Source organism: Pan paniscus, chromosome 20 (assembly GCF_029289425.2).
Source record: "Pan paniscus chromosome 20, NHGRI_mPanPan1-v2.0_pri, whole genome shotgun sequence".
NCBI lineage: Eukaryota > Metazoa > Chordata > Mammalia > Primates > Hominidae > Pan > Pan paniscus.
Genome location: NC_073269.2, coordinates 54,981,275 through 55,117,558, shown reverse-complemented (window position 1 = coordinate 55,117,558; position 136,284 = coordinate 54,981,275). Strand labels below are relative to the sequence as shown.

Here is a 136,284-nt window from a genome sequence, read left to right as displayed (position 1 = left end):
GGGAGATGAGGTTCCCAGGCTTCAGCAGAGCACGCTACCCTCTGTGTCACGGGAATCTGTCCCTGGCATCCTTAGGCCAAACACAATGCTAAGAGTTCTGTTAATGGAGTTGCTGGGTCGAAGTGACTGAACAATCGTAGTTTATGTTATGTCTAACAGATGTCACTGTGCTTCCCTCAAGACTAGAAAACATCCCACAGCACTCCTGTGAGTTTCCTGCAGCACCCTGGGGTGCCTCGGCACGCAGTTTGAAAACTGCAGCCTTGGGGGCTAAAGGAGCAGCAAGACAGAAAGGCAGCAAGAACACAGTCTCTGGGCTTCCTCGGGCAGCAGAGCTGCCTCCCACCCACCTTTTGTAAGCAAAGAGCACACACTGCAGTCACGCGTCCCTCCCTGACCCGGTGTCAACACAGGCTCCCGTTGACCCTCTGACCACACCCACTGCCCAGAGCATCCTGTTTTCCCCAGAGGCCCCTGTAGCCGGCTCACCGCGTGATGCCACGGTTGGTGGCCATGATCAGGACAGGCGCCATGTCACTCTCCAGGGCCCGGTTGAGGAAGGAGAAGCTCTCGATGTCCAGCATGTGGACCTCGTCGATGAACAGCACCTTGGATTGGGGTGTGTGTGAGAGTCACCACCCGCGTCCCCACTTCCCCGGCCCACCTCCACCCCACCACCTGCCCCGGCCATGTCCTGGGTCCTCACTCCAGGGATGATCTCCGCCTTGCCCTCCTCGCGCCACTCAGCCACCTTGGCATTGATCTGCTCACGGACTTCTGACTTGATCTCCCCTGTGTCACCTATGGGAGGCACAGGTTGCATCAGGGAAGCCAGAGAGGAGGCGGGTTCCAGGGCCAGAGTGTGGCTAAGACAGAGAAGGATGATGCCAGGGATGGAGGAAGGGGAGCAAAGCAAGGAGGGATGAGGAGCCTGAAACATCCCCAAAGAGGAGGAACAGAGGCAGAGAACACAGGAGGGGAGAGGGCAGGGCCACACCCCCATCACAGCACCAGCAGGGGTGGGGATGAAGCAGACTTGCAGGTGGAGAACAGAGGCAGCCACGGGCCGGAGTTACAGGAAACAGCATGGAGCAAGTGGGCCACACTCGGAGCTCAGGAACAGAGGGAGCCCGAGGGAGGCTGCTAGGCCTGGGGCAGGGCAGGGCAGGGCAGGAGGGGCCTCACCTGAGAAGAGCGCCAGGAAGCCCTGGGTGCGAGAGTTGATGACGTCGATCTCGTGCAGGGACACGGTGTGCACCACCTCCTTGCGTTTCTGGAGCTCCCCATCTGGGCACTGCACGAACTTGGTCTATGGGGTGGGGGTGGGGGAAGAACGGAGGAGACAGGGCAGGGAAGGGCATGAAGGGGGCCCCTAAAGCCCTCTGTCTGGGGGAGACTGGAGCTCCAGGAAATGGAGCTGGGAGGCTAAATGGGGTCATCTGGAAACCCCAGGCCCAGGAGGTAGTCAGGACTAGGGACATTCCAGAGCGCTGAGGGTCACGGGGGCTCCCGGAGGACCTTAGAAGCCACAGGCCACATGTGGCCATGCGAAGCTATAGTGCCAGGCTGAGGGGCCCTGCTGTCCTAGGGTTACAGGGAAGACCCAGGAGTACCAGGACAAACAGTCAGGGTAACAGGAAGATCCAGACCCCATGGGTCAAGGGGGTGATGGAGGAGATGAAAACACCCCAGTACTAGGGGCGAGGGGATCCCGGGAGTCCCGGCCGCACCTGGGAGCCCATAGCGTCGTAGTCGCGGGCGCGTGTGAAGGAGCGGCCCAGCTTGGAGATCTTGCCCGTCGCCTTGTCGATGGTGATCACGTCCCTACAGGGGGATGGGGGGTAGGGTAAGGAAAGGAATGGGCCCAAGCTCGCCCATCCCCCTGGCTGCCTGGCATGGCCCCTGACTGCTCACCCGGCCTGGACCTTGTCCTTGGTCAGGGACTCAATCATCTTGGTGCCCAGGTCGTAGATGGTCTCCATCTCTGTGGTCTTGAGGGTCAGTTTGCCCACCTTGGAGCCCTGAGAGTGGGGACAAGCCAGGGATGGGGCTCAGAGAGGGCCCTGATGTTGCCCCAGTGCCCCCAGTGTTGATAAGCTTCTGGCTCTGCTCTGGCCTCTGCTTCCACAGCTTCAAAATGGGCACAACACAAGGAAGCTCTCCGGGGAAGAGATACGGTGCGCTCACCAGCCTGACGCGGTGATGGCTCCGCGGCTGAACATGTATGTCCCAACGGACCATACTGGACACTTGCAATGTGTACAGCTTTCTGTATGTCAATTAAAACTCAATAAAGTTCTTTTTTTTTTTGAGACGGAGTCTTGCTCTGTCGCCCACGCTGGAGTGTAGTAGCGTGATCTCGGCTCACTGCAAGCTCTGCCTCCCGAGTTCACGCCATTCTCCTGCCTCAGCCTCCCGAGTAGCTGGGACTACAGGCACCCGCCACCACGCATGGCTAATTTTTGTATTTTTAGTAGAGATGGGGTTTCACTGTGATAGCCAGGATGGTCTCGATCTCCTGACCTTGTGATCTGCCTACCTCGGCCTCCCAAAGTGCTGGGATTACAGGAGTGAGCTACTGCGCCTGGTGAATAAAGCTCTTTTTTTTTTTTTTTTTTTTTTTTGAGATAGAGTCTTGCTCTGTCGCCCAGGCTGGAGTGCAGTGGTGTGATCCCGGCTCACTCCAACCTCCATCTCCCGGGTTCAAGTAGTTCTCCTGCCTCAGCCTCCCAAGTAGCTGGGATTACAGATGTGTGCCACCATACCCAGCTAATTGTTTTGTGTTTTTATTATTTATTTATTTTTGAGATGGAGTTTCGCTCTTGTTGCCCAGGCTGGAGTGCAATGGTGTGATCTTGGCTTACTGCAACTTCTGCCTCCCAGATTCAAGCGATTCTCCTGCCTTAGCCTCCCAAGTAGCTGGGATTACAGGCACCCACCACCACTCCCAGCTAATTTTTTGTATTTTTAGTAGAGACAGGGTTTCACCATGTTGGTCAGGCTGGTCTTGAACTCCTGACCTCAGGTGATCCACCCGCCTCGGCCTCCCAAAGTGCTGGGATTATAGGCATGAACCACCGCGCCCAGCCTTTTTGTATTTTTAGTATAGACAGGGTTTCACCATGTTAGTCAGGCTCGTTTCGAACTCCTGATCTCAAGTGATCGCCCACCTCAGCCTCCCAAAGTGCTGGGATTACAGGTGTGAGCCACTGCGCCTGGCCAAAACTCAATAAAACTCTCAATAAAAATAGTAAACAGGCAGGGTGCAGCGGCTCACACCTGTAATCCCAGCACTTTGGGAGGCCAAGGCGGGCAGATCACAAGGTCAGGAGATCGAGACCACAGTGAAACCCCGTCTCTACTAAAAATACAAAAAATTAGCCGGGCGTGGTGGCAGGTGCCTGTAGTCCCAGCTACTCAGGAGGCTGAGGCAGGAGAATGGCGTGAACCTGTGAGGCAGAGCTTGCCGTGAGCTGAGATTGTGCCACTGCACTCCAGCCTGGGCAACAGAGCAAGACTCCATCTCAAAAAAAAAAAAAGTATAATAAAATAAAAATAAAAAATAAAAATAGTAAACAAACAACATGCCTAAAAAATAAAGTCTATCAAAAACAACATAGGCCCGAGGTCTCGCAAAATTGCCAAAGGTCACACTTTGACATTCCTATTTTATACCCAAATAAAAAGTATTTTTGTTGATCACAAAATCAGAAAACACAGCTATGCAAAAAGGAGAAAACAGAAATTGTAAAAAAAAAAAAAAAAAAGAGGCCAGGTATGGTGGCTCACGGCTGTAATCCCAGCACTTTGGGAGGCCAAGGTGGGCAGATCACGAGGTCAGGAGTTCAAGACCAGCCTGGCCAACATGGTGAAACCCCGTCTCTACTGAAAATACAAAAATTAGCCGGGCGTGGTGGCACGCACGCACCTGTAATCTCAGCTACTCGGAAGGCTGAGGCAGAAGAATCACTTGAACCCGGGAGGCAGAGGTTGCAGTGAGCCGAGATTGCACCACTGCATTCCAGTCTGGGGGACAGAGGGAGACTCTGTCTCGAAAACAAAAAAAAAAAGAGAGAGCAAATCACCTGTATCATGTAAGCTGGACAGGACATGCCTTTCGGCCACGGAACGAGTTTTGAAGTCTGTTGGGTTTTGAGGTCTGTTGGGAACTCACTAACAGATCTCTCTCATTATTTTACCGCCTCAGTTTCTATTGCCCATAATGTCCCTCATAAGGGGATAAGCCATTGTCAAGTTAACTGACCTCCTACTGTAGGCATGTACATGGCTCTAGTCTGCAGCTAGAACATTCCATGGGATTCTGACCTCAGTGCAGACCTGATATCTACTCTCTCCAACCCTGGCGCTGGAGGTGGCCTCAGCAGGGTACAGACTCACACAGACTCACCGTCCCTGTTGCTGGTCGATCAATCTGGATCTCCACCACCTCCCCTTCGATGATCTCCGTCTCCTCCCTAGCCAGAGAGCAGATCTGAGGAGACAGCCTGACACCTGGGCCCTTGGGAATCACAACCTTCCATGAGCTCTGGGACAAAGGACGAGCCGCCCAGGGTGCGGGGTTGCTCCCAGGCTCTGGGGTCTGGCACCCGCCTCGGGTCCCCCGCTTACTTGATGCGAACGCCGATGGACCGCCGGAAGGCCTGCGTCAGCGCCTCGGTCTTGCTCATCTCCAGGGAGAAGATTTCACTGCCGGCGATGGCTGTGAATGGCGTGTCAGGGCCCAGGGCCTGCGCCATGCCTGGGAAGGAGGCAGTCTGAGTAGGTGAAGCCGCTCTGGCACCAGGTCCCCGACACCTGCTCTGTGGCAAACTAGCTTTTCTCCCACCCCAGGAAAGAGGGTTCAGTGCCATCCTACATGTAAGGACTTGGCTCCGAGCTGAGCAGAGCGCTGGGGAGGGGGAACTGGAGAGCGGGGTTCAGCCATGAGGCAGACAGTGAGTGAGAAGCCAGGCAGGGCAGGTTGCTCCGGCAGGCCTGGCTTAGAATCCCACATTGCCCAGAGGGTACACCCTAGAACCTCGCCACGCCTCAGTCTCCCAGCCTCTATGAGCTGTTTAGCCTCAGAGCTGGGCGAAGGGGACCAGGGACGAAGGCCAAGGAGCCCACACGATAGCTACAAGTGATGAAGGCAGACTGCCTCGGCTCCCATCCCAGATCCACCACTTAAGTGCAGGTGGCGCCATGGGATCTTGAGCGATCTGAACTGCTCCCTGAGCCTCAGTCTCCCCCTCTGTCTAATGGGGATGATAACAGAACACGTGCCAGCATGGGATGACACCCTGCTTAGGAGCGACTATGGGCAGGCAGGCAGGCAGGCACTGGTGCTCAGCAGTAACACGGTTGCACAGCCTGAAACTGGCACAGGGCAGGACGCTCTACCGCCGGTGGCCTGGGGTGGCTGGCAGGAAGCAGGTCTGTCTCCAGCAATGGCTCTGAATGCCAGACCTTTCCTTCCAGTTCCCTGGCCACAAGGTTTGGTCCAATGTGGGGCACGCCCTTTCAGACAGGCTGACACCACACCCTCCTGCCCAGTGTCAAGTGGGACCTGTTCTTAGTCCTCTTTGTGGATACACAATGGCCCTCATCACAGAACTCAGCAAGTATCTGCTGAGGGCTGAGTGGACGAGCACGGCCCATGCCATCTGGGGACACCAGGGGTCCTCTCTGCCTCTTTCACTAGACTAAGAAGCGTCCCCGCCAGGGTGAGGCTAGCCTTACCCCAGTGCTGCCCAGCACAGGGTTTGGCCTGCAGGAGGCCTGCGGGAGACACAAGAAGAGGAAAGGCGAGGCCGGGCACAGTCACAACATGCCTAAAAAATAAAGTCTACAGGCTCCCGCCTGTAATCCCAGCACTTTGGGAGGCTGAGGCAGGCGGGTGGATCACCTGAGGTCAGGAGTTCGGGACCAGCCTGGTCAACATGGTGAAATCCCATTTCTACTAAAAATACAAAAATCAGTTGGGTGTGGTGGCACACATCTGTAATCCCAGCTACTTGGGAGGCTGAGGCAGGAGGATCACTTGAACCCAGGAGGCAGAGGTTGCAGTGAGCGAAGATCACACCACTGCACTCCAGCCTGAGCGACAGAGTGAAACTGTCTCAAAAAAAAAAAAAAAAAAAAATGAAGAAGAGTAGGAAAGCAGACAGGATGGAGGGAAGGAAGTTACTGTGTGTGCCACATTCTGGGCCTGGACATGCTGTCCCCAGTGTCCGCCCAGGAGCCTCCTGGCCATCCTACTAGGCTTAGCTCAGGTATCCGCTTCTCTGGAAGCCTCTAGCAACAAATGCCACCACATGTCCCGTTTTCCTACCAAGGTCAGGAGCCTCCTCTGTCACATGCTACCTGCATTGTAACACATGTCGCCTTGGAAGGGATCGTGTCCACGACCACCTCCTCCAGACCAGAAGCTCTTTGAAGTCAGGCCTTGGTCTAACTCATCTATGGGTCCACAGTGTCCAGTCCGAGCACCCCAACAGGCACTGCTTTATCTTCACTGAAGACCTGGCTGTTACTCTGATTCTCCCTGCCTGGCCCCAGCCTCAGCACAGAGGTGGGAGTGAGTGGGAAGAGCAGTGGGTTAGGAAAAGCTTCAATGGGGCAGAGATGCTGAAGTAGGGTTTTGAAGGATAAATAGGAGTTCAACAAGGAAGAAGAGGAACAGCTGGGAGTGAAAAGATCATAAACCACTAGCGGACTGCAACAAAGACTGCTGGGTGACTCCTCAATACCCACCTTCCCCTTCTTCCTTAGTTCCAGAACCCTCATTTTCTTTCCTGTTTTTTTTTTTTTAATTTTTTATTTTTACAACAACCTTTTGCCCAACAGAAGAATCCTCATTTTCTTAAGGCAAAAATGGTCCAAATTATGAAATTTTAAAAAACATTTAATGTGCCAGCCTCCCCTGAAGCAGAGTGTGATCATATGATTACATTCTAGTCAATGAGATAATGAGATATAAGCAGAAGCATGGAGGATTTCCAATGACTGTTTAAAGGAAGCCAACTCGAGGGGGTTCATCCTCATGGCAACTCCTTTCTTCCTGCTGCCTGGGTTATGAGTGGGAAGGCTGGAGCTCTGGCAGCCCTCTTGGAACATGGCGTCCTCTTGACTGGAACCAAGTGCAGAGGATGGTGAGGCAGGAAGATGGAAGACTTCCTGGAACTGCTTAATAAGCCCCAAATGGCCTACCTCTAGATTCTTCCATGGGCGAGAATGAATCCTGAGTGTTTAAGCCACTGCCATTTTGGGTCATCTGTTAAAGGCGGCTCATCCTGACCCTGACTTACACAGGAGGAGTTATTTAGCAGGAAACAGGAGAGTTCCTGCCCTGGGAGGTTTCTTACCCATGGCGATGGCCGTCTTCCCCGTGCCCGGCTGGCCAGCAATAAGGACTGCCCGCCCGGCAATCTTCCCTTCCCGGATCATCTCCAGCACCACGCCGGCCGCCCGCCGTGCTGCCAGCTGACCCACCATGCCCTGCGAAGCCTGTGGGTGGGAGGCGCACATGAGGTGATTTCCTGTGGGGCTACCATGGCATTTCTACCACATCCTGGCTAGTGAGATGGAAGCAGACATTACTACCTGGGACTTCTAGGAAAAGCCAAAAAAGCTTTCCCTGCCTTTTTTTTTTGAGACAAGATCTCGCTCTGTCACCCAGGCTGAAGTACAGTGGTACGATCATGGCTCACTGTAGCCTTGACCTCTAGGGATCAAGAGATCCTTCCACCTCAGCCTCTTGAGTAGCTGGGACCACAAATGTGCACCACCATGTCCAGCTAATTTTTAAAATTTTTTGTAGAAAGGAGGTGTCACTATGTTACCCAGGCTGGCCTCAAGCTCTTAGGCTCAAGCAATCTTCCCATCTCAGCCTCCCAAAGTATTGGGATTACAAGTGTGAGCCATTGCACCCAGTCTAACTTTTTTTAAGGTGGCAAAGCAATTGCTACCCACTCCCAATTCTTTTTTTTTTTTTTCCGAGATGTCACCCAGGCTGGAGGGCAGTGGCACAATCTTGGCTCACTGCAACCTCCACCTCTCAGGTTCAAGCAATTCTCCTGCCTTAGGCTCTCGAGTAGCTGGGATTACAGGCATGCACCATCATGCCCGGCTAATTTTTTTATTTTTAGTAGAGACAGGGTTTCACCATGTTGGTCAGGCTGGTCTTGACTCTGACTTCAGGTGATCCACCCACCTTGGCCTCCCAAAGTGCTGAGATTACAGGCATGAGCCACCACACCTAGCCTAATCAATTCTTTAGTACCAAGAAAACCCACATGTGGCTGAAGTTTATGGGTATGTAGCCAAAGGTCCAGAAGACCATAACATAGTCCCCACACTCCCCAGGGCCCTGGGTACCCACTACCCAAGACCTTCATGGAGAGGCCCTCACACCCCAGCCTCCTCTGCTCTACCTGCCGAGGCTCCAAGGCATCGTCCAGCCCCAGTCCCCGGATGTGGGAGTGGGCACCTACATGAAGGGAAAGAACAAAGACTCAGTTACTAGCCAGCTTGCTGCACATGTGGCCTGACCCCTCTGAGCCCTGGTTTCCTTCTATGTCAAAGGGGTGGGTGGGAGTAGGGAGCAGGGGTTGGGGGAATGAAGGGGCACATGGGAAGGATATCCCAAATTGGCACCTCCCTAGGAAGATGGCTGAATGTGGTAAATGCTCAATGAACTGGAGCTGCTCTGAGGATGCATCCTAGTTAAACAAAAGTCACTGAGGCCTCATTAAGCACATAATTGTACTAAGAACTAACCACAAGGGCTAATGATCACAATTACTTCATGTTTATGGTTTACACAGCACCCACATGTTCTCAGTTTATTCCATATGATCCTGCAAAAAAAGAGCCCTGGCTGGGGCCGGGCGCAGTGGCTCCTGCCTATAATCCCAGCACTTTGGGAGGCCGAGGCGGGCGGATCACTGGAGGTCAGGAGTTCGAGACCAGCCTGGCCAACATGGTGAAACCCTGTCTCCACTAAAAATACAAAAATTAGCTGGGCATGGTGGCAGACGACTGTAATCCCAGCTTCTCAGGAGGCTGAGGCAGGAGAATTGCTTGAACCTGGGAGGCGGAGGTTGCAGTGAGCCAAGATTGTGCCACTGCATTCCAGCCTGGATGACAGAGCAAGACCTGTCTCAGTAAAACAAAATAAAATGAAACAAGAGCCCTGGCTGCTATCACCCTGAAAGCACTTCTGAGTATCAAAATGGCAACAGTCCCAGAACCTATTGATATGAATGGGGAGGGAGCTCAGAGAGGTTAGGTCCCATGCCCCAGCCACACAGCCAGCGAGAGGGGAAGATGGGATTCCCATGCTTTACATTAGATGAGGGTTGAGCAAACCTCAGCCTGGAGGCCAGCCACCTGTTTTTGCAAATAAAATTTTATTGGAGCTGGGTGCGGTGGCTCACGCTTATAATCCCAGCACTTCGGGAGGCAGAGGCAAGCAGATCACCTGAGGTCAGGAGTTCGAGACTAGCCTGGCCAACATGGTGAAACCCCGTCTCTACTAAAAAATACAAAAATTAGCCTAGCGTGGTGGCATGCACCTGTAGTCTCAGGTACTCGGGAGGCTGAGGCATGAGAGTCACTTAAACCAGGGAGGTGGAGGTTGCAGTGAACTGAGATCGCCCCACTGCACTCCAGCCTGGGCAACACAGTGAGACTCCATCTCAAAAAAAAACAAAAACAAAAAACCAACCAAAAAATCTTTGTATTGGAACACTGCCATTTATATACTGTCTGTGGCTGCCTTCGCACTGCAAGAGGAGAGTTGAGTAGTTTCAACAGAGGAAGGATTTACCATCTGACCCTTTAAGAAAGATTTGCTAGGGTGCGGGCGTGGTGGCTCACGCCTGTAATCCCAGCATTTTGGGAGGCCGAGGCAGGCGGATCACGAGGTCAGGAGATAGAGACCATTCTGGCTAACACAGTGAAACCACGTCTCTACTAAAAATATAAAAAATTAGACGGGCGTGGTGTCAGGCGCCTGTAGTCCCAGCTACTCGGAAGGCTGACAGGAGAATGGCGTGAACCCGGGAGGTGGAGCTTGCAGTGAGCCAAGATTGCGCCACTGCACTCCAGCCTGGGGGACAGAATAAGACTCCGTCTCAAAAAATAAAATAAAATAAAATAAAGATTTGCTGACCCCAGTGCTTGACTGTGAGCACCCCAAGGGAGGCTCCTGGGTGCAGCTAGTCTCTACTGGGTCCTCAGCTCACAAGTGGTGCTTGGCTCTCCATCCTTTTTTTTTTTTTTTTTAATTTTTTATTGTTTTTTGGCCAGGCGCGGTGGCTCATGCCTGTAATTCCAGCACTTTAGGAGGCCGAGGCGGGCGGATCATGAGGTCAGGAGATCGAGACCATCCTGGCTAACACGGGGAAACCCCGTTTCTACTAAAAACGCAAAAAATTAGCCGGGCATGGTGGCGGGCGCCTGTAGTCCCAGCTACTCGGGAGGCTGAGGCAGGAGAGTGGCGTGAACCCGGGAGGCAGAGCTTGCAGTGAGCTGAGATTGCGCCACTGCACTCCAGCCTGGGCGACAGAGCGAGACTCCGTCTCCAAAAAAAAAAAAAAAAATTTTTATTTTTATTTTTTGAGAGAGCGTCTCACTCTGTCGCCCAGGCTGGAGTGCATGGTGCAGTCACATCTCACCACATCCTGAACCTCCTTGGTTCAAGCAGTTCTCCCAAGTAGCTGGGACTCAGGCATGGACCACCACTGCTGGCTAATTTTTTGATTTTTTTTTTTAGAAACAGGATCACACTATGTGACTCAGGCTGGTCTTGAACTCCTGACTCAAGCAGTCCTCTTGACTCCGCCTCTCAAAGTGCTAGGATTACAGGCGTGACCCATCATGCCCGGCCATACTTGGCACTTTTTGTTTGTTTTTGAGATGGAGTCACTCTGTCACCCAAGCTGGAGTGCAGTGGCACGATATTGGCTCACTGCAACCTCTGCCTCCCAGGTTCAAGCCATCCTCCCTAGTAGCTGGGACTATAGGCATGCACCACCATGCCTGGCTAATTTTTGTATTTTTAGTAGAGACAGGGTTTCACCATGTTGGTCAGGCTGGTCTCAAACTCCTGACTTCAGGTGATCCACCCGCCTCGGCCTCCCAAAGTGCTGGGATTACAGGCGTGAGCTACAGCACCCAGTCTCGGCACTTTTATTTATTTATTTATTGAGAGACAGAGTTTCACTCTTGTCACCCAGGCTGGAGTGCAATGGCATGATCTTGGCTCACTGCAACCTCCACCTCCTCGTTCAAGCAATTTTCCTGCCTCAGCCTCCCGAGTAGCTGGGATTACAGGCACGCGCCACCACGCCCAGCAAATTTTTGTATTTTTAGTAGAGACGAGGTTTCACCATGTTGGCCAGGCTGGTCTCAAAGTCCTGACCTCAGGTGATCCGCCCACCTTGGCCTTCCAAAGTGCTGGGATTACAGGCATGAGCCACTGCACCCAGTGCCCCGGCACTTTTAATAGATGAAACAGTGTTGGCACACAGACCCAAAATGCTTTATATGAACTACCTTACTGAATCTTACATTAACTGATGAGGTAAACTATCTTAGCTTCATCTTGCAGATAAGGAAACTGAGGCACAGAGAGGAACTAGTCCCTGGCCACATGGTGGGAAAGTGGCAGAGCTAAGCTCCAGGAATCCAGCACTGGGCTTCTAAAACCCATCTTCACAGCCAGAAGCCCTTACTGCCTTTCTCGGATGCCCTGAATCAGCGGGCCTGCTGCATGAATGAATGCGGTCACTTCCCTGCCGGTAAAGCTCTTTGTGAGAGCGCACCCTGCTGGCCTCACTGCGTCTCAACTTCCTGCTCTGTGTGAGCCGGGGCCAGTGATTTAGCTGTCCTGAAAATCAGTTCCCTCAGCTAACAGTTACAATATGCACCTCATGCGGCTACTGCGAGGGTTCCACAGGACGCAAACTCGTGCATTCGATGGTTATCTCTTGATCATCTGCTCTGTTAGGTACTGTGCTAGGGACACAGCTAGGAATGACACAGACCTTGTCCCTGCCCTCAGGAAACTCACCCCACAGTGTGTACTGGGTATACGAGGCCAAACCCAGTAAAGCACCCAGTAAATATCTATGACTTCCAGGCAAACATACCCGGGAACCCCACCAGGATAGCCAGGATAGCAGCCTGGTCTCCAGTGCATCATCTGACCCAACTCTGGAACTGAGGATCCTCCTCCCCCATTAGACAGGGCGAGTGGGGGAATGGTAGTGGGGGCACAGTTGATGTGCAGGCCACCTCCCTCTCCATCTTAGGGGTCCTCAATAGGTTTGCTCTGTCAGGGCACATGGCAGGCAGGGCTTAGGTCCTATTCCTGACCCAACTCACTCACCGATTCGCTCAATCCTTGTTACATCACGGATCTCCGGGACTTTGGTTGTGGCTGTCTGGGGGTGCAAGAAGATGTGTCAGAGGACTAGTGTGGTCCCAGCTTTCACCAACCCCTCCTCTGTCCCTCCCATGAGATGGTCCTTTCCACTCCTTCCCCTCACAGGCAGGCGATGGGACAGGCACCAGTCACCCCCACCCCTCTTGCCTGTCACTGCCTAATGGCTGGTTGGTTGAGTCCCAGGAAGACAAGGACTGTCTGTCTCATCGACAGCTTGGTCCTCAGGGTCCAGCACATATTTGGTTATTTGGTGAATGAATGAAATCCTCCCTGTTTCTTTTTTTTTTGAGATGAAGTCTCGCTCTGTCACCCAGGCTGGAGTGCAGTAGCCCAATCTCGGCTCACTGCAACCTCCGCCTCCTGGGTTCAAGAAATTCTCTGCCTCAGCCTCCTGACTAGCTGGGATTACAGGCGCGCATCAACACACCCGGCTAATTTTTGTATTTTTAGTAGAGATGGGGTTTTGCCATGTTGGCCAGGCTGGTCTCAAACTCCTGGCCTCAAGTGATACACCAGCCTTGGCCTCCCAGAGTGCTGGGATTATGGGCATGAGCCACTGTGCCCGGCTAAGTCCTCCCTATTTCTTTTTTTTATTTTTATTTTTTGAGACGGAGTCTGCTCTGTCGCCCAGGTTGGAGTGCAGTGGCCCGATCTCAGCTCATTGCAACCTCCGCCTCCTGGGTTTAAGCGATTCTCCTGCCTCAGCCTCCTGAGTAGCTGGGACTACAGGCGCACACCACCACACTTGGCTAATTTTTTTTGTATTTTTAATAGAGATGGGGTTTCGCCCATCTCTACTGGGGTTGGCCAGGCTGGTCTCGAACTCCTGACCTCAAGTGATCTGCCCACCAAGGCCTCCCAAAGTGCTGGGATTACAGGTGTGAACCACCGTGCCCAGACAAGTCCTCCCCATTTCTAATAACTGTGAGCTCCATAAGGACAGACACCAATGAGGAGCAGGCATGGAGCTGGACATGCTCTGGCCCCTGCTAATTTCCCAGCATCCCTTGTACCAGGCGGCCCCAGTTCTCAACCACCAGGCCTTGCACATGCTGGCCCCTGAGTCCAGACTGCTCTCCCTGCCCTCTCACTGAATTAGATCAAGTGCTGCCCCCTAGGGGAGGCCCTTTCTGACCAACACCCCTGCCGGGCTAGTTCTAGGACCTCTAGACATTCAGACAGATGAAAGGCCTCCCTGGGAGCCCGATCTCCCTGTGTGATCTCACATTCCTGAGGGAGATGGATGGATCAATATTCTCTGCTCCAGTGGACATGAGTCCCATGAAGGGCACGGCCTGTGTCTCTCTTGTTCACCTCGGGACTCAATGTCTGTGGTTTGCTAAGTGATACTCTAAAGTGCTGAGCTCATTCAACAAGAATATACCGAGGCTTCCCATGTTGACAGTTCTCCACAGAGAGGAGCCAGCTACCACCCCTTCTCACATGGGGGAGGGAGGTGAGTAAACACCACCCGGGACAATTCAGGACCCCCCCAGAGGTCCACACAAAACATGGACACGAGTGTTCATGGCAGCACTATTCACAACAGCCAAAAGATAGAAACAACCCACATGTCCATCAGCTGATGAATGGCGAAATAAAACATGGTCTATTTGTGCAAAGGAATATTATTCAGTCATAAAAAGGAATGGAGTTCTTTTTTCTTTACTTTTTTTTTTTTTGAGACAGAGTCTCACTCTGTCACCTAGGCTGGAGTGCAATGGCGCAATCTTGGCTCACTACAACCTCTGCTTCCTGGGTTCAAGTGATTCTTCTGCCTCAGCCTCCCAAGTAGCTGGGATTACAGGTGTCCGCCACCACACCTGGCTAATTTTTTTTTGTATTTTTTAGTAGAGATGGGGTTTCACCATGTTGGCCAGGCTGGTCTTGAACTCCTGACCTCAGGTGATCCACCTGCCTTGGCACCCCAAAGCGTTGGGGTTATAGGCGTGAGCCACTGCGCCCGGCCAGGAATGGAGTTCTGATACATGCTACAACGTGGATGAACTTTGAAAACATTATACTGACTGAAAGAAGCCACACACGAAAGACACATATGGTATGATTCCATCTATATGAAGTAGCCACAATAGGCAAATCCATATACAGAGAAAGATTAGTGGCTGCCTAGAACTGAAGATGGGAGGTATGGAAGGCGTAGCGGTGACAGGTAAGAGGCATGGGGTTTCTTTTTGGGGTGATGACAATGTTCTAAAATTGACTGTGGAAATGGCTGCACAACTCTGTGAATATACTAGAAAACACTGAGCTGTATACTTTAAATGGGTGAATTATGTAGTACGTGAATTCTATCTCAATAAAGCTATTAAGAAAAAAAAAAAAACAGGCTGGGCGTAGTGGCTCCCACCTGTAATACCAGCACTTTGGGAGGCTGAAGCAGGCAAATCACTTGAGGTCAGGGGTTCGAGACCAGCCTGGCCAACATGGTGAAACCCTGTCTCTACTAAAAATACAAAAATTAGGTCAGGCACGGTGGCTCACGCCCGTAATCCCAGCATTTTGGGAGGTCAAGGCAGGTGGATCACTTGAGGTCAGGAGTTCGAGACTAGCCTGGCCAACATGGTGAAACCCAGTCTACACTAAAAATACAAAAAATTAGCCAGGCATGGTGGCAGGTGCCTGTAATCCCAGGTACTTGGGAGGCTGAGGCAGGAGAATTGCTTGAACCCAGGAGGCGGAGGTTGTAGCGAGCAGAGATCGCGCCACTGCACTCCAGCCTGGGCATCAGAGCAAGACTCTATCACTCACACACACACACACACACACACACACACAGATACAAAAATTAGCTGGGCGTGGTGACACGCACCTGTAGTCCCAGCTACTCAGGAGGCTGAGGCAGGAGGATCATTTGAACATGGGAGAGAGGCAGAGGCTGCAGGGAGCCAAGATCACACCACTGCACTCCAGCCTGGGAGACAGAGTGAGACTCTGTCTTGAAAAAAAGAAAAAACAAAAAAACAATCCTGGATGGTGGATCTTTGCATGTCTGTTACATTATTTTCTGACACTTTGGAATAGTTCATAATTTCTAATAAGGAAAAGGAAGCCTAAGAAGCTAGCATGCTAACGGAGGCCACCCATCCCCAAGTCTCCTTCCTTCCCACAGGTTTGTGTTTTTTTTTGAGACAAGATCTCATTTTGTCACCCAGGCTGGACTGCTGTGGCCTCCACCTCCCAGGCTCAAGCAATCCTCCCACCTCAGTCTCCCAAGTAGTTGGGACTACAGGTGTGTCCCACCACACTTGGCTAATTTTCTTCTCTTCTCTTTTCTTTTCTTTTCTTTTTTTTTGAGACACAGCCTTACTCTGTCACCCAGGCTGGAGTGCAGTGGCGCGATCTCAGCTCACTGCAACCTTCGCCTCCCGGGTTCAAGCAATTCTCCTGCCTCAGCCTCCAGAGTAGTTGGGACTACAGGCATGTGCCACCACGCCCGGCTAATTTTTTTTGTATTTTTAATAAAGACGGGGTTTCACCATATTAGCCAGGCTGCTCTCAAACTCCTGACCTCATGACCTGCCCGCCTCGACCCCCCAAAGTGCTGGGATTACAGGTGTGAGCCACCGCACCCGGCCTAATTTTCTTATTTTTTTGTAGAGACAGGGTTTCGCTATGTTGCCAGGGCTAGTCTTAAATTCCTGGGCTCAAGCAATCCTTCTACCTCGGACTCCCAAAGTGTGGGATTACAGGCGTGAGCCACTGTGCCCAGCCCACAGGTCTTTCTTCTCTTCTTCCCCCAGAGAGGACATGCAGTTATCCAGCCCAGAGGAAGCCTCCTCCCTCTGGAGCCAATCATTTAGACTTTCTGGCCATCAATGGTCACAAGCTTTCCCTGTCACTGTGTGAACCTTCCCACCTACTGTCTCCTATAGGAAGCTGGAACCCAGGAGCATAGAACATTACCCCCAGACTACAAGCAGAAGACTAGGCATCCCCGCCCCACAAAAAAGACATGAATCCAGGAATCCCAAATGTAGCTCTCTCAACATAAACAGGCCCCTTACCAAGGACTGTCTCCTATAAAGACTTTCTCTTTCATCATAAGTCTCTCCAAAACCTTGCTGCCCGCTGGTCCCATGAAAACCAAGGTCATTTCAAAACTCAGCACCCACCGTCCCCTCATACTTCCAATACTTTCTCCACGGTAGTTCTGGTCATAGCCTTCCTCTTCTACTAGCCTATCCACCCCCTCCTCCTCCTTGCCCTGGTGACAGCAACAGACTCAAACCTCATCCCCAGCTACCAACAACTTTCTCCCCCTCCCTTCCTCCATCTTGACTGGGCTCATCATGGAAACTGAGGCACCTGTAAGCCCAGCCCAGTCCCTAAGTTCAGGTCACATTACCTTTTTTTTTTGGAGACAGAGTCTCGCTTTGTCGCCCAGGCTGGAAAGCAGTGGCGCGATCTTGGCTCACTGCAACTTCTGCCTCCCAGGTTCAAGCGATTCTCCTGCCTCAGCCTTCTGAGTAGCTGGGATTACAGGCCTGCACCACCACACCTGGCTAATTTTTGTATTTTTAATAGAGACGGGGTTTCGCAATGTTGGCCACGAACTCCTGACCTGAAGTGATCCGCCCGCCTCGGCCTCCCAAAGTGCTGGGATTATAGGCATGAGCCACCACGCCAGGCCAAAATCACTTCTTTATTCAGGTAATTGAGCAGGTGCCAGGCCAAGTTTCCTGGCCTCTCCTTCATTCACATGTATTCATTCATTCAAATATTCAAGTGATAATTTATTGAGCATTTACACTGAGACGTAGCCCGTGTGAAATACTGGAAATATGAAAATGGCCAAAACGGTAGCATGAAAAGATCCCGATTTCTGGGTCCCTAATCCTTCAGTCCTCTCCACTAAGACTCTCTTGTTCCTCGACAATTTCTTCCCACTAAAGGCTCACTAGGCGCCCTCGCGCTCTCAGACACACTGAACAGGTACCTGCCTGTGCTTCCAGCTTGGAACTCAAGTGCCATTGGCACCACTAACAATCCAAGGCTCCCAAATGGCTCGAAGCGCAAGGTCCTACAACCCTCCTCATCACACACTGGCGCCAAGGACTGCGGAACCGGCCGTTGCGCCAAGAGGATTTTGAAAGTTGGAGTTCCTATAGCATGATGGGGCCAGACCTGAGATTCTGGGATCCCAGCCCCCTCCCCGCCTCAGATCCAGAAGTCCAGCCCCCATGTCCCCTTCTCCCCCAGATCTGGGAGGCCGAGCTTCCTCCTCCTTCAGACCCAGGAGTCTGAACCCCCAGATCCCTCCTCCCTCAGACCCAGGAGTCAGGGCCTCCAGCATCCTCCTCTCTCAAACTCGAGACTGCTAGCTCGCTCCTCACCCTCCATGCACCCACACTTACAACGGTTGCCATGATGCTCACCAACCGCCAGAGTCCTAGCGGAAACGGAAACGCGCAAGGAGCGAGATGTTCTGGCTCCTCTAGGCTAGCTGGTTCTTCAAAGATCTCGATGGTTCCTCATAAATATGTAAATATTGTGGGGGCGTGGCGGGACCTTAGGCCCCGCCCTCCCACCGAGGCTGCGCTGGAAGACGGGTGTCCGGAACTCCTGGGTCCATTCCCAATGTCTCCTGGCTCCTCCTCCTTTTGCTCAACCCCACCACCGCCCCGCTCAGGCCGATTGCAAAATTCTTAGCTGTTCTTTGAGTAACCACACGTCCTCCACGCTCCTTTCCTCTTTATCCCACCCTCCTCCTCCTCCCCACTTTGAGGCCTCCCGCTCGATTGACAGAGCTGAAGGCCAATCATTTCCGTAAAGCGCAGCGGCAAGCTCCGCCCCCTGGAGGTCTCACGGCCGAGGCGGGGCCGGGACACAGCGACTCCAACCCGTTCCACCAATGAGGACACGCGGAAATCCCCGCCCCCGGGCGTGGACCAATGGCGCTGGCTGGGGGGGCGGCCACCGCCTCCTGGCGGCTGCGAGGTTTCACTGCAGGGGCGCCAGTGGGCTCAGTGACGCTGCGGCCGCCTTCTGCCTAGGTCCCAACGCTTCGGGGCAGGGGTGCGGTCTTGCAATAGGAAGCCGAGCGTCTTGCAAGCTTCCCGTCGGGCACCAGCTACTCGGCCCCGCACCCTACCTGGTGCATTCCCTAGACACCTCCGGCGTCCCTACCTGGACATCCCCGGAGCCCCCTTTCCTGCGCCAGCCATGCCTTTAAACCGCACTTTGTCCATGTCCTCACTGCCAGGACTGGAGGACTGGGAGGATGAATTCGACCTGGAGAACGCGGTGCTCTTCGAAGTGGCCTGGGAGGTGGCTAACAAGGGTGAGCACGCCAGGCGTCGGGGCCCTTGACGAGAAGGACAGTAGTGGATGGGGGCCCGGAACTCTGAGTTGTAGGAGGACGGGGCTACTAGGGGAACCCTTGTGACCTGGGCAAGGAGGCTGTGACTCCTGTGTCCTTGAGGAGGGGCTGGGAAGCCGGAGGTGGGTGGGAGAGGGATGGTTCGTTTGACTTAAGATGAAAGGAGGCTGGAAGCCCGGGTTCTGGGTCCTAGGGAAGAGGGCGCTAAAATGAGACTCCTAGGTCCTGGAGGCAGGCTTCCGAGAGACTAGATACCTGGGTCCTGAACAGGGAAGGGGATGGGGGGATGGGATTTCTGCGTGCAAACCTGGGAAGCTGCCGGGGTTTCAGACCTATGACCCTAACAGCATGGTCTAGGGGATAAAACTCCAGATTTGAGAGAGAGCTGACTGGGAGATAGGAGGCCTGAGCGACGGTGGGAGGACCTGAGGACCTGGCTGCTTAAGAATAAAGATGGGACGGGCTGGAGACTGTAATCCTTAGATCCTAGGGTCAGAGAGGCTTGCGGGCCTGAATGCCTGGGCTTTGAAGGAGCTGAGGGCCTGAGCTATTAGTTCCTAGGAGTAGAGGAGCCCATGGCCTGGGACACATGCGTACTGGAATAGGGGAAGGCTGGGAAGTCCTAAGTTAGTCAGAGGCTGGGCCCTAGGATGGGAGGGGCTAGGAGCCTGCATTTCTGTGTCTTGGGCTTCAGAAAGCTGAGGTTCTGGCCTTGGAGAAGGCTGGGGCTGAAACCCCCAGGAACAAGCCAATCTCACACCTCAAAGAGCAGGGTCTGGGGGGTTGCTTTGCTGGGTCTTGGAGGAGAAAGGGACTGTGTCTCCCAGGAGGAGAGGGGGCCCGTGAACACCCAGCCGGGTATCGCCAGGGCCTGGGCTCCAGGAGGGGAGGAGGCTGGGGGCTGGGGCTCCTGGGTCTGGGATGGGGTCATGGGAGAGGCAGAGCCCTGCATGCTGGTGTCCCTAGTCAGGGAGAGGAAATTGGGAGGCAGGTCAGCAAGGTCCCTGGGGGCAGGGAATGACCATGCAGGCTTCTCTTGGGCAATGGTGAGAAGCTGGATTGGCCATGAGGGGGTCTCCCTCACTGGGTTTTGGAGCCTGGCTGAGATTTAAACCCAGCTCCTGTGAGCTGGGAACTCAGGAACCTGAGTCCAGGTAGTCAGTCCTCAGCTCTGCCATCCTTAGAGCCCCAGTGCCTAATTCCTTCAGACCAAGGGGTCCCGGCACCCAGCACCTTCTCTCTCAGACCCAGAAGTCTAGCCTGAGCCCCCTCCTCCTTCAGGGTCCTGACCCCAGCCCCCTTCTCCCTTAGACCCAGGAGGACTGCCCTCCAGCCCTCCTGTTCCCCTCATCCAAGCTTCCAACCCCTACTCCAAACTATGGGCTCCCAGTCCCCTCTTCCCCCTGAGCTAGAGGTCTGGGGCCTGAGTGCCCCCTACATCCCCGGCCCACCCCACCCCAGGCCCCAGAACTATGGACCTCGGCCGGGGCCTGCCCTCACACGCTTGGGCCCACAGTGGGTGGCATCTACACGGTGCTGCAGACGAAGGCGAAGGTGACAGGGGACGAATGGGGCGACAACTACTTCCTGGTGGGGCCGTACACGGAGCAGGGCGTGAGGACCCAGGTGGAACTGCTGGAGGCCCCCACCCCGGCCCTGAAGAGGACACTGGATTCCATGAACAGCAAGGGCTGCAAGGTGGGACATGGCCCAGCCCAGGGCAGAAGCGGGTGGACAGCCTGCCATCGGGGTGGGAGCCACAGACGGAGAGGGTGCAGGGTGGACAGCCCCAGCCAGAGAGTGAGGCAGGCTTGGACACAGGAAGGAGGCGTGATAGGACACCCAGACAGATGCAGGGCCTGGAAGTGGGTGGGTGGATCCCAGACATGGGCGAATGGACAGACAGATGGCAAGTATGAGACAGACTGAGACGGAGATCCAAGAGGCCAAGGTCCTCAGACCCAGAGAGAAAGAGAGCAAGATCGAAAGACAGCCTGGTCAACATGGCGAAACCCCATCTCTACCAAAAATACAAAAATTAGCTGGGTGTGGTGGCGGGTGCCTGTAATCCCAGCTACTCGGGAGGCTGAGGCAGGAGAATCGCTTGAACCCGGGAGGCGGAGGTTGCAGTGAGCTGCGATTGGGCCACTGCACTCCAGCCTGGGCGACGGAGCGAGACTCTGTCTCAGAAAAGAATGCCAGCCAGCCAGGCAGAGCTGGGGAGAAGTGGGCCTGAGGTCAGGAAGGAGCAGGATTCTGGAGCCTGAAGTTCAAGTTCACCCTCCACTTGCTGCCTGTGTGTCCTTGGCTAATGGACATGCTAATAGCATCTACCTTCTAGCGGTGCTGGGAGGAGGAAACAGTTAATAAGGATAAAGTGGTTAGTAGAGTTCTTGGCATGAAGGTAGCACAGTGTGTGGGCGGTGATTGTCATTGTTATGATCATCGTCATTATTGTTACTAACAGCCAAGCTTGGAGAGTGAGGGGGACAGGCAGACCAAGGGAGAAGGGTGGATGGAGCCACAGGCAAGAGTAATAGACTGGGGACAGAAGAGAGGCCGCCAGATGTTTCAGAAAGTCAGTCCTAGAAGGAGAGAGAAGCATGGAATATCGGGGAAGAGAGGAGAGGTCAGTGGACAGACCCACAGGACAGAGTCTGAGATGGGCAGATCAGGGATTAGAGAGGAGGGGGAGTTCCAGGGCCCCAGGGTGAAGACGGAAAGAGACACGCTGTTGTCCAAGGAGAAAGCCATCAGGCGGCAGGGCTAAGGGACAGACAGGTCCAGGCTGGGGATGGAGAGGCACTGTAGTTCCTTTACTCATTCACAGCCTCTGGTTTGGGGTGGGGTCTGGAATCCATTCAGGTCCGACTGTGTCCCTAAGGGAACCCAGAACAGCCCAGTCCCTTCCTGAGGGCAGCTGCTTCCCACGTGCTGGGGGCCTAAGAATAGCCCCCCCCAGCAAAAGGGCAGACAACAGCTGGGAGGGGGAGGGACCTCAGAGCGAGGCTCCAGGCAGCAAAAAGCCATGTCGGCGAGGAGCGGGGCTGCTTCTCCACTGCTGTGGCAGCAGGCCCAGAACCAAAGCCATGGTCTCAGGGAGGAAAACAGCCAACTGGAGAAATGTGGCAGAGGCAGAAGTGAGACAGCAAGTCTTAGAAACACGGCAGTGGCTAGAAAAATGCAGCCCTGGGGCACGGACAGAGGATGGGCTATGTTAGAAATGTGTGGCGTGGCCGAGGGCGGTGGCTCATGCCTGGAATCCCAGCACTTTGGGAGGCCGAGGTGAGAAGATAGCTTGAGCCCAGGAGTTCCTGACCCGCCTGGGCAACATGGCGAAACTCTGTCTCTACTAAAAATACAAAAAATTAGCCAGGCATGATGGTGCGTGCCCGTGATCCCAGTTACTCAGGAGGCTGAGGTGGGAGGATGGGATGTGGAGGCTGTAGTGAGCCATAATTTTTTTTTTTTTTTTCAGATAGAATCTCACTCTGTCACTCAGTCTGGAGTGCAGTGGTACAATCTCGACTCACTGCAACCTCCGCCTCCCGCGTTCAAGCAATTCTCCTGCCTCGGCCTCCCAAGTAGCTGGGACCTCAGGCACATGCTGCCACGCCCGGCTAATTTTTTGTATTTTAGTAGAGACAGGGTTTCACCATGTTGCCCAGGCTGGTCTCAAACTCCTGAGCTCAGGCAATCTGCCCGCCTCGGCCCCCCAAAGAGCTAGGATTACAGGCGTGAGCCACCGCGCCCAGCCCAGTGAGCCATGATTGCACCACTGCACTCCAGCCTGGGCAACCGGAGTGAGACCCTGTCAAAAACAAAAACGAACAAAAAAAAATGGAAGAAAGAAAGAAAAAGGAGAGAGGGAGGGAAGGAGGGAGAGAGGGAAGGAAGGAAGGAAGGAAGGAGGCTGTGGACTACAAAATGGGCCTATGGATAGAGGAAAGAGGTCGCAGGTGACAGATATGTGATGAAAGGAACAGAAACAAGGCATCATGGGGAAGAAAAGTGGCAGCATGAACAGTAAGAGAATCATTACAGGCTGGGTGCAGTATCTCACGCCTGTAATCCCAGCACTTTGGTAGGCTGAGGCCAGGAGTTTGAGACCAGCCTGGGCAACATGGTGAAACCCTGTCCTTACAAAAAAGTTAAAAATTAGCCGGGATGTGATACCTTGTGCCTGTGGTCCCAGCTACGTGGGAAGCTGCGGTGGGAGGATTGCTTGAGCCTGGGAGATCGAAGCTTCAGTGAACCGTAATTGCACCACTCCCTTCCAGGCTGGAGGACAGAGCAAGACCCTGTCTCTGGAAATAAAAAAGGGCCTGCTTTAGGTGGCTCACACTTCTAATCTCAACACTTTGGGAGGCTAAGCAGGAAAACTGCTTGAACGCAGGAGTTCACGATCAGCCTGGGCAACAGAGTGAGACCCCATCTCCACAAAAAATTAAAAAATCAGCCTGGCATGGTGGCCCACGCCTGTAGGAGGTGAGGTGGGAGGATTGACTGAGCCAGGGAGGTTGAGGCTATAGTGAACCATGTTCACACCACTGCACTCCAGCCTGGGCAACAGAGCGAGACCCTGTCTGAAAACAAAAAAGAAGCATCCCGTGGAAGGAATTAGCATCAGAAAGAAAAGACAGTGGGAGATGCAGATGGTTGGTAAGAGAAATGTGGCAGCAAGTACAGAAACAAGGCAGCAGGTAGGGGAAATGATTTGCAGAGTGGCCAGACAGGGCAGTGGGGGCATAGACACAGGACATGTGACATATGTGGTTATAAGCAGAGAAAGGAGGCAGCGAGTGGGAGAAGGGTAGCAGTTATAGGAATTAAACAGGAGGCTGGGTGCGGTGGCTCACGCCTGTAATCCCAGCACTTTGGGATGCCGAGGCAGGCAGATCACGAGGTCAGGAGATGGAGATCATCCTGGCTAACACAGTGAAACCCTGTCTCTACTGAAAATACAAAAAAAAGTAGCCGGGCGTGGTGGCGGGCCCCTGTAGTCCCAGCTACTCGGGAGGCTGAGGCAGGAGAATGGTGTGAACCCAGGAGGCAGAGGTTGCAGTGAGCCGAGATCATGCCACGGCACTCCAGCCTGGGCAACAGAGCCAGACTCCATCTCAAGAAAAAAAAAAAAAATTAGCCAGGTGCGGGAGCGGGTGCCTGTAATCCCAGCTACTTGGGAGGCTGAGGCAGGAGAATTGCTTGAACCCGGGAGGCAGAGGTTGCAGTGAGCTGAGATCGCACCACTGCACTCCAGCCTGGGCCACAGAGCGAGACTCCATCTCAAAAAAAAGAAAGAAAGAAAGTAAGCAGGGGGCACGGAAAATATTGCAACAGAGATGGAAAAAATGTGTAGCAGGAATAAATCATGCAAATAGAGAAGTAAGGCTAAGGCAGCAGGTGAGAAATTAGCAGCAGATATGGAAACAGAAGATAAGAGAGCTGAGGCTTAAGTCTAGACATCTGCCTGCAAATGGGAGAACCACAGATGAGTGAAGATATGAGGTTGAAGCCCAGAGCCTCCCTATGGTGCCTCCCCAACCCCATCCCAGGTGTATTTCGGGCGCTGGCTGATCGAGGGAGGCCCTCTGGTGGTGCTCCTGGACGTGGGTGCCTCAGCTTGGGCCCTGGAGCGCTGGAAGGGAGAGCTCTGGGATACCTGCAACATCGGGGTGCCGTGGTACGACCGCGAGGCCAACGACGCTGTCCTCTTTGGCTTTCTGACCACCTGGTTCCTGGGTGAGGTAGGCCCCGTCTGACACATTCCACCCATACCTGAAACTACAATGACCATCAGCCCCTGGGCCAGAGGATGGGCTTCTCCCTGGGCATTCTGGGAGTCATAGGGTCCTTTAATCCAAGGATTAGCTCTGGCCTTTGAGGACATGGACATCCAAGGGCCCAGGCTCTACTCTCGATGCCAACTTCATTTACTCTAGTCTTCCAAGCATAGGGATTCTTGGAATCAGCCTCAAAGTGAGGCTGGCGGGCTTGCCCAAGGAATTCTAGGAGTTGTAGTTCTCTAGTGTGATATTGCTGGACTCAGCTCTCAGATGCTGCCCTGGATGCTCATGAATCCCCAGCCTGACCTGGTTTTGACTCCCTTCTAGGTTTTAAGAGGCTCAAGAAGCTTCGTTTCCAGGCTGGGCACGGTGGCTCATGCCTGTAATCCCAGCACTTTGGGAGGCCGATGGGGGAAGATCACCTGAGGCCAGGAGTTCAAGATGGCCAAACCTCGTCTTTACTAAAAATACAAAAAAATTAGCTGGGTGTGGTGGTGGGCACCTGTAATTCCAAATCCCAGCTACTTGGGAGGCTGAGACAGGAGAATTGCTTGAACCTGGGAGGCGGGAATTGCAGTGAGCTGAGATTGCATCACGGCACTCCAGCCTGGGCCACAGAGTGAGACACTGTCTCAAAAAAAAAAAAAAGAAAAAGAAAAAAAAAAAAAGAAGCTTAATTTCTCATGCCCTGGGACAAATAATTCAGGAACTGGCTGCTCCTATGGCATTCTGGGAGTTGTAGTACCTTTGCCAATGTTGGGTGCAGACAGCGTACCCTTGAGACAAGGGGTCTTTGGAAACTATGTCCAGGACCTGGGAACATGAAAACTTCAGTCTGTCCAATCTAACCCTGCCAGGACTTAGATGGTTGGCCAAAAAATCCTCAGTTCCTGTCAACCCCTGAGGAGGCAGTCACTTGAGCCCAGGAGTTCAAGACCAGCCTGGGCTGCCTCAGGGATTTACAGGTCCCTGTCCGGTTGGGATTGCTGCAGTGGGCCGCTGCCCACTCTGTGCAGTAGTGGTGACAGATTGACCTCTCCCCGAGTCCTTGTCCCTACTGGGGATTGCCGATTCTCTTCCCAACACTCGTGGAGACAGTGGCCCTGTCCCTGTTGCCCACAGTTCCTGGCACAGAGTGAGGAGAAGCCACATGTGGTTGCTCACTTCCATGAGTGGTTGGCAGGCATTGGACTCTGCCTGTGTCGTGCCCGGCGACTGCCTGTAGCAACCATCTTCACCACCCATGCCACGCTGCTGGGGCGCTACCTGTGTGCCGGTGCCGTGGACTTCTACAACAACCTGGAGAACGTGAGCTGGGACCGTGGCAGATGGGGGACTGCGAGTATGCCAGGAAAACCCAAAGCTCTGGGGGGCCCAAGGGGATGGCACCCCCTCTTCTCCCAGGATCCAGGAGTCCAAGTCCCCAGACCCCTCCTACCTCAGACCCAGGAATCCAGCCCCCAGCACCAATTTCTCTTGGGACCCCAGTGTCTGGACCTCCAGAGTCTTCTCCCCAATCCTTCTAACCGGACTGCTGTCCCCTCCCACCCAGTTCAACGTGGACAAGGAAGCAGGGGAGAGGCAGATCTACCACCGCTACTGCATGGAAAGGGCGGCAGCCCACTGCGCTCACGTCTTCACTACTGTGTCCCAGATCACCGCCATCGAGGCACAGCACTTGCTCAAGAGGAAACCAGGTAGGGGCTGGGCTGAAGTCCCCAGACGTGAATGAGGTAGGCAGCTGTCTATGCCAAAGCCAGTTGCTCCTCAGCCCAAGAAGCCCACTGTAAGTTGAAATAGCATAAACCAAAAACGTATTTCGGCTGGGCATGGTGGCTCACACCGTAATCTCAGCACTTTGAGAGGCCAAGGCAGGAGAACCACTTGAGCCCGGGAATTTGAGACCAGCCTGGGCAACATGGCGAATCCCTGTCTAAAATATTCGCCAGACATTATGGTGTGTGCCTGTATCCCTAGCTACTCAGGAGGCTGAGGTGGGAGGATTGCTCGAGCCTAGGAGGTCAAGGGTGCAGTGAGCTGTGATCGTGCCATTGCATGATTTGGGTGGCCTGGAGAGACCTTGTCACAGCCTGGGTGACACAGTGAGACCCTGTCTCAAAAAATAAAAAAATGCATTTAATACACCTAACCTACTGAACATCATAGCTTAGGCTAGTATACCTTAAATGTGCCCAGAACACTTTATGTTAGCCTACGACTGGGCAAAATCATCCAATACAAATCTATTTTATTTTATTTTTATTTATTTATTTATTTTTGAGACGGAGTCTCGCTCTGTCGCCCAGGCTGGAGTGCAGTGGCACTATCTTGGCTCACTGCAAGCTCCGCCTCCCAGGTTCATGCCATTCTCCTGCCTCAGCCTCCCAAGTAGCTGGGACTACACGCGCCTGCCACCACGCCTGGCTAATTTTAATACAAACCTATTTTATAATAAAGTGTTGAATAGGCTGGGCGCAGTGGCTCACACCTGTAATCCCAACACTTTGGGAGGCCAAGGCGGGCAGATCACGAGGTCAGGAGATCGAGACCAGCCTGGCCAACATGGCGAAACTCCATCTCTACTAAAAATACAAAAATTAGCCGGGCGTGGTGGTGGGTGCCTGTAATCCCAGCTACTCGGGAGGCTGAGGCAGGAGAATCACTTGAACCCGGGAGGCGGAGGTTGCAGTGGGCCGAGATCACACCACTGCACTCCAGCCTGGACAACAGAGCGAGACTCCATCTCAAAAAATTTAAAAAAAAAAAGTGTTGAATATCTCATCAAAATCCAAAATTGGACTCATGTGGATGTATGTAACTTTCACACCATCATAAGGTTGAAAAATCATAACTTGGCTGGGCGCGGTGGCTTACACCTGTAATCCCAGCACTTTGGAAGGCTGAGGTGGGCAGATCACCTGTGGTCATGTGCTCAAGACCAGCCTGGCCAACATCGTGAGACCCCCTCTCTGCCAAAAATACAAAAATTAGGTGGGCATGGTGGCAGGCGCCTGTAATCCCAGCCACCCAGCTACTCGGGAGGCTGAGGCAGGAGAATCTCTTGAACCCAGGAGGCAGAGGTTGTCGTGAGCCAAGATTGCGCCATTGCACTCCAGCCTGGGCAACAAGAGCGAAACTCTGTCTCGAAAAGAAAAATCATAACTTGGACCATCCTAAGTCCTAAGCTGGGGACCATCGGTTACCATTTTTTTACCTAAAGAATAGAGAACTACAGCTCCCAGAAGGCTGTGGGGGTGGTGACCTGTATTTGAGGCTCTCTGACTATATACTCTGGAGGCTAATGGGAGGTATAATTTCTTTCATATTAATTTCAGATATGATAAAATTCTGTAATTGGCTAATGTAGATTGGTCTTATGAAAGGGAATGGAAGATCAGTGGACTTCCCTTTTGAGAAAGGTTAGGTCAGAACTGGGCATTCTTCCCAGCCCTTAGTATCCGTTCTCAGTGAGTATAAGGTGAGAACTACAACTCCCAGAAAGCCTTTGACTGGTTAGCTCTATATGTTCCAGAACTTTGCCCTAGGCGCTGATGGGGGTTGTAGTTTTTCGTTGATATACTTTAATTTCTATGAGGAGAAGAAATGATTGGGTCCCTGTAAGAAGTTTGGAAGTAGAGGATATATCCTAGGAGAAGCAGGACTTTGGGGATGTTTAATCATTTCCATCTCAGGGTGGGCTAAGAGGAAACAAAAGAACTACAACTTTCCCAGAATCACCAGTGTGGATCAGATCCCTGTTAGCCATTTGCAGTAGCTGAGGAGACTTATACTTGTGCTTGTGAACCTAAGCAAGTAATATTAGGCAAGAAGGCATCTTGGAGTCAGGGTATGTGTGTCACCAAGGGAACTGGCCAGGCATGGTGGCTCACACCTGTAATCCCAGCACTTTAGAAGGCCAGGGCAGGAAGACTGCTTGAAGCCAGGAGTTTGAGATCAGCTTGGGCAACATGACAAGACCCCATCACTACAAAAGTAAAATAAATAAATTAGCCGGGTGTGGTAGTGCACGCCTGTAGTGCCAGCTACTCGGGAGGCTGACGAGGGAGGATTGCTTGAGCCCAGGAGGTCAGGGATGCAATGAGCTGTGATTGTGCCACTGCTCTCCAGCCTGAGCGACAGAGAGAAACCCTGTCTCCAAAAACAAACAAACAAACAAAAAAGGTGGGAGGGGGGACCTCATAGGAACGCTCTTGAAACAAAAAAATTGCAAAAGGCAAAGGGTGTTTTCTTCATTTATTCATTCAACCACAACATTGATCTGAATGAACAAATAAAACATGGGACCCTCACCCCCAATCCCAGATATTGTGACCCCCAATGGGCTGAATGTGAAGAAGTTTTCTGCCATGCATGAGTTCCAGAACCTCCATGCTCAGAGCAAGGCTCGAATCCAGGAGTTTGTGCGGGGCCATTTTTATGGGTACGTGGGGCATATACCTAGGTCTTAAGAGAGGAGGGCGTTGGGAGCCTAACCATCTAGGTCTGGGGGAGGGGGCAGCTGGGGGCCCAGACTCCTGGGTCTGAGGGAGGGGGCACCTGGGTATTCGGCCTCCTTAATTCTTGAGCGCTGGAACAATGGGCTGAGGATTAAAGGAAATCTCCATCTAAAGAGAAGAACTACAACTCCCAGGAGGCCCCGTGATGCCTCTGTATTACCTAAGACATCCTCTGCCCCCCACCCATAGCTTCTGGGATTTGTAGTTTTGAGGCCAGGGCTAGCGGGTGAGGGCTTTGGGCTTTACCGTGCCTTGTGGGTTCTTTAGGCATCTGGACTTCAACTTGGACAAGACCTTATACTTCTTTATCGCCGGCCGCTATGAGTTCTCCAACAAGGGTGCTGACGTCTTCCTGGAGGCATTGGCTCGGCTCAACTATCTGCTCAGAGTGAGGCCTGGGCTATGAGGGGACAGGGAGGGCAAGCAAAGCAGTTTATAACTAGGGAGAACAGCCAGGCACAGTGGCTCACACCTGTAATCCCAACACTTTTGGAGGCCAAGGCGGGAGGATCACTTGAGCCCAGGAGATGGAGACCAGCCTGGGCAACATGGTGAAACCCCATCTCTACAAAAAATACAAAAATTAGCCAGGCATGGTGGCTCACACGTGCAGTCCCAGCTACTCGGGAGGGTGAACGGGGAGGATCACGCGAGCCCGGGAGGCGGAGGTTGCAGTGAGCCAAGATCATACTGCACTCCAGCCTGGGCGACAGAAAAAGACGCTGTCTCAAAAACAAAACAAAACAAAAAATTACAGAACAGAAACCCAAGAAGCCAGGAAGATGGGGGTAGGAAAGCCCCTGAGTGTGGTGGGGGGCCGTGAGGGGAGTATAGAGACCCAGAAAGAAGGTCAGAGTCCAGGTGGGGACTGTCCTATAATTCTCCTTGACAGGAATGGGTATGGCAGGATCCCAGTGGTCTTGGCAGAAAGGCTGGCTGGTTCCAGGCTTCCCCACATGATCCTGGCCTCCCCCTCCTTTCTTTCTGTGCAGGTGAACGGCAGCGAGCAGACAGTGGTTGCCTTCTTCATCATGCCAGCGCGGACCAACAATTTCAACGTGGAAACCCTCAAAGGCCAAGCTGTGCGCAAACAGCTTTGGTTAGCAGCCCTCGCTCCGGCCCCTGGCCCAGCCCACTCCCAGATGCATGCTTTGGGTCCTGTGTTTCTCCTAGAGTCTCAGTTTTTTGTTTTTTGTTTTGTTTTGTTTTGTTTTTTGAGACAGTCTCACTCTGTCACCCAGGCTGGAGTGTAGTGGCGCGATCTTGGCTCACTGCAACCTCCGCCTCCTGGGTTCAAGCAAGTCATCTGCCTCAGCCTCTCGAGTAGCTGGGACTACAGGTGCACACCACCATGCCCAGCTAATTTTTGTATTTTCAGTAGAGATGGGGTTTCACCACATTGGCCAGACTAGTCTCAAACTCCTGATCTCGTGATCTGCCCGCCTCAGCCTCCCAAAGTGCTGGGACTACAGGCATGAGCCACCGCACCCGGCCCTCTTTTTTTTTTTATTTTGAGATGGAGTTTTGCTCTGTCGCCCAGGCTGGAGTGCAATGGCATGATCTCGGCTCACTGCAACTTCCGCCTCCCGGGTTCGAGCGATTTTCCTGCCTCAGCCTCTGAGTAGCTGGAACTACAGGGGTGTGCCACCACACCTGGCTAACTTTTTATTTTTATTAGAGACAGGGTTTCACTATGTTGGCCAGGCTGGTCTTGAACTCCTGACCTCAGGTGTTCCGCCTGCCTCGGCCTCCCAAAGTGCTGGGATTCCAGGCGTGAGCCACCACACCTAGCCTTTTTTTGTATTTTTAGTAGAGATGGGGTTTCACCATGTTGGCCAGGCTGATCTTGAACACCTGACCTCAGGTGATCCAGCCGCCTTGGCATCCCAAAGTGCTGGGATTACAGGGGTGAGCCACTGCGCCTGGCTTAGTTTCTTTTTCTTTTCTCTGATTTTTTTTTTTTTTTTTTTTTGAGACAGAGTCTCACTGTTGCCCAGGCTGGAGTGCAGTGGTGTAATCTCAGCTCACTGTAACCTCCGCCTCCCAGCAAAGCTCAGTTTCTTCATCTGTAAGACCGTTCATTCATTAGCAGAGATACTCACTGAGCATCTACTATGTGCTGGCTAATTTTTATATTTTTAGCACCGATGGGATTTCACCACATTGACTAGGCTGGTCTTGAACTCCTGACCTCAAGTGACCTGCCCTCCTCATGTATTCCAGGTCCTGGGAATACAGCTGTGAACCAGAAAGATAAGATCCCTTTCCTCATGGAGCTTGTATTCTAGAAAATCCTGTAGACGGAATTTACTTTCGGGCAAAAATAAAGCAGAACTGGAATATGAGACGGGGTTGTCAGGACAGGCCACACTGAGAAAGTGTTATCGGGCAGAGATGAGGAAAGGTGACGAGGGAGCAAGCCCTGTGGGTATCTGAGGAACAGCAAATGCGAAGGCCCTGAGGCATGATTGAGACGCGGTGGGGAGTCCCGTGGGGCTGGAGTGACATGTCTCATAGAGAAGGGGTAGAAAGTGAGGCAAGATGGAGGGCACCTGTAGTGCCAGCTACCCAGGAGGCTGAGGCAGGAGGATCATTTTGGCCCTGGAGGTTGAGGCTGTAGTGAGGCATGATTGCGCCACTGCACTCCAGCCTAGGCAACAGAGTGAGACTCTGTCTCAAAAAAATAAAGAAGTCGGGCGTGGTGGCTCACACCTGTAATCCCGGCACTTTGGGAGGCCAAGGCGGGTGGATCACCTGAGGTCGGGAGTTTGAGACCAGCTTGACCAACATGGTGAAACCCCGTTTTTACTAAAAATAAAAAAAAATTAGCGGGGCGTGGTGACACACATCTGTAGTCCTGGCTACTCAAGAGGCTAAGCAGGAGAATCGCTCGAACCCGGGAGGCAGAGATTGCAGTGAGCCAAGATCGCGCCAATGCACTCCAGCATGGGTGACAGTGAGACTCGGTCTCAAAAAAAAAAAAAGAAAGAAAGAAAGAGGCTGGGCGTGGTGGCTCACACCTGTAATCCCAGCACTTTGGGAGGCTGAGGGCAGATCACTTGAGGTCAGGAGTTTGAGATCAGCCTGGTCAACGTGGTGAAATCCCATCGGTACTAAAAATATAAAAATTAGCCAGATGTGGTGGCGCACGCTTGTAATTGCAGCTACTCAGGAGGCTGAGGCAGGAGAATTTCTTGAACCTAGAAAGTGGCCGAGATTGCGCTATCCTGGGCGACAGAGCAAGACTCTGCCTCAAAAAAAAAAAAAAAAAGAAAAGAAAAGAAAAAAGAAAAAAAGACAAAGAAAAATAAATGAGGCCAGAGCTATGGGAGGATTTTAAGTGGAGGAGTGACCGTGGGGCTGTCGTGTGATACTGCTAGCTTTACTTGTGTGCCTAAGTGGTCCTTTCTCAGAATCTTACTTTCTTTTTGTATAAAATGGGGCTTAGCATTGCCATCTGCAGGACAAGTACAAGTCCTAATAATAGCTGACATTTCTGGAAGGCTTGCCATGTGTACTTTTTGGCATGACATCATTGGGTCCTCATCGCAAACCTCTGAGGTTGATTCTATTTTCATCCTCCTCTGAAAAATGAGTCACTGCAGTCAGAGAGGGAAGGCCACCGGTCCCTGACCACACAGCTGATGTCAGGCACGTGGGATCTAAGCCTTCCAGGGCCTGCCCCCTGGGTCCCCATCCTCCAGCCTGGAGGCCCCAGGGCACGGCTTCCCTGCTCACACCTCAGTTTCCTTGCTATCCTAGAAACCTAAGGGTAGCTGGGCGCGGCAGCTCATGCCTGTAATTCCAGCACTTTGGGAGGCCGAGGTGGCCAATTACCAGCCAGAGGTCAGGAGTTCGAGACCAGCCTGGCCAACATGGTGAAACCCCGTCTCTACTAAAAAGACAAAAATTAGCCGGGCATGGTGGCAGGTGCCTGTAATCTCAGCTACTCAGGAGGATGAGGCAGGAGAATTGCTTGAACCTGGGAGGCAGAGGTTGCAGTGAGCCAAGATCATACCACTGCGCTCCAGCCTGGGCGACAGAGTAACTCTGTCAAAAATAATAATAATAATAATAATAAATAAACTGCTGGGCGCAGTGGCTCAAGCCTCTAATCCGAGTACTTTGGGAGGCTGAGGTGGGCAGATCACCTGAGGTTGGGAGTTTGAGACCAGCCTGACCAACATGGAGAAACCCTGTCTCTACTAAAAATACAAAATTAGCCGAGCGCGGTGGCTCATGCCTGTAATCCCAGTTACTCGGGAGGCTGAGGCAGGCGAATTTCTTGAACCCTGGAGGCAGAGGTTGCGGTGAGCTGAGATCACACCATTGCACTCCAGCCTGGGCAACAAGAGCCAAACTCCGTCTCAAAATAAACTAACTAAAGAAGCCTAACAGTAAATGGCAGCTGGTGTGTGTGTGTGACCCTGTTGCTCTGCTTCCTCCAGGGACACAGCCAACACGGTGAAGGAAAAGTTCGGGAGGAAGCTTTATGAATCCTTACTGGTGTGAGTGCCCCACCCTCAGCCCTGTGCCCTCCTAGGCCCTGACTAACCCCTCTCATCACTCCGTTCTCACATGCATGCCCCTGCTTGCCTTGCAGTGGGAGCCTTCCCGACATGAACAAGATGCTGGATAAGGAAGACTTCACTATGATGAAGAGAGCCATCTTTGCAACGCAGGTATGGATTGGACCTCTGTGCAGAGAGATAGCAGTTCCTGGCAGCCCCAGAGGCAGCTTGCCACACCAGCTCAGACCCCAGAGATTGCTGGGAGTCCTGCTTTCTCCCACAGCCCTTTATGAAGGGATCTATTCTGAGGTCCACAGAAGGGCACGTGCTGACTCGTGCAACTTCAATTGCTGGAGGCGAGGCACTTAGGGTGGGCTGTTTTCTGTGGCTTATTCCGCCACGAGGGTTGTTGGGAGGTGTGGTTTCTCTGGGATTCTGGGGTCAATGAGCAAAAGGAAGCTTATTTATTTATTTTTATTATATTTATTTATTTATTTTGAGATGGAGTCTCGCTCTGTCGCCCAGGCTGGAGTGCAGTGGCACGATCTCGGCTCACTGCAACCTCTGCCTCCTGGGTTCAAGCAATACTCCTGCCTCGGCCTCCCAAGTACCTGGGATTACAGGCACATGCCACCACACCCAGCTAATTTATGTATTTTTAGTAGAAATGAGATTTCACCATGTTGGCCAGGCCAGTCTCAAGCTCCTGACCTCAAGTGTTCTGTCTGCCTCAGCCTCCCAAAGTGCTGGGTTTACAAGCGTGAGTCCCTGTTCCCAGCCCAAAGGGAAGTTTAAAAGGAAGTGTAGAAATGTAATAAAGGGCCAGGTGTGGTGGCTCATGCCTGTAATCTCAGCACTTTGAGAGGCCAAAGCAGAAAGATCACTTGAGACCAGGAGGCTGAGGCTGCAGTGAGCCATGACTGTGCCACTGTACACCAGCCTGGGGGACAGAGCCAGATCCCACACTAGCCCCCCTCCCACCCCCAAAAGAAAGTCAAGGCCCAGCTTGGTAGCTCACACCTGTCAGTATTCCCAGCACTTTGGGAGGCTGAGGTGGGAGGATTGCTTGAGCCCAGGAGTTTGAGACCAGCCTGGGCAACATGATGAAACCCTGTCTCTACCAAAAATACAAAAATTAGCTGGGCATAGTGGCGAACACCTGTTATCCCAGCTACTTGGGAGGCTGAGGCCAGAGGATGCCTTGAGCTCAGGAGGTCAAGGCTGCAGTGAGCTATGATTATGCCACTGCACTCCAGACTGGGCAACAGAGCGAGGCGGACACATACACACACACACGAAAGAAGGAAAAGAAAGAAAAGAAAAGGTCAAGACAGCCATAAAAGAATTACAACTCTCAGCTCTCCTTGGGCCTTGCTGCACACGGCTCCACCTCTACCCCTAAAACTGCTGGGAGTGGTAGTTTTATCGGGCCACTTTAGGGATGCAGTCAGGAGGTGAGCAAAAGCACCCAGCATTCTCCAGAAAACATTGCAAACTCTCAGCAGCTGCGGTTTCTTATTTCCAGAGGCTGTGTATTGGTCCCCAGACACCCCTGGGAATTGTAGCTGCTTTAGATTCCTAACTTCAGAGAGAATTGGCATTTATAAAATGAGAACTTACCGTCATTCTATTGAGTCTAGGGGCCCAAAAAACTACAACTCCCAGCAGCCCCTGCTGGCTTTCTGGGGCATTGACTTTTCCCTTGTCCAGACGCTTCTGGGAGTTAGAGTTCTTTCATTCTCTGGGGTCCAGGGACTTCAGTACTTGTGGTCTACATTGGTGAGCCATTTCCTGGGGAATGGAAACCCAGACAGCTAAGTTGTAGAAACAAAACGTGAACTGCTTTTGGCTAACCTATAATTTCCAATAGTCCCTAAAGCAGCCCACCTCATTATGAATGTTTCTGCCATAGGGCTGCTGGGAGTTGTAGTTTCTCGGGCCCCTAGACTCAGTACAGTGGTGGTAAGTAAAATCTTTAATGAGCTATGATGGAACAATTGCTAAGAACTATACACCCCAGCAGTGCTCAGGACTTCCTATCACACTAGCTCTGTCTTGCTCCAGAGACTCTTGGAAATTGTGGTTTCTTTGGGCCTTTGTTAGGGTTGGAGGTGAATTTTCTTTTTTTTTTTTTTTTTTTCAGACGGAGTCTCACTCTGTCGCCCAGGCTGGAGTGCAGTGGCGCGATCTTGGCTCACTTCAACCTCCGCCTCCCGGATTCATGCCGTTCTCCTGCCCCAGCCTCCTGAGTAGCTGGGACTACAGCCACCCACCACCACGCCTGGCTAATTTTTTGTATTTTTAGTAGAGACGGGGTTTCACCGTGTTAGCCAGGATGGTCTCGATCTCCTGACCTCGTCATCCTCCTGCCTCGGCCTCCCAGAGTGCTGGGATTACAGGCGTGAGCCACCACGCCTGGTGGTTGGAGGTGAATTTTCATAAGGAAACTACAACTCCCAGCAGTCTCCAAAGCTTGCTGCCATATTGGCACAGTCTCCACGCCCATTGACTGGGGATAGTTATATTTCCTTTGGGTTTCTTTAATAATAGAGCTCAGAGTACAGAACAAGGTAGCTGCAACTCCTCATAGTCCTTGGAGGTAAGGGAGTTGCTAACACGGCTTTGCCTCAAAGACAGCTGGGAATTGTAGTTCTTTGAAGCTCATGGTGGTTAAGGGAAGGAAAACATTTCCAGGCCAGGTGTGGTGGCTCATGTCTGTAATCCCAGCACTTCGGGAGGCCAAAACGGGTGCATCGCTTGAGCCCATGAGTTCGAGACCAACTTGGCCAACATAGTGAAACCCCATCTCTATTAAAAAAAAAAAAAAATTAGGCTGAACGCAATGGCTCACGCCTGTAATCCCAGCACTTTGGGAGGCCAAGGCGGGTGGATCACGAGGTCAGGAGATCTAGACCATCCTGATTTAACACAGTGAAACACCGTCTCTACTAAAAATACAAAAAATTAACTGGGCGTGGTGGTAGGCGCCTGTAGTTCCAGCTACTCGGGAGGCTGAGGCAGGAGAATGGCATGATCCTGGGAGGTGGAGCTTGCAGTGAGCCGAGATCGTGCCACTGCATTCCAGCCTGGGCGACAGAGGGAGACTCCACCTCAAAAATAAATAATAATAATTTAAAAGAAAAGAAAGAAAGAAAACCTTTACAGGTTGTACTAGTGGGAATCCACAACTCCTGGTGATCACTTGGGTTTGTTGCCCCACGTCCGGTGCATTTGTGGTCTCCTTGGCTCCCCCAGGGTCCGCATGGCTCATGAGGAAGTAGGGAGTTCTCTGTCCCTTCCATGACCCCTTACCCTTCTTGTGGCTCCTGCAGCGGCAGTCTTTCCCCCCTGTGTGCACCCACAATATGCTGGATGACTCCTCAGACCCCATCCTGACCACCATCCGCCGAATCGGCCTCTTCAATAGCAGTGCCGACAGGGTGAAGGTGAGGGCATTTGGTCAGGGCTGGGTTGGGCACGGCAGAGGGAAGGGGTTGGGTCCTGGGCCTCACACACTCCATTCCCCTATAAGTTTTATCAAAGGTATTGCTGTGGTTAGAAAGAACCCTGGCTTCTGAGGCAGACAGACCTGGGTTTGAACATTGGTCCTGCCAAACACATGCTGTGTGATGCTAGACAAGCTTTTTACCCTCTCTGGGCCACCTTGGGATCTCAGGGCTTAGCTAAATAAGGCACTTGGGCTGAGTCCTTCTTTTTCACTACCAGGTGATTTTTCACCCGGAGTTCCTCTCCTCCACAAGCCCCCTGCTCCCTGTGGACTATGAGGAGTTTGTCCGTGGCTGTCACCTTGGAGTCTTCCCCTCCTACTATGAGCCTTGGGGCTACACGCCGGGTGAGTGTAGTGGGCAGGGGACAGCGTGGTCATGGCGTCCTAGTCAGAGCTAGCATGTCTTGGGGCGAGGCACTGGCCTTCTCTGAGCCTGTTGCCTTCTTTGCAAAACAGGAACAATGGTAATCACCTGTTCTGCTACAGCGCGTGCTTTTGTGATACAATAGCTCATGTATTGAGAAACTAGAAGACTGGGTTTTGAGGACTAGTGAACTGGATGTCACAGTTCACACTGCTTTCTCCCAGTGCATGGGCATGTGGCCCCCCAAATAGCGGCAATGAAATGCACAATTCACAAATACAGCCGAGTGTGGCCAAGTCTCCTCGTAAGACATTCCCAGTGCCCATCAACTCCACCTTCCTCTTGTTAGTTCACATTAGCCAGTGTTTTTAAAGCTAAATAAGGCTGGGCGTGGTGGCTCATGCCTGTAATCCCAGCACTTGGGGAGGCCAAGATGGGCAGATCATGAGGTCAGGAGTTTGAGACCAGCCTGGCCAATATGGTGAAACCCTGTCTCTACTAAAAATACAAAAATTAGCCAGGTGTGGTGGTACGCACCTGTAGTCTCAGCTACTTGGGAGGCTGAGGCAGAGAATTGCTTGAACTTGGGAGGCGGAGGTTGCAGTGAGCTGAGATCATGCCACTGCACTCCGGCAGTGCTGTGCTCTGGGTGACAGAGCGAGACTCCGTCTCAAAAAAAAAAAAAAAAAAAAAATTAAAGCTAAATTAGTGCCATTTCCTAATTTATTAGTAATTTAACAAGTCCTGCAAACTGTGCTTGCATGATAATTAGGAGTCGTGGTCAGCCCCAATTCCCTTTTTCCATAGGCCTTGTTTTATAGATAGATTGATAGATAGTACTAGTCTGTTTTCACACCGCTATAAAAAAAAAATCCAAGACTGGGTAATTTATAACGGAAAGAGGTGTAATTGACTCACCGTTCCACATGTCTGGGGAGGCCTCAGAAAACTCAGTCGTGGCAGAAGGGGAAGAAAGAAGCATCTTCTCATGGCGGCAGGAGGGAGAAGTATGTGAGGGTGCAGGAAAAACAAACATTTATAAAACCATGAGATCTCGTGAGAATTCACTCACTATCATGAGAACAGCGGCGGGGGAACCACCCCCATAATCCAATCATTTCCCTCCCTCGACACGTGGGGACTACATTTCGAGATGAAATTTGGGGGGGAACACAGAGTCAAATTATATCATAAATATATATTTAATACATTTTACTATTTGTTTCTTTTTTGAGATGGGGTTATTACTCTGTTGCCAAGGCTCACCTGGAACTCCTAGGTTCAGGTGCTTCTGCCTCAGCCTCTTGAGTATCTGTCATTACAGGTGCATCCCACCATGCCTGACAGATGTATTATATTTAGTGCCTATTTTTGCAGTTTACAGATGTTTTTAGGAAAACTTACATAAGAATTATAGATCAGGCCAGGCATGGTGGCTCACGCCTATAATCCCCACACTTTGGGAGGCCGAGGTGGGAGGGTCACTTGAGGACATGAGTTTGAGACCAGCCTGGCCAACATGGTGAAACCCTATCTCTACTAAAAATACAAAAATTAGCCGGGGGTGGTGGCAGGCACCTGTAATCCCAGCCCTTCGGGAAGTTGAGGTGGGAGAATCGTTTGAACCCCAGAGGCAGAGATTGCAGTGAGCTGAGATCGCGCCACTGCACTCCAGCCTGGGCGACAGAGTCAGACCCTGTCTAAAATAATAATAATAATTATAGGTCAGGGGCAGTGGCTCACACCTATAATCCTAGCATCTTGGAAGGCTGAGGTGGGAGGATAGCTTGAGCTCAGGAGTTCAAGACGAGCCTGGACAACATGGTGAGACCCTGTCTCTATAAAAGATTTTTTTTTTTTTTTTTTGAGACAGAGTCTTGCTCTATTGCCAGGCTGGAGTGCAGTGGCACAGTCTTGGCTCACTGCAACCGCCTCCCGGGTTCAAGTGATTCTCCTGCCTCAGCCTCCAGAGTAGCTGGGACTATAGGCGCCTGCCACCACACCCAGCTAATTTTTGTATTTTTAGTAGACACAGGGTTTCACCATGTTGGCCAGGATTTTTTTTTTTTTTTTTTCTCTTCTTGACCTCGTGATCCACCCGCCTTGGCCTCCCAAAGTGCTGGGATTACAGGCATGAGCCACCGTGCCCGGCCTTTTTTTTTTTTATTTTTAATTAGCCATGCGTAGTGTTGTGTGCTCGTAGTCCCAGCCTCTTGGGTGGCTGAGGTGGGAGGATTGCTTGAGCCTAGGAGGTCAAGGCTGCAGTGAGCTATGATCAAGCCACTGTCCTCCAGGTTGGGTGATAAAGTGAGACCTTGTCTTGAGAAAAAAAAAAAAAAAAAAAGCATTGGGCCAGGCGCAGTGGCTCACACCTATAATTTGACCACTTTGGGAAGCCAAGACGGATGGATCACCTGGTGATCCATCTTCAACATGGTGAAACCCTGTCTCTACTAAAAAATACAGTAATTAACTGGGCATGGTGGTGTGTGCCTGTAGTCCCAGCTACTCGGGTGGCTAAGGCACGAAAATCGCTTGAACCCGGGAGGTGAAGGTTGCAGTGAGCCGAGATTGTGCCACTGCACTACAGCTTGGGTGACAGAGTGAGACCCTGTCTCGAAAGAAAAAAGCATAAAAATCCATCAAAAAATTATAATACATTCCTTGAACTATTTCTCAAGGTTGTTAAAGGTATTAAACAAGACGTACTAGATGCTCTGTACACAGGGATACTAATAATGAGAGACCTTATCTTACCCCCCATCAAAATAGACTAAGTCCGTACAAGATACTGGCACAAGAAAGGATCTTACAGGTTGTGACAATTAAGTAGAATGATGGACCTTGGCCCGATCCTACAGGTTGTGAGAGTTAAGTCAAATGGATATTGGGATGCTCAATAAATTAGCATCCTTATCTCCCAACTATAGACTTTCCCTCATCTTGGAGCAAGAGCAAGTAATTCTCTTTTCTGAGCCTCTTAGCGTCCCCTCTGAGAAATAGGGAAATGAACAGCCTGGTTGTGGGGGCTCAGCGACGCTCCGCACAGCGCCTGGCACTTGGTACAGGCGCCAGTAGAGGGCGGTGTTGAGGCGTCTATTGCGATTAAGACGGTAGGAGATGAGGGAAGCTAAGTGGGTCTCTCTCCTGCCTTCCCGCAGCTGAGTGCACGGTTATGGGAATCCCCAGTATCTCCACCAATCTCTCCGGCTTCGGCTGCTTCATGGAGGAACACATCGCAGACCCCTCAGCTTACGGTCAGCGCCCAGGCCCCTGAGGATTCTGGAAGGGGGCTTGAGAACAGTGACTCCTGGATCCTGGGAAGGAGGAGCTTGCACCCTTGGAGACCAGGGGCACCAGGAAATGGGGGGGCTCTCGGGCCGCTGGGAGAGGAGGGGTCCTGGTGCCACAGAGTCCTGGAGACCATGAAGATCTCCCCAGGATGTTTTCTGAACCTGGGTCCTGGCCTCCACAGGTATCTACATTCTTGACCGGCGGTTCCGCAGCCTGGATGATTCCTGCTCGCAGCTCACCTCCTTCCTCTACAGTTTCTGTCAGCAGAGCCGGCGGCAGCGTATCATCCAGCGGAACCGCACGGAGCGCCTCTCCGACCTTCTGGACTGGAAATACCTAGGCCGGGTAGGACCCCCACTTTCCTATCCTCTCCTGGCAAATCAGCAGCTCCTGGCTAGGGGTCTTTGGTGCAGGGTGCAGGGTCTCATCCTACTTGTAACAGTTGCTGTGCCTTTAAGCAATGAACCAGGCCGATCGCGATGGTGGTTCATGCTTGTAATCCCAGCACTTTGGGAGCCCTAACAGGAAGGATCGCATGAGCTCAGGAGTTAAGAGACCAGCCTGGGCAACATTTTATTTTTACTAAAAATAAAAAAAAAATCAGCCGAGCGTGGTGGTAGTGCCTGTAGTCCCAGCTACTGGGGAGGCTGAGGTGGTAGGGTCGCTTGAGCCCCGGAGGTTGAGGCTGCAGTGAGCCTTGTTCAAACCCACTGCACTCCATTCTAGAGTAACAAAGCAAGACCGTGTTTAAAAAGAAAAAAAGAACATTGGTCAGGCGTTCTCATTTGCATAAGGGTGTGGCCAAAGAGGTGACTGACTTGAGAATTCGGCCCCTGTTTGAGGGGTATGGCTCAGAAACTGTCCATTCACAGGTCTGCTTATCTACATAAGGGGTGGAGTCAGATAGATGGATTATTTGTATGGGGTGCAGCAGTGTGCTCATCTGCATAAAGGGTGTGGCCAAGACCCCCATCATCTGCCTGGGGGTGAGGCTTGGCTCTCACATCCTCTGCCCTCTCCTTTCCCATAGTACTATATGTCTGCGCGCCACATGGCGCTGTCCAAGGCCTTTCCAGAGCACTTCACCTACGAGCCCAACGAGGCGGATGCGGTGAGTGGACCCTGGATTTCTGCTTAGCCAGGAGCTAAAGGGCTGGGCTTCGGTGGGGTGGGGGTCCCTCCTGGAGTGGGAAGGCCTAGAGGTGGCTGGATGCCTGGGTGGGACTGTGAGGTCCTCAGCTCACCCTGGTTTGCACCCACATCGCCGTATGCAGGCCCAGGGGTACCGCTACCCACGGCCAGCCTCGGTGCCACCATCGCCCTCGCTGTCACGACACTCCAGCCCGCACCAGAGTGAGGACGAGGAGGATCCCCGGAACGGGCCGCTGGAGGAAGACGGCGAGCGCTACGATGAGGACGAGGAGGCCGCCAAGGACCGGCGCAACATCCGTGCACCAGAGTGGCCGCGCCGAGCGTCCTGCACCTCCTCCACCAGCGGCAGCAAGCGCAACTCTGTGGACACGGCCACCTCCAGCTCACTCAGCACCCCGAGCGAGCCCCTCAGCCCCACCAGCTCCCTGGGCGAGGAGCGTAACTAAGTCCGCCCCACCACACTCCCCGCCTGTCCTGCCTCTCTGCTCCAGAGAGAGGATGCAGAGGGGTGCTGCTCCTAACCCCCGCTCCAGATCTGCACTGGGTGTGGCCCCGCAGTGCCCCCACCCAGTCCGCCAAACACTCCACCCCCTCCAGCTCCAGTTTCCAAGTTCCTGCACTCCAGAATCCACAAAGCTGTGCCTTTCTCTGGCTCCAGAATATGCATAATCAGCGCCCTGGAGTCCCCTGGGCCTGGACCGCTTCCCAGAGGCCAGGAATCTGCCATTACTCTGCGGTGGTGCCAGAGGTTTTAGGAAACCTGGCATGGTGCTTTCAGGTCTGGGGCTTTTAGAGCCCCCCGTGTGGCTTACAAATTCTACAGCATACAGAGCAGGCCACGCTCAGGCCCGGCATGCGGGCCACCAAGTTCTGGAAACCACGTGGTGTCCCTGCGAATGGGGCAATCAAGTCCAGAGCCCGGGCACTTTCAGAGTTTGAAGGTAACTGAGAGCAGATGGTCCTCCATTTCAACTCCAGAAGTGGGGCTCTGGGAGGGGCTCATGTTCTAGCCCTCCCTGGCATGTCAGAGCCAGGCTCTGCCTGGAGGATCCCTCCATCCGGCTCCTGTCATCCCCTACACTTTGGCCAAGCAAGAGGTGGTAGAACCACTTGGCTGCTCATTCCTTCTGGAGGACACACAGTCTCAGTCCAGATGCCTTCCTGTCTTTCTGGACCAGGTCCTACTCTTCCTTTCTAAATCTGAGATCTCCCTCCAGGGAATCCGCCTGCAGAGGACAGAGCTGGCTGTCTTCCCCCACCCCTAACCTGGCTTATTCCCAACTGCTCTGCCCACTGTGAAACCACTAGGTTCTAGGTCCTGGCTTCTAGATCTGGAACCTTACCACGTTACTGCATACTGATCCCTTTCCCATGATCCAGAACTGAGGTCACTGGGTTCTAGAACCCCCACATTTACCTCGCGGCTCTTCCATCCCCAAACTGTGCCCTGCCTTCAGCTTTGGTGAAAGGGAGGGCCCCTCATGTGTGCTGTGCTGTGTCTGCACCGCTTGGTTTGCAGTTGAGAGGGGAGGGCAGGAGGGGTGTGATTGGAGTGTGTCCGGAGATGAGATGAAAAAAATACATCTATATTTAAGAATCCCAGGTGTGGTCAGACATGACACTTGGTGGGCCTGGCTGTGACGTCCCCCCAGTGCCACCCCTTCCCTGGTCTGAGCTCATCCTCTTATTCTAGAGAGACTTGGATTTTGCTGTTCTAAAATTCCAGTGTCATTCATGGAAGGTATCTCTGATTGCTTACTTGGGACTTGATTTGCAAGTGGCAAAAATTTGACTTAAGACATCTTTGGCATAAAGGGGCTGTGTGACTGGGAGGAAGATCTATAGGACAGCTGTGAACCTCATGTAGCTTTTTTTTTTTTTTTTTTTTGAGACGGCGTCTCGCTCTGTCACCAGGCTGGAGTGCAGTGGCATGATCTTGGCTCACTGCAACCTCCACCTCCTGGGTTCAAGTGAATCTCCTGCCTCAGCCTCCAGAGTAGCTGGGATTACAGGCGCCCGCCACTACGCCCAGCTCATTTTTTTATTTTTAGTAGAGATGGGGTTTCACCATGTTGGCCAGGATGGTTTTTGTTTTGTTTTGTTTTGTTTTTTTGAGACAAGAGTCTCACCTTGCTTCCAGGCTGGAGTGCAGTGGAGAGCAATCTCGTCTCAGCTCACTGTAACCTCTGCCTCCTGGGTTTAAGCAATTCTCCTGCCTTAGCCCCCTGAGTAGCTGGGACTACAGGAGCACGCCACTACACCGGGCTAATTTGTGTATTTTTAGTAGAGGCGGGGTTTCACGTTGTTGGCCAGGCTGGTCTCCAAACTCTTAAACTCAGGTGATCTGCCCGCCTCGGCCTCCCAAAGTGCTGGGATTACAGGTGTGACCCACCGCGCCTGGCCACTTCTTTTTTTGATACAGGGTCTCTCCCTCTGAATCCCAGACTGGAGTGCAATGGAGCAATCATGGCTTACTGCAGCCTCAACCTCCCAGGCTCGAGTGATCCTCTCACCTCAGCCTCACAAGTAACAGGGACTATAGGCACGTGCCACCACACCTGGTTAAATTTATTTATTTTTTTTAGAGAATGGGGGGTCTCCCTATGTTGCTTAGGCTGGTCTCAACCTCCTGGGCTCAAGTGATCCTCCTGCCTTGGCCTCCCAAAGTGCTGGGATTACAGGCTTGAACCACCCTGCCCCAGCCCCAGGGGAAGGAGAAGGGGAAGAGTCAGAGCTGACACAGCAGTTTTGCAGCTTGGACACAGCAAGTGCTTTTTAAGGCCTGTTTTAAGCTTCTTCAGTTCCCATTTGGAGAATCCGGCCCAAAGTTTCACATCCCATTTCTGTGATGAACCCTAAACCCCTTGTCCAGCATTGCTTGGGCATCACGTGTTCCTGGCTGCTCAGCTCCACTGGCCAGTTCCTCTCAGTGTGCGCCTCACATTGGGATCACTCAAGCTCGGGCCGTAATCTCTAAACTCTGGAGCAAAGACCTCAGTGAGCCTCCTGGTTGCCATGCAAGTTGCATAGCAATAGCGTCAATGTGCCCATATAAAGGGCCTAATAATTCCAACTGCCTCCCAGAATTGAGGCTTTTTTCTTTTTTGAGACAGAGTCTTACTCTGTTGCCCAAGCTGGAGCACAGTGGCACCATCTCAGCTCACCGCAACTTCCGTGAGGCAGACATGTTTTTTGTTTGAGATGGGAGTTCCACTCTTTTTGCCCAGGCTGGAGTGCAATGACGCCATCTCAGCTCACTGCAACCTCCGCCTCCCAGGTTCAAGTGATTCTCCTACCTCAACCTCCTGACTAGCTGGGATTACAGGTATGAGCCACCACACCCAGCTAACTTTGTATTTTAGTAGAGACGGGGTTTCTTCATGTTGGTCAGGCTGGTCTCGAACTCCTGACATCAGGTGAGCGACCCACCCGGCCCCATAATCACTCGTTAAATAGGGCTGTTTCTGGCTGAGACCTAACGTCTGTTTCTAGGTACCAACCTAGGTCTTAATTCAACTCCCTGGAGTCTATCTCTACCATCTGGGAGGGACAGTTAACAGCCAGGCAAGCAGAGAACCCTCAGGTTCAACACTACCCAGATAGCCTCTTGTCTTAGGACAGGTAAGAAAATGGGAGATGGGGCCAACTCCTCTTTCACTGGCATCCCAACCCAGCCAGAAGCTTTATGAGAACAGATCCCACCTCATCTTCCACACCACACACAAAACCACCAGCTGCATCAAAAAGCTTTATTTCCATTTGGTCCAAGGCTTGTTAGGATAGTTAAGAAAGCTGCCTATTGGCTGGAGGGAGAGGCTTAGGCAGAAGCCCTATTACTTTGCAAGGGGCCCTTCAGAAGTCGCTGGGCTCAGAAGGCTTAGTCGTGCTTGAGAGTGAGCCTTTCGAAGAGATACTCGCCCAGCCCAGCCTCCGGGCCACCCAGCCTGTGGAGGTTGGTCAGGTGGTCACCCATCTTCTTGATAAGCTTCACTTCCTCATCTAGGAAGTGAGTCTCCAGGAAGTCACAGAGCTGAGAGAGAAGAGGGAGAAATTAGAAACCCAATCCCTGGAAAAGAGGGAGAGAGAGCAGCCAGTTGCAGATTAAAATGTGACAGGTGTGAAATGAGTCTCTGAAGGAAATTTGCCCAAAGGGAGCAGAGGCTTGAGGGGTATGGTTGGGTAGCCATGGATGCAGCGGGTACGTACATGGGGGTCCGTGTGGGCAGAACCCAGGGCATGAAGATCCAAAAGGGCCTGGTTCAGCTTTTTCTCCAGGGCCATGGCAGCTTTCATGGCGTCTGGGGTTTTACCCCACTCATCTTCAGCTGGCTTCTATACAGAAGGGAGAAATGGCTCAGAATACACACACTCGGCACATAGAACTAAACCTACATTTCCCAAGAGTCGTTGGGGGTCAGAGGCCCAGGCCACAAAGACATGTGACAGCTTGTATTTATCACTCTCCGCACCCTGTCCTAGCTCTTACAGCTATACGTCCCTAAGACCATGCAGCGGTGTGGACTGCCGCGTCTTGTGGGCACTGCACGAGGTGCGCCTCTATTTCCAGCGGTTAAGAGGGCTCACAAGACCGAACTCAATCTCCCAGAAGCCCACGCGACACCTAAGCCCTCAAATCAAGGCTCCTCGCGCGCACGGCCTGCTGGGAGATGTAGTCCATTACCCACACACTAGTTACCTTGATGTCCTGGAAGAGAGCGCGGCCGCCACGCTGGTTTTGCATCTTCAGGAGACGCTCGTAGCCCTCGCGCTTCTCCTCGGCCAATTCGCGGAAGAAGTGGCTCACGCCTTCCAGAGCCACATCATCGCGGTCGAAATAGAAGCCCTACGGGAAGAGATGGAGGCAACAATGGTTAGCGGGAGGCGAGGCCAAGGGGACTCCGCCCTCTGTTTACCCGACCGCACAAAGAAGGCTGGCGCGTGCAGTGAGGGCCGGAGGTGCGCAGCTGTAGGAAATTAGGGCCAGGGGCGTCCTGGGGACTCACCAGAGAGAGGTAGGTGTAGGAGGCCTGCAGGTACAAATTGACCAGGCTGTTGACGGCTGCCTCCACGTCGGTGGAATAATTCTGACGAATCTGGGAGCTCATGGTTGGTTGGCAAGAAGGAGCTAACCACAAAAACGGTGCTGGCAGGTCCCAGAAGCAGGAGATGGCCGAGAAGATGGTCCCGGAGGTTGCAAGTGGAGAGGAAATCGGAGGGCAGTCGGAGGCTGGAAGAGAGTCCCCGGATCTGTTCCGTCCAAACACTGTTGAAGCAAGAGACAGACCCGCGGGACCGCCGAACTGCGAGGGGACGTGGCTAGGGCGGCTTCTTTTATAGTGCGCTGGCCCTCGGAGGCAGGGCGCTCGGGGAGGGCTAGCGGCCAATCTGCGGTGGCAGGAGGCGGGGCCGAAGGCCGTGCCTGACCAATCCGGAGCACATAGGAGTCTCAGCCCCCCGCCCCAAAGCAAGGGGAAGTCACGCGCCTGTAGCGCCAGCGTGTTGTGAAATGGGGGCTTGGGGGGGTTGGGGCCCTGGGGCTGATTCTGGAAATGCAGGGGTTCGTGGGCGGGAGGGTGGGGGCTGGGGTCCCTCTGGGAGGCTAGAGTTTTATGGGAGCACTAACAGCCCTGTGAACTGATGACCCTGGGGTCCTGGGGGTGCCTCGGGAAAGTAAGATTCTGGGGTTTCCGAGGGCATGGATTTTTCTGGAACCTTGAGTGGGGGGAGGGGCACCTCAAAGGTGCAGGGAGGACCTGTAGTTGCCTGAGGTTTGCGCTGCGAGATAAGGAGTCTCCGGATCCTTGGGAAGCTTGGAAGGCTGTGAGGTGTTATTTCTGGACCCCTGGAGATCTCTGGAAAATGGAGTGTTGCGGGGACTGGAGTCCTGGGATTTACAGAGGTGGGGGTTCACGATGCAAACTCTCTATATTTTGGAGCCCTCCCCGGGGAAATCTTTAGGTTCTTGAGGTGCTCTGCAAGTTGGAAAGGGCAGTTATTCTGGAGCCGTGGGTTTCACCCAGTGCGGGAAGCCCAGGAGGAGCATTGTATGAGGTAGGGTGACTTCTGGAACCCTGGACAGCCCTCTGGAACCCTCCAAAGATGGGCTGGGACTTTGGGGATACCTTGGAGCTCTTTCAGGGGCCCAGGCTTTTTCTGGGAGTGGAAATGGGGAGGAATGAAAAGTCTGTTTTGAGCTTTGCGGTGTCTCTGGGATTGCATTTCCTGGAGGCTGTTTTGGAGGCAACTCACAGACTTCGAGAATTCTCCGTGGCCCTGAACAGTGTCTCTGAAGTTGCCCTCGTGTCTTGCCTGACGTGTGCTCTTTCAGGCCCACAAAGAGAAGCCCTGCGTTGTGGACAAACAGTCTGGGGACCTATGGACGAGACGTCTGTCTTCGACTAATGCATATTTTTTAAGTGGGCCTGGTCCACGTTGATTTCTGGGAGACGGAGTCGGCGCAAACCTTGACTCTACTTAAGTGCCCTGATGGAGGCAGCCCGTGCGCTGGGCAGGGAGCTGAAGCCACTGGGGTGTGGGGTGAGGTCAGGCCCTGCCCTACAGAGGAGCTGCTCCGAACAGCCCAGGCGGGGCAGCCCCTGACCGAGGGGATCTGCAGATGCCCCGCCAGGCCGGTATCTGGGGTCCTTGTTGCAGGCAGCGACTGCTGAGTCATGCTGAGCTCAGCGCGGGAAGGGGCCCCCGCGGGGACGGATGGGGGTGGGGCCACTCGCTGACCTCATCCCCTTGGCACTCCCCGACTTTTTTGGTGGGACCCTCAGAACTAGACCTGGCTCAGACCCAAATCGGGCCCCCTACCCCAAGGTCCCCCCTTGTTGGAAGCCGGCTGTGTGCTTTGTCTCCGTGTCTTTTTGGTTCCCATAATTTTTTTTTTCTGGGATCCTGCCTGTGGCCATATTGTCCCCTCACTCTGAGTGGTGGCTCAGTGTACACTCATTGATCCTCTGCCCCTCTCTCTCCCCTGACTTGGGGTCTCTGGGAAGAGTCCATGGAGGAGGGGCAGCCATCCAAAGCACCCCGTTGACTGTGGGGCCCGAGTTACTCATTTACCAAATGTCATACCTCAGCCCAGAGACCTTTGGTCGGCCAAGAGGGGCCTTGGGGCCCATAGGTGGAGGGAGAGGAGGGGCTGAGAGAGACAGGATCTGAAGACCATAGAGAATGTGGGGTGGGGAGACAGAGGCCCAGAGAAAAAGAGACTCAGACAGAGACCCTGAGAGAGAGGGGGACAGAGACCTGGGCAGGGGGACAGAGACCCAGAGAGAGGGGAAAACAGACCCGGAGACAGAGGGGTACAGAGACCCTGAGAGAGAGGGGAGGGGGACAGACCTAGAGAGAGGGGGACAGAGACCCAGAGGGAGGGGAAAAGAGACCCAGAGAGAGGGGGGGACAGAGGTGGGGGGGGGACAGAGGCAGGGAGGTACAGAGACACGGGGGTGGGGGGGATAGAGACTCAGAGGGATCCGGCGGGAGGGGACAGAAATCCAGAGTGGGGGACAGATATCCAGAGAGAGGTGGGGACAGAGATCCAGAGAAGGGGGGACAGAGACCCAGAGAGAGGGGGGACAGGGACTCAGAGAGAAGGGGACAGAGACTAGGGAGGACTGAGACCTGGGGTTGGGGGGACAGGGACCTGGGGGCGGGGGACAGGGACCCGGGGGCGGGGGACAGGGACCCGGGGGCGGGGGACAGAGACCAGGGAGAGGGAAAGAGACCCAGAGAGAGGGGAGGTACAGAGACCCAAGAGAGAGTGACAGCCAGAGAGAGGACAGAGACCCAGAGAGAGGGGGACAGAAACTCAGGGTGGGGGGACAGACCCAGAGAGAGATGGGGGGCCAGAGATCCAGAGCGGGGGACAGAGACCCAGAGAGAGGGGGCCAGAGGTCTGGGTGCCAGGGGTGGAAAGAGGCCCAGAGAAAGAGGGCCAAAGGTGGGGTGGGAACAGAGGCCCGGAAAGCAAAGACCCAGAGAGAGAGTGGGGACAGAGACCCAGAGATGGGAGGGGGTAAAGACCCAGAGGGGGGCGCCAGAGACCCTGTGACTGAGAACCCACATCCTCTAGCCCCCTTGTCTTCGCTCCGCCTGTGTCTAAGGTCACTGGGCCTCTGAGCTCAGCACCTTCTTCCGGCAGTTCCTCTCCAGGGGGGCCCCACCCAGCTGTGGGGCCAGACCAGGTTCCTCCTCCTCTGCCCTGCCCTCCAGCCTCTCAGTCCCCAGCCAGGTCCCTTCCTCTCTGTCCTCAGCCCAGCTCAGGAGGCCTCTCCCGTGGGCCCTCGCCCTGGTGTCCTCAGCCTGCCACCCTCCAGCGACCTCACCACCAGGCTCCAGAGCCCTTCCTGCTCCTCTGGTCCTCCCATCCCTCCTCCCCCCACTCCCATTCTCCAGCTCAGTAAAGGTATGGCCTCCTGAGGTCCCACGTGTGACATGCCAGGCTGTGGTCCCCGGGCCCCGGAGGCTTGCTCTGCAGCCGGCCGTGCTGTTCTTCCCCTACCCACACGCCTGCTTGGGCCTCACAGGCCGCTGCCTCTGTCCCGCACAGATCATCCTGGGCTGCGACAGATGTACCACCTATCACCCTCCTTTCCCGTGAGCTCCCTTTTCCTTTCCCGTGAGCTCCCTTCTTTTCCTTTCCCGTGAGCTCCTGCAGGTCAGGCCCAGGACCAACTCATCCCTAACCCACAGACCCCATAGGGCACCCCAGAAAAAGATGTCAAGTGAGTGCAGAGAGCCCCACGTCCCTGAGTGGCCCAAGCAGGTATCTCTAGGCCAGCAGACGGCGGGCCCGGCGTGGGGCAGCGGACAGGGCCGGCTCTCCTGACGTGCCGGGGAGCGGGGCAGAGGCCCAGTGACTCAGATGCCGAAGTGTGTCCCGAAGGAAGTTTATTACCCCCTCAAGACCACTCTTCCCCACCCCCCCAATAATTACAAAAGTAAGAAAAATGCCCATGTCCCCCAATCCCCACCCCTCCCAGAAAAATGCCATAATTTATGGAGGAAAAACACAGTCCAAGGCAGCTGGGGGCCTCAGCCCATCTTCTTCCAGATGGTGAGTGAGGCGGTGAGCACTCCCGCCACAAAGATGGTCACGGTCTGCCACGTGGGCGTCCCAAAGTAGGAGAGGAGGCCGTCCTGGAGACAGGGACATCAGTCGCTTCAGTGACTCGGCCAGGGGCAGCCCCTGGGCAGGCAGAGGCGGGATCAGGGACGGAGGAGGCCAGAAGGCAGGATTGCGGGCAGGGGACTGAGATGAATGGGCATTAAAGAGCTGGACTCAGGCCAGGCATGGTGGCTCACACCTGTAATCCCAGCACTTTGAGAGGCTGAGGCGGGAGGATCGCTTGAGGCCAGGAGTTCGAGACCAACCTGGGCAACATAGCGAGACCCCTTCTCAGTGGGGAAAAAAAAAAAAAAGGAAAGAGCTAGGGTCAGAGGGTCATCAATGAACTTGAGCAATTCCAGAGGCAGTGGAGGCTCCAGGGAGGGCAGAAGGCACTAATCAAGTCAAGGTCACAGTGAGGTCAGGGGTCACTGGGAGGTCAGCAGGGTAGATGAATCGGGGATTGATCAGACATGTAAGGAAAACGCATTATAGACCACATCTGATGATCTGAAGATGGGGAGAGGGCACCACTGTGACCTGCTCCAGAAGGCCCAGGGTCCCAGAGGAGTGGCGGGGGGGCAGGGACGGTGGGGCAGGGGCAGTGGTGAGGGCGCGGTGGTGGGGGTGAGGAGGCTTGAGGAGTCTCACCCAACCACCCTGGTCTTGGATCCAGCCCAACAGCCGCTCCCGGAGGAAGTCCAATGTCCAGCCCATGATGGTTCTGATCAGTTCCGGCACCTTGGTGCACAGGGCCTGTGGGGAGTGGAGTGGGCGTTAGGGACTGAACCTTGTCCCCACTGCCTGGAGATAGTGGCCCCAAACCTCCTTTCTCAATTCTTTGCCTCCCCTCAAAGATTTCTGCCACCCACAATTGAAGTCGGCTTCAAAAATTGTAAACATGGCCAGGTGCGGCGGCTCATGCCTGTAATCCCAGCATTTTGGGAGGCCAGGGCAGGCGGATCACTTGAGGTCGGGAGTTCAAGACCAGCCTGACCAATACAGAGTAATGCCATCTCTACTAAAAATACAAAATTAGCCGGGCGTGGTGGCACATGCCTGTAATCCCAGCTACTTGGGAGTCTGAGGCAGGAGAATTGCTTGAACCCGGGAGGCGGAGGTTGCAGTGAGCCGAGGTTGCGCCATTGCACTCCAGCCTGGGCAACAAGAGCAAAACTCCATCTCAAAATAAATAAATACAAAAATTAGCTGGGTGTGGTGGCAGGCACCTGTAATCCCAGCTCCTTGGGATGCTGAGGCAGGTGAATCGCTTGAACCCAGGAGGCAGAGGTTGCAGTGAGCCCAGATCACGCCATTTCACGCCAGCCTGGACAACAGAGCAAGAATCCGTCTCAAAAAATAAATAAAAAAAAAAAATAAAATTGTAAACAAGATAATGTTACTCTCAACTGCCCCACCCCTGAGCCTTCTGTGGCTCCCCAGTACCCTCAGGATGAAGACCCGAAGGCACAGCGCAGCCCACAAGCCCTGTGTGCAGGCTTTGGCCTGACCTCACTCCACCTTTCCACTTCCTGTTTTGTGCCTCGCTGAGCTGCTTCCATTTTTTTTTTTTTTTTTTTTTTAAGATGGAGTCTTGCTCTGACACCCAGGATGGAGTGCAGTGGCGCAATCTCGGCTCACTGAAAGCTCTGCCTTCCGGGTTCAAGCAATTCTCCTGCCTCAGCCTCCCAAAGGGCTGGGATTACAGGTGCCTGCCAACATGCCTGGCTAATTTTTTTTTTTTTTTTTTTTGAGATGGAGTTTTGATCTTGTTGCCCAGGCTGGAGTACAATAGCGCAGTCTCGGCTCATTGCAACCTCCGCCTCCCAGATTTAAGTGATCCTCCTGCCTGAGCCTCCTAAGCAGCTGGTATTACAGGCATCCGCCACCACACCGGGCTATTTTTTTTTTTTTTGAATTTTTAGTGCAGACAAGGTTTCACCATGTTGGTCAGGCTGGTCTCAAACTCCTGGCCTTAGGTGATCCGCATGCCTCAGCCTCCCAAAGTGCCAGGATTACAGGTGTGAGCCACCATGCCCAGTCCCATTTTTTTTTTTTTTAACTTTTTAAATTCCCATCAAATTCTTCCTGCCTCGGGACTTCTTCATGTACTCCTGTTTCCGCCTAAACAGGCCTCGACCAAGCAAATTCTTACCCTTCAGCTCTCAGGGCAAATGTCACTTCCCCAGAGAGGACTTTTCTTTTTTTTTTTTTTTTTTTGAGACGGAGTCTCACTCTGTCGCTCCAGGCTGGAGTGCAGTGGTGCAATCTCAGCTCACTGCAAACTCCGCCTCCCAGTTCACGCCATTCTTCTGCCTCAGCCTCCCGAGTAGCTGGGACTACAGGTGCCCACCATCACGCCCGGCTAATTTTTTGTATTTTTAGTAGAGACGGGGTTTCACCATGTTAGCCAGGATGGTCTCGATCTCCTGACCTCATGATCCCCCTGCCTCGGCCTCCCAAAGTGCTGGGATTACAGGCGTGAGCCACCACGCCCAGCCAGAGAGGACTTTTCTGGACCAGAGAAGATCAACCCCTGACCATGGACCCCGACCTGCTCTCCCAACTCCCAAGACTTCTCCTGCAGCCTTTATCTGGCCACTTCTATTCTGTCATCCCCGCTCTGTAGGTGGTCCCACCATCACCTGCACTGCTATTCCCCTCATCTCGGACGGTCAAGCCCCATCAGCTCAATCTTGAAAACACATCAAGAAATATCCCTCTCAGCTGAGCACGGTGGCTCACGCCTGTAATCCCAGCACTTTGGGAGACCGAGGTAGGCGGATCACCTGAGGTAAGGAGTTCAAGACCAGCCTGGCCAACATGGTGAAACCCCATCTCTACTAAAAATGCAAAAATTAGCTGGGTGTGGTGGCGGACGCCTGTAATCCCAAGCTACTCGGGAGACTGAGGCAGGAGAATTGCTTAAACCCAGGAGGTGGAGGTTGCAGTGAGCCGAGATCGCGCCACTGCACTCCAGCCTGGGTGCAACCGAGAGAGACTCTGTCTCAGAAAAAAAAAAAGAAAGAAAGAAATATCCCTCCCATTTGCTGGTGTGGTGGGGAGAGCCTGTAATCCCAGCTTCTCAGGAGGCTGAGGTAGAATTGCTTGAACCCAGGAGGTGGAGACTGCAGTGAGCCAAGGTCATGCCACTGCATTCCAGCCTTGGTAACAGAGCGAGACCCTGTATCAAAAAAAAAAAAAAAATCTTCCAAAAAGAAATATCCCTCCCTGTTGGAGACCAGCCTGGACAACATAGCGAGACCCCATCTCTATAGAAAAAGACTAATGCAACAGTTAGTGGGGCGTGGTGGCATGCTCCTGTAGTCTCAGCTACTCTGGAGACTGAGGCGAGAGAAATGCTTGACCCCAGCGGTTTGAGGCTGCAGTGAGCTATGTTCACTACTGCACTCCAGCCTGGCCAACAGAGCAAGACCCTACCTCTTAAAAAAAAAATGCCCCCCCGCACCTCTGCTGCTACCACCAGGGCTTGTCATCTTTCAGCAAGACTATGACAGGTGCCACCTCTCCAGGATCCTTGCTTCTGCCCTTGTGCCCCAGATCTCTTTTGGCCAACAACAGCCAGGAGCATTTCACCACCACCCCCACCATATTTTCTTATGAGACTCTTCATAATGAAAAGTTAAAAGAATTTCACAGTTAAAAGCCATATAGCCACCACCTATAATTAGATTCTACAATTAACATTTTGCTATACAGACAGTCCCCAACTTATGATGGTTTGACTTACAATTTTGACGTTACTATGGGTTTATCAGGGCATTGAATGCATTTTCAACTTATGTTATTTTCAATTTATGATGGGATTACTAGGATGTAACACCATTGCAAGTCAAGGGGCATCTATACTTGCTAGAATAATCTCTTAAATTTATAAATCAGGTCTTGTCACTTCCGTATTTAAAACCAGCCAATCACTCCCATCACACTCAGAGTAAAGTTAAAGTCTGTCTAGGCTGGGTGCAGTGGTTCACGCCTGTAATCCCAGCACTTTGGGAGGCCAAGGTGGGCGGATCACTTGAGGCCAGGAGTTTGAGACCAGCCTGGCCAACATGGCGAAACCCCATCTCTACTAAAAATACAAAAACTAGCCAGGCATGGTGGTGTGTGCCTGTAATTCTAGCTACTTGGGAGGCTAAAGCATGAGAGTCACTTGAACCCGGGAGGCAGAGGTTGCAGTGAGCCGAGATGGCGCCATTGCACTCCAGCCTGGGCAACAAAGTGAGACTCTGTCTCAAAAAAAAAAGAAAGAAAAGAAAAAGTCTTTCCAGCAGCCCGAAAAACTCCACACAATCTGCCCCTGCCCAACTGTGCCCTCCTTTCCCACCCTCTCCCCAGCTCACTCTGTTCCAACAGCACTGGCCTCCTCCCTACCGTCAAAAGATGAGGCTTGGTCCTACCTCAGGGCCTTTGCACTTGCTGTTCCCTCTACCAGATGCCTCTTCCCCCCGATCACTATAGATCACTGCATGCTTCTTATCATTCTAGCTTTGGCTTTAATGTCACCTGCTCTTTGATGTCACCTGCCCTTAGAAGTCTTTCCTGGCTTGTTGCAGTGGCTCATGCCTGTAATCCCAGCACTTTGGGAGGCCAAGGCAGGTGGATCACTTGAGGTCAGGAGTTCAAGACCAGCCTGACCAACATGGTGAAACCCGTCTCTACTAAAAATACAAAAAAAAAAAAAAAAAAAAAAAGCCAGGGATAATGGTGCACACCCGTAATCCCAGCTACTCAGGAAGCTGAGGCAGGAGAATCGCTTGAACCTGGGAGGCAGAGGTTGCAGTGAACCAAGATCATGCCATTGCACTCAAGCCTGGGCAATAAGAGCAAAACTCCATCTCAAAAAAAAAAAAAAAAAAAAAAATAGAAATCTTTCCTGACCACTCTGCTAAATCACACTGCCCACTTTACTTCACCCCTGCACATGAACTCCCTGAGAGCAGGGATGTAGCCTGCTTTGTACGGTGCTGTGTCCCAGGTGCCAGGTATAGGCCTGGCACATAGCACGTCCAGTAAATGCTTGTTGAATGAATAAAAGAAGGAGCAGACACCCAGTGCACAGCCATCTCTCTCCATGCCCTCTGTGGTCACTGGGCCACTGCAGGGGGTTGATACCACGATCCCCAGGTCCTCACAGATCTGAGGGGGAGCATCCCTGGGCTCACTGCCCTGCAGCTGCCCACCTTGAGCACCAGTTTGCTGGCAAAGTAGAAAAGGGCGACAACCCGGCCCCAGTTGAAGTTGCCGTCAGAAAACATGTCAGCTGCCACTCGGAAAAAGACCTCTCGGGGGGAGTCTGTGTCCACGGCGGCAATCATCCTGCAGGAGAGAGGAGAACCAGTGCCGGGGAGCAGGCATCAGGCTGATGGTGGAAATTCCCGCATCCACCGCACACTAAAGATAAGGAGACTGAGCCCCAAGCCAGGCTGAAATGAAAAGCAACAGGCCAACGGGGGACAAGGGAAGGGGACAAGACAGACATTTAGGAAGGTGGGAAAAATGACTCCCTGAAGGAGGGTTTTAAGATCCTGGCAGAGAGGAGGGCTGGGAGTCCGGAATGCTTGCGCTGAGTTGTGGGGCCCAGACTCCTAGTTCTTAGGGGAGGAGGAGAATGCGGGGCTGGAGTCCTGTGTCCTGAAGGAGCCCAGTGGCTGGACTTCTGGGTCCCCAGGGGCCCACACCTCTGCAGCTCCATGTTACTGTCCAGTTCGTCCCCGATGCGCTTGAGACACTCGCTCAGCTTCTTGGTGGACGCATCCTGAGGCACCGGGTCCAGGGCCAGCTCGGGTGCCTCCCCCCCCATTCGCCCTGCTCGATCCTGGATGAAACTAGAGTGGGGATGGAGTGAGGGTGCAGAATCAGAACGGGGTGTCACTCCTCAAATCTGTGCCACAATAATCAGACCTCAAACTCACCCCTGAAGCAAAAGGGCCCCTGTCTTCATGATCTGCTCAGAGCTGGTGGGCCCTAGAGGAGAAAGGAAGGGAAGAGGTACCTGGACTCTTGGGTTCTAGGGGATCAGGAGACTGTGGAGACTCACGGCCCCTGAGGGAGGACAGAGCTGGGGACCCTGGACTTCTGGGACCCTAGCAGATAAAGTGATGGGGGGGCCCAGACAACTGAGTCCCTGATGGAGAAAGGCCAGGAGGCTGGGCCTGTATCCTACATTCTCCCCGGGGAAAGAGGCTAGGGGAACGCTAAATGCATCCAGACCCCTGGCCTGAGGGGGCAGAGGCGAGACCCGCCCCTCCCACCAGTGCCAGAGGCAGGAAGTGGTGCGGGCGACAAGCCCGGGCCTGCCCGGGGGCTTGGCTTCCGAGATCCCCTGATTCTCGAGGGTCCGAGAGCGCCAGAGAGGCAGGGATCGGGACACGGGGATCAGAGAGCCAGGAACCTCCGAGGACGGAGGGGACTGGAGGCTGGCAGCGCCCGATCCGGGAGTTTCTGCCCCTCAGTGCTTGGAGATCGCACAGCCCCAGGCCGGTAGGAAGGATCCCGGACGGGCCGGCGAGGGGGCTCGCCCTCCTCCCGCCCGTCTGCCTCCCGCCTCACCCCCGCCTCTGGGCTGCTCCCCGGACCCGTCCATCACCGCCGCTCCCGCCGCCGCCTCTTGCCGGGTCCGCGCGGGCGGCCGCAGCGCGCCCGGGTCACGTGAGAGCCCCGCTGAACGTGCGTCCTTCACGTGGCCGCCCCGCAAAATGGCCGCTGCCCCTCAGCGCCGCCGGGTCACGTGACCGCACCTGCCTCGCTCCCTCGGGAGGTTTGGTCCCGTCACGTGACTGTCCAATGAGCATCTCCCGATAAGTGCCAGCAGTGGAGCCGTCCAACAGCCGCCCGTCCAATCGCAGCTCTAATGCCTTCATTTATCCAGGCACCATTTTTAGAAGTTTCGGGCAGGGTTTGAGCTCTCCCCAGCGCAGAAGGAATTAGCAAGTGCAAAAGCTCAGAGGCCCAAAATAGCATGCTTCCAGGCAGGACGTTGTAGATGACTAAAAACTGAGTGGTTTTGTTTTTTGCAGAGACCTGGATCTAGCTATATAGCCCACGCCCAGGCTTGTCTCTAACTTGTGAGCCCAAGAGATAACCCCGTCTCAGCCTTCCAAAGCGCTGGGATTACAGGCATGAGCTACCGCGCCAGGCCTGCTTTTCTGTTTGTTTGTTTGTTTGTTTGTTTTTTCCTGGTTTTTTTTTTTTTTTGAGACAGGGTCTCACTGTGTTGCCCAGGCTGGAGTGCAGTGGCCCAATCATGGCTCACTGCAGCCTGGAATTCCCGGGCTGAAGCCTCCCACCTCAGCCTCCTGAGTAGCTGGGACTACACCGCCCCTGGTTAATTTTTAAAACTTTTTATGTGGAGATGAGGTCTCTCTATGTTGCTCAGGCTGGTCTCTGAACTCCCAGACTCAAGCGATCCTCGCACCTTGGCCTCCCAAAGTGCTGAGATTACAGGCTTGAGCCACCCCACCCAGTCATGACTCGAATGTTTGTGTTTGTGTAAAAAGAAAAGGAATATGAAGTTTAAAAAGTGGCAGAAACTAATCTGTGCTTATAGATCAGCAGGGTATGGAGGGGAGGGGCCACAAGAGACACTCCCCGGGTGCCCCAAATATGCCATATTTTTATCTGAATGGTGTTTACATGGGTATACACATTATTATTATTATTATTATTATTATTATTATTTTGAGACGGAGTTTTGCTCTTGTTGCCCAGGATGGAGTGCAATGGCACGATCTCGGCTCACTGCAACCTCTGCCTCCGGGTTCAAGCAATTCTCCTGCCTCAGCCTCCCAAGTAGCTGGAATTGCAGGCATGCGACACCACGCCCAGCTAATTTTGTATTTTTAGTAAAGATGGGGTTTCACCATGTTGGTCAGGCTGGTCTCAAGCTCCTGACCTCAAGTGATCCACCTGCCTCGGCCTCCCAAAGTGCTGGGATTACAGGCGTGAGCCACTGTGCCCGGCCGGGTATACACATATTTACAATTCATTGAGCTGTACACATAAGACTTGTGTGCTTTATGGATATTATGACATGTCACTTTAGACAGAAAATAATAGCAACTAAGGAAAACTCAGAAAAATGAGCTAGGATCAGATGATAAAGGGTTTGGGCCTGTCAGAGAAGGGACTTGATCTATGTCCAGAAGGCCGCTGGGAAGCATGGGAAAATTTTGAGCAGGCAAAGGGCAGAGTCAGACTAGGGTGTCAGGAAGATCTCTTGGACTTCCTTCTTTCTCAAAAAAGCTCCTAGTTGGGCTCAGTGGCTCACTTCTGTAATCCCAGCACTTTGGGAGGACGAGATGGGTAGATCACCTGAGGTCAGGAGTTTGAGACCAGCCTGGCCAACACGGTGAAACCCTATCCCTACTAAAAATTCTAAATTAGCCAGGTGTGGTGGCAGGCACCTGTAGTCCCAGCTACTCGGGAGCTGAGGCAGGGGAATCGTTTGAATCTGGAGGCAGAGGTTGCAGTGAGCCGAGATCGTGACCTTGCAGTCCAGCCTCAGTAACAAGAGGGAAACTCCAACTCAAAAAAAAAAAAAAAAAAAAAAAAAAGCTCGCATAGCACCCAGGATTTGTAATGCTTCTCACAGCTGTAAATGTGTGCAGTGTTTTAATTTAATGTTGGTTTTTTTCATCCACCCAAAATTTCCACAAGGTTAATTTGTCCTCAATTCTCCCAGAAACCAGCATGTTACTTGATTCATAGTTATCTCTCAAAATGTGTTATTCAATAACTGTATGATTGAATGTTGGGGAGCATGCAGAAATCAGACATTGTCTGCCTCTGACATTCAGAGAAGACTTCTCAGAGGAGGTATTTCCTCTTGACCTTGAAGGATCAGTTTGATTTGAAAATTGAAGAAAGGGGCCAGGTGTGATGGCTCATTCCTATAGTCCCAGCACTTTGGGAGGCCAAGGCAGGAGGATCACCTGAAGCCAGGAGTTCAGGACCAGCCTGGGCTGTACCATGGTGAGACCCTGTGTCAACTAAAAAACAAAAGAAAGGAGGGGGGGCCGGGCGTGGTAGCTCACACCTGTAATACCAGCTGTGTGGGAGGCCGAAGTGGGTGTATCATCTGAGGTCAGGAGTTTGTGACCAGCCTAGCCAACATGGCGAAACCCCGTCTCCACTAAAAATACAAAAAAATTAGCTGGGAGTGGTGGCACGTGCCTGCAGTCCCAGCTGCTTGGGAGGCTGAGGCAGGAGAATCGCTTGAACCCAAGAGGCAGAGGTTGCAGTGAACCAAGATCGTGCCACTGCACCCCAGCCTGGGCAACAGAGCAAGCCTCTATCTAAAAAATCAAAAAGAAAAGGAAGCAGAAAAAAAAGAAAATTAGCTGGATGTGGTGGTGCGTGCCTGTAGTCCCAGCTACTTGGGAGGCTGAGATGGGAAGATTGTTTGAGCTTGGGAGGTCCCGGCTGCCGTGAGCTGTGATCAATTGCATCACTGCAGTCAGACTGGGTAACAGAGGAAGAGCCTGCCTCAAAAAGAAAAAAGAAAAGAAAAAGCCAAGATAAAGGGGGAGGGTAGAGCTTAGGTGACAACCAAATGATAGCTTAGAGCAAAGCAAGGTCAACATTGGCTCAGGACTGTGAAGTGAAACCAGTGTCCTGAATCACTGGAAACAAGAAGGTACATGTGAAATGTTGCATCCAGAAACCCTTTATCTGAAGCTGTGCATCTGCTTTGGAAATCAAGGCTGCTACTCTGTATCAAGTGGATTAGATCCTATCAGCAAGACTCGGATGTTTCATTTTTACTGATAGAATTTCCAACAATTTATGAATTTAGAGAACAAAGTCTCTGTAAGAAACCATGTCCTTGGCCAGCGTGGTGGCTCATACCTGAAATCCCACCACTTTGGGAGGCCAAGACAGGCAGATCACCTGAGGTCAGGAGTTTGAGACCAGCCTGGCCAACATGGTGAAACCCTGTCTCTACTAAAAATACAAAAATTAGCTGGGCGTACTGGTGCGCTCCTGTAATCCCAGCTACTTGGGAGGCTGAGGCCAGAGAATCACTTGAACCCAGGAGGCAGAGGCTGCAGTGAGTAGAGATCGTGCCATTGCACTCCACCTCGGGTGACAGAGCGAGACTTCATCTCAAAAAAAACAAACAAACAAAGCGTATCCTTGAGAGAAATAGTGTTTCCTGTTAACTTTGCATCCGGCTTTATCTGTGTGTGTTACTCCAGTCCAATGAGATAGCCCTTCCCTACCCCAGTTACAGAGAAGGAAGGAAAGGGCTTTTAATGCAGGTATACACCTCTGAACAGTACAGTCACTGAGTGAGGGAATACACTTTTTAACTAGTTGTGAAGTCAAAACTGTTTATTTTTATTTTTATTTATTTATTTTGAGACAGGATCTCCCTCTGTCGTCCAGGCTGGAGTGCAATGACACAACTGTGGCTCACTGCCACCTCGACCTCCTGGGCTCAAGGGATCCTCCCACCTCAGCTTCTGGAGTAGCTGGGACTACACGTGTGTGCCACTATGCACTGCTAATTTTGTATTTTTTGTAGAGAGAGGGTTTTGCCATGTTGCCCAGGCTGGTCTCAAACCCCTGGGCTCAAGTGAGCCACCTGCCTCAGTTTCCCACAGTGCTGGGACTACAGGCATGCGTCACTGTGCCTGACTAAAACTCTTTTTTGTGTGTTTTGTTTTGTTCTGTTTTGTTTTGCTTTGTTTTGTTTTTTGAGACGGAGTCTTGCTCTGTCGCCAGGCTGGAGTGCAGTGGTGTGATCTCAGCTCACTGCAACCTCCGCCTCCGGGTTCAAGTGATTCTCCTGCCTCAGCCTCCTGAGTAGCTGGGACTATAGGCGTGTGACAACGCCCTGCTAATTTTGATATTTTTATTAGAGATAGGCTTTTGCCATGTTGGCCAGGATGGTCTCGATCTCTTGCCCTCATGATCCGCCCGCCTTGGCCTCCCAAAGTGCTGGGATTACAGGCGTGAGCCACCGCACCCAGCCAAACTCTTTATAATAATAAAGATTCTGAATCAAAACTATTAAGCCCACATCCAAGATGGCACCTGAGGAGTCACACCTCCAGGTATTCATGCTGCTGTGTGGTCTCTGCCCACACTCAATAGGGCTAAACAGTGTGACCAAGAGGATATTGTGGAAATGACAGAGTGTGATTTCACAGGACAGGGCAGAAAAGCCACTACAGCTTCCACCTTGTTCCCTTTCAGATCACTTCCTTTAAGGAAAGCCAGCTGCCATGTGGTGAGTGTCAGGCCTCTGAGCCCAAGCTAAGCCGTCATATCCCCTGTGACCTGCGCGTACACATCCAGATGGCCGGAAGCAGCTGAAGATCCACAAAAGAAGTGAAAATAGCCTTAACTGATGACATTCCACCATGGTGATTTGTTCCTGCCCCACTCTAACTGATATGATATATTCTCCCCTCCACCCCACTTAAGAAGGTACTTTGCAATATTCTCCCCACTCTTGAGAATGTAATTTGTACACCTATCCCAAACCTATAAGAACTAATGATAATCCCACCACCCTTTGCTGACTCCCTTTTCAGACTCAGCCCACCTGCACCCAGGTGAAATAAACAGCCTTGTTGCTCACACAAAGTCTGTTAGGTGGTCTCTTTGCACGGACACGTGTGACAGCGAGGACACTCAAGCAGTCATACTCTGGTGAAACACGGGTGGCAGGAAACCAAGTCCTCTGGCCAGGTGAGTTAATCACTTTGGAAAGGGATTCTTCAGCCCCAGTCAAGCTTTCAGGTGAAGATAGCCCTGACTGATGTCATGACTGCAATTTTCAGGGAGACCCTGAGCTGGAACCACCCAGCTAAGCCACCCATTAATTTCTTTTTTCTTTCACCCAGGCTGGAGTGGAGTGGTGCAATCTTGGCTCACTGCAACCTCCGCCTCCCAGGTTCAAGAGATCTCTGCTGTCTCAGCCTCCCGAGTAGCTGGGATTACAGGCATGCACCACCATGCCCAGGTGATTTTTGTATTTTTAGTAGAGATGGGGTTTCACCATGTTGGCCAAGCTGGCTAGAACTCCTGATCTCAGGTGGTCTGCCCGCCTTGGCCTCCCAAAGTGCCGGGATTACAGGTGTGAGCCACTGTGCCCGGCCTAATTTTTGTATTTTTAGTAGAGACGGGATTTCACCATGTTGGCCAGGTTGGTCTTGAACTCTTGACCTCAAGTGATCTGCCCACCTCAGCTTCCCAAAATGCTCAAATTACAGGCATGAGCCACTGCACCTGACAGAGGCTGGGTAATTTATAAACAAAAGAGGTTTGCTGGGCACAGTGGCTCACACCTGTAATCCTAGTACTTTGGATTTGCCAAGGCAGGCAGGTTACCTAACGTCAGGAGTTCAAGACAAAAAAAATTAGCCGGGTGCAGTGGTGCACACCTGTAATCCTAGCTACTTGGGAGGCTGAGGCAAGAGAATCACTTGAACCTGGGAAGCAGAGGTTGCGGTGAGGTGAGATCATGCCACTGCACTCCACCCTGGGCCACAGAGTGAGACTTCATCTCAAAAAAAAAAAAAAACGAGGTTTAATTGGCTCATGGTTCTGCAGACTGTGTACAGGAAGTGTAACACAGGCGTCTGCTTCTGGGGAGGCCTCAGGAAGCTTCCAGTCATGGCAGAAGGTGAAGGGGGAAGAAGCATCTCACAAGGCGGGAGAAGGAGCAGGAGAGAGTGGGGAAGGTGCTATACTGCCAAGACCAGCTCGGTCAGGGAGACCCTAACCCAGTGGTGCTAGAGGAATTAAAGACACACACACAGAAATATAGAGGAGTGGAGTGGGAAATAAGGGGTTTCACAGCCTTCAGAGCTGAGAGCCTCGAACAGAGATTTTTTGACAGCAAGCCAGTGATAAGCATTGTTTCTATAGATTATAGATTAACTGAAAGTATTCCTTATGGGAAACAAAGGGATGGGTCGAAATAAAGGGATGGGCTCTGGCTAGTTATCTGCAGCAGGAACATGTCCTTAAGGCACAGATTGCTCATGCTATTTTCTGTGGTTTAAGAACCCCTTGAAGTGGTTTTCCACCCTGGGTGGGCCAGGTATTCCTTGCCCTTATTCCGGTAAACCCACAGCCTTCCAGTGTGGGCGTCATGGCCATCACAAACATGTCACAGTGCTGCAGGTATTTTGTTTATGGCCAGTTTTGGGGCCAGTTTATGGCCAGATTTTGGGGGCCTATTCCCAACACTACACATTTTCAAATGACCAGATCTCGAGAGAACTCACTGTCGTGAGGGTGGTACCAAGGTGATGGTGCTAAACCATTCACGAGAAAGCCACCCCCATGAGCCAATCACCTTGCACCAGGCCCTGCCTCCAAAACTGGAAATTAAATTTCAAGATGGGATTTGGGCAGGGACTCAGATCCAAACTACATATCAGTCACCTTCTCTTTTTTTTGAGACGGAGTCTCACTCTGTCACCCAGGTTGGAGTGCAGTGGCGTGATCTTGGCTCACAGCAAGCTCCGACTCCCAGGTTCATACCATCCTCCTGCCTCAGCCTTCCGAGTAGCTGAGACTATAGGCGCCCGCCACTACACTCAGCTAATATTTTTGTATTTTTAGTAGAGACGGGGTTTCACCGTGTTAGCCAGGATGGTCTCGATCTCCTGACCTCATGATCCACCTGCCTCGGCCTCCCAAAGTGCTGGGATTACAGGCGTGAGCCACTGCGCCCGGCCCCATCAGTCACCATCTCATTTATTCCTCAGCAGAGGAAAGTTAGTAGTACCCCTTTACTGATGAAGAGACAAACAGAGGCTGGGGGAGAGTGTATTTAGGGACACTTCCTACCCACACACTATTAGTTTCCTGAGGTCACAGGCACCATCTGTCTCCAGTGCCCAGGACTACACTTAACTGGTGAAACTGTTACAGGATCTTTGGGGTGTTGCTTTTCTGGCCAGAAACTTCTGTGGCTGGTGGTGCCTTTGCCCTAGTTCTTGTCCCGTGTCCAGGAAGAATGAGGTACGCAGACAACGGAAGGGTGAACAAGACAAACAGGAGCTTTATTGAGTATTACAACAGCTCAGAGGAGACCCGCAGTGGGTAGTTCTTCTCTGTAGGCAGGTTGTCCCACCAAGTGCTCAGCTCTCAGTAGAGAGGAGCCCTGGAGAGGGTAGCTCTGCTCTGTAGCTGGTCATCCTGTTGTCTCTCTGTCCTCTGCCGGCTCTGGCTGAGCCTGGGGCTTTTATGGGCCTCACAGAGGGGAAGTGCATGCTTATTGGTCCATGGCAGGATGGGTGGGCCCAGGAAAAAGCACCATGAGTTCCCCCTTCAGTCCACAGGACTGGCACCCTGGCCCCCAGGCTTCAAACCTGCCCTGGTCTGAAGGTGGGGCTTCACTGGGGGCCTGCCCCCTTACCCAGGAGCCTGTCTGCCTCCCATGGCCATCCATGGTGCCCAGGCTGCTGGCACCAAGGGGCACCTTCACGCCAGCACCCAGCCACCCTTAGCACCCCCTCAGGTTCCCCTCTTGTGCTCCTCGGCACCCAATGTCTGGAGGAGGCCAAGGTGGCAGAGTGCTGGCACATGTTAGCACTACCCTGAGCATGTGCACACCTGGTGGACAATGTCAGCACCTGGGCTCAGCCCCAACCCCACTCTGAGATCAGAGCAAGAGAGGGAGTAGGGAGAGGCCAGGCAGCGGTAGCAGGCACCTCTGAGCCTACAAGGACAAGGGAGGCCTTTCCAGGCCTCTCAGGAGTGCAGGGATGCCTGGGTCTACAGCCCCGGTTTGGGGGCTGCAGCTGTGCCTTGGGGGGCGGGGCTCCTGCCTGCTCTGTAGAGCAGGAGGCCCACATCCACATCCATAGACACAACTGGGTGGGGCTCCTGTCTACTCCCAGCTCCCAATAGCACGGGGGTGTCTGGATTGCAGCCACGGCCTGGGCAGCTGCAGTTGCTCCTGGGGAGCTCTCACCCTCCTGATCTTGGAAGGGGCAGGGCTCCCGTGTGTCCCCAGCTCCTGCCAGCTCCATGAAGCATGGCACCTGACTGTACCCACATGCAGCCAGGGGTGGGAGCTCTGGGTCCTTACTAGGACTGGGCTGGCATCGGGGGCAGAAGCAACATGGCTGTGAGCTCCTCCTGTGACCCTGGCACTCAGAGACGGCCTGGAGCTCCCCCTCACCTGGCACAAAACCCGGCCCAGCTCTGTGGGGGCAGCCCCCCGGGCAGCGGACTGCAGGGGTGAGGGTCTGTCCATCTCTTTTCTGTGCCCTCCCGGCAGCAGCCAGCATGATGGCCCCGGCTGTACCAGATGGCCCACTGCTGCCATTAAAACCTATGCCAAGGAAAGTCAAAGAGATAGAGAAAAAGAGAGTCCTGGGCTGATGCCTGCCCTGCCCTGAAGGCTTTAATTACCAAGCATTCCATTCCTGTGCAGGCTTTTTTTTTTTTTTTTTTTTTTTAGAGATGGGGTCTCACTATGTTGCCCAGCCTGGTCTCAAACTCCTGGCCTCACGTGGTCCTCCTGTCTCAGCCTCCCAAAGTGCTGTGACCCCCATGCCTGGCCTTGTGGAGACATTCTGAGTTGTGTTTCTGACACTGTCCAAAGGAACAGCCTGACTACTATATTGAATTCAAGGAGAGACAATTACAGGCAGGAAGAGCAACAAGAACAAAAACTGGGTGGCTTTCAGGAGTCCATAAAAAGACTGATTTTTGAGGTGAGAAATCAAGTTGTTTTGCAAAAGTCACTCCAAGGCAATGAGGGTCAAACCCCAGAGAGGCCGTGACAGGCAAACGGTGGATCTTCCTGTAGGTGTCTGTGCCAGGAGCTTCTGGGAATGTGGTCCTGACCCTGCACATTCCTCCCTCTCCAAAATCATTCTTTTTTTTTGAGACTGGGTCTGTCTCTGTCACCCAGGCTGAAGTGCAGTGGTGCAATCATGACTCACGGCAGTTTCAACCTCCTGAACTCAAGCTGTCCTCCCACTTCAGCCTCCCAAGTAGGTGGGACTACAGGTGCGGGCCACCATGCCTGGATAATATTTTTATTTTTTGTAGATACAAGGTCCTGTCATGTTACCCAGGCTGGTCTCGAAATCCTGGCCTCAAGCAAGTCTCCCACCTTGGCCTCTCGAAGTGCTGAGATTACAGGTGTGAGCCACCACGCCCGGCCTTCCCACATCATTCTGCCCGAATTATTTTTTTCTTTTTCTTTCTTTTTTTTTTTTTTTGAGATAGAGTTTCGCTCTTGTTGCCCAGGCTGGAGTGCAATGGCACGATCTCGGCTCACTGCAACCTCCGCCTCCCAGGTTCAAGTGATTCTCCCGCCTCAGCCTCCCGAGTAGCTGGGATTACAGGCATGCGTCACTATGCCCGGCTAATTTTGTATTTTTAGTAGAGATGGGGGTTTCACCATGTTGGTCAGGCTGGTCTCAAACTCCTGACCTCAGGTGATCCACCCTCCTCGGCCTCCCAAAGTGCTGGGATTACAGGCATGAGCTGCCATGCCCGGCCCTGCCCAAATTCTTTTCTAGTGACCCTTTGATACTGGGTTCTCCAGCTTCTGCCAAACCACTACCACGAAGATGTAAGATGTCTTTATTTATTCGGGGATACATCAGCATTTGTCTTGGGGGAAGGTGACTCCAATGGCCTTCCTCACCTCTTCAAGGATGTCAGCCAGGAGCTCACTTTCCGACAGGGGAATCACAGGACTTTCCTTCATACCTGTGGGGAGAGTGTAGTTAGGGACCCCTCCTACCCACGCGCCCATGGAACTCCTACCCACGAGACCCAAAGAACTACAATTCCCAGAATTCCATGTGGCACAATATACATGGTTCAGGCAGATGGATGCTGCAGGGGTTCCTGAGAGATATAGTTCTTTTTTTGGAGTGAGAGTCTTGCTCCATTGCCCAGGCTGGAGTGCAGTGGTGCGATCTCGGCTCACTGCAACCTCCTGGGAGATGTAGTTCTAAACAGCAGGGTGACAGAGCAGGTGGGGAGGGGCCCAACATCCCCCTACCAGGCCTGGCGCCTGCCCCGCATCCATATCCTTACCCTTGCGTAGGCACTCCCGGACGTGCTTGGCCTCATAACTCATGCCTGCCCCGTTGTCAAAATTGCAGTCCTTTGGGACTGGGGGCAGCGGGAACTCCTTATGCTCCCCCTTCACCACCAGCTCGGTCGGGCACCAGCAGGGGTTGAGGAGCTGGAGGGAGAGAAGAAGTGGCACTGCTGCCTTCACCAACGGTGCTGCTGAGGCTGCCTCCAGGAACATGCCAGGTGGTGCACAGGGGCCTCCCTCTTGAACCTGGTGGCTAAGAGCTTGCCCTGTCCATCCCCGGGGAGCTTTGGACCCTCCCTCATTTCTAGTTGCTAGAAGTTTGTTCCTTAGCAACGCTGATGTCACACAAAAATCCTGTCTGTCTCCGCAGGAGCAAACCTCTCCCTAACCTTAGGAGGTTAGAAACAAGGTGTTCTTAAGGTCTAGAGAGGAGGGCTTATCTTCGTGTGTCTGTGAACCATGTTTTCTTCTTATTTATTTTCTTTCTTTCTTTCTTTTTTTTTTTTTTTTTTTGAGATGGAGTCTTGCTCTGTCGCCCAGGCTGGAGTGCAGTGGATCAATCTCGGTTCACTGCAACCTCCACCTCCTGGGTTCAAGTGATTTTTCTGCCTCAGCCTCCCGAGTAGCTGGGATTATAGGTGCCCACTACCAGGCCTGGCTAATTTTTTTTTTTTTTTTTTTTTGTGAGACGGAGTTTCGCTCTTGTTGCCCAGCCTGGAGTGCAATGGCGCAATCTCGGGTCACTGCAACCTCCGCCTCTCGGGTTCAGGCAATTCTCCTGCCTCAGCCTCCTGAGTAGCTGGGATTACAGGCATGCACCACCACACTTGGCTAATTTTTGCATTTTTAGTAGAGACAGGGTTTCATCATGTTGGTCAGGCTGGTCACAAATACCTGACTTCAGGTGATCCACCCACTCTGGGCTGCCAAAGTGCTGGGATTACAGGTGTGAGCCACCGCGCCCAGCCTGTATTTTTTTTTTAGTAGAGATGGGGTTTCACCACGTTGGCCAGGCCAGTCTTGAATTCCTGAGCTCAAGTGATCTGCCTGCCTTGGCCTCCCAATCACGCTGGGATTACAGGTGTAAGTCACCATGCCTGGCTATAAAATAGGGTTTTTTTTTTTCTAGCAACAAGGCCCCAGGAAGACCAGTTAAGCTGACCTTTGGTAACACCCAGATCCTCCCCCGGATGCACTTCCGAAATTCACAACTGCCCACTAAGCATGGTTGATAATAACTGGCTTCTCCTCAGGACTAAAGATAGATATTTGAGACAGGATCTCACTCTGTCACTCAGGCTGGAGTCCAGTGGCACAATCACAGCTCACTGCAGCCTCGACCTCCAGGGCTCAAGTGATCCACCAGCTTCAGCCTCCAAAGTGCTGGGATTATAGGTGTGACCACCGTGCCGGCCAGGCCCAAGGATATATATATATATATTTTTTTTTTGAGATGGAGTTTTGCTCTTATCACCCAGGCTGGAATGTAATGGCGTAATCTCAACTCACTGCAACCTCCATCTTCCGGATTCAAGCAATTCTCCTGCCTCAGCCTCCCTAGTAGCTGGGATTACAGGCGCTTGCCACCACACCCAGCTAATTTTTGTATTTTTAGTAGAGATGGCGTTTCACCATGTTGTCCAGGCTGGTCTGGAACTCCTGACCTCAGGTGATCTGCCTGCCTTGGCCTCCCAAAGTGCTGGGATTACAGACGTGAGCCACCGTGCCAGCCAGGCCCAAGAATATTTGACAGAGCAATAGGTTCATCCTAAGTAAGGAGAGCCTAGAGGCCCAGAACCCACCTCTTGGCTTGGTTAAGGAGGAACTCTTTAGCAATGATGTGAAATTGGCTGGTTAAGCTCTCATCTAGCTCCAGAGGCCATTTGTCCCCCTCCTATTTTAGGGGCACGATCCCCAGCGCTTGGGCCCGCCATGCCTCACCTGTGCCATGCCCTTGGTGCCACTCACGGAGGCCGTGTTGGAGAGCTGCGCGGTGATGCTGCAGGTGAAGCTGCCATGGACCTCTCCTGGGTACTGCAGGAGCACCGTGACAGTGTCATCCACACCTGGAGGGAAGTCCTGGGTCAGGGCAGGGGTCTCTCAGGGCAGAGTCTCTGAGACTGCACAGGCCTCAAATCCTGCCTGTGGAACCTTGGGCAAGAGACTTCACTTCTTGCATGGCAAGGCAAAAGAATGAAGTGCTGGCTGGTCGCGGTGGCTCATGCCTGTAATCTCAGCACTTTGGGAGGCTGAGGTGGGCAGATCATGGGGTCAGGAGATCAAGACCATCCTGGCTAGCACGGTGAAACCCTGTCTCTACTAAAGATACAAAAAATTAGCCAGGCGTGGTGTAGTCCTGTAGTCCCAGCTACTCGGGAGGCTGAGGCAGGAGAATGGCGTGAACGTGGGAGGCGGAGCTTGCAGTGAGCCGAGACGGCACCACTGCACTCCAGCCTGGGCGACAGAGCGAGACTCCATCACACACACACACACACACACACACACACACACACACACACCCACGAAGTACAGTCTTGGCTGTGCACAGTGACTCACACCTATAATCTCAGCACTTTGGGAGGTGGAGGCAGGAGGATCCCTTGAGTCCAGGAGTTCAAGACCAGCCTGGGCAACATAGTGAGACCTCGTCTCTACAAAAAATAAAAAATTTAGTTGGGTGTGGTGGCTTGTGCCTGTGATCCTAGCTACTCAGGAGGCTGAGGTGGAGGATCCCTGGAGCCTGGGAGGTCAAGGTTGCAGTGAGCAATGATTGTGCCACTGCACTCAGCCTAAGTGACAGAGACCCCGTCTCAAAAAAAAAAAAAAAAAAAAGGCCGGTGGTTCATGCCTGTAATCCCCAGCACTTTGGGAGGCCAAAATGTGTGTATTGCTTGAGCCCAGGAGGTCGAGACCAGCCTGGGCAACATGGGGAAACTCCATCTCTACAAAAAACAAACAAACATAGCCAGGCGTGGTGGCCCACATCTGTATGCCCAGCTACTTGGGGGTCTTACGGAGGAGAATCGCTTGAATTTAGGAGGTTGACGCTGCAGTGTGCCAAGATCACACCACTATATTCTACCCTGGGTGGCAAAGTGAGATACTATCTAAAAAAAACAAAAATTACAGTCTATTTGCCCATCTCTGAAAACTGAGCTGGCCATATAACTTGCTTTGGCCAACGGGCCAGTAGCAAATATGGTGTAATTAGAGGCCTGAAAAGTGCTTGCACATCAGGAATTCTTACACCACGATATGAATGGTATCTAGCCAGCTGGAGAGGCCAGGTGGAGGAGAATCAAGGCTTCCCAGACAGTCGCCTGCCACCTATAAGACATAAATGAAGCCTACCAGACTGTCCAGTCCCAGCTGAACAGCCAAGTGACTGCAGCTGCAGGAATAAGACCAGCAGAAGAACCATCAACAGAGCCCAGCCCCAATTTGCCAATGCACAGAATCACAAGCTAATAAATGATTGCTATTTGAAGTCACTAAGTTTTTTTTTTTTTGAGACAGGGTCTGGCTTGCCGGGGGCGGTGGCTCACACCTGTAATCCCAGCTCTCGGAGAGGCAGAGGGGGGAGGATAGCTTGAGCCCAGGAGTTCGAGACCTGCCTGGGCAATATAGCGAGACTCTGTTCTCCACAAAAAGGAGACAGGGTCTGGCTCTGTTCCCCAGGCTGGAATGCAGTGGTACCATCTCAGTTCACTGCCACCTCTGCCTCCCAGGCTCAATTGATCCTCCCACCTCACCTTCCAGAGTAGCCGGACTATAGGTGCACACCACCACGCCCAACTAATTTTTTTTGCACTTTTCGTAGAGACAGGGTTTTACCATGTTGGCCAGGGTGGTCTTGAACTCCTGGCCTCAAGTGATCTGCCCACCTCAGCCTCCCAAAGTGCTGGGATTACAGGCGTGAGCCACCGTGCCCAGCCTGAAGTCACTAAGTTTTGGGGTAGTGTTATGTTTTTTTTTTTTGCGGCTGAATGTAACTTTAATGAAGCATGAACTGCCTCTTGCTCCTTGGGGTTAAAGGTCAAAGAAGAAGGGCATCACATCTGGGTGGCTCAGGCACTCTTGGATACTTTCCAGCTAAGTGGAAGCCAAGGCAAGGGCCTCTTCTGCAAAGTGGGGCAGGTTTTTTTTTTTTTTTTTGAGATGGAGTCTCACTCTGTCGCCCAGGCTAGAGTACAGTGGCGCCATCTCAGCTCACTGCAACCTCCGCCCCCTGGGTTCAAGTGATTCTCCTGCCTTAGCCTCCCAGATAGCTGGGATTACAGGTGCCTGCCGCAATGCCTAGCTAATTTTTGTATTTTTAGTAGAGGTGGGGTTTCATCATATTGGCCAGGGTGGTCTCCAACTCCTGACCTCAGGTGATCTGGCCACCTCGGCCTCCCAAAGTGCTGGAATTACAGGCGTGAGCCACCACGCCTGGCCAAGTGGGGTAGTCTTTTATGTAGCAAAGGTTCACTGAGACAACTTCAAAAAATAATAATTTTATATTTATTAACTGCCATTTGCCTCAGCAGTTACTTCATTAACTCCCATGACAACCCTATTAGTGACACTTTACCAGTAAAGTAATTAAGATTCAGAGATGTTAAGTCTGCTGGCTAAGATCACACAGCAAAGTCCCAGGAGAGTGCCCACCTGCAGTCTTGACTCTGATCCTCTCTGGCTTCATGGAAAGTTGTTCCTCTAGGTGTCTGATCTAATTCTCATTGACTTGGAGACTTGTCCTCAGTTCAGTGCTCCCAGAGAGACAGAATCATTCCCATCACCATGAAATATTCCAGGATAGATGGTACCTGTTTCATGACGCCTTCCCACGATGGAAATCTTCTCTGGCTTCCGCCCTCCAAAGACCATGGAGATGAACTGGACACAGTAGATGCCGATGTCCAGCAGGGCCCCCCCAGCCTGGGCCCGGTCTACGGCCCGGGGAACATGGGTGAGATTCTTCCCAAATTCTGCCCGAGCCACCCGGAGGTCTCCTAGAGTTCCCTGGGCCAAAACAGACCTCAGAGCCTCGGAGGCAGGAAAGAAGCGGGTCCAGATGGCCTGCAGACCACAAGGAAAGGAGTTAACCAACCAGTTCTAATCCCTTCTGGGGTCCAAATCATAGGCGGATACCCACTGCAACCCAGTCTCCAAACACAGCCCATCAGTCCCCAGGTTGTATCCCTCTTGCTCCTGACCCTCTTGACTTTTCTTCTTTTTCCTTTTTTTTTTGAATAGAGATAGGGTCTCACTATGTTGCCCAGGCTGGTCTCGAACTCCTGGGCTCAAGCAGTCCTCCCACCTCAGCCTCCCAAAGTGCTGAGATTACAGGCATGAGCCACCGTGCCCTATTGACTTTTGTTCTTTTTCATCTGGACCATTGCCCCAGTCTCCCCATGTTATGGGATGAATTGTGTCTTTCTCCCTCTCGCTTCTGCCCTGCCAAACACAATTCACGTGTTGAAGTCTTAACTCCCTAGTACCTCTGAAAGCAACTGTTGTGGCCACAGGGTTTTCGGAGAGATAATTATGTTAAAATAAGGTCAAGGCTGGGCACGGTGGCTCACGCCTGTAATCCCAGCACTTTGCGAGGCCACAGTGGGCAGATCACGAGGTCAGGAGTTCGAGACCAGCCTAGCCAAGAGACCAGCCTGGCCAACATGGTGAAACCCCGTCTCTATTAAAAATACAAAAAATTTTAGCTGGGCGTGATGGCGCACGCCTGTAGTCCCAGCTACTTGGGAAGCTGAGGCAGGAGAATTGCTTGAACCCGGGAGGTGGAGGTTGCAGTGAGCTGAAGATCCCACCGTTGCACTCCAGCCTGGGCGACAGAGCAAGACTCCAACTCAAAAAAAAAAAAAAAAAAATGAGGTCGTTAGGATGGGCCCTTATCCAATATGACAATATGACTGGTGTCCTTATAAGAAGAGATTAGATGTAGGTATAGAGCATGCAGGCCAGTGGGTTTAAGAGTTACGTGTGCATTTCCTGGTGAAACTCCTTAAAGGAGGCATATAGATACAGAAGGTAGAAATAAAACTCTTTGTTCATAGATGACATCATCTATGTAGAAAAATGCAAAATGACAACAACAACAAAAAACTCCTGGAACTGGGGGCCGGGCGCTGTGGCTCATGCCTGTAACCCCAGCGCTTTGGGAGGCCAAGGCGGGCGGATCACCTGAGGTCAGAAGTTCCAGACCAGCCTGGACAACATGGCAAAACCCCGTCTCTACTACAAATACAAAAATTAGCCGGGCGTGGTGGTGCACGCCTGTAATCTCAGCTACTCGGGAGGCTGAGGCAGGAGAATCACTTAAAGCCGGGCAGCGGAGGTTGCAGTGAGCCGAGATCACGCCATTGCACTCCAGCCTGGCGACAGAGCAAGACTCTGTCTCAAAAACAACAACAATGACAACAAAAACCAGAGTTCTACCTCTTGGAGCACCCAGTCTAAAGAGACAGAGAACAGGCAACCAAGGGATGAACAAAGGAATACCAAGGACACAAATAAAACGGAGGGTCCTTCACGCAGGACAGCCAGGACGGTGACACCCTGAGGAGGTGACATTCCAGGGGAGACGGAAGCTCCGTGGACTAGGCAAAGAGCCCTGAGAAAGAATGTCACGGGAGAGCCGGGAGAATGGGCAAAGGTCCCAAGGCTGCACTCCAGCAATTTCTTTTTTTTTCCTTTTTTTTTTTTTTTAAAGACAGTCTCGCTCTTGTCGTCCAGGCTGGAGTGCAGTGTCGGGATCTTAGCTCACTGCAACCTCCGCCTCCCGGGTTCAAGCAATTCTCCTGCCTCAGCCTTCTGAGTAGCTGGGATTACAGGCGCCCGCCACCAGATCCGGCTACTTTTTGTACTTTTTTAGTAGAGACGGGGTTTCGCCATGTTGGCCAGGCTGGTCTTGAACTCCTGACCTCAGGTGATCTGCCCGCCTCGGCCTCCCAAAGTGCTGGGATTACAGGCGTGAGCCACCGCACCTGGCCCACACCAGCAATTTCTAAAAATGCTGACGCAAGAGTGTCAGGGCTCACGGGGGAAGGGCGGGGCAGGACGGATGTGACCGAGGTCCACCCGGGCTCCGAGCAGTCGAGAGGAGCGTGAACACAGGCCTGAGGGCACCGGGGAGCTGGGGGCAGGCTCTGCACAGGCTCTGAGCCTGGGTGTTGTGGCAGTAGGCTACTGGTGCCCCCAAAGATATCCATGACCTGATCCCCAGAGTCTGTGAATGTGTGACTTTACAAGGCTAAGGGGTCCTGGCGGATAGGATTACATGAAAGACCTTGAGGTAGGGGCCGGGCGCGGTGGCTCACGCCTGTAATCCCAGCACTTTGGGAGGCCGCGGCAGGAGGATCACTTGCAGTCATGAGTTCGACACCAGCCTGGCCAACATGGTGAAACCCCGTCTCTACTAAAAATACAAAAATTAGCTGGGCATGGTGGCGGGCGCCTGTAGTCCCAGCTACTTGGGAGGCTGAGGCAGGAGAATCGCTTTAACCTGGGAGGTGGAGGTTGCAGTGAGCCGAGATCGCGCCACTGCACTGCAGGTTTGTAGGGGGTTCCTTGGTCCTTTCAACCTCTACCTGGGACCCCACCCAAACTAAGCCATTGCCATTCTATGCCACTTTCACTCTTGGCATCTTTTTCTTGTTTTTTTTTTTTTGTTTTTTTTCTTGTTTGAGACGGAGTCTCACTGTGTTGCCCAGGCTGGAGTGCAGTGGCGCAATCTTGGCTGACTGCAAGCTTCGCCTCCCGGGTTCACGCCATTCTCCTGCCTCAGCCTCCCAAGTAGCTGGGACTACAGGAGCCCGCCACCACGCCCGGCTAATTTTTTGTATTTTTAGAAGAGATGGGGTTTCACCATGTTAGCCAGGACGGTCTCGATCTCCTGACCCCGTGCTCCGCCCGCCTCGGCCTCCCAAAGTGCTGGGATTACAGGCATGAGCCACCGCGCCCGGCCGGCATCTTTTTCTTAAAGACTGACAAAAGATCCAAGCAATTTCAGTAAGCCTTGCCGTGTTTGCTAAGGGCCAAAAGCAATGGCTTTCACGGTAATAGATGTTGCCAAGGAGATTCAGATACATCCTGGCAAATGCACTGACCCCGCCCGCGCACTGGCAACCATATTTAATGGCAAGCACTGCTATGCTGGATGTTGGAAGGGCTCCTCTGCCCTCACCTCCATAAGGAAGAGGCCTCGGGATCGGGCCTCCGCGACCATCTCGCGAACTTCCGCCGCGTTCACGCCCATGGGCTTCTCGCACAGAACGGCCTTGCCCGCCGCCAAGCACAGCATCACCGCCGCCTTGTGCTGGGGGTGCTGGGTGCCAATGTAGGCCACCTCTAGGGTGAGAGTAGGTCAGGAGGTCAGCAGCCCCGCCCACCCAGACAGCCGAGCTCCGCCCACAACTTCGAGGCCCCGCCCTAGCACCCAGGGACCAGGTGGTCGGTCACACCCCTGTCTCCCTTAGGGAGCTGTCCTTAGGAAGGGGCTGTTACCTCTCGCCATTCTCGCTCTCTTTTTTAAAATTTTTAATTAATTAATTAATTAATTTTTTTTTGAGACGGAGTCTCACTCTTCGCCCAGTCTGGAGTGCAGTGGCGCGATCTCGGCTCACTGCAAGCTCCACCTCCCAGGTTTACGCCATTCTCCTGCCTCAGACTCCCGAGTAGCTGGGACTACAGGCGCCCGCCACCATGCCCGGCTAATTTTTTGTATTTTTAGTGGAGATGCGGTTTCACCGTATTAGCCAGGATGGTCTCCATCTCCGGACCTCATGATCTGCCCGCCTCGGCCTCCCAAAGTGCTAGGATTACAGGCGTCAGCCACCGCGCCCGGCCTATTTATTTATTTCTAAGACCAAGTCTCACTCTGTCGCCCAGGCTGGAGTGCAGTGGCGCGATCTTGGCTCACTTCAACCTCTGCTTCCCGGGTTCAAGTGATTCTCCTGCCTCAGCCTCCCCAGTAGCTGGGATTACAGGTGCGTGCCACCATACCTGGCTAATTTATTTTTATTGTTATTTTTTGTAGAGATTGGGTCTTGCTATGTTGCCGAGGCTGGTCTCGAACGCTAAGTGTAGTTTAACACCTACTAGACAGCCAGTCCCAGACCAAGCCCGTTTTATAGTTCTCCTCCCAGCCAAAGGTCTTTATGGAACCCAAAGGGATTGGCCCATCCTGAGGAGCCTTGCATCTCCCACGGGGCAGCCAGGGGGCACCGCTCCAGGGGCGGCGGCCAGCACCCCCATCGCCCTCGCCACTCACCCACGTTCGGGTCCTTGGCCAGCTCCTCATAGGAGCCGTAGGCCTTGGGGATGTCGTGTTTCTGTGCAAACTCCTTCGCACGGCTCAGATCGCGGGCCGCCACCGCCACCACCTGGAGGGGCACAAGAATCGGATTTGAGGGGCTGAGGCAGGCGTGGAAACTGGGTGGAAGGGAGGCAAAGGAGGAGGCTCTGGCCAGGGGAAGGGGAGACGTGGTCCTGGGGGAAGAGATGACGGGGGCTGGACATTTGGGCCCTGGGAAAGAGAGATCTGGGGGAAAGCCGTTATTAAATCCCCCAATATTGAAATTATCTTTATAGTAGCTTACATCAAGGCCTTTCCAAACCTCAAGACACTCAGGTTTGTGTGGGGAAAAGAAAGAGAGATCAGATTGTTACTGTGTCTATGTAGAAAAGGAATCTGTATCATGAATAAGTTCAAGGAAAGGTGCTGTGACCGGATGTGCACGTAGGCTAGATTTATGTTTCACTTTACACAAACATCTCAGTGTAGCAAAGAGTAACAGAGCAGTATCACTGCCAGCATATCTCGCCTCCAGCCACAGGTAGGTTTTCTCCTATCTCAGAATAGAAGGAATGGGAATGGTCCGCTTTACACTGAGACAGTCCATTCCCAGGGAGAGCAGGACACAGAAGCCTTCCTCTTATCTCAACTGCAGAGAGGCCTCCCTCTTTCACTCCTCCTCCTCAGCACAGACCCTATACTGGTGTCGGGCTAGGGGATGTAAGGTCTTCCTTTCCCACGAGGCCATATCTCAGGCTTTCTCAGTGGGGGGAAACCCTGGACAATACCCAGGCTTTCTTGGGCAAAGGTCCCTGCGGCTTTCCGCAGTGCAATGTGCCCCTGGTTAATAGAGAATGGAGAATGGCGATGACTTTTACCAAGCATACTGCCTGCAAACATATTGTTAACAAGGCACATCCCATCCTGCAAAGCCCTAAATCCATTAAACTTTGATTCAATACAGGACATGTTTCTGTGAGCACAGGGTTGGGGCTAAAGTTACAGGTTAACAGCATCTCAAAGCAGAAACAATTTTTCTTAGTACAGTTCAAAATGGAGTTTCTTATGTCTTCATTTTCTACATAGACACAGTAACAATCTGATCTTTCTTTTCCCCACAGGTTTGCAGAACAGAGATGGAGAAGGAGGTAGCAAGGAAACAGACGTTTCACTGCAATGACGACGCACTCACTAGTCCTGAACCCTAAACTCCCTCCTCCTTTAGACTCTGGAGTCCCGCCCCCCGCCTCCTCTTCCCCAGAATCCGGAGGGCGGGCAGACCTGGTGCTCAGAGCGAGGCAGCGTCTGCAGCACGGCTGTGAAGTCGCTGGAGATGAGGCCGACAGACACGATGCCCCAGCGCAGCGCCATGGTTGCGATGCGGAGCCCTCGGCACCTTCGGTACCTTCGGGCCCTCTAGGCGCGAATTAAGTACCTGACGCCCCGCCCACCCCGGGGGCGGGTCCCCATCCTCCGCCCGTATTGCGCCTACGCCGATTCTCGTTGGCTCCAGTCGACAGAGCGGTCATTTAGTTCTAGCTTCCCCGTTGGGCGAATGCACCGTTTAGCTCCGCCTTACAGAGGGAACCACACCTTGACGTCGCTTCTGCAGATCTCTAACCTATGACTTTAGGCTCGTCGGATACGCGGGGTAAGGACAGCGTGGGGAGGAGAGGTTTGCTTTCTTGCCAACACCAATCCTTGAGAGTTAGATTTAATGTCTTGCCCTCTGGACTTTGTGGCAAAACTTTGCCCTGACTTTTTTGCTCTCAAAGCCACGCATCATTAGGGGTTGTTCAGAGAGAGAGAGAGGATTGTAACAGCAAACTTAATAATTATTATTAATATGTACAGAGCACCTGTAGACCAGCTCCTCAGCTCTGCGCTTTACCTTCTTCGTTCCTAATTTCTCCCCGCAGACCTGGGAAGTAGCTTCTATTGTCCCCAGTTCACAAAGGGGGAAACAGACTCCAAGATCCCTGGTCATTTTTTGGAGGTCTCACAGTCAGGAGGTAAAGACCTGTGAATTGGCTGCTTCCAGAAGCTATAGTTTTAGAAACCAGGCTGCTTTGCTTGTTAGGAGCCCCAGAGCCTGGCCGACTGGTTTCAAAACCCTCCTTGCCCCTTCTTGGCTGTATTGCTTTTGGACAAGAGGTCGCCCTCTCTGGTCCTCACTTTTCTATTCTGGAAAGCAGAGATCATGATAACATCTACCTACATAGGGTTGTGAGGAGGATTCATTGAGCTCTATGGTCTATTATGTAAAATATACTGTATTATTATAATTATTATTGATATAGGGTCTCGCTCTGTCGCCCAGGAAGGAGTGCAGTGGCACAATCATAGCTCACTGCAGCCTCAAATTCCTTAGCTCAAGGAATTAGCTCCTGCCTTAGCCACCCTAGTACCTGGGACTACAGTAGCTGGGACCCAAAGTAGCTACTGTCTACTACACCTGGCTAATTATTTTGTTTTATTTATTAATTATTTTAGAGATAGGGTCTCACTCTGTTACCTAGCTGGACTGCAGTGGCGTGATAATAGCTCACAGCAGCCTTGTACTCCTGGGCTCAAGCTATCTTCCCGCCTCAGCCTCCTGAGTAGCTGGGAGTATAGGCATGTGCCCCACTTACCGCTATTTGTTTGTTTGTTTGTTTGAGACGGAGTCTCACTCTATCCCCAGGCTGGAGTGCAGTGGTGTGATCTCAGCTCACTGCAACCTCCGCCTCCCTGGTTCAAGTGATTCTCCTGCCTCAGCCTCCTGAGTAGCTGGGACCACAGGCGCCCTCCACCATGCCCAGCTAATTTTTTTTATTTTTAGTGGAGACAGGGTTTCACCATGTTGGCCAGGATGGTCTCGATCTCCTGACCTTGCGATTTGCCTGCCGTGGCCTCCCAAAGTGCTGGGATTACAAGCATGAGCCACTGCACCCAGCCTGCTAATTTTTGTTGTTGTTGTTGTTTGTTTTTTGTTTTTGAGACGAAGTCTCGCTCTGTCATCCAGGCTGGGGTGATCATGCAGTGGCATAATCTTGGCTCACTGCAACCTCCACCTCCCGGTTTCAAGCAATTCTCCTACCTCAGCCTCCCGAGTAGCTGGGATGACAGGCGCCCACTACCACGCCCGACTAATTTTTGTATTTTTACTAGAGATGGGGTTTCACTGTGTTGGCCAGGCTGGTCTCAAATTCCTGACCTCAGGTGATCCGCCTGCCTCGGCCTCCCAAAGTGCTGAGATTATCTGCATGAGCCACCATGCCCAGCAATTTTTTGTACAGAAAAGGTCTCACTTTGTTGTCCAGGCTGGTCTCCAATTCCTGGGCTCATCGAATCCTCCTGCCTCAGCCTCCCAAAGTGCTGGGATTATAGGTATGAGACACTGTGTCCAGTCAATTTTTAAACTTTTTATCAAGGCAGGGTCTTGCCAAGTTTCCCAGGCTGGTTGGGACATGATTATTCCTAACTGGCTGGCCAGCTTCACACAGGGCAGGATATTGTCAGTTTCTCTTACTTGGTAGACAATAATTAAGACCTGAGTGTCACACATGGATTCACAGACTTCAAGTTTACACAAACTGCTGAATAGAAACACAAATGGGACCAGGCACGGTGGTTCACGCCTGTAATCCCAGTACTGTGGGAGGCCCAAATGGGAGGAATGCTTGAAGCCAGGACTTTGAGACCAGCCTGGGCAACAAAGCAAGACCCCATCTCTACCAAAAAAAAAAAAAGTTGGGGGAGGGGGCAGGGCATAGTGGCTCATGCCTGAATCCTAGCACTTTGGGAGGCCGTGGTGGGCGGATCACTTAAGGTCAGGAGTTCGAAACCAGCCTGGCAAACATGGTGAAACCCCCATCTCTACTAAAAATACAAAATAATTAGCCAAGCATGGTGGCGGACGCCTGCAATCCCAGCTTCTTGGGAGGCTGAGGCAGGTAAATTGCTTGAACCTGGGAGGAGGAGGTTGCAGTGAGCCAAGATGGCACCACTGCTCTCCAGCCCGGGTGACAGAGAGAGACTCTGTCTCAAAAAAAAAAAAAAAAAAAGTTTAGGGGGAGGGAAATCCACATAGGACACAATATCATTACTATGAAGAAAAAGAAAAAATCATTTAATAATAAATATCAAAAAATAATTTTGATACTCCCAGGTATTTGTCCTAGAGAGAAAAAATAACATGTTTGCACACAAACCAGTGCACAGGTGTTAGCAGCTGTACATAGCTCAAGCCCAAATGTCCTTTAAGCTGCCAGTGGATTCAACAAAATACTACTCAGCGGCCAGGCACAGTGGCTCACGCCTGTAATCCCAGCACTTTGGGAGGCCGAGATGGGTGGATCACCAGGTCAGGAGATCAAGACCATCCTGGCTAACACGGTGAAACCCCATCTCTACTAAAAATACAAAAAATTAGCCGGGCATGGTGGCGGGCGCCTGTAGTCTGGAGGCTGAGGCAGGAGAGTGGCGTGAGCCTGGGAGGCAGAGGTTGCAGTGAGCCGACATCACACCACTGCACTCCAGCCTGGGCGACAGAGTGAGACTCTGTCTCAACAAAAATAATAATTATTATATTTTCTTATTGCTGCACCCCAGCACCTCACAGAAGGCAAAAAGTTAAACACTGAAAAGAAAATGTGCTGGGCACGGTGGTACATGCCTGTAATCCCAGCACTTTGGGAGACTGTGGTGAGCAGATCACTTGAGCCCAAGAGTTTGAGACCAACCTGCAAAAAATTAGCCAGGTGTGGTGGTGTGCATCTGTATTCCCAGCTACTAGGGAGGCTAAAGCGGGAGGATCGCTTGAGCTGGGAAGGTTGAGGCTGCAGTAAGCTATGATGGCACCTCTGTACTCCAGCCTGGGCAACAGAGTGAGACTCTGTCTCAAAAAAGAAAAAAGAGGGCGGGCGTAGTGGCTCACGCCTGTAATCCCAGCACTTTGGGAGGCCGAGGCGGGCGGATTACCTGAGGTCAAGAGTTTGAGACCAGCCTGGCCAACATGGAAACTCCATCTCTAACTAAAAATACAAAAATTAGCCAGGCGTGGTGGCGGGTGCCTGTAATCCCAGCTACTCGGGAGAGACTGGAGAATTTCTTGAACTCGGGAGGCACAGGTTGCAGTGAGCTGAGATCGCGCCATTGCACTCCAGCCTGGGCAACAGAATGAGACTGTGTATCAAAAAAAAAAAACAAAAAAAACCTTGCAAAATTAAAGATCACAGAGAAAGTGTCAACCAAGTGTGCAGTAGGCAGACCCCATGCCAAGAAGGGAGCATAACATTTATTTATTAACTCATGTGTTCACCAGAGTTTACCGAGTGTAAATTCAGTGCCAAAAAAGAACATCACATGCCAGCTAGGAGCCAGGACTTTGGATCCAGCTTGCCTGGGTTCAAATCCCAGTTCTGCCTTTTACTAGCTGTGGGACCTTGAGCAAGTGCCTCAGCCTCCCCTATTTGCCTCATCTGCAAAATGAGGGTGATGAAGGTAACGTCCTTGCAGGTTCTTGTGATGATGGAATGAATTGCTATTTATAGCAGATCACGTGCTTGTGATGAGGCCTCCCATATACTAAGTGCGGTAGAAGCGCTTGCTAATGTGTATTAGCTTTTATTAGGTTCCTGTTTGCTGCTGAAACAAATGCCTATCATCCATAACAATAGTAGTAAGGGTAATAGTATAAGAATTCTGGGCAGGATGCAGTGGCTCATGCCCATAATCCCTGCACTTTGGGAGGCTGAGGTGGGTGGATCACTTGAGGCCAGGAGTTCGAGGCCAGCCTGGCCAACATAGTGAAACCCCGTCTCTACAAAAAATACAAAAATTAGCTGGGTGTGGTGACAAACACCTGTTGTCCCAGCTACCTGGGAGGCTGAGGAATGAGAATTGCTCGAATCTGGGGGGGCTGAGGTTGCAGTGAGCCAAGATCACACCACTGCACCCCAGCCTGGGCAACAGAGGAAGACCCGGTCTCAAAAAAAAAATATATATATATATATATATTTTTTTTTTTTTTTTTTTGAGATGGAGGTTTGCTCTGTCACCCAGGCTGGAGTGCAGTGGTGCGATCTCAGCTCACTGCAAGCTCTGCCTCCCGGGTTCACGCCATTCTCCTGCCTCAGCCTCCCAAGTAACTGGGACTACAGGCGCCCACCACCACGCCTGGCTAATTTTTTGTATTTTTAGTAGAGACAGGGTTTCACTGTGTTAGCCAGGATGGTCTTGATCTCCTGACCTCGTGATCCGCCCTCCTCGGCCTCCCAAAGTGCTGGGATTACAGGCGTGAGCCACTGCGCCCGGCCTAAAATTATTACTTTCTTATTGCTGCACTCCAGCACCTCAGAGGAGGCAAAAAGGTAAACACTGAAAAGAAAATATGCCGGGCACGGTGGCACATGCCTGTAATCCCAGCACTTTGGGAGACTGTGGCGGGCAGATCTCTTGAGCCCAAGAGTTCGAGACCAACCTGCAAAAAATTAGCCAGGTGTGGTGGTGTGCATCTGTATTCCCAGCTACTAGGGAGGCTGAAGCGGGAGGATCGCTTGAGCTGGGAAGGTTGAGGCTACAGTAAGCTATGATGGCACCTCTGTACTCCAGCCTGGGCAACAGAGTGAGACTCTGTCTCAAAAAAGAAAAAAGAGGGCGGGTGTAGTGGCTCACGCCTGTAATCCCAGCACTTTGGGAGGCTGAGGCGGGCGGATCACCTGAGGTCAAGAGTTTGAGACCAGCCTGGCCAACAGGGTGAAACCCCATCTCTACTAAAAATACAAAAATTAGCTGGGCGTGGTGGTGTGCACCTGTAATCCCAGCTACTTGGGAGGCTGAGGCACTGGAATCACTTGAACCCAGGAGGCAGAGCTTGCAGTGAGCCAAGATCACGCCACTGCACTCTAGCCTGGGCAACAGAGTGAGACTCTGTCTCAGGAAAAAAAAGAAAAAAAAAAAGAAAGAAAAAGAAAAAAGAAGAAAAAGAAAATGCTGTGGGGCGCTGCCATGTGGAAAGACATTTGGGAAAGGCTAAAAGAACCCACCGCACACTTAATGGTATATCACATGTCAGTACCCGGTCAGACTCGCCTCTGGTAACATGGAGGTAGACACTCTAGCAAGAATTAGAACACTGGGTCCCTCACAATCCTCAAGGGCTTGGAGCAACTCAGTATTGTGTATAGACTGCAGATTTCCCTTACCATATAATCTTCAAGTGGCAGGATTGATTAAAAAGAAAAATGGCCGGGCACGGTGGCTCACGCCTGTAATCCCAGCACTTTGGGAGGCCGAGGTGGTCAGATCATGAGGTCAGGAGATCAAGACCATCCTGGCTAACACAGTGAAACCCCATCTCTACTAAAAATACAAAAAATTAGCCGGGCATGGTGGCGGGCGCCTGTAGTCCCAGCTACTCAGGAGGCTGAGGCAGGAGGATGGCGTGAACCCGGGAGGCAGAGCTTGCAGTGAGCCGAGATCGCGCCACTGCACTCCAGCCTGGGTGACACAGCAAGACTCTGCCTCAAAAAAAAAAAAAAGAAAGAAAGAAAAATGGCATTTAAAAAAATTTTTTTGCAGGTTTTATTTATTTATTTATTTATTTGAGACAAAGTCTGGCTCTGTTGCTCCAGCCTGGGTGACAGCGCCACACTCCGTCTCAAAAAAAAAAAAGAAAATAAAAATTTTTTTTTGTAGAGATGGTGTCTCACCATGTTGCCTAGGCTGGCCTCCAACTCTCGGGCTGAAGTGATCCTCCCACCTCGGCCTCCCAAAGCACTAGGCATGAGCCACCAAGCCTGGCCCAACTATCCATTATGCATAGTTGTAAAGCAAGTCTGGCCAGACGCATTTCTACTGGAACTGATAAAAGGCCAATGGTAAACACTATTTAGGATTTCCCAGAATCTTGAGCCAAGGGGAGGGGTTGGACTGGCAAATTCCCCAGACTGGATAGGGTGTTTCTTGTCAGAGGGCAAGAATTTCTCGGGCAGCTGCAGTGGTCTCCCTTGATCCTCTTGGGGTTGGGGCCAAAACAATCCACTTACCCCTACACTAGAACACGGTCCCTTTTTTTTTTTTTTTTCTCGAGACGGAGTCTTGCTCTGTCACCCAGGCTGGAGTGCAGTGACACAATTTCAGCTCACTGCAACTTCCGCCTCCTGGGTTCAAGCGATTCTCCTGCCTCAGGAGTAGCTGGGATTACAGGCGCCCATCACCACGCCCAGCTAATTTTGTATTTTTAGTAGAAATGCGGTTTTACCATGTTGGCCGGGCTGGTCTCGAACTCGTGACCTCAAGTGATCCACCTGCTGCGGCCTCCCAAATTGCTGGGTTATAAGCGTGAGCCATTGTTCACAGGCTGAGTGACTTAGTTTAATGTTATTTATTTATTTATTTTTTAAGATGGAGTTTTGCTTTTGTTGTCCAGGCTGGAGTGCAATGGCGTGATCTCGGCTCACCGCAACCTCCACCTCCTGGGTTCAAGCGATTCTCCTGCCTCAGCCTCCTGAGCAGCTGGGATTACGGGCATGCGCCACCAGGCCCGGGTAATTTTGTATTTTCAGTAGAGACGGGGTTTCTCAACGTAGGTCAGGCTGGTCTCAGACTCCTGACCTCGGGTGATTCGCCTGCCTCAGCATCCCAAAGTGCTGAGATTACAGGCGTGAGCCACCGCACCCAGCCTCGTGACTTTATTTTAAAATGCTACTCTGCCATGTGATTTTTTCTTTTTTTAAGAGACGGGGTTTGTAATCTCAGCTACTTGGGAGGCTGAGGCAGGAGAATTGCTTGAACCCGGGAGGCAGAGGTTGCAGTGAGCCGAGACTGTGCCATTGCACTCCGGCCTGGGGAACACAGCAAGACTCCATATCAAAAAAAAAAGAAACAGGGTTGGCCGGGCACGGTGGCTCATGCCTATAATCCCAGCACTTTGGGAGGCAGAGGGCAGATCACCTGAGGACAGGAGTTTGAGACCGGCCTGGCCAACATGGCGAAACCCTGTCTCTACTAAAAATACAAAAATTAGCCGGGCGTGGTGGGCGCCTGTAATCCCAGTTACTCAGGAGGCTGAAGCAGGAGAATCACTTGAACCCGGGAGGCGGAGGTTGCAGTGAGCCGAGATCGAGCCACCGGCAACAAGAGTGAGACTCTGTCTCAAAAAAAAAAAAAAAGAGACGGGGTTTCACTATGTCGCTCAGGCTGGTTTCAAACTCTTGGGCTCGAACGGTCTTCCTGCCTCAGCCTCCCAAAATGCTGGCATTACAGGCATGAGCCACTGCACCCAGCCTGCCGTGTGACTTCTGACTAACCCGAAACTGGGAATGCCTCCAACATGTCTAACGGATGTGTTACTCTTTATGTAGAAACACGTACTTACCAGCCTTTCCTCCAGAACAAGCCTTGATGTTGTCACATCCATCACAAGATGTATCGCCCATAGCCACCTACGCGTTTCTTCCAGAGCACAGATATGCTTTCCTCGAGATAGAAGCCCTGTGTCTGGGGGTTGCAGGGCGTGATCTATCTGTCTTGCTGCTGCCCAAGACCACACTTCTTCTTTTTTTTTTTTTTCCAGACAGAGTCTTGCTTTGTAGCCCAGGCTGGAGTGCAGTGGCGTGAGCTCGGCTCACTGCAGTCTCCACCTCCCGGGTTCGATTCTCCTGCCTTAACCTCTCCAGTAGCTGGGATTACAGGCACCCACCTCCACACCTGGCTAATTTTTGTATTTTTAGTAGAGACAAGAGTTTCACCATGTCAGTCAGGCTGGTCTCGAACTCCTGACCCCAAGTGAGCCACCTGCCTCGGCCTCCCAAAGTGCTGGGATTCCAGGCATAAGCCACCATGCCTGGCGAAGACCACACTCTAAGTTTCCCCCTAATAAACCACCCTGTATTGACAAACTAGATGGGTCGGCCTCATTCTTTGGTTTCTTGGCTCCTTCGGCATTTGGGGACCGCTTTGCCTATATGAACCTTTCAAAGAACACCATATAGGCCCATTTTCCAGATTGGGTCACTGAAGCTCAACTCCCCTCATTTTCTGAGAGAAGCAAAGAGAGGCTGCAGCTGATGTTTGCTATGCTCATTGTTCAGGTGCAGCTGGGAGGGCATGACACACATGTAGCTTCCCAGGACATTCCAGGATCTGGGAATATGTATTTTTGTTTTGTTTTGTTCTGAGACAGAGTCCCGCTTGGTCACCCAGGCTGATGTGCAGTGTTGCAATCACGGCTTCCCAGGCCCAAGCGATCCTTTCACCTCAGCCTCCCAAGTAGCTGGGACTACAGGCATGTGCCACCACACCCAGCTAAATTTTTTTTTTTTTTTTTTTCTTGAGATGGAGTCTTGCTCTGTCACCCAGGCTGGAGTACAGTAGTGTGATCTCGGCTCACTGCAACCTCTGCCTCCCAGGTTCAAGTGATTCTTGTGCCTCAGCCTCCCTGAGTAGCTGGGATTACAGGTGTACACCACCACGCCCGGCTAATTTTGGTATTTTTTTGTAGAGATGGGGTTTCACCACGTTGCCCAGGCTGGGCTTGAACTCCTGCCCTCAAGTGATCCGCCCACATCAGCCTCCCAAAGTGCTGGGATTATAGTTGTGAGTGACTGCGCCTGGCCCTATTTATTTATTTTTTTACATAGAGATGGGGTCTCCCTATATTGCCCAGGTTGGCCTCAAACTCCTGGGCTCAAAGGATCCTTCCTCCTTGGCCTCCTGAAGCGTTGGGATTATAGGCATCAGCCACTGTGCCCGGCCTATTTATTTTTCTCGAGAAAGGGTCTTGCCCTGTCTCCCAGGCTGGAGTGCAGTGGCGTGGTCATGGCTCACTGTAGCCTTAACCTTCTGTGGCCAAGCGATTCTTCTGTCCTTAAGCCTCCTGAGTAGCTGGGACCACAGGTGCATGCCACAACACCCGGCTAATTTTTTTTTTTTTAGAGATGAGGTCTTGCCATGTTGCTCAGGCTGGTCTTGAGCTCTGAGCTTGAGTCATCCTCTTGTCATCCTCTCCTGAAACCCCCCACCCTGCCCATCCCTGGCCTCCAAAGTGCTGGGCTTATAGGCATGAACCACTGTGCCTGGCCAGAATTTCATTTAAACAAATACTCCTGGCCGGGCGTGGTGGCTCAGGCCTGTAATCCCAACACTGTGGGAGGCCGAGGCGGGGGGATCACCTGAGGTCAGGAGTTCTCAAGACCAGCCTGACCAACATGGTGAAAGCCCCATCTCTACTAAAAATACAGAAAAATTAGCCGGGTGTGTGCTGGGCACCTGTAATCCCAGCTACTCAGGAGACTGAGGCAGGAGAATCGCTTGAACCCAGGAGGCAGAGGTTGCAGTAAACCGAGATCGCGTCATTGTACTCCAGCCTGGGAGACAGCGCAAGACTCTGTCTCCAAAAACAAAACAAAACAAAAACAAATATTCCCCGCTTGCTTTTTACCAGACCCCAACTTGGTCCAAGGAAAGCATCCCCATCCCAGGTGAGGATGAAACCACCACTGGTGGATGCCAGCTTGGTGGATCTGTCTGCAGCTGTCACTGACCTGTGCCTCACAGCCAGTGGGATATAAGGGAACATGAGGAGAGGGCTGAAAGGAGAGGGAACTCCGGGGACAGATTTTCTCCCACTTAACAATGCCCAGAACAGAATGCGGCCTCTTCCTTCACTGGCTGTTGGTGACATCTGGAGCAGCTGCAGCTACCTTGGGACCATGAGGGGGGAGTCCAGCCCCCAAACCTATCCTTGGCACAGCTAGGGGATGCGAGAACCTGGTTCCCTGAAGTCATCCTGCCTTGGGACATCTTGGTTTTTATCATAATTCATTTTTATTTATTCTTTTTTCTATTAGAGACAGGGCCTCATTCTGTCACCCAGCCTGGAGTGCAGTGGAGTGATAGATCATGGCTCACTGCAGCCTCAAACTCCAGGGCTCAAGGGATCCTCCCACACCAGCCTCCTAAGCAGCTGAGACTACAGGCACACACTACCATGCCCAGCTAATTTTTTTTCTTTTTCTGAGAGATGGGGTCTCGCTATGTTGCCCAGGCTAGTCTCAAACTCCTCAGCTCAAGTGATCCTCTTGCCTCAGCCTTCTTTTTTTCAGTCTCGCTCTGTCACCCAGGCTGGAGTGCAGTGGCATGATCTCGGCTTACTGCAACCTCTGCCTCCTGGGTTCAAGCAATTCTCCTGCCTCAGCCTCCTGAGTAGCTGGGACTACAGGTGCCTGCCACCACGCCCAGCTAATTTTTTTAGTATTTTTAGTAGAGAAAGGGTTTCACCGTGTTAGCCAGGATGGTCTCCATCTCCTGAGCTCATGATCTATCCGCCTCTGCCTTCTAAAGTGCTGGGACTACAGGTGGAGCCACCATACCTGGTACATTCTTTTTTTTTTTTTTGAGATGGAATCTTGCTCTGGCACTCCGGTTGGAGTGCAGTGGTGCAATCTTGGCTCGCTGCAACCTCCGCCTCCCAGGATCAAGCAATTCTCTTGCCTCAGCCTCCCGAGTAGCTGGGATTACAAGTGCCCACCACCACACCCAGCTCATCTTTGTATTTTTAGTAGAGATGGGGTTTTGCCATGTTGACCAGGCTGGTCTTGAACTCCTGGCCTCAAGTGATCCACCCTATCTTGGCCTTTCGAAGTGTTGGGATTACAGGCGTGAGCCACAGCACCTGGCCAAATTCATCTTTTAAAAGTTGCTTAATCCCCGCCAGGTGCAGTGGCTCACTCCTGTAATCCCAGCACTTTGGGTGGCTAAGGTGGGCAGATCATGATGTCAGGAGTTCGAGACCAGCCTGGCCAATATGGTGAAACCCCCCATCACTACTAAAACAATGCAAAAATTAGAAGGCCGGGCGTGGTGGCAGGCAGCTGTAATCCCAGCTACTCGGGAGGCTGAGGCAGGAGAATCGCTTGATCCCAAAAGGCAGAGGTTGCAGTGAGCTGAGATTACACCACTGCACTCCAGCCTGGGTGACAGAGTAAGACTCCATCTCAAAAAAAAAAAAAAAAAATTGCTTAATCCCAGGTTTGGGTTTTCTGTCCTTGTGGCTGAAGGGACCCTGAGTGAAGGCTGCAGACTCATCAGGGGCAGACAGAAAGATACCAGGATTGAGCCTCTCAGAAGTGATGCTTGAATCCAGTCTTCAAAGATGAGGACTCCGGCAGGTGACGTGGCAATAGCGTTTTGGAGGGACCAGTCCAGATACACAGGCACGGAGCCATGCATTTGTTCCAGAAAGTATATTTGGATGGAACCGGAACACGGAACAGGACACACAGCAGGATGCGGAGCAGTGTCAGATGAGGCCAGAAAGGTGGGTGGGACTGGTCTTCAGGGGCTCCAGATGAGGCTGAGGGGCTGGGCCTAGGTCCTGGAGTGGGGTCAGCTCTGGGACCCTTCTGGGGCTGTGTGGGGAAGGGGCTGGGGGCCAAGAGGTCCAGGAGGAGGCTGGCAATGAGATGGCTGGAAGCCAGGGGTTCAGGGAGGCCCGGGCTCCTGGTATCAGGGTTCACCGGCTATACTGAGGATCCCCTGCCCCTGGCACCCAGCTGTGGAGGGGACACTGTCTTTGAGGCATCACTGGTTCCACAAAAGGTAGGGGAAGGTCTTGAGGGACCACCCCATGCCCTCATTAATCAACCAGAAGCTTGGCCCGGAGCAGCAGCGGGGATTCCAGTAGCTGTGGGCATACAGGATGCTAGGGCGGCCACAACCCAGGCAGCTGAGGCCGAGCCACCTAGGAACGCAGGCTCAGAGCAGACCCTCTTGGGACAGACGGAGAAGGGGAGGGGGCGGGCTTCCCTAAGTTAAGCCGATCACTGAGCACCTCACTGGACACGAGAGAAGGCAAGCCCCTCGGAGGACAGAAGGGAAGAGCCACAGACTTGGAGGCTGTGAAAGTGGAGACAGGTGGACCTGGGGTGGCAGCAATGCATGAAATGCCAGGCCGTGCCCCCGCCCCAGGAGCCCAACATGACACCGGCCCCCAGGGAAGCTGACTGTGCCACTTCATCCAGCGCCCATCAGTCTCCTTGGAGCATCAGGAATCCTGAGGGCTGGGGTCCCGGAGGATCACAGATGCTGGGGCACCTCAACCTCAGGGAGCCGCTCGAGAAGTTTCTTTTCTGAAGTGTCCACCTCCTTCTGGTCACCGGCTGGAGCTGGGACAGGTACATCGTCTGGAAATGGAGGGAGGGAATGGTGGCACAGGACATCCGAACCCCTCCTCCCCCAGGGGTCCCAGCCCCCAGCCCCTCCTCCCTCACACCCAGGGGTCCCAGCCCCCAGCCCCTCCTCCCTCACACCCAGGGGTCCCAGCCCCCAGCCCCTCCTCCCTCACACCCAGGGGTCCCAGCCCCCAGCCCCTCCTCCCTCACACCCAGGGGTCCCAGCCCCCAGCCCCTCCTCCCTCACACCCAGGGGTCCCAGCCCCCAGCCCCTCCTCACTCACACTCAGGAGTCCAGGCCCAGCCCCTTGTCCCTCAGACCCAGGAGTCCGGACCCCCAGTCCCTCTTCCCTCAGATCTGGGAGTCTGGGCCCCCAGTCCCTCTTCCCTCAGATCTGGGAGTCCAGGCTCCAGCCCCTCCAACCTCAGACCCAGGGGTCCAGCCCTGCAGCCCCTCCTCCCTGGACTAGGGCCAGCACCTGTGTCTGGGTGGAACTTGAGCTGCCCCTCAGGGTGGGCAGCCGGGGCCTTGTGGCCTTGCTGCTGCTGCTGCTGCTGCTTCCGCTGCTCCATGTGCAGCACAGCCTGTGGGAGGTGGGGGGGTCACACAGACAAGAGGGTGTGACGCTGGCATTGCAAGTGCTCAGGCCTCAGTCCCCAAACTGAGACTTCACAGCAACCTGCTAAGTGGTCACTGGCCAATCCCTTCTCCGTGGGCCTCAGTTTTTCTCTTTCATTGACAGTCGGGCTTAATAATAGTCAAGGATCCAGTTCTCCCTCCAGTCACGGCTTGGGTCTTGCTTTGGGACAGGGAAACCCTCACCCATCCCTGGCTGAGTCTGCCTTTCTCCCCCTCCTGGGCCTTTCCCTCCTCACTTACAGCCTTACTGCCCTTATCTCACATGGCAGCCACAGAGCCGTCAGAGACGGGAAAACGTCTGCCCTTACTCAAGATGGCGGTGAATACTTGAGGCTCCCCCAGTGATTAACATGGTGGCCACAGGCCTTCCCAGCTTCTGGACACCCATGGGGACACGGACACGGGCAGCCAGAGATTCAGTGGATGGAAGCAGCTTCCCCCGCTGTCACCTGCTGCAGCTCTCTCTTCTGGGCCTCCAGGCGGCCCTGGGACCGCCCTAGAGCCTCTGTCTCCTGGCTGAGGCGCTGGGCCTTGGCATTCAGCTCTGCCTCCCGGGCAGCCAGCTCCTCTTCAAAGCGCCTCAGCTCTTCCTCGGTGTAGGCAGGGTGCATCTCCACTGTCTGCAGGGCAGGCACAGGGGCCATCAGGGGCACAGGTCCAACCTCGGCCCACCCATGTTGGAGAGGGTTGTGCCAATGGGGGAGGTGTAGAGGAGGCTGGGAGGCCAGGGCCATGTGGGTGGGCAAAGAAGCCCAAGTGGGAGGTGGGAGTGGGATAAAGACCGAGAGACAAGGCCGGGCACCATGGCTCCCACCTGTAATCCCAGGACTTTGGGAGGTGAAAGTGGGAAGGATCACTTGACGCCAGGAGTTCAAGGTCAGCCTGGGCAACGGAGCGAGACCCTGTCTCTACAGAAAATTGGCCGGGCATCTTGAAAAATATATAGAAATAGGCCAGGCACCATGGCTCACACCTGTAATCCCAGCACTTTCGGAGGCTGAGGTGGGTGGCTCACCTGAGATCAGTAGTTTGAGATGAGCCTGACCAACATGGAGAAACCCGTCTCTACTAAAAATACAAAATTAGCTGGGCATGGTGGTACGTGCATATAATCCCAGCTACTCAGGAGGCTGAGGCAGGAGAATTGCTTGAACCTGGGAGGTGGAGGTTGCAGTGAGCTGAGAATGCACCATTGCACTACAGCCTGGGCAACAAGAGCAAAACTCTGTATTGAAAAATAAACAAACAAATAAATAAATAAAACAGAGACCTAGATTAGCTGGGCATGGTGGTATGTGCCTGTAGTCCCAGTTACTCAGGAGGCTAAGGAAGGAGGATCACCTGAGCCCAGGAATTCAAGGCTACAGTGAACTATGATTACACCACTGCACTCCAGCCTGGGTGACAGGAGACCCTGTCTCAAAAAATATTAATAAATAAAAGAATGAGCTAGATTAGCTAGGCATGCTGGCATGTGCCTGTAGTCCCAGCTAATAGGGAGGCTCAGGCAGGAGGATCACTTGAGGACAGGAGTTTGAGGCTGCAGTGGGCCATGATAACACCCCTGCACTCCAGCCTGGGTAATCCCAGCACTTTGGGAGGCTGAGAAGGGTGGATAGCTTGAGTCCAGGAGTTTCAGAGCAGCCTGGCCAACATGGCAAAACCCTGTCTCTACCAAAAAATACAAAAATTAGCTAGGTGTGGTGCGGTGGTGCATGCCTGTAATCCCACCACTTAGGGAGGCCAGGTCAGGTGGATCGCTTGAGTCCAGCAGTTCTAGAGCAGCCTGGCCGATATGGCAAAACCCCATCTCTACAAAAAATACAAAAATTAGCCAGGCATGGTGGCTCACGCCTGTAATCCCAGCTACTCATGAGGCTGAGATGGGAGGATCGCTTGAATCCAAGAGGCGGAGGTTGCAGTGAGCCGAGATCCCACCACTGGGCTCCAGCCTACGCGACAGAGCAAGACCCTGTTTCAAAAAAAAAAAAAAAAAAAAAAAAATCACACCTCTAATCCCAGCACTTTGGGAGGCCAAGGTGGGTGGATAACCTGAGGTCAGGAGTTTGAGACCAGCCTGGCCAACATGGTGAAATCCTGCCTCTACTAAAAATACAAAAATCAGCTGGGTGTGGTGGCACGCACCTATAATCCCAGCTACTCAAGAGGATGAGCCAGGAGAATTGCTTGAACCTGGGAGGTGGAGGCTGCAGTGAGCCGAGATTGTGCCACTGCACTGCAGCCTGGGCGATGGAGTGAGACTCCGTCTCAGAATAAATAAATAAATAAATAAATAAATAAATAAATAAATAAATAAGAGTCCTAGAGACAAGGGAGAACAGATACCCAGAGATAGAGATGCAGTGACCCAGAAGAATGGACGGAGACCCAGAGAGAAAGAGAAGGGGCCTGAGATTCTGAAAGAAAGGTCATGGCTGGAAGAGAGAGAGGTTCAGGACCCCGAGTATTCCCCATGTTCTCACCTCCCAGCCCTCCCCGGTGTCCCCAAACTCCTTCCTCTGAGTGGATGCGAGGAACTCCTCCAGGGTCACGAGGCGGTCCTGGTTGGTGTCCACCTGGGGAGCCAGATAAGGGTGAGTGACAGAGCTGGGGGCCCGTCCTCTCCCCCGCCTGGCCCCCACCTCACATTCTTCATCACATGCTCCCGCATGCGCAGTCGCTCCTCCTCCATCTCCCGCATGTCGTCCTCCTCATTCTTTGGGTCGTACACTTTCTCCAGCTGCAGGAGCAAGCGAGAGGCAGACAGCATTGAGAGGTCCCCAGCGAGCTCAATCCCGACAACTTCAACTCCCAGCAGTCCTTTGCGCACGCCACCACTCCTGGGAGCCGTTTTTGCCCCAGGGGCTGATGGGAGTTGTAGTTTTCACTGAGCTCCCATCCAGGGGGATTTAAGGGGACTGCTAGGAGGAAACAAGTGGCTGATCTGGGCGTCCCTCCAGGTGCCCGAGGCTTCCAAGATGCTCACCTCCTTGGTGAAGAGTGCCTCCAGCTCCTGCTCATCCAGGACACCATCACTGTTGATATCTGAAGGGAAGAGGATAGCAAGGTATCTCAGGGGACCGAGGACGGGATGTGTAAGGTCCCTGGTGAAGAAATTTTGGGCTGATGTGGGGTCTGTTATCAGAGGACAGGTAACTACGGGTCTCCCGCGGTGGAACGGTGGCCCCCAGGCTTTAGCACCCCACTAGACCCGTTGCTAGGGCCACTGCCTAGCGACCAGGGGGTTGAGAATGGAATAGATGAAAGGGAGGGTTCGAGGAAACATGCTTGGGTCACTGTCATGCAGGATTCTCTGGCCCTGGCATTCAGTGCTCTGGACACAGAGTCAGCTCCAGGGTTATCAGGGACCTCTGCCTCCCAGACAACCAGGCCAGTGCCGACTCCAGTTGTGAGGGGAGCCTCTCCTACCAACGTAGACCCCACAGCTGCAGGGCTTCAGGCTCGGTCAGCCACACTTCCTGTCCTCACCACCGGCCCTCCTTCCTCGGCTCCCTCAGACAAGCACAACCTTCCTCCTGCAGAGGAGGCCAGGAACCCTCATCTTGCAAATCCAGTGGTTAATTTCTACCTGCATCTGACTTGACTTTCTGCCCTTGGCTTCCAGAACATGATTCTGTCCTCTCTGGCTGCCCCTCCACCTCCTTTGACGGCTCCATCCTCTTCCTGACCTCCACATGCTAGTGCGGCCCAGGGCTCAGGCCTGGGGGTCTCTTCTCTGCCTAAACTCTGGATCTGCGCTGTCCAGTACAGTAGCCGCTAGCCACATGGGCTGTTTAAATTTAAATTGATTAAGATTAAAGAAAATGTAGGGGCCAAACTTAGGGGCTCATGCCTGTAATCCCAGTACTTTGGAAGGCTAAGGCAAGATCACTTGAGCACATTAAGTTCGAGACCAGCTTAGAAAAGATGGCTAGACCCTGTCTCTACAAAAAAAAAAAAAAAAAAAAAAAAAGTAAAAAATTGGGCCGGGTGCGGTGGCTCACGCCTGTAATCCCAGCACTTTGGGAGGCCGAGGCAGGAGGATCACCTGAAGTCAGGAGTTCAAGACCAGCCTGGCCAGCATAGTAAAACCCCGTCTCTACAAAAATACAAAAATTAGCCAGGCATAATGCCAAGTGCCTGTAACCCCAGCTACTCAGGAGGCTGAGGCAGGAGAATAGCTTGAACCTGGGAGGCGGGGGTTGCAGTGTGCCAAGATCATGCCATTGCACTCCAGCCTGGGCAACAGAGCAAGACTCTGCCTCAAAAAGAAAAAAAAAATTTAAAAATTGGCTGGGCATGGTGGTGTGCACCTATGATCCCAGCTACTCTAAGGGTTGAGGTGGAAGAATCACTTGAGCCCAGGAGGTCTGGGTTGCAGTGAGCCATGATCACGCCACTGCACTCCAGCCTGGGTGACAAAGGGAAGCCCCATCTCTAAAAATAAAAAAAATGAAAAATAAAAAAAGGTATAGGGAGTTGCTCTGAACCTATTCTGGTCTGTAGGGACTGCCTGATTAAAAAGATTAAATAAGGTTTTTATTTTTTTATTTTTTAGAGACAGGGTCTCACTCTGTCACCCAGGCTGGAGTGCAATGGTGTGATCGTAGCTCACTGAAGCCTTGAACTCCTCGGCTCAAGTGATCCTCCCACCTCAGCCTCCCAAGTAGCTGGGACTACAGATGCACGCCACCACACCCACCTAATTTTTGTATTTGTTTTCGTAGAGATGGGGTTTTGCCATGTTGCCCAGGCTGGTCTTGAACTCCTGGTCTCAAGGGATCCAGCCGCCTTGGCTTCCCAAAGTGCTGGGATTATAGGGGTAAGCCACTGCACCGGGCCTATTTATTTGTTTACTTATTTTTGAGACAGAGTCTCGCTCTGTTGCCAGGCTGGAGTGCAGTGGCATGATCTCAGCTCACTGCAACCTCCACCTCCAGGGTTTAAGTGATTCTCCTGCCTCAGCCTCCTGAGTAGCTGGGACTGCAGGTGCGTGCCACCATGCCCAGATAATTTTTGTATTTTTAGTAGAGACGGGGTTTCACTATGTTGGCCAGGATGGTCTCAATCTCTTGAGCTCCTGATCTGCCTGCCTTGGCCTCCGAAAGTGCTGGGACTACAGGCGTGAGCCACTGAGCCCAGCCTATTTTCTATTTTTTAGAGACAGGGTTTCACTCTGTTGCCCAGGCTGGAGGGCACTGGTATGATCATAGCTCACTGCAGCCTTGAATTCCTGGACTCAAGTGATCCTCCCACCTCTGCCTCCCAAGGAGCTGGGACTACAGATGCACGCCACCACACCCAGCTAATTTTTGTATTTTATTTGTAGAGATGGGTTTGTGCCATGTTGCCCAGGCTGGCCTTGAACTCCTGGACTCAAGGGATCCACCCACCTCGGCCTCCCAAAGTGCTGGGATTACAGGCGTGAGCCACCGCATCCAGCCCAAATGTCCTCTCTAGAGCTGTGCTGGGACTCCAGTACAGCAGCCACTAGCCACATGGGGCAATTGAAATAGAAATTAATATCCAGTAGAATGAAAACTTCAGTTCCTCACCATTATGCTAAGTGAAATAAGCCAAACACACACACATACACACACACACACAACAAATACCAAAAGATTCTACTCGCATGAAGTACCTAAAATAGTCAAAATCATAGAGACAGAAAATAGAATGGTGGTTGCTAGAGAGCGGGGGAAAGAAGGGGAGGGCGAGTGGTTTAATGGATACAGTTTCGGTTGTGCGAGATGAAGAGCTCTCAGAATTGGTTGCATGACAGTGTAAATATACTTAATACTATTGAACTGTACAATTAAACATGTTTAAAGCTGGGCGCAGTGGCACACACCTGCAGTCTCAGCTACTCAGGTGATTGAGGCAGGAGGATTGTTTGAGGCCTGGAGTTTGAGTCCAGCCTGGGCAACACAGCAAGATCCTGTCTCAAAAAAAAACCCACAAAACACGGGGGGTGGTGCCCAGTGGGATGGCTCATGCTTGTAACCCCAGCACTTTGGGAGGCCAAGATAGGTGGATTGCTTGAGCATAGGAGTTTGAGACCAGCCTGGGCAACATGGTAAAACCCTGCCTTTACTAAAAATTTAAAAAATTAGCCAGGCATAGTGGTACGTGCCTGTGGTCCCAGATACTTGGGAGGCTGAGGGGGAGGATCACTTGAACCTGGGTGGTCAAGGCTGCGAGGTAGTACACGTCACTACCTGAGACCCCATTACAGAATCTTCTAATTCTTTTTTACTTTTTATTGCTTTTTGAGACAGAGTCTCACTCTGTTGCCCAGGCTGGAGTGCAGTGGTGTGATCTCAGCTCATTGCAACCCCCGCCTTCCGCCTCCCGGGTTCAAGCGATTCTCCTGCCTCAGCCTCCTGAGTAGCTGGGACTATAGGTGAGCACTACCATGCCTGGCTAATTTTTGTTTTGTTTTGTTTTTTAATTTTTGTATTTTTAGTAGAGACTGGGTTTTGCCATGTTGGCCAGGCTGGTCTCCAACTCGTGGCCTCAAGGGACCCACCCGCCTAGGCCTCCCAAAGTGTTGGTATTACAGGCGTGAGCCACCACACCCGGCCTAGAACCTTCGTTGATTCTGAGATGCACTTTTGTGTTCTTCTATTTTATCACCCCTGAAATAGGGATGTATCTTTATTTAACTTTTAATTTTTATTTTTTTCTTTGTTTTTTTGAGATGGAGTCTTGCTCTGTCACCCAGGCTGCAGTGCAATGGCACGATCTTGGCTCACTGCAAACTCCGCCTCCCGAGTTCAAGTGATTCTCCCACCTCAGCCTCCTGAGTAGCTGGGATTACAGGCACTCACGATCATGCCCGGCTAATTTTGGTATTTTTGTGGAGATGCGGGTTTCACCATGTTGGCCAGGCTGGTCTTGAACTCCTGACCTCAGGTGATCCTCCCACCTCAACCTCCCAAAATGCTGGGATTATAGGTGTGAGCCACCACACCTGGTCTATTTTTTTTTTTTTTTTTTTTAAATAGAGATAGGGTCTCACTTTGTTGTCCAGGCTGGTCTTAAATTCCTGGGCTCAAGCCATCTTCCACCTTGGCCTACCAAAGTGCTGGGATTACAGACGTGAGCCACTGCACCCAGCCCAGGACGCATCTTGTTTTCAATGGTGCGTTAATTTAATTGGCAGCTTACGTAAAATGCTAGCACCTCTCATACTGTACAGTCTCGTGGAGTTACTAAAGTATGGTATGATCTGTGTGCCTGATCACTGGCTCTGAGGGGGAGGTACTTTGTTTTGTTTACAGTTGTATCCACGGGGTCTTGACAAAGCTTGGTCCTTAGAGGGAACTTAGGAAAGGTTTGCTGAATGAATGAGTCAGGCCTTGCTAAGCTCTTCTGACCGGCTGCAGATTCTGGGACAGGGTGCTTGGCATACCTGAGGGGGCTTGGCAACCCCAGGCCACATTTCCAGACAGGAAGAGACAGACTGAGGGGAGTGTGCCTTTGATCCACCATAGAGGAAGGGCTTTCGAGGCCGGGCGCAGTGACTCACGCCTGTAATCCTAGCACTTTGGGAGGCTGAGGGGGCAGATCACACGAGGTTGGGAGTTCGAGACCAGCCTGGCCAACATGGTGAAACCCCATCTCTACTAAAAATACAAAAGTTAGCCGGGCATGTGGTGCATGCCTGTAATCCCAGCTACTCAGGAGGCTGAGGCAGGAGAATCACTTGAACCCGGGAGGCGGAGGGCAGGGGGTTGCAGTGAGCCGAGGTCATGCCACTGCACTCCAGCCTGGGCAACAGAGCAAGACTCCATCTCAAAAAAAAAAAAGGAAAAAGAAAAAGAGAAAGGGTTTTCCAGGCTTCTGGAGGCCTGGTTCTTAGGGAACAACCCACTCCTAGCGACAGGGCTCCCAGAGTGGACCAGGGCTTCTCCTGGGCTGCTGTGGGCAGAGGGCCCAGGCCTAGCCAAGCCTGGTTTGCTTACAGAGGACACCAGCTGTCCTTAGAACCCCGAGGTCTGGTGTTTGCTAGAAAAGAGGCCCAACCCTTCCATGCAGATCCTAGCCTTGTAGTCGGGAGAGGCAGGGCTGTCTGGTCAACCAGGGGACATAGGCTTGGCTCTTGGGCCTGACTAAGCCCTCCTGGGACAGACACACCCCTCTTAGCATTCAGGTCCTAGAAGGGTCAGAATCTAGGGTTCATCCTGGCTCTGGAACTCCCTCCCCACCTTACCATGCAGTATGAAGAAGGTCTTGGGGTTAAACCTGTTGGGGTCCAGTCCATCCAGCTCCTCCCACACCTCCTTCAACTGGGCTTGGCTGCCCTGTGGAGGGGAGAGCCAGGAGCTCATGAGCAAGAAGTCTGGATGCCATGGGATAAAACCAAATATCCCTTTACCCTCATCCAACAAACATCATCTCCCTCAGGCAAGAAAACTAAGAAAACTACAACTCCCAGCAGACCCTGGGGCAGCCAGGTACAGTAACAGGGAGTTTTTTGCCTCAAGGGCCCCTGGGAATTGTAGTTCTTTAACTGCTTTCTTGTCTTGCGTTTGAACTGGATGTGGTAGGGAGTGGATGGGCACAAATGGGGTCCTCACAGGCACGTTGACTTTAGGGTGCTCGCGGTGCCGGCGCTGTTGCTCTTCCAGCTTCCTCTCTGCCTCCTTTCTCTGCTCCTCTCCCAGTGACTCCAGATAACGCCGTCTCTCGTGTTCCTTAAGCATCTCGTAGCGCTTGAACTCTTCATGATGGGCTGCGTCGTACTGGGCAAGGTCCCGGGTGGCCTGGGGAAAGGCACAGGGTCATTCCCCTCTGCCGCCTCTGCCCAGTCCCCAATTCCAGCCTGTAAATGGCAGGCCCTTGGCCCTGAACCTGGCTGAGGGCAGCCCCAGCCTCTACCTGTCTTTCTTACGTCTCGTGTCCTAATGTCCCTTTTTTTTTTTTTTTTTTTTGAGAGGGAGTCTTGCTCTGTTGCCCAGGCTGGAGTGCGGTGGCACAATCTCTGCTCACTGCCTCACTTCAACCTCTGTCTTCCGGGTTCAAGTGATTCTCCTGCCTCGGCCTTTCGAGTAGCTGGGATTATAGGCATGTGTCACCAGGCCCAGCTGATTTTTGTATTTTTAGTAGAAACGAGGTTTCACCATGTTGGCCAGGCTGGTCTCAAACTCCTGACCTCAGGTGATCCGCCCACCTCAGCCTCCCAAAGTGCTGGGATTATAGGCGTGAGCCATCGCGCACAGCCTGATGTCACCCTTTTTGGTTTCCATGACTGCTCCTGCCCCATAACACACTTTCTTCTCTTTATTCAAAACAGATTGGGACGGTTATACAATAGCAACTTCAACCCACCTCTTTCAAGTCCTCCACAATCTCCAGATCTTGGAGGAATAAGTAAATAGGAACAACATACGTGGTGAACTTAGTATTTATGTATTTCAGGTACAGCTAGGTGGCCAAGAACATAAGGTCAGACTAGGAGAGGTGGGTCACACCTGGAATCCTAGCACTTTGGGAGGCTGGGGTGGGAGGATCGCTCGAGCCCGGGAGTTCAAGACTAACTCACGTAACATAGCGAGACCTTGTGTCTACTAAAAATTTTTAAAATTAGCCTGGTGCGGTGGCTTGCACCTCTGGTCCCAGCTACTCAGGAGGGTCAGGTGGGAGGATTGCTTGAACCCAGGAGGTCGAGGCTGCAGTGAGCTGTGATCATGCCACTGCACTCCAGCCTGGGCATCAGAGCAAGACGCTGTCTCAGGTAAAAAAAAAAAAAAAAAAAAAAAGTAAAAAGAAACCAAAAAAAGAACAAGAGGTTTCTATTTTGCCCAGCGTTCAAATCTAGGCTTTGCTTTGTGACCAAATCTCATAAGCTCTGTGACACTGGGCAAGTTACTCAGCCTCTTTGTGCCTCAGTTTCCACCTCTGTAAAATGGAGTTAACAATACCAGGTTGAACAGTATACTCCCCCCACACTCCCAAATTCATGTCCACCTGGAATCTCAGAATGTGATCTTATTTGGAAATAGAGTGTTTGCAGATGTAATTAGTTAAGATGATGGCCTGCTGGATTACGGTGGGTATCACTATAAGAAGAGCTGGGTGCGGTGGCTGATGCTTGTAATCCCAGCACTTTGGGAGGCTGAGGCGGGTGGATCACCTGAGGTCAGGAGTTCGAGACCAGCCTGGCCAACATGGTGAAACCCTGTCTCTACTAAAAATACAAAAATTTTCCGGGCGTGACGGCAGGCACCTGTAATCCTAGCTACTTGGGAGGCTGAGGCAGGAGAATCGCTTGAACCCGGGAGGCGGAGGTTGCAGTGAGCCGAGATTGCACCACTGCACTCCAGCCTGGGGGAAAATAGCGAGACTTCGTCTCAAAAAAAAAAAAAAAAAAGAAAAGAAACGACTCAGCCCTCTACCAGCCTCCAACCTCAGAGAACACCGGCAGGAATGGTGAGCTGGCTCACGTCTGGGACTCTGTCCCCTTCTCCCCTTCCGCAAAGCTACCCTCAATCCTCTGCCTCCGGACCCACTCCCATTACCGTCTGGATCAGCAGCTCCAGGTCGCGGGCCTCGAATGTATGCTGGTTCTGAGGGTCCAGGTGTTCAAACTGTTTCAGGAGATTCAGATGATCCACCTGTACATCTGGAAGAGAGGGAAGAGTCCAACACCTCAGGGCATGTTCTTTCAGAACCCCCATCTTGGGCCAGACATGATCTAAAGAAGTCACGGACAGCACTAGGGAAGCCCAGAAGACAGCTTGAACCTGGGGCAACCAGGGAAGGCTTCCTGGAGGAGGTGATCCCATGACTGAGTCTGATGCTTACAATAATAACCATAATAAAAACTAACAGGTACTGCCCACTTACTAGATGCCAGGCCATGCCCTAAGCACTTTAACTGTATTAATTCATTTACTTTCCACAAAATCCTGACAACATGGGTTTTATGATTATCCCCATTTTATGAATGTGAAAACTGAGACCCCTTGAGGGGTTGTGACTGGTCTAGGGTACCAGCTAGCAAGTGGCAGAGCAAGGATGGGAACCAGCCATTGGACATCCAAAAGCCATGACACTCAACCATTTCTTTTCTTCTTTTCCTTCTTTTTTTTGGAGACAGGGTTTCACTCTGCAGTGGCAGGATCTCGGCTCGCTGCAACCTCCGCCTCCCAGGCTCAAGCAATCCTCCTGCCTCAGCCCCGAGTAACTGGGACTACAGGTGCGTGCCACCACACTCGGCTAATTTTTGTATTTTTAGTAGAAACAGAAACAGGGTTTCACCATGTTGGCCAGGCTGGTCTTGAACTCGTGACCTCAGGTGATCCACCCACCTCGGCCTCCCAAAGTGTTGTGATTACAGGTGTGAGCCACCGCGCCCAGCCTCAACCACTCTTTAAAAAAACAAACAAGGCTGGGTGCGGTGGCTCACGCCTGTAATCCCAGCACTTTGGGAGGCCAAGGGGGGTGGATCACAAGGTCAAGAGATTGAGACCATCCTGGCCAACATGGTGAAACCCCATCTCTACTAAAAACATAAAAAATTAGCTGGGCATGGTGGTGCGCACCTGTAGCCCCAGCTACTTGGGAGGCTGAGGCAGGGGAATCACTGGAACCCGGGAGGTGGAGGTTGCAGTGAGCCGAGATCACGCCACTGCACCAGCCTGGTGACAGAGTGAGACTCCGTCTGAAAAATAAATAAATAAATACATACATACATACAAACAAAAGAAAAACATCAAAATTTTTGATAAAGCATCAACCAATCTTAGGGGTTAAATTGTGTGCCCCTAAGTTTCTATGTTGAAGTCCTAAGCCCCAGTACCTCAGAATGTGACCTGATTTGGAGACTAGGTCTTTACAGAGGGAATCAGGTTAAGATGAGGTCATTACTGTGGGCCCTAATCCAACATGATTGGCGACCTTATGAAAGGCAGAAATTTATGACTGGGCACAGTGGCTCATGACTGTAATCCCAGCACTTTGGGAGACTGAGGTGGGAGGATCACTTGGGCTCAGGCATTCGAGACCAGCGTGGGCAACATGGTGAAACCCCATCTCTACAAAAAATATAAAAATTAGCTGTGTGCAGTGGTGTGTGCCTGTAGTCCCAGCTGCTCAGGAGGCTAAGGCAGGAGAATCACTTGAGCGTGGGAGGGGGAGGTTGCAGTGAGCCGAGATCGCACCACTGCACTCTAGCCTGGGGGATAGAAGTGAAACCCTGTCTCAAAATAATAATAGGCCAGGCACGGTGGCTCACACCTGTAATCCTAGCACTTTGGGAGGCCAAGGCGGGTGGATCACCTGAGGTCAGGAATTCGAAACCAGCCTGCCCAACATGGCGAAACTCCATCTGTACTAAAAATACAAAATTATCCAGGCATGGTGGCGCGTGCTTGTAATCCCAGCTACTTGGGAGTCTGAGGCAGGAGAATCGCTTGAACCTGGGAGGCAGAGGTTGCAGTGAGCCGAGATCGCGCCACCGCACTCCAGCCTGGGCAACGAGAGCAAAACTCTGTCTCGGAAAAAAAAAAATAATAATAATAATAATTAATAAAAAATAATAATGAAAGGAGAAATTTGGGCCAGGCACACAGAGAGGAAAGATGGTGTGAAAATGCAGTGAGAAGACGGCCGTCTGCAAGCCAAGGAGAGGGGCCTGGTACAGATCCTCCCTCACAGCCCCAGAAGGAACCAGCCCTGCCAATACTTTCACTTTGGACTCTGACTGCAGGCCATGAGACAGTCAAGTTCTGTTGCTGAAGCACCTGGTCAGTGGTACTTGGTTACAGCAGCCTCAGCAAACAAGTGCAGCCTCCCTCGTATGGGAGCTTCCAAGTGGTCAGGAAGGGGTAGGGTTTCCAGGCAGGACAGGACAGCACACACGCTGCCAACACACACTTACTCACCGCACGCACGTCTCCCGAGGCCTCTAGGGGCCCAGGCCTGCGCTGTGCAATGCTGGACCCAAAATGAATCAGCCTGGCCCTGGCCTCCAGTGGCCCTTGGTTAGGTGGGGAGAAAGACACACACACACGTACACACACACACACACACACACACACACAATGAATCGGCCCAGCCCTGCCCTCTAGCAGCCAGCCCTTGGTCAGGTGGGCAGAAAGACACACACACACACACACAGGCAGAAAGACACACACACACAGGTCAGGTGGGCAGACACACACACACACACACACACACACACACACACACACACACACGGGCAGCTAGAATTTGGGAGACCCAGGCTGCAGTGGAGGCAGCTCCGGCCCTGGCTGAGCCCAGAGGAGTGACAGGTGTGCAGGACACAGGTACAAACTGAATCTCAAATTCATTATTTGTGCCAGGGACATGTGTTGAGCCGCTATTCCAGGCTGACCCAGCGCCGGCCGCTGTGGACACAGCAGGAATCAAATGATGACAGAATTCTGACTCTTGGAGGCCAGGCGGGGTGGCTCATGCCTGTAATCTCAGCAATTTGGGAGGCTGAGGCGGGTGGATCACCTGAGGTCAGGAGTTCGAGACCAGCCTGGCCAACATGGTGAAACCCTGTCTCTATTAAAAATACAAAATTAGCCAGGTATGGTGGCAGGCACCTGTAATCCCAGATACTCAGGAGGCTGAGGCAGGAGAATCGCTTGAACCTGGGAGGCAGAGGTTGCAGTGAGCCAAGATCGCGCCACTGCACTCCAGCCTGGGCGACAGAGTGAGACTCTGTCTCAAAAACAACAACAACAACCAAAAGAGTTCTGCTTCTCGGAGCACCCAGTCTAGAGAGACAGAGAACAGGTGACTAAGGGGTGAACAAAGGAATACCAAGGACACAAATAACACAGAGGCTCCTTCACACAGGACAGCTGGGGCGGTGACACCCTGAGGAGGTGACATTCCAGGGGAGACGGAAGGTCCATGGACCAGGCAAAGAGCCCTGAGAAAGAATGTCACGGGAGAGCGCGGCGAACAGACAAAGGTCCCGAGGCTGCACCCCAGCAATTTCTAAAAATGCTGACGCAAGAAGGTCAGGGTGCACAGGGGAAGGGCAGGGTCGGGCGGGTGTGGCCAAAGTCCACCCAGGCTCCGAGCAGCCAAGAGGAACATGAATGCGAGCCTGAGGGCACTGGGGTGCCGGGGGCAGGCTCTGGGCAGAGGAGGGACGGGACGAGCCTGGGTGTTGTGGCAGCTGGATACTGGTGCCCTAAAAGATATCCACATCCTGATCCCCGGAACCTGTGAATGTGCGACCTTTCCGGGCTAAGGGGTCCTGGCGGATGAGATTACATTAAAGACCTTAAGATGGGGGCCAGGGCCGGTGGCTCAGGCCTGTAATCCCAGCACTTTGGAAGGCCGAGAAGGGAGGATCACTTGAAGTCAGGAGTTCAAGACCAGCCTGGCCAACATGGCAAAATCCAGTCTCTACTAAAAATACAAAATTAGCCGGGCGTGGTGGCACACACCTGTAATCCCAGCTACTTGGGAGGCTGAGGCAGGAGAATTGTTGAACCCAGGAGGCGGAGGTTGCAGTGAGCTGAGATCGCGCCACTGTAGTGCAGCCTGGGAGACAGCGAAATTCCGTCTCACCAAAAAAAAAAAAAAAAAAAGGCCAGGAGCGGTGGCTCACACCTGTAATCCCAGCACTTTGGGAGGCCGAGGCGGGTGGATCACGAAGTCAGAGATCAAGACCATCCTGGCTAATACAGTGAAATCCCGTCTCTACTAAAAATACAAAAAATTAGCCAGGCGTGGTGGCGGGCGCCTGTAGTCCCAGCAACTTGGGAGGCTGAGGCAGAAGAATGGCGTGAATCCGGGAGGTGGAGCTTGCAGTGAGCCGAGATTGCACCACTGCACTCCAGCCTGGGCGACAGAGTGAGACTCTGTCTCAAAAAAAAAAAAGAAAGATATTAGCTAAGCAAGGAAAAACAGTGTGACCTGATAAATTTCCCGATTTTATCGCTGTACTTATGCAAGACTATCACACTGAAATGTGTAAGGGTAACAAGATGGTGAAGTCCCAAACGTGAGTGACAAAGCAAATGGAGCAAATGTTAACTAGAGAAGCCAGGTCAGGGGTGTTCGGGAGTTTTCTGTACTACTCTTACAACTTTTCTAAAAGTCTGAAGTTCTTTCAACTTTTTTTTTTTTGAGATGGGATCTTGTTCTGTCGCCCAGGCTGGAGTACAGTGGCGCAGTCATGGCTCACTGTAGCCTTGACATCCCAGGCTCAACGATCCTCCCACCTCAGCTTCCTAAGGAGGTGGGACCACAGGCATGCATTACCATGCCCAGCTTATTTTTTAATATTTTTTTATAGAGACAGGGGTCTTGCTATGTTGCCCAGGCTGGTTTTGAACTTCCGGGCTCGAGTGATTCTCCTGCCTCAAAAAGTGTTGGAATTGCAGGCGTGAGCCACTGCACCCGGCCTCTACCAGAATTTTAAATGACAATGATTTTTTTTTTTTTTTTTGAGTCAGAGTTTCACTCTGTTGTCCAGGCTGGAGTGCAATGGTGCGATCTCGGCTCACTACAACCTCCGCCTCCCGGGTTCAACCAATTCTCCTGCCTCAGCCTCCTGAGCAGCTAGGATTACAGGCATGCACCACCATGCCCGGCTAATTTAGTATTTTTAGCAGATATGGGGTTTCACCATGTTGGCCAGGTAGTCTCCAATTCCCGACCTCAGGTGACCTGCTTGCCTCAGCCTCCCAAAGTACTGGGATTACAGGCATGGGCCACTGTGCCCAGCCCATGATAAAGATTTTTAAAAACAACAAATGGAAACAGAATATAAACAAACAACATTGTAATGTTAATATTAAATCATGCTGGGAGGAACACTGGGGCAATCTCCCACGCACATTTCAGCACATTTCGCAGCGGGGAGGGAGGCCTCACCTGCCTAGCACACAACCACCTGGAGGCCGGGAGTGAGGCCACCCTTCCCCACCCCTCCCTGCCTGTCCCTCCCGCCCTGCCCCTGCTCACTGGGATCCTGCTCGGCGTCCATCTTGGCCTTGAGCAGCATCCGCAGCCGTGACACCTCCTGTCGCTTGAGCTCATCCAGCTTGGTGCGGACGTGGTGGCTGACAAAGTCCAGCTCTCGGCTCAGCTTCCCGCTCTGACGTGAGAAGAGACCCTGGTCAGCCTGGGGGCCTGCTCTCTGTCTTCTCTGGAAGCTTCTTATAAGCTTTCTCATGCCCCAGTCTTATACTGCCCCTTCCCTGCTTATAGTCCCCCAGCTCCTCAGAGTCTCCAGGAAGGACAGCTCCCAGCCCGTCAGCCTGGCATTCAAGGCCCTGCCCACCTCTGCTGCCCCATCTCCTGTCATTCATCAAGCCACATGTTTAGGGCCAGGTGCGGTGGGTCACGCCTGTAATCCCAGCACTTTGGGAGGCTGAGGTGGGAGGATCTCAAGATCAGCCTGGGCAACATGGCAAGTCCCTGTCTCTAGAAAAAATACAAAATTAGCCGTGCATAGTGGTGAGACCCAGGTCCATGAGAAGGACAGATCCTGATACGAGGGTTCAGTGTCCTACTCAGTGAAATGGGGACAATGATGGTGCTCCTAGAGGCCTGATATGGGAGTTCATGGTGATGTAAGGGACACCAGCACCTCCCTTATTTTGAATTCTTCCTCTGTAGAAGGCACCATGGGAGCATTCTGTTAACGCAGCCCTCCCAGAACACTTGCTAAGGAGTGTCACCATGCTCTTCCAAACCCTTTACACATCTTCCTTTGGAAAATCCAAACCCCAAAATCCTTCCCTTGGAAAATCCAAATCCGAACTGTGCGCGGCAGGTTCTATGATGTCTCCCATTTTACAGATGGGGAAACTGAGGCACGGTGAGGGAGGCCCCATAGCTGGTAAGTGGCGGAGCTGCGACTGAAAGCCTGCCCGTGGGACTCTGCACTAAACACGTATTCTGTGTTCCCCAAAGCTCTTCCCAGCTTGTGACCCCAAGAAGCAACTTCTCCCTGAGTCTTACTTTGGTGATTTTCAAATACAGGCACAGCTGGAGCCATGTGGCCCCTTTGAAGAAACCAGTATGGTCAGGCATGGTGGCTCATGCCTGTAATCCCAACACTTTGGGAAGCCGAGATGGGCGGATCAGGAGTTCGAGACCAGCCTGGCCAACATGGTGAAACCCCGTCTCTACTAAAAATACAAAAATTAGTCAGGCATGGTGGTGTACGCCTGTAATCCCAGCTACTTGGGAGGTTGAGGCAGGAGAACCGCTTGAACCTGCGGGGTGGAGGTGCAGTGAGCTGAGATCACACCATCGCACTCCAGCCTGGGTGACAGAGCAAGACTCCGTCTCAAAAAAAAAAAAAAAGAAACCAGTCCTCCCCTGAACTCTGCCCTCCCAGCACGTACCCCTCCCACAGCCCCCACTCCCCCAGCCGCACCTTGATGTCCTCCGCATTGGCAGCCTGCAGCTTCTCTCGGAAATGCCCATCCGTCTCCAGCACATCGATGACCTCCTGGAGGTACCGGTGGTAGTACAGGCCTGTGTCCTGAGGCAACAAGGACAGACATAGCAGCCCCTGCTCCCACCCCCATCCCCACCCTCACTCCTGTTACTGCTATGGCCTGCTCCCTGGGGCAGCTGACAAGGGACTCAGTTTTTACCTTTTCCCACATATGCAGCAAAGATGAAATGAAAATCACATCAGTGAACACCCAGCCCAATACTGCCCAGAGTGGGTGCTCAGAGTGGACATGACTTGTTGGGAAGCTGTGAATCATACCTTTATCCATCCATCCAACCATCCATCCATCCATGCATCCACCCATTCATCCATGCATCCACCCACCCATCCATACATACATCCCACCCACCCATCCATCCATACATCCTACCCACCCATCTATCCACCCATCATCCATCCATCCATCCATCCACCCACCCATCCATCCATCCATCCATCCATCCACTCATCCATCCACTCATCCACCTGCCCATCCATCCACCCACCTATCCATCCATCCATCCATCTATCCATCCATCCATCCACTCATCCACCCACCCATCCATCCACCCGCCCATCCATCCACTCATTCATCCATCCGCCCACCCATCCATCCATCCACTCATCCACCCACCCATCCATCCACCCGCCCATCCATCCACTCATTCATCCATCCGCCCACCCATCCATCCATCCACTCATCCACCCACCCATCCATCCACCCGCCCATCCATCCACCCGCCCATCCATCCACCTGCCCATCCATCTACCCACCTGCCCATGCATGCATTCATTCATTCAACAAACATTCACCAGGCCCCTATCATATGCCAGGCACTGTGAACAACATAGACAAAAGTCCCAGGCCTCCTAGTCCCACCCCTGTCATGCGTAGCTGGGTGGGACTTTACTCTCCCTGGGCCTTCTATGCTCTTCCTATTTATAAAATAGGCAATATATCTTCTGCCTCCCAGAGTTGTGGTGAAAAGCAAATAAGATAAGTTGGAAAAAATAAATAAATAAAATTACAAAAGAGAGAAGGCCAGGCATGGTAGCTCATGCCCGTAATCCCAGTGCTTTGGGAGGCTGAGGTAGGAGGACCAAGGCTGCAGTGAGGTATGATCCTGCCACTGCGCTTCAGCCTGGGCACCAGCACAAGACCCTGTCTATTAAATATATATATATATATAGACATTCTTTACCACTTTACCAAGTCTCACAAGATCCCACATGATCCACATAATCCCCCTCTCCCCTCCCCCTCACTCTCCCTGCTCCAGCCACAGCAGCCTCCTTGACGTCCTCAACTTGCTCTGCTTTCTCCTACCAAGTGGCCTTTGCTCATGCTGTTCCCTCTGCCTGGAATGCTCTTCCCCTCACTTCCTCTCTTCCTTGCTCTTGACTTAACATATCTCTCCAGTTCAGAACTCAGTGGCTCACACCTATAATCCCAGCACTTTGGGAGGCCGAGGCGGGCAAATCACTTGAACTCAGGAGTTTGAGACTAGCCTGGGCAGTATAATGACACCCTGTCTCTATCAAAAATACAAAAAAAATTAGCTAGGCATGGTGGCACATGCCTGCAGTCCCAGCTACTCCAGAGGCTGAGGCAGGAGGATCGCTTGAGTCTGGGAGATGGAGATTGCAGTGATTGCACCACTGCACTCCAGCTTGGGTGACACAGCAAAAATCCAAAAAAGAAAAAGAAAAAGAAAAAATGAGGTGGCTCATGCCTGTAATCCCAGCACTTTGGGAGGCCGAGGCAGGCAGATCAAGAGGTCAAGAGATCGAGACCATCCTGGCCAACATGGTGAAACTCCGTCTCTACTAAAAATACAAAAATTAGATGGGCGTGGTGGTGTGCGCCTGTAGTCCCAGCTACTCGGGAGGCTGAGGCAGGAGAATCACCTGAACCTGGGAGGCAGAGGTTGCAGTGAGCCAAGATTGCACCACTGCACTCCAGCCTGGTGACAGAGCGAGAAAGAAAGAAAGAACTCAACTCACGACTCCCTTCCTCCCTGACTGTCACCCCTGGTGTTCACTCTCATAGAGCCCTGCCCTTTGTCTTCCATCTCCCAGTGAGCAGGGATAGTCCATGGGCATGGGGCATGCACATGGCTGGGCCCTAACAACTATGCAACACATAGGCAACACTATGCCTGGCTCATAGAAGGTGCTCAGGAAACATGTGGAATGGAAGAAAAGAAATGGGACTCAACAAAGCCTTCCTGGGTCTGCAAGGATTTCACAGAATAGAGGCCTAGCTTGCAGCGTGGGGACCAGGAACATGCAATGATCCGTTCCAGGGGATAATGACTAGCCCATTCTTTGTTTTTTGAGACAGTCTCAGAAAACAGAGTCTCAGCTCTGTTGCCCAGGCTGGAGTGCAATGGCGTGACCTTGGCTCACTGCAACCTCCACCTCTCTTGGTTCCAGCACGAGAATTCGTGCCTCAGCCTCCCAGAGTAGCTGGGATTATAGGCGTGAGCCACCACGCCCAGCTAATTTCTGCATTTTTGGTAGAGATGGGGTTTTGCCATGTTGGCCAGGCTGGTCTTGAACTCCTGACCTCAAGTGATCCGCCTGTCTCGGCCTCCCAAAATGCTAGGATTACAGGCATGAGCCACTGCGCCTGGTCTGACCAGCCTATCCTTATGGGGAGCTATAGGAAGATTCGGACCACAAGACACTCACTGACCTTCAGGATCTCCAAAGTTCCAAATCCCTTAAGACCAAAGCTTTTATTGGGTTTGATAAACACATGTTGGAATTAATAAACAAGCAGTTCACCCGCCCTTTTGTAATTTAAACTACAACTCCCAAGAGCACCGTGAAGTCAGAATACCCCAGCTAGCCAACATCAACTGCTACTGGGAACTAGCAACATGGTGCTACTGGGAAATGTAGTTTTGTTTGTTTGTTTTCAAATTCCTTCTTGGGTGGAGAGAATCTTAAAAAAACAGACGTTTAGTTGGGGCGTGATGCAGATTTTCCACACCTCAGAGTCAGGGACCTCCAGTTTTTCACCAAGTCAAACCCCTGCTGCTGGGAGGAATGGTGGGCAAAAAACAAGCTACAACTGTAGGGCCAGGAAGTCACTGGAGCATCCACCCTACGGGCACCGGGGTCTGCAGGAGCTGTAGTACCACTGCAAACACCTGGCTGGATAGCAGGGCAGGGCCACTCACGGGACTCTCAGTCGCAGGGGTCTCCTCCTTGTTGGGCGCCCCTCGCTCCAGGGGGACAGCCAGCGCGGCGCGAAGCAGGAGCAGCAGCAGCAGCGGCAACAGAAGGAGGGTTCCTCGGGGCCCAGAGGGAGGCATGGCAGTGTGGTCTGTGGGGGATGGAGGGCTGGATAATGCATAATGTCTGTCCCAAGCCTCTTCCTCCCCTGGAACCAGGAGTTCGGGCCCCCAGCGCCGCCCCCACTTCCAAGAATCAAGACACAAGCATTTTGTTACCCAGGCCCCAGGATTCCAGGCCTCCGGCTTTCCCTTCCTCCGACACAGGAGTCTGGGCCCTCAGACCCAGGGGTCCTGGCTCCCAACACGCTCCTCTCTCACACTCAGGAATCCGGGATCTCGGCCGCCTCCTCCCCCAGACCCAAGAGTCCAGGGTCCCAGCCTCCTCTTTTCCCAGGACCTAAAGTACTGGCACCCAGTGCATCCTCCTCCGGGACCCAGTTTTCCAGCCCTCTGGCCCCCATCCTCCCTAGGACCCAAGAGTATGGGAACCCTGGCCTCTCACCTCTCCTTCACCGCACAGGGCGTTTTCCAGGGCGGGCAAGGACCTCCGGTGCGTTCTTGGTGACTTCCCCCCTAGACCACGCCCACTTATCCAGAGGCCCCGCCCCAAAGAGGTCTGATTGGTCCACGCTGGCTCTGTAGCTTTCATCCACGTCCAGCGGCCCCGCCCCTTGCCGAAGTCGCTCGTATTTTCGTGAACGCCGCGCTTCTTTCTCGGAATCCCAGCCTCTTGACGCCACATTTCCCGCCTATGCCAAAAGAGAGAGAAGGCTTTCAAAGATAACTAACTACAACTCCCTGCCGGCCGGAGGAAAAATAACTTCCGCGGGCATCGTGGCCCCTTCGCCTCATGGGAGCTGTAGTTTTCCCATTTATTTTCGCCCCACGAAGTGCCTGGAAGTTATAGCGCGGTAGCAATTGCATAGCCTTTCTTATGAGTTTCTTTCTTCTTATTATTATTATTCCAGACAGGGTTTGCTTTGTCACCCAGGCTGGAGTGCAGTGGCGCAATCACTTCTCACTGCAGCCTCTACCTCCCAGGCCCAAGCAATCCTCCCGCGTCAGCCTCCCAAGTAGATGGGACCACAGGCCACACTACCATGCCTGGCTAATGTATATATTTTTAATTTTTAATACAAATATTTAAATCTTTAATTCTTTTTTAGCCTTTTTTTTTTTTTTTAACGTTCTGTCTTTCACACTTCTCACACTTTGTTGTTGTTGTTTTTTAAAGAGACGGATGTCAAGCCGGGCTTGGGGGTTCACTCCTGTAATCCCAGCACTTTGGGAGGCTGAGGCAGGCAGATCACCTGAGGTCAAGGGTTTGAGACCAGCCTGGCCAACATGGAGAAACCTCGCCTCCACTAAAAATACAAATTAGCCAGGCGTGGTTGCGCATGCCTGTAATCCCAGCTACTCAGGAGGCTGAGGCAGGACAATCTCTTAAACCCGGGAGGCGGAGGTTGCAGTGAGCCGAGATCGCGCCACTGCACTCCAGCCTGGGCGACAGAGTGAGACTACGTCTCAAAAAAAAAAAAAATCTCTGTGTTGCTGGTCTGGATCTGGATCTCCAGGACTCAAGCAATCTTGCCTCCCCGTCTCCGCCTCCCAAAGTGCTGGGATTACAGGCGTGAGCCACTGCGCCCCGCCTCTTTTAAGTTTCTTGTAAGCGAGATGTGTACAGTGAGGCCGCGAGGTCTCCGGTCTCTCTCTCTCTCTTTTTTTTTTTTTTTGAGACGGTGTCTACCTCTGTCACACAGGCTGGAGTGCAGTGGCGCGATCTCAGCTCACTGCAAGCTCCGCCTCCCGGGTTCACGCCATTCTCCTGCCTCAGCCTCCCGAGTAGCTGGGACTACAGGCGCCCGCCCGCCACAACGCCCGGCTAATTTTTTTGTATATATATATTTTTTTTTTAGTAGAGACGGGGTTTCACCATGTTAGCCAGGATGGTCTAGATCTCCTGACCCCGTGATCCGCCCGCCTCGGCCTCCCAAAGTGCTGGGATTACAGGCGTGAGCCACCGCGCCGGGCCGGTCTCTGGTCTCTTTAAGGAACCCCCACACGTCATTCGTGTTCAGAACCCCCGGAGCAGGGTTGCCTGGCTGCATCAGTGACCGAGTTCGTTACTTTGTTGGAAGTGGAGAGTGGAAGGTCAGAAGGGAGTGGACCAGGTCAGGTCCCAGGGGGAATCCTCCCTCCCTCTGAGCCGTCTTTCTTCTCCTCCCTATTTCATAGATATCCCGAGATTAGGTCCCCAGCTTCCAAAGAGAGGATCAGGTATGTTTAGAGATTGGCCAGAGAGGCAAGGTACCGAGGCATCAATGTGAGCAGCCTCTCCAGGCACCTGGTGAGGAGAACAAGTCTCCCGGATCCCAGGCAGGTGGGCAGTGGAGTTCTAGGCCGCTGGGGGCTGGGTGTTTGAAGTGCACAGTCCTGAGTTCTGATGCCTGGGTGCTGGAGAATTAGATATTTGGGGGAGAGAGAAGCGGACTTGCAGACCCCTGTGGGAAGCTGGAAACAGGCTACTAGATCCTGACAGGAGTGGGTGCTGGGATTCGGGCTGCCTGGGTCCGGAAGCAAATTTAAAGGTAAGGATCAGGCCGGGCACTGTGGCTCATGCCTGTAATCCTAGCACTTTGGAAGGCCAAGGCGGGCAGATCACCTGAGGTCAGGAGTCTGACACCAGCCTGGCCAACATAGTGAAAACCGGTATCTACTAAAATACAAAAAAATTAGGCATAATAGCGGACGCCTGTAGTCCCAGCTACTCGGGAGGCTGAGGCAGGAGAATCGCTTGAACCCAGGAGGTGGAGGTTGCAGTGGCCGAGATGGCGCCACTGCACTGCAGCCTGGGCGACAGAGCGAGGCTCAGCTGTCTCTAAATAAATAAATAAATAAATAAGGCTAAAGATTAGGTGCTGGTGGGCAGGATCCATTGGGATGTTGGTTCTGATCCTGACTCCTCATTCTTGCTTCTGCAGAATGTCTCAGGATAATGACACATTGATGAGAGAGTGAGTAGGGAAACAGATGGGTAGGGGTGGAGGTGGAAAGGGCTGGGGACCCCGTGCACTCGGCTCTGGCTTCATAACCATGTTTGCAGGTTCAGCACCATCGGCCTTGCAGGAAGGGGCTTGGGGACCTGGACTCCTGTGTCCTGAAGGGATGGGGCTAGGGTGCAGACTTCTGGGTCTGAAAGAGAAGGGGTTGGGGGCCCCAGACTCCTGAATCCTGAGACAGGAGGGACCTGGGATCTCTGGGTCCCGGCTTCTGTGGGCCAGTGCCAGGAGAAAGGGCCCTATAACTGGTGGAGCAGGCTCAGGTTCTGCACTTTCTGTGACCTCACAGGTGCCCAGAACCCAAGCTGAGATAGGGGCAGGATGGGGGAAGGAGGGACTCTCTTGGGCAACCGAGGTTCCCTGTGCACTGTCACCATGGGCCTGTGTCTCTCTCAGCATCCTGGGGCATGAGCTCGCTGCTATGAGGCTGCAGAAGCTGGAACAGCAGGTATTGTGCCCAGGAATCTCACCACTCCAACTCTTCCGCCTTCTGTGCCTCCCCAGGGGCCTCTCCACCAGGTCTTGCTCTAGGACTCCCGGCCCGTGTTGGCTGTCTCTCATTCTTGAGTTTTCCCACTGAGAAATGAGAAAATAGGAATTTGGGGCCGGGCAGGGCAGCTCACGGCTGTAATCACAGCACTTTGGGATGCTGAGGTGGGCGGATCACTTGAGGTCAGGAGTTCAAGACAAGCCTGGCCAACACGGCGAAACCCCGTCTCTACTAACACACAAAAAATTGGCCAGGTGTGGTGGCAGGCGCCTGTAATCCCAGCTACTGGGGAGGCTGAGGCGGGAGAATCGTTTGAATCCGGGAGGCGGAGGCTGCAGTGAGCGGAGATCGTGGTACTGCACTCCAGCCTGGGCGATAGAGCCAGACTCTGTCTCAAAAAGAAAAAAAAAAAAAAAAGAAAGAAAGGAAAAAGAAAAGAAAATAGGAATTGGGGGTTCTAAAGAAGCAAACAAACCCTTGTGATGAATTTCTAAGGAACAAGGCTTCTAGAAGGCAGGACTCCTGGGTCCTGGGGGATGAGAGGACAGGGTGTCAGGACTCTTGGATCTGAGTCCAACGGTGGAATGAGGGAGGAGCTGCTGAAGAACTGAGGGCCTGGACATTTGGGCCCCAGTGGAGGAAGGGGTTCACGAACTCTCGCGCCGATGCGAGCCCTTGCCCCAGGCCCCACCTCACTTCTGTCTTCCCATCTGGTTCCTGTCCCGGACACCCACCTCTCCCATTTCCCCAGCGGCGGCTGTTTGAAAAGAAGCAGCGACAGAAGCGCCAGGAGCTCCTCATGGTTCAGGCCAATCCTGACGCTTCCCCGTGGCTTTGGCGCTCTTGTCTGCGGGAGGAGCGCCTTTTAGGTGACAGAGGTGACCAAAGGCCCCTGGGGGCGTTCGCCTGGAGGGGAGGGGCCTGTGGGAGTCTGTGGGCGGGGCCTAGTGGATGAAGGGGTGGAGCCTTAGGGTGGGGACTTGGCAGTGGATGGGGGCGGGCCTTGGCCCAGGAGAGCTTTAGAACAGGGCCTGTGGGCGCCCAGGGGAGAGGCTTGTGGGGGCCCCCCGCGGCAGGACCTGTGAGGGAGGGGTTCGGGGCGGGGCTACAGAGCGCAGGGGCGGGGCATGGTACAACTAGCAGGGGAAAGGGGCAAGAGAATGTGATGATTGGGCTTGGCAGAGCTCGGTGGTGGAGCCTGGGAAAGCCGGGACCCCCACCCCAAACCCGGGATTGCGGAGACGGGGTCTAGGGGTCCGGGGCGGGGCGTGGTCTCATTACGAGAGCCTGGCGCGAGATTCTTTACGTGCGGAGCCCGCAACAATCCAGCGGCAGGGCTGTGCTTGTTTGAGGCTTAGGATGCAGTTTGGGACCTGGGTCTCAAGGTTTGGGTGGTCCGCGAAACAGGGTGATTTTTTTTTTCTTTTTTGAGACGGAGTTTAGCTCTTGTTGCCAAAGCTGGAGTACAATGGCGGGATCTCGGCTCACCGCAACCTCCGTCTCCCGGGTTCAAGCGATTCTCCTGCCTCAGCCTCCCGAGTAGCTGTGATTACAGGCATGCGCCACCAAGCCCGGCTAATTTTGTGTTTTTAGTAGAGACGGTGTTTCTCCATGTTGGTCAGGCTGGTCTCGAACTCCCGACCTCAGGTGATCCGCCTGCCTCGGCCCCCCAAAGTGCTGGGATTACAGGCGTGAGCCACGGCGCCCGGCGGGGGTGATATTTGGGAGCCCAGTGACGGGGTGGATTTTGGTTGAGGACCGGAATTTGTAGATCGTTTTCATGGGCTCGCTGCACCTTCTCCCAGGCCTTGGGAACCCTTTCCTCCGGAAGAAAGTGTCAGAGGCACATCTGCTCTCTGGCATCCACAGTGCCCTGGGCACCGTGAGCTGTGATGGAGACGGCAGGGGCGAGCGCGGCCTCCCGACACCGCGGACAGAAGCAGGTATTTGCGAGTCCATCGACCTCCTAGACCCCAGAACTCCGTCCCCACTAAAACCCAGGAGTCTGGTGCCTCAATCCATCTGTCCAAAATACTCAGGAGCTCAGGACCGCACCCACTCCTTCCTCACACCAAGGAGTTCAGGTCCTGAGCCGCCTCCTCCTGCAGCATCCAGAAATCCAACTCTCCCCTCCTTCCTTCCTCAGTGTTCAGGAATCTCGGTCTCCAGTCCCCTTTCTTATCCTGGCTCCCAGACAATTCCGATGCAGAATTGGAGGAAGTCTCCGTGGAGAATGGTTCCGTGTCTCCCCCACCTTTTAAACAGTCTCCGAGAATCCGACGCAAGGGTTGGCAAGCCCACCAACGACCTGGTAATTTAGGGGACATTGGGGTGAAACCTGGGATCTCCTGGTTCATGCAGCAAATCTTCCCCTTTCTTAGGTAGCAGCTTCACTGAAGTATAATTCACAAACCATACAAGTCACCCATTTAAAGTTCACAATTCCATGGTTTCCAGTACAACGGTCGCCCCTCGGTATCTGCAAGTGATGTGTTCCAGGAACCCCACAGATACCAAGATCCGCAGACGCCAAAGTCCCTTATATAAAATGGTGTAAAATTTGCATATAAACTATGAACATCCCCCCATATACTGTAAGTCATCTCTAGATAACTTATAATACCTAATACAGTATAAATGCAATGTAAATATTTGTTGCTGTTGTTGTTGGGAGGGAGTCTCACTCTGTCGCCTAGGCTGGAGTGCAGTGGCGTGATCTTGGCTCACTGCAACCTCCGCCTCCTAGGTTCAAGCTATTCTCCTGCCTCAGCCTCCCAAGTAGCTGGGACTACAGGTGCGCACCACCACGCCCAGCTAATTTTTGTATTTTTAGTAAAGATGGGGTTTCACCATGCTGGCCGGACTGGTCTTAAACTCCTGACCTCATGATCCACCCACCTCAGCCTCCCAAAGTGCTGGGATTACAGGCATAAACCATCATGCCTGGCCCGTAAATAGCTGTTATATTTTATTTAAAAAAATTTTTAAAAATAAAGTGCCTGTAATTCCAGCACTTTGGGAGGCTGAGGCTGGTTGGTCACTTGAGTCCAGGAATTTGAGACCAGCCTGGCCAACGTGACGAAACCATGTCTCTACTAAAAATACAAAAATTAGCCAGGCAAGGGGGTGCAGGCTTGTAATCCCAGATACTCCGGAGGCCAAGGCAAGAGAGTCGCTTGAACCCAGGAGGCCGAGGTTGCAGTGAGCCGAGATCATGCCACTGTACTCCAGCCTGGGTGACAGAGCAATACTCTGTCTCAAAGAAAAAAAAAATTGGTTCTGTTATTTATTGTCGTCTTGTTGTTTTTCAATTTCTTTCCTGAATATTTTGGGTCAGCAGTGGGGATGTGGAGCCTGTAGGATACGAGAAGCTAACTATATTTACATAATTCTGCAACCGTCACCACAATCAATTTTAGAACATTTGTATCACCCCAGATAGAGATCCTGCATCATGGCTGGGCGCGGTGGCTCACGCCTGTAATCCCAGCACTTTGGGAGGCAAAGGTGGGTGGATCACCTGAGGTCAGGAGTTCAAGACCAGTCTGGCCAACATGGTGAAACCCAGTCTCTACTAAAAATACAAAAATTAGCTGGGCGTGGTGGCATGCACCTGTAATCCTAGCTGCTGGGGAGGCTGAGGTGGAAGAATTGCTTGAACCCAGGAGACAGAGGTTGCAGTAAACTGAGATCAGGCCACTGCATTCCAGCCAGGGTGAAAGAGCGAGACTTTGTCTCAAGGAAAAAAAAAACAAAGAAAGAAATAGTGCATCAATTAGCAGTCACCCCTTTTCCATTTACCCTAGCCCTTGGCAACCACCAACCTCCATTGTCTTCTTAGATTTGGCTATTCTGTACATTTCACACAAATGGAATCATATACATATGTGGTCTTTTGTATGTGGCTTCTTTCTTCAATTCCTTTTTTTTTTTTTCTTGAGACAGAGTCTTGCTCTGTCTCCCAGGCTGGAATGCAATGGCGCGATCTCAACTCGCTGCAACCTCTGCCTTCTGGGTTCAAGCGATTCTCCTGCCTCAGCCTCCCGAGTAGCTGGGGTTACAGGCGCGTGCCACCATGCTCGGCTAATTTTTTGTGTTTTTTTAGTAGAGACAGGGTTTCACCATGTTGGCACAGCTGGTCTCAAACTCCTGAACTTGTGATCTGCCTGCCTCGGTCTCCCAAAGTGCTGGGATTACAGGCGTGAGCTAATGCACCTGGCCTCTTTTGCTTTGAGATGGTGTGTCACTATGTTGCCTAGGCTGGTCTTGAACTCCTGGGCTCAAGTGATCCTCTCACCTTGGCTTCCCAAAGTGCTGGGATTACGGGTGTGAGCCACCGTGTGTCTTCATTCACCTCATTCACCTAACGATTTTTTTTTTTTTTTTTTGAGACGGAGTCTCACTCTGTCACCTAGGCTGTGTGGGGAAAAGAAAGAGATCAGATCGTTACTTTGTCTATGTAGAAAAAGGAAGACATAAGAAACTCCATTTTGATCTGTACTAAGAAAAACTGTTCTGCTGGCTGGGCGCGGTGGCTCACACCTGTAATCCCAGCACTTTGGGAGGCCGAGGCGGGCGGATCACGAGGTCAGGAGATCGAGACCACAGTGAAACCCCACGTTTACTGAAAATACAAAAAATTAGCTGGTCGCGGTGGTGGGCGCCTGTAGTCCCAGCTATTCGGGAGGCTGAGGCAGTAAAACGGCGTGAACCCGGGAGGCAGAGCTTGCAGTGAGCTGAGATCGCGCCACTGCACTCCAGCCTGGGTGACAGAGCAAGACTCCGTCCCAAAAAAAAAAAAAAAAGAAAAACTGTTCTGCTTTGAGATGCTGTAAATCTGCAACTCTTGTCCCAACCCTGTGCTCACAGAAACATGTGTTGTATTGACTCAAGGTTTAAGGGATTTAGGGCTGGTCAGGATGTGCTTTGGTAAAAATGGTTTTGCAGGCAGTATGCTTTGTGAGTCATTGCCATTCTCCATTCTCTATTAACCAGAAACATAACACACTGTGGAAGGCTGCAGGGACCCCTGCCCAAGGAAGCCTGGGCATTGTCCAGGATTTCCCCGACTGAGACAGCCTGAGATATGGCCTCGTGGGAAGGGAAAGACCTGACGGTCCCCCAGCCCGACACCCGTAAAGGGTCTGTGCTGAGGAGGATTAGTGAGAGAGAAAGGCCTCTATGCGGTTAAGATAAGAAGGAGGCATCTGTCTCCTGCACGGATCTGGAAATGGAATGACTCAGTGTAAAATCGACCATACATTCTATTCTGAGATAGGAGAAAACCGCCTTATGGCTGGAGGCGAGACATCATGGCGGCAATACTGCTCTTTACTGCACTGGGATGTTTATGTAAAGTTAAACATAAATCCAGCCTATGTGCACATCCAGGCACAGCACCTTTCCTTAAACTTATTTATGACACAGAGTCTTTTGTTCACATATTTTCCTGCTGACCGTCTCCCCACCATCACCCTATAGTCACACCAAATTCCCCTCACCAAGATAGTAAAGATAGTGATCAATAAATACTGAGGGAACTCAGAGACCAGCGCTGGTGCAGGTCCTCACTTGCTGAGCACCGGTCCCCTGGGCCCACTTTTCTTCCTCTATACTTTGTCTCTGTGTCTTCTTTCTTCTCTCAGCCTCTCGTCTCCACCTTGCGAGAAATACCCACGGGTGTGGAGGGGCAGGCCCCCTTCAGGCTGGAGTGCAGTGGCACGATCTCGGCTCACTGCAACCTCTGCCTGCTGGGTTTAAGCGATTCTCCTGCCTCAGCCTCCTGAGTAGCTGGAACTGCAGGTGCGTGCTGCCATGCCCTGCTGATTTTTGTATTTTTAGTAGAGACCGGTTTCACTATGTTGGCCAGGCTGATTTTGAACTACTGACCTCGTGATCCGCCCACCTCCGCCTCCCAAAGTGCTGGGATTACAGGCATGAGCCACCGCCCCTGGCCCACCTAACATTTTTTTTTTTTTTTTTTGAGACGGAGTCTCACCCTGTTGCCCAGGCTGGAGTGCAGTGGCACAATCTCGGCTCACTGCAAGCTCCGCCTCCCGGGTTCACACCATTCTCCTGCCTCAGCCTCCCAAGTAGCTGGGACTACAGGTGCCGGCCACCACACCCGGCTAATTTTTTTTGTTTTGTTTTTGTATTTTTAGTAGAGACGGGGTTTCACCGTGTTTGCCAGGATGGTCTCGATCTCCTGACCTCGTGATCCGCCCGCCTCGGCCTCCCAAAGTGCTGGGATTACAGGCGTGAGCCACCGTGCCCGGCCATAAAATTTTAAGGTTCATCCGTGTGGTAGTATTATCAGTACATCATTCCTTTTTATTCCCTTATAATATTCCATTGTGGTGATGTTTCCTTTTATTTTCATGAGATGGCCAATGATTTCAATGACAGAATTATTATCACCCCAAACTCCATCCCCCCATCTTCAGTCTCTGTGATGCTTTGTCTGAGATAAGGAAAAGGAAAGACCCTAACCCCTCCCTGTCCTTAGATCCAGGGTAATCAGAAACTCTGGCCCTTGTAGACTTCCGCGCACCTGGAGGAGGAGGAGGTTGTTGCAAGTGAGGGCGCTGAGTCATGAGTAGGGACTGAGAACCCAGGAGTTCTGGCCTTCTCTGGCTAGCACTGATGATGGTGTCCCACACTCCTGGGATCATCCAGCTGTCCTGAGCTTAGTCCAGGCTTCTTTCATCCTTTAGGTGAAGGGGTGGGTTACCCCTCCACACCTGTGGGTTCGTTGGGTGGAACGAGAGACTTGGAAAAGAAAAAGACACAGAGACAAAGTATAGAGAAAGAAATAAGGGGACCCAGGGAACCAGCGTTCAGCATATGGAGGATCCCGCCAGCCTCTGAGTTCCCTTAGTATTTATTGATCATTTGTGGGTGTTTCTCCGAGAGGGGGATGTGTCAGGGTCACAAGACAATAGTGGGGAGAGGGTCAGCAGACAAACACGTGAACAAAGGTCTTTGCATCATAGACAAGGTAAAGAATCAAGTGCTGTGCTTTTAGATATGCATACACATAAACATCTCAATGCTTTACAAAGCAGTATTGCTGCTCGCATGTCCCACCTCCAGCCCTAAGGTGGTTTTTCCCTATCTCAGTAGATAGAACGTACAATCGGGTTTTATACCGAGACATTCCATTGCCCAGGGACGGGCAGGAGACAGATGCCTTCCTCTTGTCTCAACTGCAAGAGGCATGCCTTCCTCTTATACTAATCCTCCTCAGCACAGACCCTTTACGGGTGTCGGGCTGGGGGACGGTCAGGTCTTTCCCTTCCCACGAGGCCATATTTCAGACTATCACATGGGGAGAAACCTTGGACAATACCTGGCTTTCCTAGGCAGAGGTCTCTGCGCCCTTCCGCGGTGTTTGTGTCCCTGGGTACTTGAGATTAGGGAGTGGTGATGACTCTTTAGGAGCATGCTGCCTTCAAGCATCTGTTTAACAAAGCACATCTTGCACCGCCCTTAATCCATTTAACCCTGAGTGGACACAGCACATGTTTCAGAGAGCACGGGGTTGGGGGTAAGGTTATAGATTAACAGCATCCCAAGGCAGAAGAATTTGTCTTAGTACAGAACAAAATGGAGTCTCCTATGTCTACTTCTTTCTACACAGACACAGTAACAATCTGATCTCTCTTGCTTTTCCCCACATTAGGGACCCGTGCAGAGGGTGAGAGTGACTCCCAGGATATCGGAGATGCACACAAGTCACCCAATATGGGACCAAACCCTGGAATGGATGGTGACTGTGTATATGAAAACTTGGCCTTCCAAAAGGTAGGAAAATGCACAGTCACTCAGGATATTGGAAGAAGAGGGCTAGCCTCGGACCTCTGGTGAGGGTGGGGCTAAAATTCTGCCGCCCAATCAGAAGCTCTTTTTCCCGGTGGCGATTAAGCTGGCAGAGACTTGTGTGTGTGCATGCGTGCGTGCGTGCGTGCGTGTGTGTGTACCATTCATCAAATCAGAGGATTTGACTTGACATGGACATGGCCATTAAAATACAGCTTATGGTATGGTGGCTCACGCCTGTAATCCCAGCACTTTGGGAGGCTGAGGTGGGCAGATCACTTGAGGTCAGGAGTTCGTGACCAGCCTGGCCAACGTGGTGAAACCCTGTCTCTAGTAAAATACAAAAATTAGCCAGGTGTGGTGGCGCACGCCAGTAATCCCAACTACTCAGGAGGCTGAGGCAGGAGAATCACTTGAACCTGGGAGGCGGAGGTTGCAGTGAGCTGAGATTGCACTCCAGCCCGGGAGACAGAGTGAGACTGTCCAAAAAAAAAAAAAAAAAAAATAGGTGCAGCCATGGAAAGACAGCGAGCTTCAGAAAGGGCAGAACACTGATCGAAAAGGGCCAGTTGCAGGCCAGGAACGGTGACTCACGCCTGTAATCCCAGCTCTTTGGAAGGCCGAGGCAGGCAGATCACCTGAGGCCAGGAGTTCCAGACCAGCTTGGCCAACTTGGTGAAGCCCCGTCTCTACTAAAAATACAAAAATTAACTGGGCGTGGTGGCGAAAGCCTGTAATCCTAGCTATTTGGGAGGCTGAGGCAGGAGAATTGCTTGAACCTGGGAGGCAGAGGTTGCGGTGAACCGAGATCGAGTCACTGCACTCCAGCCTGGGCGACAGAGCGAAACTCTGTCTTAAAAAATAAAAGAAAAGGGCCAACTGGCACTCACTTTGGTGTTGGTGAAAGTGCAGTAGATGGTTTCTCTTGAGGGTAGATCTGGGTTGTATTATGTTACCTAGATCAAACTAACAGCCATTTTAATGGAATGGGCCTTGCTTTCAGAAAGGAATTTTCCAATCAGCAGGTGGAATGCGTGTGGCTGCAGAGGAAAGCGAATAGACTGGCCAGTCAACAGAGGAGGGCGTGACTGGGTGGACTGAATGAGATTTTTGACCAATAAGCAGAAAATGTGGATGGGCAAGGGCGGGACCCTAGGGCTGGGATGGCCAATCAGTAGTAAGCAAGGCTGGGCCGGTGGTTGTCCCTCGACTTTAAATTTGGTGCCTGGGCTAGGAAGAAGACTTGGAAAAGAAGAGAGAGGACTCTAAGTCTACAGGGACGAACTCCTCAGCAGCAACCAACCAAGAGTTGTCCAAGGCCCTGAAAGGCGAGGGTGGCACGGACAGCGACCATATGAGGCACGAAGCCTCCTTGGCAATCCGCTCCCCCTGCCCTGGGCTGGAGGAGGACATGGAAGCCTACGTGCTGCGGCCAGTGCTCCCGGGCACCATGATGCAGTGCTACCTCACCCGTGACAAGCACGGCGTGGACAAGGCCTTGTTCCCTCTCTACTACCTCTACCTGGAGACCTCTGACAGCCTGCAGGTGCAGTAAGCCAGCCCAACAGCCTTGGGAGTAAGCCCCCACCTCCCAGGCAAAATCCCATTCCTTTCTGAGCTAGGTCAAGACCAGCCTGGTGCTGGGCACAGTGGCTCACGCCTGTAATCCCAGCACTTTGGGAGGCTGAAGCGGGTGGATCACCTGAGGTCCGCAGTTCAAGACCAGCCTGACCAATATGGTGAAACCCCGTCTCCACTAAAAATACAAAAATTAGCCGGGAGTGGTGGCAGGCGCCTGTAGTCCCAGCTACTCAGGAGGCTGAGACAAGAGAATCGCTTGAACCTGGGAGGCGGAGGTTGCAGTGAGCCGAGATTGCATCACTGCACTCCAGCCTAGGCGACAGAGCAAGACTCCAACTCAAAAAACAAAACCAACCAACAAACACAAAAAAGACCAGCCTGAACAACATGGCAAAACCCCGTCTTTACAAAAAATACAAAATTGGTCAGGCGTGGTGGTATGTGCCTGTAGTCCAAGCTACTCGGGAGGCTGAGGTGAGAGGATTGCTTGAGCCTGGGAGTTCAAGGCTGCAGTGAGACGTGATCACGCTACTGCCCTCCAGCCTGGGTGACAGAGTTAGACTCTGCATAAAAAAAAGAAAAAAAAAAAAAAGGGCTGGGCGCGGTGGCTCACACTTGTAATCCTAGCACTTTGGGAGGCCGAGGCGTGCAGATCACAAGGTCAGGAGTTCGAGACCAGCCTGGCCAACAAGGCGAAACATCGTCTCTACTAAAAAATACAAAAATTAGCCAGGCGTGGTTGTGGGCGCCTGTAATCCCAGCTACTCAGGAGGCTGAGGCAGGAGAATGCTTGAAACTCGAAGGCGGAGGTTGCAATGAGCTGAGATCTCACACCACTGCACTCCAGCCTGGGCGAAAGAGCGAAACTCCATCTCAAAAAAAAAAAAAAAAAAGACCGGGCACGGTGGTTCACGCTTGTAATCTCAGCATTTTGGAGGCCAAGGCAGGTGGATCATTTGAGCTGACAAGTTCCAGATCAGCTTGGGCAGCAAGGTGGAACCCTGTCTCTACAAAAAAAAAAAAAATTAGCCAGGCCTGGTGGTGCCCACCTGTAGTCCCAGCTACTTGGGAGGCTGAGGCTGAGGGAAAATGGCTTGAGTCCAGGAGGTGGAGATCTTGTGTCAAAAAAAAAAAAAAAAAATAGTCTGGACCGTCCCTCACTGAGCCTTCCTTGCTATAAGCTATCAGGCCTCGCTCAATCCTGAGATAAATCCTGCCTCCAGCAACCAGGCCCCTCCCCTCACAAATTTGTCTTTCCAGATCCAAGCCCCACTTCTCTCAATCTAGTCTTTCTGGCCTTTACCCTGCAAGTATGGTCTCCTCTCCTCGGGGTATCCTCTCTCCCCCTAGAAAGAGGTTTTTTGCCCTACTCAGAGCCAACCAAACCCATTTTTCTTGGTGAAACGCCTACCAAAGTCCTGCTGCAATATTGCAAGTGAGGGTGCTCCCCATTCTCCAAAGCCAGACCCTTCCTGGGCTAAGCTTCAACTCTGGACCCATAGGCAGAAGGAATGAGGAGGAGATATTAAGACAGGAAGCTTCCATTCAGGACCCAGCTGATGGCTTCCCTCAGTGAGAACCACATTTCCCAGTTTTTTTTTTTTTTTTTTGAGACGGAGTCTTGCTCTGTCGCCCAGTGCAGTGGCGCGATCTCGGCTCACTGCAAGCTCCGCCTCCCAGGTTCACGCTATTCTCCTGTCTCAGCCTTCTGAGTAGCTGGGACTACAGGCGCCCGCCACCACGCCTGGCTAATTTTTTGTATTTTTAGTAGAGATGGGGTTTCACCGTGTTAGCCAGGATGGTCTCAATCTCCTTACCTCGTGATCTGCCCGCCTGGGCCTCCCAAAGTGCTGGGATTACAGGCATGAGCCACTGTGCCTGGCCTCCCAGTAAGTCTTGAGAAGCTTGTTGTGCCATCACTGGCTCCTCTATCATGGGACATGACGTTTCCTTGTCTTTGGACCCCTGGCTCTAACCAGCTTCCAGAAGTCCATTTTTTTTTCATTGTTTTTTATTTTTGTTTTGAGATGGAGTCTCAGTCTATTGCCCAGGCTGGAGTGCAGTGGTGCGATCTCAGCTCACTGCAACCTCTGCCCCCTGGGTTCAAGCAATTCTCCTGCCTTAGCCTCCCTACTAGCTGGGACTACAGGCACGCACTACCACGCCTGGCTAATTTTTTTTATTTTTAGTAGAGACGGGGTTTCACCATGTTGGCCAGGCTGGTCTCGAACTCCTGTCCTCAAGTGATCTGCCTGCCGCAGCCTCCCAAAGTGCAGGGATTACAGGCATGAGCCACCACACCCAGCATCCAGAAGTCCATTCTAATGGACTGTTCCTCTCATCCATAGCGCTTCCTCCTGGCTGGGCGAAAGAGAAGAAGGAGCAAAACTTCTAATTACCTCATCTCTCTGGATCCTACACACCTATCTCGGGACGGGGACTCTTTCGTGGGCAAAGTCAGGTGGGTAGAGCTCTGACATGTGGTGAGGAGCAGTTAGCAGGGAGCTTGGGGACAGGGGGACTCCATTTCCCAGCAGGCCACAGAGCATACCTTCCACCTGCTCAGGGAACAGAAGAACTGAAGGGTTTGGAACGTAGGCTGGCATTTAAGGCAGTTGACTCCTTGAGAGGCAAGGGACTGGGATTCCTAACTTTCTCTGGGAAAAGAGGCCTGGAATGTGTGAATTATTGCATCCAAAAAGGAAGAGGGCGTGGCGAGGTGGCTCACGCCTATAATCTCAGCACTTTGGGAGGAAGAGGCGGGAGGATCACTTGAGGTCAGGAGCTTGAGACCAGCCTGGCCAACATGGTGAAACCCCGTCTCTACCAAAAATACAAAAATTAGCCAGGCATAGTGGCGTGCACCTGTAATCCCAGCTACTTGGGAGGCTGATGCAGGAGAATCACTTGAACCCAGGGGGCAGAGGTCTTGGTAAGCTGAGATTGAGCCACTGCACTCCAGCTTGGGCAACAGAAAAAAAAAAAAAAAAAAAAAAGGGTTCCTAAAGGGCCCTTTAAATAAAATAGGGAGGCTACATAAAGTACATGGCTCACCCAAGAAATGAGGGGGCCTGGGACCATGGATGCTGGAAACGTGGTTGTTTCATTTATTTAATTATTATTATTATTATTGAGACAGAGTTTCACTTTTGTTGCCCAGGCTGGAGTGCGATGGCGTAATCTCGGCTCACTACAACCTCCGCCTCCCGGGTTCAAGCAATTCTCCTGCCTCAGCCTCCTGAGTAGCTGGGATTACAGGCATGCACCACCACGCATGGCTAATTTTGTATTTTTAGTAGAGACGGGGTTTCTCCATGTCTGTCAGGTTGGTCTTGAACTCCCAACCACAGATGATCCACCCACCTTGGCCTCCCAAAGTGCTGGGATTACAGGTGTGAGCCACCGTACCTGGCCTCATTTATTTAATTATTTATTTTTATTTATTTATATATTTATTTAGAGACAGGGTTTCATTCTGTCACCCAGGCTGGAGTGCAGTGGCAAGATCACGGCTCATTGGAGGCTTGACCTCTGGGGCTCAGGTGATCTTCCCACCTCAGCCTCTTGAGAGCTGGGACCATAGACACAAACTGCCATGCCCGACTAATTTTTCTATTTTTTGTAGAGAAGGAGTTTTGCCATTTTGCCCAGGCTCAAGCTATCCTCCTGCCTCTGCCTCCTGGAGTGCTGGGATTACAGGTGTGAGCCCCTGTGCCCAGCCAGGAACATGATTCTTAGACATTCGGACATAGTCTTAGACATAGGGGATTGATAGGAAGAGTCGATGCGATGAGTGACACTTACTCAAAGAGTAACACTTAGTATTTTTATTCTATCCATTCCCTTCCTGGAGCAGATCCAATGTCTTCAGCACCAAGTTCACCATCTTTGACAATGGGGTGAATCCTGACCGGGAGCATTTAATCAGGAATACTGCCCGGATCAGACGGGAGCTGGGGGCTGTGTGTTATGTGAGTGTCCTGGGGATGAGAGAATGGGGTAGGATAGTCGGAAGAAGGAACCAGGCCAACTGGAATGTAATACCCCCAGGAGCCCAACGTCTTAGGATACCTGGGGCCTCGGAAAATGACTGTGATTCTCCCAGGAACCAACAGCCAGAACCAGCGAATCAATGTCCAGCCACTAAATGTGAGTCTCTGACATCAGGAATCTCTGGGTCAGTGGAGAAGGGGCTGGGGCCGGTCCTCCTAGATCCCAGAGGAGGAAGAAGAAGAGGAGGAAGAGGAGGCCAGTGGGTTGCAGGTGTCACATGAAGCCTGAAGGACTTTGTTAGACTTCCATGTCTCAGGGAGTAAAAGACTAGAGACTCAAAACATTTGCATCTGAAGAAAAAAGGGTTGGTGGTAGGTTAACAAACTTACCAAAAAGGGGTCTGATCCAGACTCCAAGAGAGGGTTCTTGGATCTCAGGCAAGAAAGAATTTGGGGCCAGTCCATAGAGTCAAGTGAAAGCAAGTTTATTAGAGAAGAAATAAAAGAATGGCTACTCCATAGGCAAAGCAGCCTTGAGGCCAGCTGGTTGGCTATTTTTATGGTTATTTCTTGATTATATGCTAAACGAGGTGGATTATTCATTAATTTTCTGGGAAAGGGGTGGGCAATTCCCAGAACTGAGGGTTCCTGCCTCTTTTAGACTCTCTCTTTCTTTCTTTTTTTTTTTTTTTTTTGAGACAGAGTCTTGCTCTGTCGCCCAGGCTGGAGTGCAGTGGCGCGATCTCAGCTCACTGCAAGCTCGGCCTCCCCGGCTCACGCCATTCTCCTGCCTCAGCCTCCTGAGTAGCTGGGACTACAGGTGCCCGCTACCATGCCCGTCTTATTTTTTATATTTTTAGTAGAGCCGGGGTTTCACTGTGTTAGTCAGGATGGTCTCGATCTCCTGACCTCATGATTCACCCGCCTCGGCCTCCCAAAGTGCTGGGATTACAGGCGTGAGCCACCGTGCCCGGCAGTAACCTCTCTTACAAGCAAAATTTATTCAAAGACCTGTGCTAACATTCTTAAATATCTGTTAGCCGTAATAAAGAAATCAGTGTACTTTATGTTTTTAGCTCCCACAATTTACCCTAAATATTTGCCCTGGCATGCTTGCACCGGTCCAAGCAAGCATTAGGTCATAGCCTGTTCCTCTTCCTTATTTGAAGGTGTTTTTACCTTTCTCAACATTCCACAAGTTACTTCCTCCTTACTTTGTATTCTTCTGCTTTTTCCTCTTTTAAAAAGTTCTAAGTTGCTAGCCAATTGGGACAAATACAGAACGTGAGGTCCCGTTCCAGCCAGTGGAAACCCGACACGGCAGTAGGGTGGATGCGTCAGGTTATAAATGACCCTGTCTCCTTTGTTCAGTGTACTCTCATGGCAAAACTCCTGGTGAGTGTACCCTTTCTGCAGAAAGTAAAAAAATGGCCTTGCTGAGGAAATTAAATTTATGTGCAAGTGCTATTTCTTTACGGCACCGGGGAACAAGCATTTCTAACATTGTGATGCCAGTCCTGTCCAACTCCTGTCTCATCCTGTGACTAAGAATGCCTAACCTCCTGGGAACGCAGCCCAGCAGGTCTCATCCTCATTTTACCCAGCCCCTGTTCAAGATGGAGTCGCCCCTGTTCAAGACGGAGTTTCGAAAGCCTCTGAGAAAACCACAGCCCCTTCTTTACCTTCTAGGAACAGGAGTCGCTACTGAGTCGTTACCAACGTGGGGACAAACAAGGGTTGCTTTTGTTGCACAACAAAACCCCGTCGTGGGACAAGGAGAACGGTGTCTACACGCTCAATTTCCATGGTCGAGTCACTCGGGCTTCGGTGAAGAACTTCCAAATCGTGGACCCCAAACACCGTGAGCTCCTGGAAACCAGTTTAGCCAGGCCAGGTTGGGTGGGGGTTAGGGTGTGAACGGAAGGGAACTACATCTCCCATCATCACTTGAGCGTTTTTCTAGGCAGGGCAGATGCCACCCTATTGCAAAGCCTATTGGGAATTGTAGTTTACACACCCTCAGGGTTTCTGGCTTAGTAAGGGCACCGCTCAGCCTCTTAAAAGTCTCCATTCTCGGCCTGTTGCGGTAGCTCACACCTGTAATCCCAGCACTTTGGGAGGCCGAGGCAGGCGGATACGAGGTCAGGAGATCGAGACCATCCTGACTAACACGGTGAAACCCCGTCTCTACTAAAAATACAAAACAAATTAGCTGGGTGTAGTGGTGGTCACCTGTAGTCCCAGCTAATCAGGAGGCTGAGGCAGGAGAATGGTGTGAACCCGGGAGGCAGAGCTTGCAGTGAGCCGAGATCGCGCCACTGCTCTCCAGCCTGGGCAACAGAGCAAGACTCTCTCTCTCAAAAAAAAAAAAAAAAAAAAAGTCTCAATTCTCGAAGCTGGGAGATGAGAGAGTCAGGCTAAGGCTTTGTTCCTGATTCACTTCTCAGAAGAACATCTGGTGCTCCAGTTCGGCCGAGTGGGCCCAGACACATTCACCATGGACTTCTGCTTTCCGTTTAGCCCGCTCCAGGCCTTCAGCATCTGCTTGTCCAGTTTCAATTAGAAGCTGGCTGTTGAATAACTCAATAAAATACCATACCCTTGCCAGCTTCTGTGCCTCCTCATTTGGAGGAAGGGCCCCGACATGCCTTCTTTTGCACCACCTTAATAACCAACACTGACCGGGCAAGGTGGCTCACGCCTGTAATCCCAACACTTTGGCAGGCTGAAGCTGGTGCATCACCTGAAGTCAGGAGTTCGAGACCAGCCTGGCCAACATGTGAAACCCCGTCTCTACTAAAAGTACAAAAATTAGCTGGGCATGGTGGCAGGCACCTGTAATCCCAGCTATTCAGGAGACTGAGGCAGGAGAAACACTTGAATCTGGGAGGCGGAGGCTGCAGTGAGCTGAGATAGCTCCACTTCACTCCAGCTAGACTCTGTCTCAAAAAAAAAAAAAAAAAAAAAAATGCCGGGCACGGTGGCTCACACCTGGAATCCCAACACTTTAGGAGGTCGAGGTGGAAGGATCACTTGAGGTCAGGAGTTCGAGACCAACCTCGCCGATATGGCAAACCCCGTCTCTACTAAAAATACAAAAATTAGCTGGGCATGGTGGCGCATGCCTGTAATCCCAGCTATTCCGGTGGCCGAGGCACGAGAATTGCTTGAATCTGGGAAGCGGAGGTTGCAGTGAGCCGATCGTGCCACTGCACTCCAGGCTGGGCAACAGAATGCGACTCTATCCCCCTCCCCAAAAAAAAGGAATTTTCACACTACATCTGAAGAATCAGGAGCAACTAGCTGAGCAAGAGTCCTCAGGGTTGGGATCCTCAGGCAGCAGGTAGCACTCATACAAAGGTTTTTAATTAGGTGGAATTAGGCTTGGTTGCCTTGGGGAAATGAAAGGATTATATGGCAGGAGTGGGGGTCTCAAACTCCTGACCTCGAGTTAGAGATCAGCCTGACCAACAAGGTGAAACCCCGTCTCTACTAAAAATACAAAAATTAGCCCTGTGTGGTGGCGGGCCCCTATAATCCCAACTATTCAGGAGACTGAGGCAGGAGAATCACTTGAACTCGGGAGGCGGAGGTTGCAGGGAGCCAAGATCCTGCCATTGCACTCCAGCCTGGGCGACAGAGCAAGACTCTGCCTCAAAATAAACAAACAAAACAAACAAACAAACAAACAAAAACCTGACCTCAAGTGATCCATCTACCTCGGCCACCCAAAGTGCTAGGATTTCTAGTTTAACTAAGCTGCTTTTGTAAAGCTAATGAAAGGCCATTAGGTTAGGAGGATGAGAGGAGCCTGCATTCTGTGAAGGTCTAGAGGTAGATTAATACAAAAATTAGCCCTGCGTGGTAGCGCACGCCTATAATCCCAGGTACTAGGGAGGCCGAGGCAGGAGAATTGCTTGAACCCAGGGGGTTGCAGTGAGCCGAGATCACGCCACTGCACTCCAGCCTGGGTGACACAGAGAGACTCGGTCTCAAAAAAAAAAAAAAAATTAAAAATTAGAGGTAGAGGTGGGCATAGTGGCTCACGCCCATAATCCCAGCATTTTGGGAGACTGAGGCGGGCGGATCATGAGGTCAGGAGTCTCAAACTCCTGACCACCAACATGGTGAAACTCCTTCTCTACTAAAAATACAAAACTTAGCTGGGCGTGATGGCTCACGCCTGTAATCCCAACTGCTCAGGAGGCTGAGGCAGGAGAATCGCTTGAACCCAGGAGGCGGAGGTTGCTGGTGTGCTGAGATCATGCCATTGCACTCCAGCCTGTGTAACAAGAGTGAAACTCCATCGAAAAAAAAAAAAATTAGCTGGAAGTGGTGGTGCACACCTGTAGTCCCAGCTTCTTGGGAGGCTGAGCCAGGAGAATTGTTTTAACCTGGGAGGTGGAGGTTGCAGTGAGCCGAGAGCCCACCACTGCACCCCAGCCTGGGCAGCAGAGTGAGACTCCATATCAGAAAAAAAAAAAAAAAAAAAAGAATAACAGTATATAGAATAATTACCCTATTATAGCATTTATTTCATGAGCATTGTTTTAACTCCTTTGGGGCCTTACAATCCCATAAGATATGTACAATTGTTAGTCAGCTTACAGATAAGGAAACTAGGCCTATGGACACAGGGCTTATAAATGTAAAATCAGGCTGCGACAGTAATCATACAGGGTGGTTGCAGGAGATTAGAAAATTCCAGGCAGCAGTTTCACAAGACCAGACCAGCAACAGGAAACCTGAAATAGCTACAGAAGCTATGGGCTGATAAGATCCTGAAAAACCAGGGCGTGGGCCAAGTAGGCTAAGTCCGACTAGACCCAATATGGCACTCGGTCTGACCTCGGTTTCAAGTAGGACCTCATTATATGTTCATTAACACAGTCACACACCCACCAGCATCATGACGGTCCCAGGAACACCCATATTTGGTGTAAAGATGGGTGGCACCACAGTTCTGAGAAATCTCCATCTTTTTCCAGGAATGCTCATGAGTATTTTACCCCTTGGTTAAAAAAATCCAAAAAGGGCCAGCGTGGTGGCTCACGTCTGTAATCCCAGCACTTTGAGAGGCTGAGGCAGGTGGATCACTTGAGGTCAGGACTTTGAGACCAGCCTGGCCAACATGGAGAAACCCTGTCTCTACTAAAAATACAAAAAATTAGCCAGGTGTGGTGGCGCCTGCAGTCCCAGCTGCTTGGGAAGCTAAGGTAGGAGAATTGTTTGAACCCAGGAGGTGGAGGTTGCAGTGAGCTGAGATCGTGTCACTACACTCCAGCCTGGGCTGGACAGAACAAGACTCCATCTTTAAAAAACAAACAAACAAACAAAAAACCCATAACGGTAGCAGCCTCAACCCCCCTTGCACGTGATTCTCTCGAGTCCCCTTTCATGAGTGTGGACTTTCCCCTTTGCAATAAATCCTGTATTTTCACTCTTTTCCAACTCGTCCTTGAATTCATTCTCATGACTGTGTCAAGAGCCTGGACACTGGCTGAGGGGGAGGTCCCACCCGGGCTTGGGGACCTCGATACCCACTGGTATCAAAGCAACGGAGGAGAATGTAAAGGCCTGTAGAGATTGAGCCTTAATGGTCCAGCAAGGCACAGACAATTCTGCCTCCTTTTAGGGATCCGTGACTCAAGTCTCCAGCTCCCTTGGGGGTGGTGATAATTGTCCCAAGTTTAATACAATTTAGGCAGATGTCAAAGAAAAACTACAGGCTGGGTCTGGGTGCGGTGGCTCACGCCTGTAATCCCAGCACTTTGGGAGGCCAAGGCGGGTGGATCATGAGGTCAGGAGTTCGAGACCAGCCTGATCAACGTAGTGAAACCCCGTCTCTACTAAAAATACAAAAATTAGCTAGGCGTGGTGGTGCGTGCCTGTAATCCCAGCTACTCAGGAGACTAAGACAGGAGAATCGCTTGAACCCAGGAGGCGGAGGTTGCAGTGAGTGGAGATCGTGCCACTGCATTCCAGCCTGGGTGACAGAGCGAGACTCCATCTCAAACAAACAAACAAAAATATATAGGCCGGGTGCGTTGGCTCACGCCTGTAATCTCAGCATTTTGGGAGGCCAAGGCAGGTGGATCACAAGGTCAGGAGTTTGAGACCAGCCTGGCCAACATAGTGAAACCCTGTCTCTACTAAAAATACAAAAATTAGTCAGGCGTGGTGGCGCACACCTCTAGTCCCAGCTACTCGGGAGGCTGAGGCAGGAGAATCACTTGAACCCGGGAGGCAGAGGTTGTGGTGAGCTGAGATTGCACCACTGCACTTCAGCCTGGGCAACAGAGCGAGACTCAGTCTCAAAAACAACAACAAAAAAAAAACTATAAAACCCACCAGCTGTTATGTGGGCGGCAAGACACCCAGGTGCCAAGGCAAGAGACCGAGGACATGAGCTGTTCCAGTATAATAAAATATAAAACAAGAATAATTATACCAGATATAGATCTT

At 52.2% G+C, this 136,284-nt stretch overlaps 7 protein-coding genes across 17 annotated transcripts in view; 2 read left to right on the top strand and 5 right to left on the bottom strand.

Moving 5' to 3' along the window:
• Positions 1-18,298, bottom strand: part of RUVBL2 (RuvB like AAA ATPase 2) — a 22,423-nt gene extending 4,125 nt beyond the window's left edge. The window contains exons 1-11 of one of the 2 annotated variants that reach the window (XM_003814292.5): positions 17,827-18,298; positions 12,395-12,449; positions 8,433-8,488; positions 7,365-7,506; positions 4,630-4,759; positions 4,409-4,475; positions 1,915-2,021; positions 1,731-1,824; positions 1,186-1,309; positions 707-801; positions 490-608 (exon numbers count right to left, since the gene is read on the bottom strand). In XM_003814292.5, coding sequence (XP_003814340.1) covers positions 490-608; positions 707-801; positions 1,186-1,309; positions 1,731-1,824; positions 1,915-2,021; positions 4,409-4,475; positions 4,630-4,759; positions 7,365-7,506; positions 8,433-8,488; positions 12,395-12,449; positions 17,827-17,838 — 1,001 coding nt within the window. In that variant the 5' untranslated portion in view covers positions 17,839-18,298. The remainder of the gene's footprint in view (positions 1-489; positions 609-706; positions 802-1,185; positions 1,310-1,730; positions 1,825-1,914; positions 2,022-4,408; positions 4,476-4,629; positions 4,760-7,364; positions 7,507-8,432; positions 8,489-12,394; positions 12,450-17,826) is intronic. The other variant, XM_034945083.3, reaches the window with a different exon arrangement.
• Positions 18,299-18,371: 73 nt separating this feature from the next.
• GYS1 (glycogen synthase 1) lies at positions 18,372-43,520 on the top strand. Of its 2 annotated transcripts, none has more exons than XM_003814289.5 (16): positions 18,372-18,752; positions 20,308-20,489; positions 24,347-24,538; positions 25,700-25,885; positions 26,130-26,274; positions 28,901-29,018; positions 29,362-29,482; positions 30,087-30,193; positions 33,543-33,602; positions 33,698-33,776; positions 36,938-37,051; positions 37,332-37,458; positions 40,639-40,734; positions 40,953-41,116; positions 41,802-41,882; positions 42,046-43,520. In XM_003814289.5, the coding sequence occupies exons 1-16, from the start codon at positions 18,635-18,637 to the stop codon at positions 42,367-42,369; spliced, it is 2,214 nt and encodes a 737-aa protein (XP_003814337.2). In that variant the 5' UTR covers positions 18,372-18,634; the 3' UTR covers positions 42,370-43,520. The 2 variants fall into 2 exon arrangements, with proteins under 2 accessions (XP_003814337.2, XP_008965157.2); XM_008966909.4 differs by having other exon boundaries at positions 18,425-18,752; positions 20,253-20,489.
• A 2,138-nt stretch (positions 43,521-45,658) lies between these two features.
• Positions 45,659-48,532, bottom strand: FTL (ferritin light chain). The gene is made up of 4 exons (XM_014342780.5): positions 46,927-48,532; positions 46,620-46,766; positions 46,130-46,255; positions 45,659-45,953 (listed from the first exon to the last, which is right to left on the bottom strand). The coding sequence occupies exons 1-4, from the start codon at positions 47,026-47,028 to the stop codon at positions 45,801-45,803; spliced, it is 528 nt and encodes a 175-aa protein (XP_014198266.3). The 5' UTR covers positions 47,029-48,532; the 3' UTR covers positions 45,659-45,800.
• Positions 48,533-50,804: 2,272 nt separating this feature from the next.
• BAX (BCL2 associated X, apoptosis regulator) lies at positions 50,805-57,758 on the bottom strand. Of its 3 annotated transcripts, none has more exons than XM_003814295.8 (6): positions 57,612-57,758; positions 56,975-57,026; positions 56,741-56,887; positions 56,243-56,378; positions 51,690-51,794; positions 50,805-51,070 (listed from the first exon to the last, which is right to left on the bottom strand). In XM_003814295.8, the coding sequence occupies exons 1-6, from the start codon at positions 57,643-57,645 to the stop codon at positions 50,966-50,968; spliced, it is 579 nt and encodes a 192-aa protein (XP_003814343.1). In that variant the 5' UTR covers positions 57,646-57,758; the 3' UTR covers positions 50,805-50,965. The 3 variants fall into 3 exon arrangements, with proteins under 3 accessions (XP_003814343.1, XP_008965158.1, XP_063456552.1); XM_008966910.7 differs by having other exon boundaries at positions 50,805-51,119; positions 57,612-57,757; XM_063600482.1 differs by having other exon boundaries at positions 50,805-51,119; positions 57,638-57,662.
• A 9,854-nt stretch (positions 57,759-67,612) lies between these two features.
• On the bottom strand, positions 67,613-78,941 carry DHDH (dihydrodiol dehydrogenase). Its single transcript, XM_003814294.7, has 7 exons — positions 78,671-78,941; positions 77,366-77,477; positions 76,280-76,443; positions 72,906-73,158; positions 70,039-70,163; positions 68,091-68,241; positions 67,613-67,757 (listed from the first exon to the last, which is right to left on the bottom strand). Exons 1-7 carry the CDS (start codon positions 78,758-78,760, stop codon positions 67,648-67,650), a joined length of 1,005 nt encoding a protein of 334 aa, XP_003814342.2. The 5' UTR covers positions 78,761-78,941; the 3' UTR covers positions 67,613-67,647.
• Positions 78,942-90,603: 11,662 nt separating this feature from the next.
• NUCB1 (nucleobindin 1) lies at positions 90,604-113,666 on the bottom strand. Of its 2 annotated transcripts, none has more exons than XM_003814293.4 (13): positions 113,382-113,666; positions 112,823-112,968; positions 109,572-109,679; positions 108,149-108,281; positions 102,709-102,812; positions 100,768-100,953; positions 100,401-100,491; positions 95,172-95,230; positions 94,833-94,925; positions 94,669-94,761; positions 92,635-92,805; positions 92,025-92,130; positions 90,604-91,557 (listed from the first exon to the last, which is right to left on the bottom strand). In XM_003814293.4, exons 2-13 carry the CDS (start codon positions 112,955-112,957, stop codon positions 91,451-91,453), a joined length of 1,386 nt encoding a protein of 461 aa, XP_003814341.2. In that variant the 5' UTR covers positions 112,958-112,968; positions 113,382-113,666; the 3' UTR covers positions 90,604-91,450. The 2 variants fall into 2 exon arrangements, with proteins under 2 accessions (XP_003814341.2, XP_034802761.1); XM_034946870.2 differs by having other exon boundaries at positions 113,096-113,390.
• A 91-nt stretch (positions 113,667-113,757) lies between these two features.
• TULP2 (TUB like protein 2) lies at positions 113,758-134,318 on the top strand. Of its 6 annotated transcripts, none has more exons than XM_055103533.2 (14): positions 113,758-115,030; positions 115,115-115,259; positions 115,861-115,893; positions 116,335-116,386; positions 117,180-117,306; positions 118,234-118,371; positions 118,575-118,739; positions 124,110-124,231; positions 125,481-125,792; positions 128,176-128,288; positions 129,684-129,798; positions 129,878-129,976; positions 131,509-131,680; positions 132,267-134,318. In XM_055103533.2, exons 3-14 carry the CDS (start codon positions 115,862-115,864, stop codon positions 132,380-132,382), a joined length of 1,563 nt encoding a protein of 520 aa, XP_054959508.1. In that variant the 5' UTR covers positions 113,758-115,030; positions 115,115-115,259; position 115,861; the 3' UTR covers positions 132,383-134,318. The 6 variants fall into 6 exon arrangements, with proteins under 6 accessions (XP_054959508.1, XP_054959509.1, XP_054959504.1 ...); XM_055103532.2 differs by having other exon boundaries at positions 113,767-115,030; positions 115,115-115,156; XM_055103534.2 differs by having other exon boundaries at positions 113,758-115,156; positions 117,180-117,297.
• The last annotated feature ends 1,966 nt before the right edge of the window (positions 134,319-136,284 follow it).

What these genes read in the sequence shown, in the direction of transcription:
- GYS1 (XM_003814289.5), top strand. Translation starts at nt 18,635, where the DNA reads ATGCCTTTAAACCGCACTTTGTCCATGTCCTCACTGCCAGGACTGGAG. An exon ending in GCTGTGCGCAAACAGCTTTG is followed by an intron (nt 30,194 to 33,542) that starts GTTAGCAGCCCT and finishes TGCTTCCTCCAG; the next exon opens with GGACACAGCCAACACGGTGA. An exon ending in CGCAGACCCCTCAGCTTACG is followed by an intron (nt 40,735 to 40,952) that starts GTCAGCGCCCAG and finishes TGGCCTCCACAG; the next exon opens with GTATCTACATTCTTGACCGG.
- FTL (XM_014342780.5), bottom strand. Translation starts at nt 47,028, where the DNA reads ATGAGCTCCCAGATTCGTCAGAATTATTCCACCGACGTGGAGGCAGCC. An exon ending in CCTACACCTACCTCTCTCTG is followed by an intron (nt 46,767 to 46,926) that starts GTGAGTCCCCAG and finishes CTCTTCCCGTAG; the next exon opens with GGCTTCTATTTCGACCGCGA. An exon ending in CTGCCCACACGGACCCCCAT is followed by an intron (nt 45,954 to 46,129) that starts GTACGTACCCGC and finishes CTTCTCTCTCAG; the next exon opens with CTCTGTGACTTCCTGGAGAC.
- BAX (XM_008966910.7), bottom strand. Translation starts at nt 57,645, where the DNA reads ATGGACGGGTCCGGGGAGCAGCCCAGAGGCGGGG. An exon ending in CCAGCAAACTGGTGCTCAAG is followed by an intron (nt 51,795 to 56,242) that starts GTGGGCAGCTGC and finishes CACTCCCCACAG; the next exon opens with GCCCTGTGCACCAAGGTGCC. An exon ending in TCCAAGACCAGGGTGGTTGG is followed by an intron (nt 51,120 to 51,689) that starts GTGAGACTCCTC and finishes CTGCCTGCCCAG; the next exon opens with GGGCTGCCCCTGGCCGAGTC.
- DHDH (XM_003814294.7), bottom strand. Translation starts at nt 78,760, where the DNA reads ATGGCGCTGCGCTGGGGCATCGTGTCTGTCGGCCTCATCTCCAGCGAC. An exon ending in GGCCAAGGACCCGAACGTGG is followed by an intron (nt 76,444 to 77,365) that starts GTGAGTGGCGAG and finishes CTCTCACCCTAG; the next exon opens with AGGTGGCCTACATTGGCACC. An exon ending in GAGGCCTCTTCCTTATGGAG is followed by an intron (nt 73,159 to 76,279) that starts GTGAGGGCAGAG and finishes TGTGGTCTGCAG; the next exon opens with GCCATCTGGACCCGCTTCTT.
- NUCB1 (XM_003814293.4), bottom strand. Translation starts at nt 112,957, where the DNA reads ATGCCTCCCTCTGGGCCCCGAGGAACCCTCCTTCTGTTGCCGCTGCTG. An exon ending in CCCCTGCGACTGAGAGTCCC is followed by an intron (nt 109,680 to 112,822) that starts GTGAGTGGCCCT and finishes TTGTTGCCTCAG; the next exon opens with GACACAGGCCTGTACTACCA. An exon ending in ACACCGGGGAGGGCTGGGAG is followed by an intron (nt 92,806 to 94,668) that starts GTGAGAACATGG and finishes CCTGCCCTGCAG; the next exon opens with ACAGTGGAGATGCACCCTGC.
- TULP2 (XM_055103529.2), top strand. Translation starts at nt 115,862, where the DNA reads ATGTCTCAGGATAATGACACATTGATGAGAGA. An exon ending in GCAAGCCCACCAACGACCTG is followed by an intron (nt 118,740 to 124,109) that starts GTAATTTAGGGG and finishes TCCCCACATTAG; the next exon opens with GGACCCGTGCAGAGGGTGAG. An exon ending in AAAACTTGGCCTTCCAAAAG is followed by an intron (nt 124,232 to 125,480) that starts GTAGGAAAATGC and finishes TGCCTGGGCTAG; the next exon opens with GAAGAAGACTTGGAAAAGAA.